The sequence below is a fragment of the Pseudopipra pipra genome, chromosome 13 (assembly GCF_036250125.1).
Source record: "Pseudopipra pipra isolate bDixPip1 chromosome 13, bDixPip1.hap1, whole genome shotgun sequence".
NCBI classification, from domain to species: domain Eukaryota; kingdom Metazoa; phylum Chordata; class Aves; order Passeriformes; family Pipridae; genus Pseudopipra; species Pseudopipra pipra.
In genome coordinates, this window is record NC_087561.1 from 10363387 (window position 1) to 10485282 (window position 121896).

Here is a 121896-nt window from a genome sequence, read left to right on the forward strand (position 1 = left end):
CAGAATTTCTCTATCTCATGGGTTGATGAAATGCCACAACACAGTGGTACAGAACAGCTTAGGAAAAGAAAATACAAACCCACACCAAAACATCCCACACAGGCACCAAAAAAGGGGCAATGTGGAAGAAACCACAAGCCCTTGAGACCAGCATAGCTTTGGATTGGTTACAAGTGAAACTGATTTGTCATTCCAACATCAGAAACAACAAGCTAAATTCAATTCATGGAAGATGGGAGAAGCTAAATTGGTAGGTGGAAGCTGACAGGTCACTGGAAAACTGCCACGTAAATAAATATATGTTATCATATGTTATCTCCCCAAGTGGGGCCAAAGCTGGCGGGAAACTCCCCAACTAGTGTGAAACTGGCTTTAATAATTAAGCTGCAAAAAGTGAAGATTAAAAATTTATTCTGAACTAAATGAAGCTGTTAACAGAAGTTTTCTGCCATTACACATTTATGATACATAGTACAATAGTACACCACCTTCTTTTGAGAACACTAAACTCGTTGTTCAGCCTCTGTGAGCGCCTTGGGCCATGCTGCCTCTCACACCTCTGCTGTTCACTGCCTGGACTCTCACTTTAACACCAGAGGAGCAATGAAAACACTTTATTTTGTTAATTCTTTAAAGTATAACAACCTCACATTTCCCTAACTGAAACATTGTTGGAAAATGTTGGAAGAGGGATGCATCAGGGATCTCAAGATTTTTTTACTGCCCTTTTTCATAGAATTTCCAAAGCATAAAATTCCTTGAAAACATCTGTTATATAACATTCCATTATAAATTATGGAATATTTAGCATAACCTGGAGTCATGCTAAAAAGAAAAAAATGCAGTAAAAAAACTGCCAATCATTCCTTTTAAAGGAAATCAGAAAGAACTGGGCATCTGTAGGGCTGAGGACAAAATACTGAGTTACAGTAACAAGTAAATAAAAGAGGAAAACAGAATTATTCATGTTCTAATAAATCCAGATGCCCTATGATGTGCTCAATTAGCATTAACAAGGCTCAGCAAGGGCTGTATTGGACCTGGGGAGCTCCAATCCTCCTGTGGACACTCAGGGCTTGAGTTCTGCACCCCTGGGAGAACCTGATGCCCTTCTCAGCAGGATGCTTGTCCCTCTCTGCACACCAGGTCATGGCTTACTGGGTGGCTCTGGTCCCACTGTACCTCTACTTACCAAGCCCCAGAGATCACAATGGGATCAATCCCACATTTGAGCTCCTTGGTAGAATGGCTGAGTAACAACCAGCATCAAAAGGAGGGCCCAGGTTTCAAATATAGTAAGATATTGAATTTTTGGCCACACACGTGACCTGTGAGTGGTTTGTTGCACCTCTGCACACCTCCAGCCCCTCTGCAGCCCTCAGGATTTTCAGTGTGATGCTGTGGCCATATGGACCAGGTAGGTTTTTGTATTTCTTCCTTTTCTGATACATTCTAATAACTGCACTCTTGGCTTTATCTAAAACTGTGGATAGTTCTACTGAAGAAAAAAAAAAAACTTTAAATTTAAAAATGTTTAAAAAAAAAAAAGAGGACATAGTTTTTATGCTTTCCTCTGGTTAAGGTGCTTGCCAGTACCTATAAATTCAGGACAGAGTCTGCTTCCCTATAAAAGTTTGATGGTGTTCTCTGCTGGAAGGTTGACAAGACATTGAATTCCAAATTCAGGAAATGTTTGACTCTATGATGTGTTTATAATTAAATTTATTTCCCTTGAATGCAACTGAGCATCTCCCTGGTTTATTGAGCAAGGTAGCTGCATGTTAAGGATTATGCCTGTGGAATCAAATAGATTGATGACATGATTCAGGACCTATCTGGAAAGATTAATTGAATTAAATATAACTTACACAATTTTCCTTAATCCTCTGAGGGCAGCCTGGCCAACCTCACACCTTTGCTTTGCTCTAGAAACCTTATTAAATGAGAGAAAGGGAGAGAGGGAGTGATTCTTTTATAAACTTAATTAAGAGCTTTGAATGTTCAATAAAATTACTATTCTTTGGAGGGACGATGTGAAATACTTATTGTATCATCCCTTGTTGTCTAGGTCACTATTTTTTGCTTCTTTATAAATCAGCAGGGTGGCTGCAGACATTGTGGTGGGTCTTCCAGATCCCAACAATTTAAGTGACCAGATCAGCTCTGTGGTGCACCACGCATAGGCAAAGGCAAAATAAACATGTTTTTTGTTTCTGGGAATTTTGTGCTGCCCTGCATAACAAGTCAGGTAGATTTGTCTGGACAACAAAAGATGAGACATGAGCCCTGCCCTGAACTCAAGGAGCTTGAAGGTAGGTGAAGCATTGATCCCAGCAGGTTTCCCCGTGTGGGTCCAGTACCTGGTCCACAGATGGAGCTGGAGAAGTTCAGAGCTGCTCATGCAACACTCACATCCATGACACTGCCACTTCCCACAGTATCCTTTTGTCTTCAAGCTCAAAATTGCACAATTAATAAATGTAATCTAAAACAGGACAATTTTTTCTCTCAATTACACTTAAGGAGTTTCCCCTGCAATGTGCATTATCCATCAGTTCTTACAGAGCTTTTCCAGAGGAACCTGATGTTTTTTCAGACAATATGGATGCTCACAGCTGGCCCCCAGCTGCATCCCACCTTTACAAACCAGGTTCACTTTGGCTCCCACTGACTATAAAACTGAGGTAGTGGCCTGGTGGAGTTAGAGACCCTCAGACCACCAGTCTGCACCTACCAGGATTCCCTGGCAGAGGCTCTGAGGACTGCAAAATGTCACTCATTAAATTGATTAGGTACTCTGTCACATCACCTGCCTGTGGAGCAGAGAGCAAAAGCAATACTATATCGTATTTTCAGGACAAACCAGCAAGAAGTACATTCAGCTGTAGCAGCAGGGGCATGTTGGTATGCAGAAACTCACTTTTTGGCTTGGATTTGGGCCAGGAAACATTATCTAACACCCCTACTGGGGTGGGAAATGGGACTTTAATCTCAGAGTCTTCAGCCAAGTAATTAGATGGACAATAAAATTCACATCCCCTCTCCCAACTGGTAGCCAAAGGCTTTTCAGTGATTTTTTTTTTTCCTTGTAATATCTTTAATGAAAGCAGCATTGAAATGTAATATTGCATCACCTACAGTTTGAACAGAACTTTAAATTGCATAGTGCTTTTATTAGTTATATATTTGATTACTGTTGGCCTTGTAGACACATTATGGTCACATTTATAACTATCTAGAAAAATAGTAAATTTGCCATTAAAAACAATGAGGTGCAAAGACTTACAAGGGCAGTGTCTTATAGAATAAAAGCATGTTATGTAGCTGTTCCAGTACAAATGCCTGAAAGTTTAGTACCACGGTTTCTCTGCTATATAGTCATCATGTAAATATTTGTGTGTATAGAGTGATGTTCTTGCAAGGACACAATTTATACAGCATTTATATATAATTTGGCATCAAAATAAACAGCCCCCTTTTGCTTTCAGTTCAGACCTGGCATAAAGCCACTAAATTTGCTCTAGATTTGTACTGCAAGCAGGAATTTTGCCCACTGCTTCTGTAAGGGAGCTAATTTTCCAGTATTTTATTTTTGTGCTGTGCCAACTAATTTGGATACAATAGATTGAATTTAAAGGTCAAAAAGTCAAGAAAATTGACTGCTTGAAGAAGATGAAATATTTTTTCAAAACCAATGTAAGAGAATTGAAACAGCTCAGAGAAGTCATGAAGCATTTTATGAAAACTGTATTTCATAGGAGGTAAAATTGAATCTAGGTGCCAGCAACAGCCTGACATTGGTTTTAGCAAGCCTTCCTCAAATCACTGAGCTTTTATCAAAAGCTATTTTACTTCCAGCAATGCTGATGACCAAGCAAAAAAAAAAAAAAAATTTACATCTGCACCTTAAAGTCCACAAAAACAGACACCAGAAAAAGAGCAAAGAATTCCTGACCCAAGCCATGAATCTGACTGTTTGGAAATACCTGAAGCCAATTTTCACTTTCCATACAAGACTTTCTTCAGCACAGCAATGATAAATCAAAGTCCAGGATCCAAGCCACCTGGAAAGAGCAGCTTTCTCTTATTGCAACCCAACCATGTGCACGTTACCTGATACAACTTCTCTTCCCACCATAGTGAGGAGAGTGAACATGTGTACTTCTATTGGAATAGAAGTTATGAAGACAAGCAAAAAAGCTTTCTATCCTGTGGTGATACAGGGGAATTACCAACTCCTCATTGGAGGTGAAACCAGTGGAGTTTGGAGTAAATCTCCCTTTTGATGGGGCTGTGGCAGCATGCCAAGAGCCTTGACTAGGAGTCCTGGCAACGTGAACAGGATTTATAAAGGACAATGGAAATGGCCTTGGACGCTGACAAAAGTCACTGCACATGAACACTTATTGACACTTTGTGGCATAGAAAATCTTATGCTTATGTGGGAGTAAATCAGCAATTCCATTCACAAGCTGGCAAGCCACGCTGAGGACAAAAGCTGACACCTGAGTAGAGCTGTTCATCCTGGTTACTGAGCACAAAGAGTGGCAGCCAGTCTGTGGCTCCTGCAGTTTTTCTGAGAACAAGCTGCTGCATCTCATTGTGCTCTTTTTGCCCCGCACAGTTGCTCTCTAGGTGTAGGATGAGAGAGATGCCATCCCATCTGCCCTCCTCAAATGCTGCCTTTCAGGAGAGCTGGAGATTGCAAACCCCCAGTGCACAAGCACTGCAAGGCTGGGTATTTACCCCTGTGCTCAGGAATACGGGGCCACCAGGGTGCTCAGTCCTGGGCACTTTATTTGTATAGAAAATTCCTCCTGGTTTGCTCCCACAGGTCATCTCTGACCCAAGCAGACCCCTTGGGCTGAGTGTGCCATGCAGCTCTAAAATGCTCTGGAGTTGAGCTCAGTGAAGGGGCCCTGAGGGCTGAGAGCCACCAGGCCAGCGAGGCACACCAGGCAGTGCCGTGTGAGCCTAAAGGACAGACCTGCAGAATCACAGAAAACAGGGCTAGGAGGTACCTTGCAAGTCCAGCTCATACATTTTCTTGCCTCAGGCAGGATCAGCTGAACCTTTGCTTATGAGATATATGTCTCATCTGTCCTTAACCACCTCCTGAGATGATTCAAGTACTTCACTGCCCACTAGGAAGTTTTTACAGATATCTGATTCTGTTCTTCCCTGCTGCACTGCAAAGCCAGCATTTCATTGCTGAGCTGCAGCCTCTGGCCTTCCCTTCTTCACTAATGCTAAAAGCCTTCTGTGCCACATTTAATATATATGCTCCTGGGGGGGGGGGGGGAATCCAAGGTTTTACATACATATATACACACAGGGGACAGAAACAGAGGCCACTTTGCCAACACCCCAGCTAAGTCCATGACAGCAGAGCTCCAGCTCAGTGAGGCACAGGGGAAAAAGATGAGGGGCTCTGCCACTGGAGAAGCAACACCTCAGAGTAAGGCACAGGAAGGGCCACATTCAGGGCTATTTCTGATCTTTGGACAGGGAAACTGAGAAGTATTTGCTGAATGCTTTGTGCTTTTGTGGTTATTTAACATGGGCAGAAGGAAGGACTGGTTTTGTGGTCATTTGTGCTAATACAATCTAAAAATGCTGTTTACCAGCACTTCTGACAGAGCCCTGCAGTGCCATAGTTGCAGGCTCACACATCAAATGCTAGTGCACTGTTCCCCTACTTCATAACCCACACAAGCATCCATGTCAGGCAGGATTGCCAGTCCAGAGTAATGCCAGAGACTGCTGACCATCTGCTAACTTGTTACATGTCCCACAGTTAATCTGTTTTGTGCAAACCTCACGCATAACAAAGTGTTGCAGCCAAAGGTTTTTCAGCAGTTCAGCAGTATACACACATCTGCTTCAGTTCAAACACCCATTCGTACGGGGAGATTAAAGACATTTTACACCTAACAGCAAAAAATGCCTTCTGTGTCTAGTGACAGCTCAGTAAATGTTATCCTGAGGAGATGACATAGGTTTTTCACAAGGGATATCTGGTCTCAGATGCTGACAGCACCACCAGTAGGTTGCAGGTCCCAAGAGGGTTGAATCCAGTTACATGGCTAGCTGAGGCACTGCACTACAGCCATCGAGCCCCAAAACCCCATCTTACCAGCACTCAGCATAGCATCCACCAGGAAACACCAGCCCTCCCATTCCCAGAGGTCTCCAGCTGCTAAATGGCACTGTGGTTCTGAATTCAAGGTGGGATTTTCAATCTCATCTCCATCATTAGCATCCTACAAGAACTACTTTCAGCTTTGTCCTTGGGGGGAGACATGCATTATGCATAGTAAGAATTTCTCCATCCATCTTCCAGAATGCATTATCACTCTTGATAAGGGCTTTCCAAGTCACCAGTCTCATTTGAAAGGAAGGTGAGCTGACCCATGAATACTGCAGCTCCAACGGCTCTTTGCTGGAAAAACCATCAGAAAGGCACAAGGGGCAGGAAGGCTGAGTACAGACCTGGAGTACAGAACCCTGTGTAACATGTGCTGGACTGGGCCTGACCCTGTCCCTCAGGCCGTGTGTCCCATGCCTACTATTTCTGAGTGCGATGAGCATCTACATGGAGCTTCAGAATCAGGGGGAAAGGACACTATGTCTTTGTGGAGGTATCAGGGAAAGGGTCAAGATTCAGTGGATCTCCAAAGGTCTCTTAAGATTTCCCAAATCCAACATGGTGACAGTAAGATTAAATTTAGCATATTACATAGTTTCCTTGTAGCAGGAGCAGGATAGCTGGATGTTTATGGACAAGTAGAATAGACTCAGAGAGAAAGGCAATGAAAGCTTTGCAGGGCATGCTATAGAAGTGTGTGCGAATACATTAAAGCAAAATGCATTACTCTATTTTACCTTCTGTATTGTAACAGCAAATTTCCTTTTTCACTAATGGAATGTGCAAATGCAGCACAGAGTCTGAACCCAGACTCTTGGGGGCTATTTTTACAGCTTGTAGTATCAGAGAAAAATACCTCCCAGAGACACAAGGCAATGCAATCAACCACGTCCAGCAGTTGGTTGTTTCCTTAATGAGCAGGCATTGCACTGATGTGTCCAAAAAGGCCACTCCAAGTACAGCTCTGTTTTGATTGTGTTCTAATCCCTTCCCCCATCAAATGCCAAAAATATTTATGCCTGCTGTATTACATTCCAAATTTATATTTCTGAAAATTAATGAGTTATGACATGACACCAGGCATGATAATTGAACCTCAGGGCCCAGCCCCGTTGAAGCTGGTTTAGAGCTCTCTTACTTTTGGGGGCTAGAATAACCTCCAGATGGCATTGGAGATGTTAAAAATAAAGAGACATCCAAGCCTACAGACTGACTTTCCACCAAGGGAGATGTCTAATTATACATCCACTTTGCTTTCCCATGCAATGCATTGGAAACAATTATTTTAAATAGATAAAGGATGTCAGTGAGTTTCAATTTTCCTTTCTATCAGCTGTGCAATATGGGCATGCACAAAGTCTTAGTCATGGATGTGGATATGTCCTGAAGTTGTATTCTGACATTTGTGAGTCTCATTAAATGTGCTTCCTTTATTGGTTTGTTTGTTTTTTGTAATTGCAGCATACGAACATTTTTAATTTTTCATTTCCGCTCTTGGCATTTAATTTGAAGTGATCCCGAGTTTACTGCCAAGACATGTATTGGAAATGACCTTCAAGCTTGAGAGAAAATAATTTCATTTTAGAATCTGTCAATAAGCAATAGGCAGAAGCCTTGTGCATTTAGTAGCATCTATCAAACGTTTTCCCTTAAGAACTTGCTGACCTTCTTGGCAGAGGCCATTCGACAACACACCACTTCTATTCACTTCCTTTATCAAAGAGATGGGATTTCTACTAAGCCATTTCTGCACTCAGAAATTAGGTCAGCTATCAACAGCAACAGATTACAGAGCTAAAATGATCTGTTCTCTCTGCTTGATGAAAGAGAAGTGTAACAGTGGCCTTTCAGTGCCTTACACAGTCAGGACATCCTCATCTGAGCTCTGCTCCTGCATTACATGACTCCACTTTTCAAGACCACAATGATTTAAGGAAGTGGCTATTTAGCAGCATGTAAATCCACCCAACACTCATTACATTCTGGTTTTGCTAACAGAAGTCTGGATAACAGCTGATCAGATAATTTACAGTGAATATTCAGAGGAGTTTCTCATGCTTTACAGCTGTGAAAGTAAGATCAGATCCGGAACAGAACTGGTCCCAGTGAATTACACAAGCACATTTGACAGACAACTCATTTTCCAACCTGCACATAACAAGAGGGAAGGAGGAAGCTTTGAGTGACAGCCTCTTCAATAATAAGTTTTTGATTGCAAAGTAGAAAAACTACAAATGAAGATTTTTAGAAAGGAGGTGATAAATTAAGAGAAGTAAGTGTTTTCAGATGACTTGAAGCTCTAGAAACACATCCCATGCATATATTAGCTTTAGCAGAATGAAATTACCATGTTTCCAAAATTAATTTAGTAGCAACAAGCTTAACAGAAGGTAAACAGTTGCAAGTATGTTCCTGTAATTTATTTCATAGCACACATTCATTCTGTGGTAGAATCCCCTTTGCATTCTCACCAGTAGTCAGCTTTGAAATGTTTCGTCTGGTTATGGATGCTGAAGATGTTCAGCTCACAGATATCCCTGTCACAGAGAGGTAACTTGCAGATGTCCACAAGCCCTGAGCAGATGGTGCACTGGAGAATTTCTGCATACTGAAGGACTGTGCAGAATTAAAAGGAATTTTTATGAACCCACCAGGAAGCAGCTGCAAGCACAGTTAGTTTCTAACTATCAGACATTCAGCGTGAATAGGACGAGCCCTCAGTGTCGTGCTTCAGCACCCTGGGATAGAGAAAAGGCTTCAAACCAAAGTATCAACACCAGAGTAGAATCAAACTGGGGTAGCTTTTCCTGAGCCTAAATCCTCACTCCTGTCCTCCCCTGGTCCTTGACGGAAAAGGGTGGGTTTAACTCCCAGGGAATCACCTGTGTAAAGTATGGGGATACTTTCTTTACTAGTTTGTAAATGCAGGGGGTGAGACAATGAAGATGGTGTTTTACCCAAAATTACTCACAGAAAAGACACTTATTAATAATAAATACTTATTCTTAATAACAATATTATTAATAATTAATACATATTAACTACCATAAATATAATAATTTCCTTTCTGGAATCTACTTCTGAACATTTATAAGCTGTAAGAATGCTGTAAGGAGGAAGTCTATACCACTAATTCCTTCTGCAATGTAATACTTCATGTACAATAGGTATGTATGGACACTGAAAATGTATGGAACCAAAAAAAAAAAAAATATCAACCTACTTTTCACTTTGAAAGATTATCAAAACTTTTGGGGAAATAATTATAGCTAAGATGGATTTTGTCCAGATTTTGTAAGTAAAGGTTTCCCTTTCGCAACAAAATAAGTTTGTTAACTTTCTAATCTACCATTTTTTATGAATTTCAGCAGTGCTGCTAAGAGAATTTGGTAAGTTAAAACTGACAGGTGGAAAACATGTAAGGAATGCACTGCAAACTTGTGGATGCACCAGCAGAATTCAGAGTTTTATACAGGATACATTTTGGAGTGGGGATACTTAAATCTGGAAGCATATACTTCTAGAACAACAAACAATTTATGAGGTCATACAGACTCATTGCTATCAAGTTTGTGCCATCCCACAGTTTCAAAGGATGTTTTTAAGCTTATTCTGTTTAACTAAAGGCATAAAATTACATAAAATGTAAATAAGTGATCCCTTGCAGTTCACTATGCTGTGCATTATCTTTGGCAAAGTAAACAGAGTATTCAAAAGTAATAGCCATTACACTGGTCTTTTTCTTTTTCAGTAAATGCTAGATATGATTTTCACTCTGTGAAAATAGGTATTTTCAAATGTTTCTTGGCAATAAAGTTTTCATTAAAGCAGAGGGACCTATTGGAAAAATCTTCATTAAAACCTCATGATTTTCCTACCAGTTCTAGCCTGGGAGATTTTTTTTCTAATTTTAACTGCAAAATAAGAAAAGCAATTTTTTTTTTCCTAAAAAAAAGACAGGGTATAGATTTTGGCCCTTAGCTAAAATGCCAATGGCCTCTTTTGCATGTCCAGCCATTTCCACCCCACTCTCCTGCTTGCACTATCTCTCCTCTCTCTGTGCCTATTGAAAGCATCCACTTAAGCTGAAGTATTTTAAAAAGAAGGTCCTGATTCCCAGAAAAAAAAAAAAAAAAAAAAAGCCCTTTTCCCTCTCTCTCTGAAACACTGGACTGGGTGTGCATTAGGAGAGCTAGAGCAAAGCCAGCTGCAAAATATCTGTGGGTGGGGACCAAACTCTCCCTTTTGGGTTTAGTGCAATAGCAATAAAACCAACATACCTTCCTGGTTTGTCTATTTACTTATTTATTATTTACTGATTTTACTATTGAAAAAAAAGCAAACTTTGCTATTAAAATATTCAATCATATTTTTAAACAATAAAGCAAAACCCAAACATGGTCTTTTTCTCTAGTCAGTTCAGAGCCCTATATATCAAGTGCAGATATTCCCTGCAAAAGTTTCAGACTTTAACTAATTATGTTGCTAATCAAGAGCATGACTGCATTTTGATTGCACTCAGTTATCTCTCATCTCTTTCTTCTCAAAACAGTAGGAAAAAAAACCCCAGAACAAAAGGTTCATATCTCTCACAGCTGCTCTTTATGCACATCTAATTAATCTTGGGACTATTAAAATTCAATACAATGAGAAAGTGGTCAATACTGTAATTAGATAAACGAGCTCACACAGTAGTGAAACAATCAAATCAAACAACCTTCATCAAATATTCCTCATAAGTGACAGAACAAATACGTTTCAATGCCTGTTTTCAAATTCCCCGATGATGTTACGATAGCCTTGTCTAATCTTTCAGAGAACAACAGTGGTGTCTCCTACTGCATGTGATGCACTATCTGTACCCTTTGAAACACAGAGAATTTATCTCTAATACCTTTCTGGATCAAATGCTTCTTGAAATTCTAAAGCAAGTAGAAATGGCTATTCCTACCCGAAGACAACTCAGCATCTGCAGATCAAAGGAGCTAAACAAATATTTCCTGTCTGCAAACCTAACAAGAAAATCTTCCCAGTAGCAAAGAGATTCACTACATAATCACCACGTGCTCATTATCTCTCAGCAGCTTTAGATTTTACATTCAGGAGTGTAATGGACATCATTAGAAATAGGACATCATTTGAAATAGGACATCATTCCTGTCTTGATATGCATGTTATGTTTAGAGCCTGTCATCAGAGATTATTGAAATCCTCCTGAAGTGCATTGATGAGAAAGTAACTGGATAGGTTATTTTTGTTAGTTACTTAAGAGTATTTGTGGGCAGCTTCTCAGAGCATAAATAACTGCTCCTCAACAGGAGAACTATCTCCTACAGGTCTTTCAATAGTCTAATTGCAGTTTTGAAGACAGAAAAAAAAAATCCACTGTCTAGAATAGCCAGGCTCTGGGTTCCTGCAGAATGATGGCTGATTAAGAGGGCTGTTATCCTTCCTGTGATACACATTGGTGACATGGCAAAAGGCTCAGTGATTGATGCCGTGTGAGCTCATGCACCGAAATCATGTGATGCCTTCAAAGGATGTTGGCATTAATTTATAAGTAGTGGAGGAAAATAAGCACATCTTTATTGCTTCCTGTGCTTTACCTCATCCACTTACTACCTCTATCTGCCACCATCAGAGACAGTTTCCTGGGAACCCTGCAAAACCCTCTCAACAGAGATGCAGTTTGTACAGACAGTGACCAATATATAAATTCATACCTCTAAAATACACCTCTGAAACACAGTAAAATCCCTTTTAGGTGACCATATTCAGACTAAAATTCTTGCCAGCATTACATACATTGATTGGTTTCATATGCCTAATCCACAAAGCCCTGGCAGCAAAATCATTACCTGCAAGAAAGCTTTGAGCAGTGCGCTTTCCAGAGCAATAGTCCCACTCCCTGCCCAATGCTGCCCATTCAGATCAGTAATATTTTTCTAGTCTCTCCAGTAGATGAGATTTAGATCCCACATTTGTGTAGGTGGTTACTTTTACAAGCCCATTGAATAAAACCTTGGAAGACTGTCAGCATGACTGACAAATATAAAAATGCTCAAAATGACTTCCCTTTCCAATGTTTCATGATACATGTCAGATACCTGAGAATTATCAGTGGAAATCTAAAAAGTACATCTTAATTAAAATTTAACTAAAATATAAATTGGGTTTTTTAGCTTAGATGCCACTACAACCCAGTGCAGCACTCCAGGTGAAGAACGAGAGCTGTTTAAGGTTTCATCGTGCAAATCCCTTTTCGTACTGTGAGGTTTTTATTGCTGCTTAAGCACAATAAAAAAGGGAGGTGGGCCGGGCTGCTGCTCCTTTGAGCTTCACACTGGTTACACTGGGGGTGTAGAAACCCTCTGTGCTATGCAGCCCAGCACATAAGCATCTGGATAAAGTCAATCGACTTGAAAATCTCTGTGCCCTTTCCCTCCCACATTCCTTCCTGTTGGGAGTTGAACTGGGATTGAGGAGATCCCAGTCTTATCCCCTTTTCCACCTCAATGCCCTTATGTGACCTTGCACAGTCTCCGCTCACATTGTATGATATAATCCAGGAAAAATTGTTCTCCTTTTTGTACCAGACAAACCCTCAATCCCAGCCTGAAGCAAACCAACAGCAGCCTAGACTAGAGAAAACAAATACAGCAAAGTACCCACAGACACCAGCACACGTACCCCAAAACACTCTGCATTTCTCTTTCTTTGCCTGCCCTGGGCACCCTCTGCACCTTGTTTCACTTCTTCCTCACTTGTCAATGTGGCTTCAAAATGGCAATTTCTGCCTCTACTGAAATGCTTTCAACACCCAGGCACCCACACCTCTTTGCCTTCCTCCACTGCTCTTTTGAGAAGGGTAGAGTGGCAGCATGATCTCAATTGTCTGGGGCGCTCCCAGCTTGCATGACTTTTCACAGTGCTCAGAAATTTCAGAGTTTGATGAGTTTTACTGCAGTTACCTTTTTTTTAATTCATATTAATTTCAAGTTAATAATTTGTTATTTTTTATAGTTCACTGTCTAAAAAAACATCTATTGAAAATTTTACCATCTTACCTCCAAATATTACTAATATTTACAGCAACTAAAAATTACAATCAAGTCTCACTTAACCCATCTCAGCTTTGTGAAAGGCAGAGAGTTTTTCCTTAGCCTCATGTCATCAGTGAATTAGGTAGTCTCCAGAAAAGCCAAGAACTGGAAAGTTTTTGCACCTGGTTGTGACCACTTTGCATGCTCTCAGCTCTGCTTCTTCAGCAGGAATTCAGTGCCAGGAAATAACAGACTCATTACCCGCTCTCCCTCTTTCCTTAAGCCGTATTCCCCATTGCTTTGCACTCAGCAAGGGCTTTGCTTTCTCACCTCATGGTCCAATTTCCTGAGTTCACACTGTGCTGTCTGAATAAGAGCGTCCCAAATTGCCTTTTTCTGAGTGTGGTTACACACATACTCCTCCTAACAAGCCACAGAGGTCATAGTTGTCCTGACGAGGGGAGAGGAGGAACAAGCTGCAGCCCCGTAGCCCACAGAGATGTCAGTCCATTGTGAAGCTGGGCATCCACCAGCAAAGTATTCTTCATGATTATGGATCCTCCTGAGGACATGGAGAGAGTCTTGTAAAAGACCAAAGGGCTGGGAATTGCCCTGCCACCTTGACTGGTAAATCTGCGTTGCTGCAGGTTTGGCTCATGCCCACAGCAGCTGCAAATTTGCCTTTTGTGCCCTTTGTCTGGAAGTATGGGGACAGTCTTGAGTGACTGAGCTGACAGAAAGGAAAGCAGGGATGGAGGCACAGGGTCAGCATTACCTCCTCTGCAGTGGGGTCCTTCTCCACTGAAAAAGTGGAAATTCTGACCCCCAGGATTTCTGCCAAAGTCACTGGTTGCAAAGTTCAGCACAGAGGCAATGTGGGATCTTTGCTGTACCTCTATTCCTTCAGTCCCACAAAATCTTTACAGGTGTCTGACTTCTCATTGCCAGGGTTGTTAGCACAAAACCACCTGCTAACTCAACCAGTGCTGGAGGTTTCCAGTCCCCAAATGCCAGAGAAACCCAGGGCTTAACTCTGACCAACATGAAAGCAACTGGAGAAACCCCACTGTGCCTCCAGACTGAGCCCCCGTCACTGTAGCAAGCAAATAAATCCCACTAACTAACCCATTAAGGCCTCACATTTTGTGTTTCTCAGCATTTTCTCTTTAATTACAAAACTAAATTAACATTTTAAAGAAAAGGGAATCAGATATGACAACTTGGTTGCCAGGGAACCTTCAAACACAGAGGTTCATTTCAGCAGGCAGCAGCCTGGCTGCTGTCCTGGGTGCAGCAGGGCTGCTGTGTTGTGGGGAGCCTGATATTTCACTGCATACTGCAATAGCAAAAGATATTTTTTTTTAAAAAAACCATGGGAGGTCAACATCACAAATACTTGCTGCCTTCAGCATTTTAATGGGGCCCGAAGGTATTTCACTTCTCTGTGGGGAGTTACCCAGCATTCAGAGTGGCTTTGCTACGGTATTGCAGCGTTTGTCCACTCCCCCGCAGTCCTGGAGCACAGGAGAGCTGCTGCAAACCCAAATGCACCAACACAGACTGTCAGAAAGGAAGGAAGAGCCAAGCTATCCCACATGCACACTCCTCCTCACAGCCCTCTTTTAGCCTTTTCCTGGCTGAGCAAGTGGCAGGGTTTGGAGTTAGCAGCCATTCCCAGTATTCTTGATGCTTCCAAGAGCAGGAAAGAAGCCTGCAGCACCTCCTGCACTGGAGAAAATCAATGAGAGAGACACTTGTTTGCTGGGATCACATAAGCAGTGCCACTGTAGAGCCTCCCAAAAAGGAGTTGGGACTGTTTCTGGAGGAACCGATGCTCTCAGTCCTTGGAAGCGCCAAAACAGATCTCACAGTGTCTGAATTTTCTTGTTCTCTCATTGTTTCTTTCTGAAAATAGGATTTTCTAGTAGCTTAAGCTCCCAGCAACAGCCTAGGGAGTTGAATCTATTCATATATATGCATATAATTGGTTCTGCAGAAACACGTGGAAAGTCAAAATGACACTGTTGTGATGAAACCATAATTTATTGATTTAAGGCATCTGCAGCCCCTTGCTGAGGCAGCAGGAGCTGCCTTCCATAAGAGATACATATTCAGTATCTCTGAAAGTCATTTTAAATGCCCTGCACTCTGTTCCCCCACAGAAAGGCTGCACAGCCCTGCCTCCCCAGCACATCCTCAGCTCCAGGAGCAGCTCCAGCCCTGCAGACAAGCAGTATCACAACTTAAATACAACAAATAAAAGGTCAAAGTCACCTGGGCTGGGAGCAGAGAGCCAGCCTGCTGCAGACAGCCCTCCTCCTGGCAGATCCAGTGTCTGCCTCCCTGTTTCTACTTCTGCTCCAGACCCTGAGGGAGATGTGTGCTTTCTGACAGTGCAGTCTAAGATGGGATGTCAAGAAAATCCATGTCCTAATTATCCAGTGTCCCTAGCACAGTAACCAAGACCCCAAAAGAGGAGAGACTTCTCTTATTCGTGTCCCTTCCCACTTTCTGTCCAGCTAGGCATTTCACTGACTTCATCTAGCAGTTGCATCTCCTTTGTTTAATAATGATAGAGAATTTTTGTGGGTGGTAACAACATACAATGCTTTGATGTATATTTGATAACAAAAGTTAATGTATACTCAGAGGGAGAAGGCAGTAATCAGCCAAAGGAGAGTTCTGAGAGCAAGTACAGTTTGTAGTACCTTCCAAATTCCAGTTCCACATGCATTATTGCCCAAGTGCCTGAGAAGCCCCTGATAAATCAGTGTCGGGGCAGTGGGAAGTGCAGTGATGCACATACAGCTGCACTAGTGAAGCCCATTCTGTTTCTGAGCTGTCAATGCCATTGAGTTCATCCAGGAGAGATGATACTCTGACAAAGCTGTTTCCTCATTGCAATGACCTAAACAGGACAGATTGGCTCATCAGAAAGTTTCCAATTAAATTGCCTGAGCAAGGAGACTGCAGCTGCTTGGAGTTTTAGAGGAGGATATCTTAAAGAGGAAAAGCAAAAAAATACCATTTATCACCGCAGTTTCCAGGATTTTGTCTGATGTCTCCTTTTGGGAAGGGGGTTGTAGCCTGAAGGGATGCACAGACTATGAAAGAAAGATATCCACAAAGGCCCAGGCCCTTCTGGAGCTCCTCTGCAGGCTGTGGTGGATGAGCTCACAGACAAGTGTCCTGTCACCACCACAGCTTGGCTGTGAACAGCACACCCAGCACATCCTCCTTCCCACTGTCTTTGGGTCAGGGACAATTTGTCATTCCTGATGTTTTGTAGATCATGTTAAAAGGACATCTAGGGGCACTGCTCTGCACACAAATACCTGCTTAATTCATATAGCCACAAAATGAATGAGGTAAGAAGGTGCCTTGTGGCCCTTCAGGTTGTATCTTCCAGATGAGCCTTGCTTCTCTTTCCTTATGCCCCACGCTTCAGGTGGATGAAAGTGGAAATTAGTTTCTGCTCCATCTCCTTGTCTCCAGGCTGAACCCTCCACATGCATCCCACACTCTAGCCACTGCCAGCTCACTATATGTGTTTCAATTAAAAAAAAACCAAAGCCACCACCACCAACATTCAAAAAACCTGAACAAACAATGCCCCTTCCCAACAACCCCAAACTCAAGCAGGTAGGAAATTAAGAATAAAAAATGCCTGCAAATTATCATGTTTCCAACTTATATCATTAAAATTTCAACTTCTTAAGTATATTTCATGCGCTTGGCCTTTGACTGAGTTTATATGCTTGGTTATAACTTAGAAAAAAAACCCTTTAAGGATGAATGAGCCAAAGCAAAACTTTAACACTTTCAGTCTGGCTCAGATTTCCAGCACTTACAGAAACTGCAAATTCTCCCATGCTAATCCTGCTCATTCATATTAATGCATGGGAGATCAGTGTTAGTCTGATCAAAATGCATACTCAGTGTCGTGGGCTTATTTATTTAAAATAAGGTTTATCATCAGAATGCAACATCGAGAGAACATTAATACTGTGAAGGCAGCAAGACTTGCTAAATTGCTTTGAGGACTTAGGACAACATTATCCAGAATACCTCAGAAGTTAATCAAGTACTTTGTGGGAATTATAGACTAGGGAATTAGAAGCCATACCGGACACAAGGTACAAGTGATAATCTTTGAGTGATTTGGTAAAGTACAACTAATCCCAGAAGGGACAAAATTATGTCCACAATGCTCAGTGAGAGAGCACAAGTGTCACAAGATATTTCAGGATGAAGCCTGAAGTTTCTTAATGTCAGTTTGCCTGAAGAAAGACAACAAAGCCAGGTAGCTCACTATAAGCTTCAAAGTCTATCATGAAAGACAACTTACAAAAATTCATTTAAAGATACATATAATTTCTGCAAAGATAAAATGTATTTTTTGAAAATGGATGCCAATATTTTAGCTCAGGGAAGATGCAGGAGATAAGGGCAAACTGAATCCTGCCTTACATGATATCTTACACGAACAAAGCAGCCTGGCAGCCTCATGCATTGGAAACAGATATTATTCTTGTGGATTACATGGTGCTGGAAAACTAATGTTAAGAGGCTAAGAGAGATGAGAATAGCTTGATGGGCACTACCATTTCACCCATCCAGAAAGGATTTTAATGCTTGCAAGGTTGATTACATTCTTTACATTTTGCTGCTAGTATGTCAGTTATTTCTGTTCCCACTGCTAGTGGAGAGATCTCCTACATAAAGCCAAATCCGGCTGTTTATATAAAGGGTTGGAAATGAGAACGGTAAAATGCTGACTGCCAGGAAGGGCAGCCAAGACAGATACAGTTCAGAGGGTATTATTGGGAATCACATGGTCTCTTTTTGTCTGACATCTCAGCTGATACTGCTGTAATTTTCAGAACCGTCCTAGAAAAGATACATTTCTTAAATAAGGATGTTTCAGTATTTCTCACTGATAAACCTGATCTTTAGAAGCTCTTGAGGATTTTAGCTACCACTTGAATGAAGCTTCGCACTCATTATTCCAGCTCGTTGCTGCAATGTTCTTGGGTAACGAAGCACAGCACATAATCTGCCTGATCATTTAGCTCCAAAGGACAGAATGCCAGAAACCGCAATCCTGTTAGAAGATATTTTTATGAGCCATTCTAAAGAATGGATTTTTTTTCCAGAGTTTAATTTACCTTCCCTCGGGAACCTACACATGCTCCAAATCCGGAAAATCACGAGAACAAAAGCTACTGAATTCAATGATCCAAAGAGTTTATTGAGTTTATTTTTTTATTTCTCCCTCTCCTGCAGGATAGGTGGTCCTTTGTGCTTCCCCTGGAGCTCATTTCAGCTAGGGTGCATAGGCAGTCACAGAAAGGCTTCCTCCTCTTGTTCCAGTGCAGAGGGACACAATCCCCTTCCTAAGTCAAGCTCACGTTTCAATAAAGTCTAGTTACAGCAGCTTTGCACAGTGAGACACTAGCAAAGCCAGGAAAAGTGCAATGAGTGTAGAAAAACTAAGAGCTCCCTGGAGCAGTTCAAAGCAGGCAGGTGTTAGTCAACAGAAAGATCCCCAGTGCTTTCACTGGGCTTGAATTAGGGCTCCAATCATTTTAGTTAGCAGGAAGTACCCTCTGTAGGACAAAGCAGAAGGGAGAAGAGGAGCAGAGTCTGGCTTTACTTGGGTACTCACTGCCTGTTGAACGACACAGTTACCAACAGGAAAGCAACGTGGCCAAGCCATGCACAGGAACCCAGGGGCGTGGTGTCTGCAGAAGACTTGATTTTGAGGCAGTTTTTGACATGGCTCAACATTGCTCAAGAGCAGTGCAGACCCAAAGCAGGAACAGCAGTGAAGGGTTGCACTGTCATATTCTACCCCACCTCTGGAAAAAAACCTGATATGCATGCAAACTTTGCAAAAACAACAACAAAATATTTTGCAAAACATTGACCTGCAACAGGGAAACATCTCTGTCCTCAGTTTCTCTTTATGGAAGTTGCACAGCTCCTTTCATAATAGGTAATTTGGGAGCTTCAATTCCACCTCTTAGGCTCTTTCCCAAATTGCAGAGTTGGGCCCAGATGCTCCAATTCAGACTGCCCCACGCTGGGGTTTATCCACTCTGTCCAGGGAGAGTCAGCTCTACAGCAAACATCACGAGAGGTGTCACCATATGCAAGTCTGATCTCTCCTTCCCTTCTGGCAACACAAAATCTGTTTGCTCAGGTGGGAGCAGGAAGATGGGCCAGCACTGCAGGCAGCTGTTCTGCTCTGCTCCAGCAGAACCCATGCAGCAGATCAGCTACAGGGCCACAGCTGCACAGGGAGGCTGGGAGAGCTCCAATGAACCAGTGAGCAGTGCAAACAGGCACACAGCATCACCCATGGTCCTCCACACCACCACACAACACTCTCTGTGGGAAGGCAGGAGAGGGTAATGCCAAGGGAAAAGTTAGTTTAGCAAAAACTTACTTAAGTGCGATGCCTCTAAATAAAGAGCTCCTTGCCTTTGACTCCATAGACATTCCTACACCGCTTTATGCCTAGGAAATGCTGTCTCTACCATTTTCACTTGGGTTTTTTGGTTGCTTAAAATTGCAAGCTAGGTTGAAAAAACTCTCAGAACAGCTTTCCACAGCACAGGAAAGCTGTTGCGTTGGGTTTTATTTAACTGCAAATGTTCAAAAGTAAATGCCATGATTTATAAATTCAAGGGAATGGAAGCAAGTAAGAGCTGTGAAAACATATCTGACTATTATCCTAGTGCTGTCTAGCTCCAACAGGAGCAGTGTAATTGTCTGTGTGCAACCCAAGCCATCCTGCACACCATCACATCACGCCAAAAGACAGGAAAATGACCAAAACAACCCCTGAAAAACTGAAGAACCATTTCACAGCCCACAGCCATTGCCATCACTCAGAACAAAATGATTGCTTTGTGAAGCCAATGGAGAGGGGACTAAAATAGCAGCTCATCAGGAGACTAATTATGGCCAACCCACAGACATTTTTATGACCTAGTTAACATTTAATGGCCAATACCAGCAAATGCCGTCTGAGAACCTTGGTGGTGCCCATCCTGGTGCACTGCTGAACCCTTGCTGATCCTTTCCCTGCTGCCCTGCAAACACACGCAGACATCCAACCTGTTGCATCCTTGAGTTTATCAAATATGCAGGGCAGCCACCTCCCTTCCTTCCCTGCAGAAAACCCTTCTTTGTTTCTCCTTTAAGATGTTCTTCCTCACACCAGTGTAACTGAAACACTGAGCAGGGAGAAAGACAAAAATTGCATGCAGGCTACAAACTGCTCTTTGATGTGCAAGACCTGGGGCAGCCACACAGGGCCATCAGCCCCAGAGAGCTGTAAGAGGGGTCACTTCATGCAAGCAAATTATTTTTTCTGGTCTTCTTCCACTATTTGCACAGTTCTGTCCTGCCTCGCCCCCTCTCACATATTCAGAGCCTCAAAGGAAACAGAGCCATGTCAGCTTGATGTTCAATAAGAGCCCACTGTGTCCAGCCATGGCTGGATATTTAGACATTTTCTAACAGAATTCTGCTGCACATTTTCTGACCAGCTGTCATCCAACTACAGATGTTTCCTTACAATTTTTCCTCTGATCCCTACAAGCAAGGAGGGGATGAGGAGAAGGATGGGAGTGTCTACATCTGGTGCCTGCCCACACCAAAATCTGGTGAAATATAGCCCTGAGCCAAAGAGAGAAACTGGTGCTCTTGGGAGGTAGGCTCTTTTTTCATTATTTTTTTAAGGGAGCAGCTGAAAAACAAATACACAAGAGCTCCAGGGATCATAATAAAGATCACAGAACTGCCATCTTCTAAAATTAACTACAAACTCTATGAGTTCTCCTGCTTCTTGTAGGAGTGGACAGGGTTTTTTTGACTTTTTCTTTCATTTACACCATTTATTCTTGCTTGTTTGTTTTGCATGACTTAATAAATCCTAACAGCCTTTACTGAACAGAAATGTCAAGACTCTCTTTTAACCAGAGGGCACTTAACGCTGTAGTAACACAAGTGAATTTTATTTTTTTAAGTCTGTAATTAGCAGAAATGATACTGCACCAAAAAATTTTCGTGATGATCCAGAGTGAAGAGGTATTGATCCAAAACAAAAACAAAAAACCCCTGTAATACCAAACTAGTGATGTAGTCTTGCAGAATTTGGGTTATATATCTATATCTATCTATCTGCATGCATAGAAGCTTCTTGCTTAGAAGGCAGCCTATGGCTGCAGGAACTCTCAGTTAAACTGGCACTCTCATAGGGAAATGTTCAGAATGTATCTATGCACTCAGTAACATGGCAGCATATCATAAGAGCAGCTGTGACTTTGCCTTACCTATAATGATCTCAGGTATAAAAAGTAATCATGATGGACCAGCTAATTACAGCTTTCCTATTCAATAACATAAAAGATCCTACTCTGCTATAATTTTAGTGTCAAAAAGGGGAGGTAGAGAATGAAAAGAGACCCAGGGAAGGAGCATAAAATTTTGCTAAATACAATCCGTGGCTTTACCAACCCCCAACTGGCAGACACAAAAAAAAGAAGATATTTCATGCAAATGGGAAGCCCAGTAATTATTTCCTTCCAACAGTCGATATCCAGCTCATTCCACAGGGCCATTACCTGCCTTTCCACATGCCATTGTTTTTGCATTTCATCTGCTCCCACACACAGCCAAATAACTGTGATCCCCAGTCTGCTCCCTTCGGCAGTAAAAGGGCTTTTGCTCCAAGCTGTGCAGGCATCCTCTGTGCTCTGTATCTACAGTTACAGACCTACATGAGCAAAAATTCAGGAGACATACAAGATCAAGCAGAATCACTCCAGCAGATTATATTTTTGCTTCCCCTACTGCCATCACAGAGGAGTCTCAAGAAAAGGTTCACAGCTTTCCCCCCAAACACCAGCTTCTGTATGTTGATATTTATGCAGGCAAGATAACATCAGCAGGGAGTAACAGCTCAGCCCAAACTGATGCAAAATTAAACCTCCTTTTTGCTTTCAGAGTAGCCATACCAATCTTTCCTTTTTTTTTATATTTCAGCTGAGCTAACCCAGTGAATTTTTCAGCTTGTGCCCACACTGTAATTGCTCAGGGCCCCATTATCTAGGGATATGGGAGATGCTGCTCCGAGCCTCCAAAGAGCTTACCAAAATATTGACACAAAATATTTTGTTTGCCTTTGCTTCATTTGGCTTTCACCCTTCAGGCTTCATTTCAAAGAGCTGAAAGCAGAACAGAGCAGCCCTGAATTTCATCTCGCCTCAATGGCACAAGACATTGGTTGGTGCAGAGCTGCAAACAGAGGATGACTTTGCTGCTGTCAAACCACAACCCCAGATGGCCAGAGCCTCTGCTGCTCCAAGATCTGCTCACACCCTTGGTGCATGTGGTGACCCCCCTGTGCCTGCTCAGCCTGGCAGGGAATGAGCAAACCTGCACCCACAGGTTTATTTGCTGACACAGAGCCTGGGTGTGAGGTGAACCCTTGGCACAGCAGTGTGAAGGAGGCTGCTCCGATGAGGAACAGGGATGATCACAGCCTGTGCTGTCTCAGGGGAAACAGATGCTACCTCGAGAGCATGCAGTGCTCTTTCTGGCTGAATGAAGATTCTTTAGGGCTCAAAAATATTTAGTTGTGGCATGAGATCCCCTGGGAATTGCTCTGTGTCCTATTTATATCTGCCAGCATTGCCTGGAAATGATTTTCTATAGGTGGGAACATCGAGGTCTCTTATTCTGTCAAATATATCAGGAACATTGCTAAACTCTTACAGAGGAGCATTTTGCTGAACTCTACAAAAAGGGAAATGCTTTTGCTTTTGGGAGGTGGGGATGCTCTGGGAAAGACAGGAATGCTAATGGGTCACTGGTCAATGCCAGAGTCCCTGCTGTTTATAAGGGGCAATTAACTAATTGCTTACTAATTAACTGTACTTCACATGCTGCCTATGCAACAGTGATTTCAAACAATTCAAAGCTGCCCACTCTCTTGTTGTTTAAAAGTTCAGCTGTTTTCCCCATTTTGGGATGAATCACAAGGTGATGAACTTGCCTACCAGATAAGGGCACAGTCCAGCACTGGGCTGGCTCTAAGCCCTGCCCAAAACCCCATCAGCTTTATTAAGATTTTCTGACCTGGGTCAGGATGCAGAAATGGGATTTTTGTGCTGGCTCCCACGACACAGACTTATTTCCATTAGAAATTCTCCATCTGTGCATTAGAGAAAGATTAACCTGTGTTTACTAGGGAGAGCAAATGAGACAGACAAATGGATGTCTCTGCGTGATGCCAAGAGATCTCAGATGACATGAACCAACAGAGGCTGCAAATCCACAGCCAGATAAAATGTCAACTCTATTACTCAGCCTCTTAATATGGAAGCATTTAACATGTAAGTTTTCTACAGTCAGAGCAAAGGGTTCCCTGATCAATCCAGTTTCACACAGGGCAAAGAACTAAAAAATGATAAAATCCCAGTCTGTAAATCTAGGCAATTCCCAGAAGCAACAGAAGAAAAGGAACATGTCAGAGCAGACTGATGATCTGATAGATCACCTTCCACATGGTTCTGAAACTACTATGTGATTCACTATAATCATATCAGATCTTGGGTTCTGCATAGCTAGAACATGATTTACAGTGATGGGGATCCCTGCTGACTCCACAACAAAGGAGCATCTGGCTGTGGAGCAAACAGGTAGAGACCCCAAGGAAGCTCACCAAAAGATCCACAGTACCAGGACACTGCCAACAACATTCTAGTTCCTGTGAAGGAATTAAACTAGTTTCTCCTAGCTGAGTCTGTCTTTCTCTTGCAAATGCATCATGAACCTTCCTGTCAAATCAGTCTTTTCCTCATAAAATTGTTTAATCAAGATTTCCATACTTCTGGCTTGAGTCCATCCTTCCTATTGCATTAATATATGCAAACGGATGGCATTATTGATGCAAGCAAAGGAATAAAAGGTCACTGAAGCAAGTTTAATTAAAGAGAAAGTCTGAACTTGAGCAAGAGTTAGATAAACTGAGACATATCGATTAGCTGAGCTGGTTTTAATTATTACAAGACAACCACAAGTTTGCTTTGATATTGAACAGAGACAATCCTTCAGATCACACTCTCGCATCTCTCTGACATTTCCAATCTCCTGGGAGATTAGTTAGGCTAAAACCAACAGAAGATAACTACAAGTGAGCAGAGGTCCCCAGCCTGACAGGGGCAGAGCTCCTGTCCCTGATGAAATCCAAACAGACACTGCTGCAGAACACCCTTCTGTGGGGTAAAGAAGTCACAGCCATCTATGTAACAACTGCGCCCTTGGAGCAGGACAGGAATGGCAGAGCCACTTAAATCCTGTAGTTATACAGTTAATGTGTATTAAAAATGACTAAACAAACAAACAAAAATGAAAAATAAGAGCATTATGCATCACCCTAGAAGCTGAAATCAATAAATAAAGGAAGTAAAGAAAGAAGATAAAGAGAGAGATACAGTAATCCCAGATTTATAAACGGTGTGGAGAAGGGAAACAAAATATAGTGGTTTTGTTTTTTTTTTAATTTTAACCCTAGCACAAACCTGTGTATGGAGGGTCAGCAGCCCCCTTGGAGAGTCAGCAGCCCCTTTCCTGAATACAGAACACACCCACAAGGCCCTTCTGGGTCTGTGATCTCCTCAAGGGGAAGCTACTTTGTCCATCACTTGCACAAGACATCCCTGAGTCAAAACAGGTATTTTTGGGTGAAGTTTTAAAATATGTCTTACCCCAGGGGAACAAGTCACTTCCACCAAAGCTCACAGAACAAATTTTTTTTGCTTAACCTTCTTCCTTTTCAAAGCACACTTTTCCTCCCAAACGAAGATATATTGCCACACATTAGCTCCACGACACATGACATGGCAGGTATGCAGCTGACAAAGGAGTACCAAGGGGGAAGGGGACAACAGGACTTTAAGAAAGTTTGTAATAATCTGAGAGGATGTACCCAGTTGAGAGTTGATGCTGGTGAGATAAGAGAGGCAAAGAAATGAGCCCAACCTCCACACTACAGATGCAATTTTACCAAAAAGAAACTGCTTCCAGTACATTGTTTCATATCCTGAACAATCTGATAAACAATGAGATGCACAGCATAAATATAAAACACCTAGAGAGTAGGCGAGACTTTAATCCTGGCAAGCTCCAGGACAAGAGCAAAAAAATTCAGGGCAAATGCTGCCTAAGTAGAACAGGAGAGATAGCATCATATGTGAAGAGCTAATTGAAATTATCCCAGTGTAGCTAAAATAATTAAGCTGGAGCTTAGTTCTAATAGGAGCTAATTCTCCTCCAGAGGAGGCTGCCCTCCAGCACCAGCTGGGCAGCGTCCCCCTTACACCCTGCCAGCCCCCACTGTCTACCAAATCCACCCATTTCAGCACATGGTCTGTATTGCCACAAGACTGGACACTGCCTTTCTGAAAGGGGCTTCAGGTCCCCTCTCACCTCTGAAATCCGAGAGTTCTGGAGTTCAAGTGCAGCATTCCCCTGCAGAGGTTTGCCTCCACGTCCTGAGGTAATGCCAGAAGGTAGCAAAGGGAAAGGCCATGCTTTTGGAGCTGGGGAATTTTGCTTCAACTATTGCCTCACAAGAAAAGGTCCTTCTGCCTAAAACAAGGGTACTTCAAGCCCAACCTAAAAATAAAGGTATGGAGCAAACCCAGCAGCACCCCAGGTAGCTGCTGATTCATACACAGCAAATAACATTACAAAGAGCTGGATCCCTTCACCTCCCCAGGAATGAGGCTCCTGTTACACCCCTCTCTTTTCACCCTTGTTTCTCACTTACCTTTCCACCCCTAGTACCCTCCTTTGTGCTCCATCTCTTGCCCGCCAGCATCAACCATCATTTCTGTCTTTGCCTGAGGCTCATATTAATTCCTCACAGCTCTTTCCTTAGTTCATCAGCTGCTCCTTATGTTTTCCCACTAATCTGCCTGAGCCAGAGGGACAAAGCCACCTGATGCTCATCTCCATGGGTCTGTTCCACCCTGCCCTGTGGTCAGCTTTGGCCGTCGGATTCGAGAAACCTCACAAGTGAATCGCCCACAGGTTGCAGTGATGAGGAGTGATTGCACTTCAATCAGCAGCCAGCTCTGAAGAGATCAGCAGCTTTGATTTTGCTTGATAGGAGAAAGAGATGTTGGAAATATTCTAGCCTTGATCTCAGCTGGTTGGGTAAATTTTTATGAGATGGAATAGAGCAAAAATTATGTTAGGATGGGAAGAAATTTTTGTATTTCCCTCCCCACAGTCTGAACAGAGTGCTCAGTGATGTTGTAAACAATATGCTGAAGGCAGCTGAACTGGGGTTCACAATCATAATAGGAGGAAACCCAAATGATGCTCTGAGGTGGTACAGAGGACAAGGACTTCACCAGACAAGCAGAAATTGAACTTTAAAGGGCACTGTTACAGTAACTGCATGAAGGAGAGAGGCTGGATCCATATTTAGTTACATCCCTAAACAACAGCCAACAAAGTACTTCTAGATAATTAGTTACACCAGAGATGAAGTGAGGGTACAATTGATGTCCTTGGCATGAAAGGGGAAAGCTGCTCTGCACAGGACTGCAAGGAACTAACCACGGATTCCTGTGGAATACCAGCCTCATCTCCTGTGAAACCACCCAGTGGCTGTTGCACACCTTTCATGAAATGGTGATTAAAATGCAGGCTCAGTATTTGTTGGCTTCCCTTGGCTAAGTCAAGAGAGCTAAAACCCATTTGCAAGTGCTCTTAAAGTTCAGTCACTGCTGTTTGTACAGCAGAGCCAGGAACAAAACATCTCAGAGTCAAGAATTCAGGCAGCCTGTCACAAATCCCCCATGGTGGCAATCAGGCTGATCTCAAGCTCACCTTTTTCTAACTGAAAGATATATAAAAATCTTCACAACTAATCTGCACTCTCTCTTCAAATCACCGCTTTTAAAAATAATAATTCTTTCCTGCATATGACTTCAGCTATTTATCTCCATGAGGCAGAGCTGAACTTTCTACAAGGCTGAGCTTTCCCTGATTTCCAGGCCTACCCTGCAACCAGGCTGCTCTGTCCTAGGAAAAGCTCATTGTTCAGTTCTGTTTGCTAAAATCCAGCTGGTAAGGGCATCTCAACATACAAAAATCACAACACAGGGAACATTTCTGGTATGCATAATTATTGCAGAGAAACAGATCTTCCGTCTCAATGTTAGATGTATGGATGCAGGAAAACAGACAGCTGCTAAAATTAATGATATCCACACCCTACACTTCTAGATTTTGGGCTTTCAACAAATCAAAGATCCTTCATTAAAAATTTTTAGTCACTTGAACCTGCATCTTTTCATTTATATATCTTTTGTCTTATTGTTACTGTATCCTGAGTTATTCTGACTATGGATTCTTTCCATCACACCATGCTTCATGTCAAATCCTTCTCTGAAAACATGATATACCAGATGTCACAGCACCACACAGGATATCTGTCTAATAGACTTTCACTCCTTTCATCTTCTTTCACATCAAAACACAAAACATTTTCAGGCACTCAAGAAAGCCAGCATGGTCTCCGCAGTGCATCAAGATTAATCTACAGTTTAATGTAGTTTTGTCAAAAAATATTAATGCACCTAATGGTAACATAATGAGGCAATGCTTAACCCAGCTGCATGACAATTAAAGCAGATGAATATTATTTCACAGGATCTAGCCCTTCAGCAAAGGGCAAAGCACTTGCATGCCAGATTTGAAGCTACAGTTCTCTCTGACATGAAATTCTACTTTCTGATCAAAAAATTCTACATCTGACATGAATAACTTGAGCCAACTTCTTTTCCACTGATAATCTGAGGTTTTCAGGAAGTTACCATGTGGACCAGCTATTAGAATCATCAGAAATTCTGGGGACAGAGTAAATCACATAAAAGCCTCTCTGGACTGTAGTTTCAGGTGAAGAGTGCTGTACAGAGGCAATATCCACACATTTCACTCTTTTCCGTTTTCAAAGGTAGGATAAATCCTTCCCACACTGTGTTTGTGCAGAGACACTCTGCATCACCTCAGTTCCCTGAATTTTATCTCTCCCTTTGCCTTTGTATGTTTTGGCTGCTTCCTGAGTTCTTGACATCCATACCCTTCAGCCTTTCACACTCACTTTATCCTACATGACTTGCCCAAAAGTAAGGCTGGTGTGTGGGTTTTGCTTTCTTTAATTCCACTGCACCATGGCTGGAGTTCGATTCATATAAATGGGTTTGATAGATGAGTTATAGAACTCAGACAGCAATATTGCTAATCCAGCATGGCACAGACATCTGTGCACCCTTGGCAAGTGAGGCCTTTTAGAGCTGCTGGTGAAGACAACCCTACATGTTCTCTACATGACACAGTCCTGTTTGCTGGAGGCCTGGACTGGAAAATATGGGTTTGCATGTGCATTTCTGCTTCCTTTGGAAAGCCTCTTTTGTGCCCATTCCCCAGCCAAATTGATTTCTGTTCTCCATGTCGTGAGCCCCTTGGCTGAGCAGAGAGCACCGGGAAGGAACCACCCAATTCAGCAGCCAAGGAAAAGACTGGAAGGGAGAAAGGTCCTATGTGCCTATTGGAATCTCCTGCAAGGACAGCAAATCCCCAAACCCAGCACCATCTCCTAGGGAGCTTGACTCTCTCAATGTCCAGCACATAGTGAACTGAAAAGCCCAAGTGATGCTGCAAGCCAGGCAATTGCTTTCCCATTGCTTCATTTAATTCATGAAAACTGCTGGATTTCACAACAGTCCTTTCAGGCAAAATAAGGCTGCAGATAGAAAGGCAAACACAAACAATATGGGGGAATTTTGTGCAGCACAGAAAGGAAATGGCAATAAAAAAGCAATGCTCTGAAAAAGGACAAATTATAAGCAGCTAAGGAAGTGAAAAATGCTGGTGATGGAAGTGAGAGAGTGCAACAGAGCCAGCCAGGGGATGCCACAGGGCAGGCAGGTCAGCACACAGGAGCTGGCTGGTCTATGCTCAGCAGATTTCTGTTCTGGCTGTGAAAAAACCTGTTCCTGCCAGAACAGTGAAACTGGCCCAAGAAGCCACCCCTCATGACGTGTCTGCCCCAGCACCCCTAAGGAGGCCACGTGCATTTCTGCTCTATCTACCACAGCTCCTCTGTGAGGGGACCAGAGCCCTCCAGTGCCTCCAGCCATCACTTCAGACAGACTTCACTGACATTCCAACCAACCATGAGAATGTCATTTATAAACAACTCATCAATTATCCATGAGAATGTCATTTATAAACAACTCATCAATTATCCATTTGCTAAAAAAGTAGAGTCAATTAGACACCTCCTGTGTTCTCTGGATGAGTGAAACATTCCCAAGTGGATGGGAGTAGCAATGAATTTTTCTTCGTATCTCCCATCTTTGTGCCTGTGGGAGCAGGAGACTCATGCTAGAACTGTTTTTATTCTCATCTGTTTGCTTTTCATATTTTCTTTCAGATTGGAGACCAATTTATTTGAAGTCCTGCTATGAAATAAATGCATACTCTCTGCTGATTATTTATTAGTGGTCTTACATAGTATGCTGTTTGGTAAACACAGGGAGAGCTACTTACCATTCCCCATCCTGAATCAAAGGGCATTTGCTTAACAGCTCTACACCCAGATGTGTTCAGCGAAGCACAGAGAGAGTGTCATTGTTTACCAGTCTGGGAAAATGTCCTTGATCTAGGAAGGCATAAAGCCTACACAGATCTGCTGCCAGCTCTGTGTGTGCTGTTCTTTGGTAAAATCCAGTTTAATGAATATTAGGCAGAGTCTCCCACATGGGCCACGGTGCCACCACCCAGTCCCACCTGACTCCTCACACTGAGGGCTGCACAAACAGAGGTACCAGGTACCAGTAAAATGGGCAGATAGTTTTTTTCCTTATGGAAGACTAGCAATAAATTGACTGGAATGCAAACTCTCAGGTGGATTAACTCTTAGTAGTTTCACATTTCTAAGATCATTCCTTTCCTTGCAAGAGCTAGAAGCAGACTAAGAATTCACCTCCCGGTGTTCCTGCTGACTTACTTGCTTGGGCAACTCCCTGAAGCTGGGTTGAGCGTCTGTGCTGTTCATTTTCAATTCCTTTTGTTATTTATTAGGAACCTATTCTGCTTTGATATTTCTTTTTTTAAAAACAACAAAAAGCTGAAGTTATATGAGACTGGGAAAACCTTCGTCTCTTCAAGATGACACCAAATCAAGTCAGATTCTGTCCAAGTCAAAAAGATAACTTCTAGGTTTGTCTTTTAGGAGTTGATGAGAGACCCCTCACTTTCTGAATGCCCTAAAAGTAACATTTAAAATCTGAAAAGTGCTGCCTCTAAAATGGTCAGGTTATTAACTTCTGTGCTAAGACTATTTTCTAAACTATAGCTTATTTCCAACAACAGGCATCTTTTATTAGGAAACTCAGCTTGGATAATCAAGAACCACCCACTGTGAAATGAATGAAGTGTGTTCTCCAAAGATACAATTACTTTCTTTACCAGTGCTGTGCCTCAACAAAATGGTAATACATCCCTAACTTGGCAAATGAGGCTTTGAAAAAGAAATATTATATTTTATTTATTTATTGCAGACAGATGAAATTGTTCATTAAATTAAAGCAAAGTCTTAAGGAGTCATAAACAGTGAACAAACAGACCTAATGGACCAACACTAAGAGCAGAGTCCTTCTTCCAAACTGTCAGCACCAGCTGCAAACTTCATTCACAAGAAACTGAGCTAGCAAAAATATGAAAGAAGGCTGCACTCTTCCCTCTTTTCAAACAACACTTAACTCTAAATAAGTAAAAGTTAGAAGCACGTTAAAAGATTGCCGACATCATGTCTGTCTCACCACTGATGAGAAAAAATAACCTTGTTTGCTGTCATTTCTTTATGAAGTTTTTGAGTACTGGCAGGGAGATCTGCAGGATGAATTTGCTGTTTTCTACTGAATTCATCACTGCAGTGTTGGCCAGGTTACGTGGCCCTGAGGTGAGCATGGCTGGGCACAGCTAAACCTCACCCCAGGTTTCCTTCCATGCTTGAAAACACCTTCACACAAAACATGGTTAATGAGCGTTTCAAGCCACCCCTCAAGGCCAGGATGCCCTGTACTGAGGATCCTGCAATCAGCACCAAGTGAGAGACTTCAGTGGGGGAATTTGATGAGAAAACTTCACTGCAAGGCAGCAAACATGGTGTGAGCTTGAAAAGTTAATCTTTATGCACCGGAAGGGATTTGAGGCTGTGCCCAGGTCTCTCTGCAATTGCTAGCGGGATGAACATCCAGAGCAGTCAGTTGTGTGAAATGTGGTGAAAATTTTCAGGAAAAGTAATTTTTTTTTTCCCTTATTTGGCCTGGAAAGAAATGGATGCTCTTATCTGCACTCTGCTGTCCAGGAAGGTTGCATGTGTCTTGCACACGACGCCTCTTGCACAAGGCCACAAGGCAACAGTATCAAAGATCTGCATATTTGTCAGCTCTAACACTTAAAGGACTCCCAGTAGAGCTTAATTTCACCCTATCAGGCACAAGTTTAAATCTGCCAAGCTTTACTCACAGAACAGCAGCAAGAGGGATGAAATTTTTAGAGGCTGTATGATGTGGATGTTTCAAACCAGGTATTGAAAAACTTCCAAATAAAATGTTTTCTTTGTCATCTGTAAAAGCTGGGCTCTTATTTCCACTCCCCATGAGCTTCACCCACCTCCTGCACTAGCAGGGCATGCTCTGGCAGCAGGTCTTTGCCAGCTCTGGCAGCTGTGCTGGGGCAACACAACCTCTGAGCTTCATGAGGCAGAGCAGAGGACTGGGAGATTTGCATTTGGACTCACAACAGAGAGAAGTATTTTTAGAGTCACTCGACCAAACTATGAAAGTGTTTCTTTTCTTCTTTTGTAAGCATGTGATAGTCTTATAATATCAAAACCTATAGTCAAAACCTATAAAATGTACTTTGTGCATCTAAGTGATGCACTGGGACATACCATCCTTGATGACAACACAATGATGGGATCCAGAGAACACTGACATCAGCCAGTATTTTCAGCTATGAAGCAAAACATACCATCTCCAGCTTTCATGGTTGAGCCTCTTCTCTACTTCCATGGAGGTTACAGATGGAGCTGTACCATTTTTCTTTTTTAATGTGATTGGATGTGATGAAGTTCTACTTTTTAATGATTCAACCACTGCATTTCAAAAGGCAGATTTTTCCTCTATTTTTGCCACTGATATAACATCGTTATGTTGTTTGTAGGAATTATGGGTTTTATCTTCCTGTCAACAAAATATGCATGCAAATAGACTTAGATTATTTATAGAGCAACATCAAATTAAACTGCTTGTATAATGACTTAAAACTGGTTATCGCCATCCTGCATAATATCTGTTTAAACACACCACTTGCAACAAGCTTTGCTAATCAAAGAGGAAACAAAAACACAATGTCACTAATTTTATGCATGCCATGAAGTGCTGTTCTGCTCTCAGCACTGGGGCCCTGTGCAGTGCAGGAGAGGGATGCTGTTTTTACCAATATATGCTCTTCAGCTTTTACACAGCTCTTTGGAGAGTCTTGTATTGGCAAACTTTCAGATTTCAGGGCTCAGACACATTTGAAATGATTATGGAAATGTTCAGGCTCATTCTCTTGCTCCTGTCACGAAGTACAGAAGTTTTGGATGAAAGCTGCAAGAACAAGGTCTATCCAGTCCTATTCTTTCTACAAGCTTTATCCAGACTTTGCGTGGCAGGTCCAGGACAAGTGGGATTATTCAGCCCCACCATGGAGCTTTTGAAACACTCACAAAGCTCTGTGAGGCATGGGTAGGCAAAGGCATCCTGCCAGACTCTGGGACAGTCACCTCCTGGCCCATCTGAGTCAGCCACGGAGCAGCAACATGTCTGAGTGACTGGGCTCCCTGGGAGTTGGTTCTCTCCTCACACACATCAGCTGTTTCTGCCCCCAACACCTGCCTTCACCACCCAGCATGGTCCCTCAGCACTGCATTTGGCCAAGTGTGGCTGGTTTGCAGCACCTCAGTTGCCCCTTGGAGCCTGGCACTAGGCTGCTTTCCCAAGCTTCACATTTTGACTGCTCTTCCTGGCTTAGCCTCATCTGCTTGCATTAACTGAAAGCTATTAAAATCACTAAGTGCTTCAGAAATGGCTTTTGTCAGTAATACAGCTGCATTCTGGCTGCCTTCCCTTTGGCCAGAGCTACAGTACAAGCTGCAAGGAGCCTCACCCTGGCACCATGGAAGCCACCTCTATGCACGTCCAAACTTTCCTCTGCAAACACACCAGTCATTTAAAACCAACAGCAACAAAGCAAACCAAAGACTGCACCCACTGCCTGAGCAGTTGCAAGGTCAAAAGCTGCATAAATGTCCCAGGGAGTGAGGGCAAGCAGCATGTTTGGTGAGCAGGACTTTTGGATGCAGGTAAGGGACTCGTGGTCCAGAGCAGCTCACATGGGCAGAGCACGTGTGTGTACCAGGGACACAGACCCCGAGCAAGGAGAGGCTGCTCAGCACTCACAGGGCAGTCCTCATCACACTGGAGCATGTGTGAGTCTGACAGGAAATAAATTGGAGCTTCAGTCAACCATTTAGAAGTGTTAGAAACTCCCCAGTGCAGGTCATTTAATTTGGTAAGAAAAAAAATAGAGGTGGACTATTTTTTTCCTCCCTGGCTATTTTTTCCTCTTGGACTCACTCTGCTGGTGATGGAGGAGCCGATGCTACAGAGTCATTTTGGTGACTCTGGTCCTCACAGAAGCAGAAATTGATTTCTTTTGTGAGCTCCCATTCTTCCTGAATAGTTTAGCAGTGCTGGGTCTGGAGTGTTGCCATTTACTCATAGAAAAAATTGCAAAGGGGCAAATTTTTCCCTTTTTTATCTGTTGTTTATCACAGCTCTGGTTTATGTCACTCCTACACTTAAAACATTGTACCAGTTAAAGGGCAGGCATTCCCTTGTAAAGCCAATGCCTGTGGCCACTATGGATTAGGCAAGGCAGGCAGGAGAGGAGGAGCAGAGCCCTCTTGTCCTCCTAAAATCTTCTTGCCTTCACTTTATGCACATCCCTGCTGGAAAGAGAAGGAAACCATCCCTCATTTACAAAACTCTCACTGAAAGGTAAGAGCAATGAGGAACTGAAGAAATTTTCTTCCCTCAAAGGGAAAAAGGCCAAGGGAAGGAAAAATAGAGACACTTATTGGATTCTATGTGAACTCAGTCTTGCACCAGTAAACACTTATTTAGTATGGGAGCAAGTCCTACCCTTAGAGCCCACTCACTGCCTTCTCTTCAGAGCAAATTTGCTTTCTCAACATTTTCCAGCAAGATTATGGATTCACTGAACTTTAAAAGTGATTAATCAGTACAATGCTGGCCAGCAGCAAAGGCAGGAGCAGTTCTCAGGGCATTTCCTAACTGACAGCCTCCTCTGAAACCCACCTAGATGCACAGCTGCTTCTCACAATCCTCACAGATATCCAAAGGTGACAGTGCTTCTAATAATACCTGCCTGTTCCTTGGGTATGTAAAAGTCAAACTGCATCTAATGGCTACAAGATTTCATCTGCAGGTGTAAAATAAACCAAGGTCAAACTCCTTTATTTGAGACAAGATGTATTGATTGAGAGCCTGGATGCCAAACAGGCTGAAAAAAAAAAGAGATTATAACACTAAACCCACAGCAGTGGGAAAATCTTTGGGGTCTAAGGAGAGATTTTACACATCCTGCTGAAACTTGTGGGCAGAGTGTTGGCACAGGAAGGCTTCCTTAAATCAAATTATCGTATTTCTCTGAAGGTGTAAATGACCTGGTCTATACCCATGTGTTGCAACCACATGAGGTGGGTGTGATTTTGGAAAGATCCCTATAGCCAAGAAAGTCCTGTAAGGTCTGGGCCAGAGGACCCTGCATCCCTGCAGCTGGAGGTGGCTCACTTGACAATGCTGGCCTGGTAACCAGTGGCCAAATCGGCCCTGTGACAGGGCTGGGGAGCCTGTCACCTCTTGTGCTGTTGCTCGAGCCACATGGCAATGTGAGACCTGGGCTTCCCTGAAACCATGGCAACCAGGGACTGACTTTAAAAATAAAGAAATGCTGCCTTTCTGGCAGAGGATATAGCAGCTTCTGCAAGGTGTGAGTGTGCTGCCTTCCTGTATCCCTGATCAAATTTGGGCCAGGTTCAGTCTCTGTCCAGCTGCATAGTGCAGTCTCATAATGACAAGGCTGCAGGATGAAGCAGGAGAAGAAACACATGGGATTATGTGAGCAGAAATCCCAGCTGGCTAACAGCAGCCACTGTAAGGTGAATCACTGGAAGAAGGGCATCTCCATGTCACATTTGTCCCCACTAAGGATGGATAACCCACTGCTGCCATTTCCCTCTTCCAGCCCTACTCTGCAGGACAGGTTTTGTCTCTGCTGCTTTGGTGGGAGTTGGTTGCTGTGGTTGGTGACTGACACCCTGGGCAGGGACTGCAGTACCAGGGAGGGGATATGCCTGGTCCAGGCTGCGTGGCTGCAGCCCAGCTGCTCAGCACTATGCTCAGCACTGCACCTGACAGCAACAACCCACAAACCATCACACCGCATGCTCTGCTGAGATGGAGCCTCTGGATAGGAAAAAAGGAGACTTGTATTTCTTTGCCCTTCTCAATAACTCCTTTTCCACACCCAGAAACTGGATTTTGTGACCTGATGGAGGAGGTTGCCTGTTAATCACAGAAGAGCCTGCAGAGATTTGCTCAGTGGTGGAGGCAATCTGAGCAGGGAGAGGCACTGATTATCTGCTGGTGTCTGGAGGCTGATAAACAGCTGTTTGGCTGGACCCTGAGCTTCCTATAGGAAACATGGAAGATGGAAAGAAAATGGTCAAACAGGGACTGCAAAGCCTGACTGGATAGAAATTCAGGCCCCACTTTCTCCTTCCCATTTGGCAGCTTTCACATTTTGACTGAACCATAACATTAATAAACAATGTATTGTGTGTTCTCACTTTCACATGCTTTTCACTGACACACTGACATGCGGTTTCTCATTCTTTTTTAATATAAAACCTGAGCACAGCATTGGGACTCTTCCTGCAGTTAGAGCTGACAGCTTGGAGTTCTCACTCATCACAGTTAAAGGCATTAATAAAAGCTATTTTGTTCATGTGCATGAAGTCAAATCTGAGCTTAATGGGGTTTGTTTTCCTGCCACAAGAAGAAAAAAAAATTAAAACCAGTATATTCGGGAACTACTTAAGTCTTAAACAAACAATTGAATATGGAAAGTCAAAGAGAGGAGAAAGTTTTACTAAAATGCACTCAAGCCTCTCAGCAGAACTTGAGACAGTAGGAAATTTTCTCTGGGTAACCTATTGTAAAACCTGCAAATTGTACTGAAACACTGAATTGCTGCATTGTTAGAAGCACTTAAAACATAACCGAGCAGAAATATGTTTCTTTGTTCCCTTTGTGGGAGCTAGTGGAGCTTTTAGATCAATTGTTATGGAAATCTGCCTCTAGATTCAACCTGTGTTAAAAGCTATTCTCCAGTCAATTAAAATCAGAGTCTCTAAAGTAGTTATAGCACCAAACTTAACTTTCCATAGATGTCAGATTGTGATTTTGCATTTTAAAATGTAGCTAGGAGCCCCATGCCTCTCTCACAAGAGATCTGGGGGACACGCACGTAGTTCAGGTGACCAGCTTACTCTGAGCTGACCACTGCAGCCACCCCAGCAAGGTCCACCAGAAAATCCCACTCAGAATAAGGACTGCGTGGATGCCACCTGGCTAAGAGCAGAGCATTTGAGACACTGACGTTGGTGGACTGAGATGTATCAGAGCTACCACCAGACACAACCTTGGGACATGATTCCTGGCAGGGCACTAGCTCAGAGTAGCACCCAAAACCAGAGCACAGGCACAGCTGGCAGGTGTGGTGAAGCGGGAGTGCTTCAGCCACAAAACCTTTGGTAACCTTCTGTCCAGAGGCTCACAAGGCTTTTTCACACTCTCAGCCTCAGGAGAGGCTCTGGAGGTGCTGCCAGCCCTGCATCAGGCTGCACAGTGCTCAGCTCAGCCCTGGCATGGCCCAGAGAGCAGTGCTATTTCTCCTCCCCATAAGCACCGGCGATGCCACCCCCACCGGGAGGACAAGGAAAGGTCACTGGTTTTTACAGCAGCAAATTTGTAAAGTGCTTGGTAGCACTAAACACACATGAGTGCTCCCAGCACTGCTGTGTCCTGCCCTCCAGCACCAGGTAGAGCCTTGGGAACAGAGTTCTCCAATACAGCACCAAACTGCCCAGTCCAATGGTCTCCAAACGCTTCACTCCCTGCCTATATTTAAAAAAAAAAAAAAAAAACAAAACAACAAAAAGCAACAAAACAAACCCATAGAGTGATCAGAGAATCACAGAATTATTTGGATTGGAAGGGACCCTAAAGACTATCTAGTCCCTTTCCCCCTGCCATGGACAGGGACACACCATTTTACAGCAGGCAGACAGATTTCCCTGTCAGCAAGTTGCCTTCCCAGCCATTAACACACCCCGCCCGGTCAGTAAAAGGTGTAAGTACGTTGTTAGTCAGGGTGCACAACGTGTGTGATGAGCGGTGCACATGGTGCTGAGCCCTTCCTTGCAGGAACAGGGTTTGCCTGGCTGCAAACCCAGCTCATCTCATGCTCAGGAAAACCTGAGGGAAAGGCAGCAACGTTCAGCCAAACACCACGAGCCAGCGAGCACCCACATTGCCCCAGCCATGCAGCATGCAGGGGGATTGGTGCTGGGGACTCAGGGACACTAATCACAGCCTGGAAGATGCTGTATGACACAGCACACACTATGAGGGCAGTGAGATGTTGGGTGGGATAAAGGAGGATAATAGCTGTGGAGTTAGAAATCATAATGGCTCAGCCTACACAGAGGGTTAGATTCCAAGAGAGCTGTTACTTCAGCTCTGATGTCTGAGTGTCAGAGCTCCTATCCCTGTTTTATTGGTTAAGTACATGGTTTTATTGCTGTTAATAGAAGTATGGCTGCATCCCGAGTAGCAAGGGAGCACATGAGCAGGGAAGCACTGGGCTTGCACCAGCTGCTATGTGGAGAATCCACACCCCAACCAAGCCTCCACAAGAGGACTGATAAGTGCGTATGGGGGCCTTAAATCTCAGATCCCTGGCTGATGTGTAAAAGCAACACAAAACATATTTCCTTGTTGGTGAAAACATTCTGAACAGGGAAGAGGGAGTCAGATGAAGGGGTGCAAAGCCCTCCCTTCTCTGTGCCACCCTTGAGCTGTTTATCCCATCTCCCTTCCAGGTGTGTGAATATTTCTGCACTCAGCTGCTTTCTACAGTAATTATCACCACTCATTAGTGATACCCTTTCTGGTACACTCCCAGGGGAGCTCTACAGGGACTGGCCACTGCAAGAGTTCAGCAGCATCTCCAGGTCCCTGGGTGATGGGCAACCCCTTCCCAGCATCCCAAACCTCAGCCCTTAAACCTTATTCATCCTAAGTCCTCAGCTCTAAAGCATAAGCATATAAAGGGGTGATGCTTATGCCAGCCCCCCTGCCCCCTCTCAGGCAAGCCCTGCTCCCAGAGGTGCAGATTTTCCCACCTCTAAAAGGTATGGGGTGGCACTGATGGCCTTTGTGGTGTGCCTTGGGAGCTGCTGAGGAAGGCAGGGGTTAGATCCCCCTGCAGCAATAAGAAAGTAGTCTGTGCTGCCTCTTTCCAGTGCAAAACTTACAGCTTTTTTCCACAGGGCTGAAAGCAAAATTTGCATCATTCCCCCTTTGGATGAGACAGCCACAGTATTTCACTCTGTCTCAAGGGAAACCTACTTTTGAGATAAAGGTAGGCTGCAGAGATTTTACTTTCCTTTATGTAAATATATGTGTAAAGGAAAAAAACCTTGAGGGATATTGCAAATCATTTTCCAGGCTGGTGCACAGCTTTGCACACAGAAAGTGGATCTGGAGATGGGTGACTCAGGCTCATGTGCAGCCACACTTTTGCTAGGTTTTTGTTGTTGTTGTTGTTTTTAATTATTATTATTTCTCTCTGGCTAATTGAAGCAAAACAAGATATTTGGGCTCAAGTTGCTCTGTCCTAGTTTTTCCCAAAGAAGAGCAGCCCTAGGTAGTTCCTATACATTAAGAACTTCTTTTAAGAAGGCCAGTGTCCCTCCTGATGAACATTGCAGACCCCATGTCTGGAGGGTGATGAACCACAGAGACTGCCTCTGCTGGTGGGTTGAGCAGAGGAAGGATGTGACAGCAGAGCAGATGCACCACTCCACTATCCCCATAGCCAGGTCCTCTGTTCCCAGCCCTATCACTCCATGGGCAGCTGAAAGCCCCAGGTCATGGGACTGCAGATCTCACCTGTGCAGGCTGAGCTGACGCTGCCCTGGGACCCCCAGAGCAGCTGGGCTCTCACAGCCTGGCTTTTGGGAGGATGGCACCATCTGCTGCAGAGTACCCAGGAGCCAGGTCAGAGTTTGGCCCGGAGCAAAGGACACTGGAAGGGAATCAGCTGCCTTTGGGGAGCTGTATGCAAAGTGCCATCTGAGCAGCGGCTGGCTCTGCTCCTCACCCTGTGCAGTTTCCTCAGTGGTTCCCAGAGCCCACCTTGGCAGGACACCTATGTCCTCCCAGCAGCAGGAGGAACATCCAGCTGTCACCCATGGAAGAGCACAGACACCTGGGCTTCACCTGAAATAAACTCAAAACCCCTCATGGTGCATTCAGCAAAGGCAACGAGAGGCAACTAGATTAAAAAACTCTCCAACTCTAAACAGGAGTGGCTACAGAGAGGCTGTAGAAGTTGGCACACTGGATACTGCAGCTGCACAGGCAGCTCCTTGCCCATTTCTGCAGTTTCACTGTGCACTTGGCAGCCCCACAACATCCCACTGCCCGTGCATGGGCTCGTGCCAGAGCAATGAGTGCCCAAGAGACTCCAGCTCACAGCAACCCCTGTGCCACCCTCCCGAGGGCTCCCAGGAGAAGAAAAAAGAAATGAGTGGGAGAGAGCAACAGGCAATAGTTGTATTGTTACTTTGCATTAATGTTTGCTTGTCAAGTAAAATTGCCCTCTCCTGGGGCTTAGAGCACTGAGATGCTGGGATATTTAACTGCCTGCCTTTCAAGGTTTTCTCTAGCCCCTTAGTACAATCTGAAACCATTGATTGTTCCACTCCCCCTGAAGCAGCATTGCTTTAATGACGTCTTTACAGCCCTAATGGATGTCCTTGGTACAGATTATAGCCCTGCTGGTAGAAATTTGTTGCGGGACAATGCTTAGACAATGATAAAATTGCTTGTGAGGAACGAGGAGTTCAGTGTAAGGGGGTGCAATTCATAGTGCTCCATGTGAGCTATGTTTGCATTCACATATTCTGCCTAAAGAGAAAAACGAATCATTAGGAATAACTGTAATTCATTGGGCTATTTTGGTTCTCATTTCATTTAGAAACTTCTCAGGACGATATGTCCTCTGTGAGATGGTTATTACAGACCAGCATGAAAATTCCTCCATTTGCTGTTCTAGTTTCACCAGTGGTTTCTGATAACTCCGCTCATGCTGCAGAACATACGTAAGACATAGGTGAGCCCAACTCTTTCCTATGAAACCCTGTTCCAGACTGATTTCCTCCCTGTGGTAAGCCCTCTCACACCCAGCAAACAGCAGTCTCTGCCCAAATAGTTCAAGGTTTTGGTCCCTTCACTGAGGAACACAGTGCTGCAGAGGAGGAGTCAGGTGCCAGGTTTAGATTTCCACACAGAAAGCTGTCACATGCCCAGAGAAGGTGTGGAGCCAGCTAGACTAATGCAGTGTTGAAGTTTGTGTTCAGATCCTTCACTGGGCAGAGAAATTAAATACTCAGGTCCTTTCAGGGTATTTCAGGAGCTACTTACTCATCATGTGACCGTCACAGAGGTTTGGCATCATACAGCACTAATGACCATCAAACTACTTAACTGTGGAAAATTGCTCTAATGTTACCTCAATGTATTAATAAATGATCCATTCATTAATTTAAATTATTGAACATTGGCCTTGCTTTCCTGCTAGGCTAAGATGACTTCATGCCAAATCCAAACAGGATAGTGGTGTTTAAGCCATCTCTGAAATCATGATGGTCATGAGGACTCCAGTCCCTGTGGACCAGCAGCAGCCAGCACTTGCTGCAACGATGCTGAGCAAGGGAGAAAGCACGATGCTGCTCTGAGGTGGAAATATCTTTGTGGTAAGAGGCAGCAGGCCCTTTTGCAGATCTAAACCATCATTGCATCTCACACAGAGATCTTCAGCCTTGAAACTCTTTTGATCAGACCCTTGGCAGTCCCAGGAAAAAAAGCAGATTTACAGGCACTACCTGGCCATGTTGCAGGTACTGGTGCCTTGGGCACAGACAGAGGAAAAATCATTTCTGATGCATAGCTATTGTGCTTTTTCATTTTCCAGGGTAGCCAGTAAAGTCTGGAAAGCTTTTACATCCTTTCTTTCTGCAAGAGTACTAGATTATCGATTCTGTGCTAAAACAAACAAACAAAAAATCTATTTGGATTGTTTATGAAGAGGCTACTAATGTAGTAAATCACTTGATACAGGAATAAAAGCACTAAAAACTGGCCAGTAAGGCAGTGAAACCCACCAAGCAATGGTTAGAAACTACAGGTCTTTTGAACATAGCAACAATCCAGCTGCAAACAGCTGAGGGGTGACTAGCTACAGACAGGAAAGACCTGAGATGGGATATTTTATATTCCATATTGAAGACAATGTTCAATGCCTGGAAGCTGAAGCTGGGTGCATTCAGACTTAAAATAAGCAGCAGTTTCTCAGCTTGGTGGGAGACTAACACTGAAAGAACAGGAACTCTTTAAAATTAGGTCCTTATGAATGGCAAGATTTCATCTCTGTCCAGGGAAAAAATCCTTCACAAGTGTAGCAACACATCAGTCTTGCTTCATCCCAGAAGAGCTGTGCATAGTAGATAGACAGAAAGAAATCAAGTGTCACTAGAAATCCCCATAGCAGGTCAAAAAGAGAGGGAAAATGAATAAGGAAGGGACTGAGATCTCCTGAGCTCAAACTTTCCCATCTCACACCTTTTCTCTGGCACACTGGGATGCTCATGATGAAGAGCCTCCCGTATAAGCTTGATCTCATCACACTGGAGGAGAAAGCTCAGTGCACTCAGCTCTGTCCTGCAGCAGTGGGGCTCCCTGGGGAAGCTGAGTCTCTGGAAATCACTGAAACTTCAAAAAATAGTCAATGATAACTTTAATCCACAGCCGGGAGGAACTTCAGCACCAATTTTAATGGAAGCAGAATTAGATCAACTCCAGCTACTAGGGAAAAACTTCCCCAATAACTGTTATTGTAACACAAATCTCTATGGCATCAACCACTAGCACATTGTTAACCATTGCCATACAAGAGTTCACTAAAAAGGCAAAAATCCTGCAAGGGAGAAAACATCCTTTGCTCCTAGTACAGAGAAGCAAATGAGGAGGGGAGAGTAGAAAGGACTCACCCTTGGTCTCTCTGAGCACCACAGCAAACTGGCACACTCTCTACTCCATCCCCTGCCTCAGGAAGGAGCCAGCACCTCACACTGTCCTCAGGGCCAGGTTGGGAAAATGCAAAGCATGCTATTAAAAAGCAAGAATAACTCCTACCCAACAACCACTCCCATCCCCTTTTTAAAGCCTGGGGGATCAGGTGTGACACTGAAGCAATATAGATGGGAGGAGAAATAAAGAAACTCACAACTGTAAGGTGATGAGGATCAGCCAATTATACCTTCAGGAGTCTGTGTTAATTAGAGGCTTTTCAAGAGAAGAGTCAAAGGACTTCACAGACACAGATGGAAACAGATTTTAACAAGCAGTGATAAGTCCCAGTGCTGGAGAGGCATCTCCACTTCATAAAGGGGATGACTCCAGCTGAGGATGTGCTAAACCAGCAGCCCCCACCACTGACTGAGTACAAGCCAGCAATCAGTCCAATTGATTTTCTGGGGAATATTATGATATTAACATGAATAATCATGTAGCCAGGACTGATAAAGATTTTTTCGCTACATAATAGTCATAGCTCTTTGTGAGAGTCCAGAAGCACCTGGGTCATCTGATGGCTCATAAGTGGTGCATTACCAGTGGCTCAGGGAGGAAGAATTGATTTTCCCTTTTTCTTAATGATGATGTGTAATACAGCAGCTTTATGCACTGTCGACAGAGACTGCGGCTGTTTAAAAGGATTTGATAATAGCTCACACCTGAAGCAGGGTTTATTCCCAGACAGAGGGGAGTGCAGAGCAGAGAGAGGAACAAGTCACAATTAATTTTCTTGTTCTTTAGATATGGCTATGGTCATCTTCTTTCCTGCTTAAGTCAGAGCAGCTCATAACATGGATGTGGATTTGTTTACAAGCATCAAAATGGTTCCTATAAGTGCCACATGTGCCTTCTGAAAAAGGGCACAGAAAAGCCATTTAAGAATGAAAAAACAATCATCTAAGAGACTGAGCAGAGCTCTTTTAGGTTATCCCCAAATGAACACTAGCTTTGAGGTAATTCATGCGGTTTATTGCACTAGCCAAGAAAACCAGGTCATGTAAAATGAAAGAGTCCATATTACCTGTGAAGCAAAAATGCCTTCTCAGCAGAGACTTTTTCACTCTGTGCTTGTCCTAGACCATTATTTTCATTTCCCTGAGATGTGCTTCATGAGGAATACTACAGGGACAGACATCACTCTTGGTGAACTGTACTGCATGGGGCTGTGAGTTGGAAACAAGGACTGCAAACATGGAGCCGTGTGTGTGACAGAGCTAACATCCCCCTCACCCTAAATGGGTGTGCAGCATGGAGATAAATGCTCCTAAGAGGCATCAGAGAGAAAAAGCTGCACAATGACCACAGGCACAGCAGACGGAGTCCCAGAGCCCAACAACTGCTGCCCTCCTGCTGGTGCCCCAGCCCATCTTTGCCAGCAGGTTGTTCATGCAGTGGCACTCCAGCAATAAGTGGACATGATTTTTGACACAATAAACTTCAGAGACCTGAGCAGGAGCTTCCAGACTCCCCTGGAGCGCAAGTGCGACTGGTCCAAGTAATAAACCTTGGGAAGGCCAGGGTTCAGTGTGATGCTCAGGACACTGCACAAAGGCTGAGCCGTGGTTACAGCATCTCCTCTTGCAGCCAGGGTGCAGTGGCTGGGTTTTGTCACGCTGTGTCCCTTGGGACCCCATGCAGCACACCCAGCTCCACCAGCCAGCGTTACAGGTCTCGAGGGGTTATGAATGTCATGAGGGGGCTCAGAACATCAGCACCCACAGGCGTGAACTGGGGCCTGTCTTGAAGTTAAGTCACTTTGTGAATATGTAACTTTCACTATTTCATTAGGATTTCTCCCATCTGTTAGACATCATTCCAGAGAGTTTGGTGATGCTCTTAATGAAGCTGTGAAGGGATGCTTTTGTTTTAGATGTAATTGGACAGCTGTTTTATTATGAGTTAATGAACTATGATGATTAAAAAGAATCCAATTTTAGCAAACCATGTATTAACAATTACTCCGGACTAAAATCACAGCTGAGCAAGTGCTAGACAACTTTCATGACAATGACTAAAAGCAGAAGTCGAAAAAGGAAAACCAGTGAGGTGCTGCAGGACAAGAGGTGCCTCCAGACCAGGCTCCCTGCATGAGACATGGTTCCTCGGGCTGCCCCACAGCAACCACTCCACACCACCACCATCTCCTCTGGCCCAAAGCCCCTTTTGGCCCAAATCAGTCATCAGGAACTGTTCACACTCTTCCATATTCCCAGCCCCTCTTCATGCCCATGTCATCCCTGTCCTCTGACCATGGCATCCCATGAGGGGCTGGCAGAAGGGAAAGGGGACAGTGATGGCAGCAGGCTCAAAGGTAATTGAGAGACAGAGATAATTGACCTCTCTGAGGTTGCAAAACGTATTTCAGACTGCTTTTCCCCCTGCCCTGGTTCTCTCTGGCCAAGGCTGTTTGCCCTGGAGGTGTTGCACAGAACAGGATGCTCCCTGATGTAGGGCCACATCCTTCCTGACTGCAAGGAGATGACCCCACAGCAATGCTGAGCACCAGCACCACCATGAAAAGTTGATCCAGAGATGGGGAGTCCTGAATTTGTCCTTCCCACACTTTCCAGCTCAGAAGACAGTTTTATATTTCAGCTGAACCTTGTGCCAAAGACCAGAGACCACAAAAAGCAGCTGTTGGAGTTTCCATAGAGGTTTCCCAGTTCATATGGAGCAGCCTCTGGGAAGTAAAGTCTTTGCCTTGAGAGAATTTCAGTGAAAAATCTCTAAAGAGTTAAATGAAGACAGGTCCATATGCCACATGTGCAAATCACTTATCTCCTGCTGTTAAAATAAATCTGTTCCAAATCATTGTGGCTTCCCAACAGCTGCCTCCTGATCTTTCTCTGCTTCAGCCCTCCATTTGGCCTTCTTTTCTATGTTCACCCTCAGCAGCGTCTGATCCTTTTTTGCAGCCTTGAAAAGAATTGGTGAAAATCATTGCATGCACATAGTTGCCACCACTACATTTCCCCACATTTGCACCACTTCCCTTGACACCCCACTGTCCTTTTTGATATTTTGCAGTAACCACATTTTCAGCATTTGCAGCTCTGATTAGCAGGAGAGTTACACTGTAAGTTGTTTACAGGTGCACTGGGACATGCAAGTCAAACTGGAGACCCTCCTTCCCCAGCAGTGGGATGGAAAGAAGTGTCACAATTCTTGGTGGCCATGGTGACATGCAGGCTAGGCAGGCAGGACCCCAAGAGCCTCATGGTCGATGGATGCAGGGCAGGACCAGTACCATTGGCACTGTCTGAACTACTCCATCACCTTTGGACTGGCCTCTTGCTGAGGTACTGTAACACAGAGTGTTGCACTGAACAGGTTTATGACAAAGTGGGTCAGAAGGAACATGTTAATCAGCAAATTGTGCTTCCCCATGGCAGTCTCTCCCCTAGAGAAGGAGAGACACAGGTCCTGTGCAAATATTGCTTATGTATTCTTATAATCAGTCACCCAGGGGCTTATTTACAAAAAGCGTACATAGACCATACATTAAGCAAATCAGTTCACCCAGAAACAATACTCACTTCTTTGCCTGTGATGACCATGGTCAAACAGCCCAGCACAGTCAGTGCAATCATGATGTAGCAAACCTTTATCCTGACAACGTTCCTTGCTGCGTCGAGGACATCAGACCTGACGAGGACAGAGCAGAGTTTCCATCCTGCAGCAGCGTGTGTGAAATGAGATCATGGGGAGCTGAGTAATGAATCCTCAAGTCTTACAGCAACTGCCTGTCAATGTGCAAGGGGTTTCTGCCTTCTCTTTCTGCAGCTGCTTAGAGGAGGACTGAAAAAATTAGCCTATGGGGAAAAGGTTTAGCCACCCTCCTACAGAAGTGGGGTATAGCTACTTCCAATAGCCATCCGTAAGAACAGGAATAACAAATCCTGCTCTTCTGTCTTCTTTTATTGCATATGAGAGTGCTCACACCTGAGAGGGGAAGGATGGGTGGAAGAGCCCCCGGGATGTCACAAGTCAGAAGCTTAGGACTCCAAAACTGAGTGACAATTCTTTAACAAAATACCTTAACAAAAAGGTGAAACCACAGGCCAGACATGAGGAACTCATTGTAGATGCCTGTCACCAAAGCTGTGTGTAGCCCCAATTTATTATTAAAATTTATGCAGCAATATTGCTAATCAATAAAACCTAGCAAAGCATGCAAAATCCAAAATGGATGATATCTTACCGTAGTGACTCGTGAGTTACAAAGCCACTTGTCTTGTAAAAGACACTACAACTTAGTCTGAAATGTATGATATCTAAAACAAATTAATCCAATTTACTTCACCTATAATGGCAAAAAGCTCATGTTCCCAAGAATTACAATTGGGGCTACAATTTGGACACCAGTAACAGCAATCCCCATCAGCATGGGGGAGCACTAACTCTCACCATGTGAGCACAGCTCTGGGTAATGCAGACTGGGGTGTCAATCTGTGTGTTCACAGACAAAAGTATCATTCTGACTGGTCCACTTACGATATGTGCTTGGGAATGTCCTCCTCCTTTTTAAAGCGTCCTGCCCACACCAACACCTTTTTATCAAAATTTGTAGGCCTTCTGTCATTTCTGAAAGCTTCTTTACCTATAAAAGATTTTATAAAAGAAAACAAGTCAAGCTTCAAGAAGGGAAGAGGGAAAAAGCTGTTGTTACAGGGGGAAAAGGATTGAAGGTTCAAAATTACACTTTTCTATTCCCTGAGAGTCAAATGCACTTTCTAAAGTCAAAAAGACTCAGCAGATGGTGTGGGCTTTGTTACATTTGCAGCTTATTTCATTTGGCCTTTTTTTGCTTTAGTTTTGGTAGGTCTTAAAGTAAAAATCTCTCCTAAGCTTCCTGATTGAGAGGGTAAAGGATGCGGGGCTGAGGTTCCCTAAGCCTGCAGCATCCTCTCACCCTGCTAGCATCTTGCTTTTAAATGGCCCAACTAGTGAGTTGAGCAAACTGTCGGCAGCACAAGTAACTCCAAAACAGCTTCTCCTCCTAAAATCACCGATGGAGAGATGAAGTCTGCTAAAATGCAGCCTGGTGGGAGGCTGGCAGTCATTCTCATGCAAGCTGGGTAACACATTACTGTACTCTAATGATGATACATTACACCCCATCAGGCTACCACGGTGATGCCATTAGCATGTTGTCACCCACAGCACAATGAGAAAAGGACTCTGGCTTCTCTTGATGGAAACAAGCCCAATGACAGGCCACAACAAGGACAGCAGCAGGGAGACCCTGCAAAAATAGCAATGGTTATCTCAAATCCTACCTTTTGCATTGTACACTTGCACAAGTGGTCTTTACAAGGTAGCTGAGACTGCTCACCCAGTACCTACACCCGGGTAGGTGCACCCAAGATGCTATGCTACAGTGCCCTGTGCTTGCAAATGTGGGACTTGGGCTGAGAAATGCTCAGAGCATGCAGAAAGGATGGACATGAAGATGTCCCTGGTTTCAGTGTTCTGCACTCCCTGCTTGTTGCTGGATTGGCTGAAAGAAAATCACTATCAATACAGAACAGGGCATGGGGAGCATCTCTTCCTGCCTGTGTTGAGATGGTGAAATTACATTAAGTGCCTTGGCCCCAGACCTGTTCATGGATGCCAGGACTTTGTGAATGGCTGGAAAATCCCAATTGTAAATCTTGGCTCCCAGACCTCCAGGTAAATTTAATCTCCTGCTTCTCCTATTTGTCTTACAGAGTGCCAGTGAGACCAGCAAGTGCCAGAGTCAGATCTGCAGCAAGCAGTATGTTGGATTGCTAAAAGGACAGGCTTCATCACAAGGAAGACAAGGGTAATGCCCCATGCAGGAGACCCTCAGCCATCCCATGGGAGCACAGACAGCCCCATGCAGCCCAGCCTTGACAGGGTGAGAGGTCTACAAAGGCACAGCCAAGGACGTGGTGGTACAGGTTAAAAAGAGAAACCATCTCTATACCAGGAAGCTTGTCCATCTGGGAGCAGCCAATGTCTGCTCTCTGCCACATAATCCAGGGCACTGCCTGGCACAAGCACACACAGGTGTGGCTACAACTCGGCAGGGATCATGGAGGGGAGCTGAAGGGTGCAAGTCTGCCACTTGCACCAGCCCTGCACACCCAGGGACTTGCACTGGTCCTCCTCTGGAAACCGAGCAGACGGGTAGGAGGATGAATATTTGTTTATCTGTTTTAACTAACATGTTCCCTGACATGAAGCGTCGGTTTGTATTTGCTACCATAGGAGGACTATTTAACGCAAAAAACTTATCCCTGTGCACTGTGCTGGTCAGAGCTCTGAGTGTGCTCAATGTCCCGGGAGCGCCTGTAACCCCAGGAGATGCAGCCCTGCGGTAGTTCAGCCACAGTCGAGAATGAGGGTCATTTTCTCACCCTTTCCTGCAAATACCCTCTCCCTCCATGCTGCAGCACGAAACAGTGACCAAAGGCTTTTTACCCACCTGGATCAGCCGCCCGCAAAGCCACGTGCTGAGCGTCCCTCGCTTTGTTGCCGACAGCCCTGGCGGGGCACAGAACCAGCCGAGCCACCCCGTGCCACAGCCCAGGGCTGTGCCCCACCGGCCTCCCCAGCATCCTGCCCCGAGCAGCACTGGACCACCACGGCCCCAGCAGCCTGGCCATGCAGGGGGCCTGGCAGGAGCCCAGGAGGCTGCCTCTAGGAGTTATTAATGCAAAACTATCCCCTCCTGTAAGAAGGGAGTAGCGTGCACTTCCACCCTGACTGACAACAGGCTTTGCTTATGCCACGATGACAAAGTTAAATTTATCACCTGTGTTTACTAAAATGACACACCTTCAGAGATAGGCGAGCAGAAATCACCTCTGTGGCAGCTCACGCCCAGCCCAGACTCTGCCCCGGGCTCTACATCCCAAGGAGTTGCTCAGGAAAGCAGTGCTCATTTACATTATTTTCTCAGTCCTTACTATGGAAGGACTAAAATAGCGTGCTGTATTTCCCCAAAGATGGGCTTAGTGACTGTTAATTATCACAGCTGGTTAAGCTTTTAGAGTTCTTAATTGTTCTCAGCTAAAAAAATAATCTTGCAAATCAGTTGCTTTAAACAGACTTTCTGAAGAGGAACAGTGTTTACCCCATCTCAGAACAAATGTGGTTTAGTGGCAGGAAACTAAACCTGGTGTTTGTGTCCATAAATGCATTATGGGGAGCCCATCTAGCATCCAAAATGCAAACTCCTAGCAAAGAAATATATTTCAGATATATTTCAGGTTTAAAAGAGTAAACTAAGAAATTGTAACTAAAACCTCAGGTGTTGTAGTACTTGTCAGTCAGTAAAATTGTCATTGAAATGTAGCAGTACCTATAAAGTATTTGCCCTCCACAAGGTCTGGATAGCACTGGATGTTTTCCATAACATCAGCTGTTCTAACCTGAGAATGAACCAAAACCAGTGCTATTTTATCACTCTGACATTTCTACTGCATTTTGCACAAAATTCTCGCTGATGGGTCAGGAAATGGAAATGCAAAATATTTGTCTCGCTCAGAGCAGTGGGGTATTTGCTCTCATTAGATATACAATGCTCTAAAGCTGATTTACAGGTAGGGAAAAAAAATCCATTTGAAAGGGAAGAAGCAGTTGCCAAAAGGTAAATTTTTAAGAACTATTTAGTAATACTATCAAATGCAATATTGCAGATAATCAAAGTGTGTCTAAGAGCAAGGGAAGGAACTGTTGGGATGTTAGCAAGGATACTCTTTAAGGGCTGAGAGGATGAAAGATGTGAAACAGATGCAGTTCCAGCTCCTCAGCTCCTGGCCCCAAGGAAAAACTCTACCATTTATAGAGACATTTTATATTTTTTGAGAACACAAACTTATTGATGCTGAGGAAAGAAGAAACTCACAGCAATGAAAAACATGGTTTTTCCTCTGTTATGAAAGCTCCACAATGTATCCAGATATAACACATTTTGTTTAGCTTAATTCACTTGTAATTTGGTAAAGCAAATTAGATCCATTTCCAGATTAGGAACCCATACAGAAAATAAATAGTGGTTTGAGCTTCCAGCTGCAAACAAAACCTGTAAACAAGCAGAAATCAGTGGATGTGATTATGCTGGAAGAAGCAGAAGGGAAAACTGGTGAAATCATGGAGGATATTTGTGTCCTGCTCAGGGTTTTCCTGGGGGAAAATGGATGCAAGGAGGAGGAAAGATGCATTTATAGCCTGAAGTTTACATGGCTCAGCACCCCTGAGCATACCCACAGCCCCCCTTCTCACCTTGCAGAAGAGCTACCAAGTGGAAAAGGGATATTGTACCTCTGGACATCCCTCAGTCCCCAAGATGAGCGGGCAGAAGGGGCTGTAGGGCAGCAGATGGGACATGCTGCCATGATGCTCATGTTGCACCTCACAGGGGCTCCAGCTGTGCAGAACATTAGAGCATTTTCACTTTAACAGGCACTCTCCAAAATACTTACTTATTGCAGAAGTGACTGTCTTTACGTCATGTCTGATTATGGATTTGAAGAGGAAAATAAGAACATTTTTTTTTATGTCTTAGTTTCGCAAAAGTGGAGAGAATTGTGGGTTTTTCAGGCCTCTGGTGCTTATTCACCCAGGGGTTGCCAATTGTTTCTTCTAGCAGACACACCAGCTAACAGCTGTATTAATCATGTCTGCTGTGAGCAAAAAGGCACTTCAGGATTTATTATGCCAGCATTTGGAAGTGCAAAGACACAGAGATCCTCGTGAAACCACAAAGGCAGTTACTTGTTCCTGAATTTTACCTGTTTTTCTGGCACCCTGAATGCTTATTGCCAGGGTGAGTTTTACTGCAGTGTATGAAAGCTATAGACACTTCCAAGTTAGGAATTCCTTTCCCATGTAGAATGTGGATCTCTCTCTGGCCCAGAGCACCTTAAATCCCCTCCTAAATAGCACAGAGATGCAGAATTCTCTTGGATCAAGGTAGCCTTGTGTACAGCTTGATGGACTTAGTCCTCTTTAGAGAAGTTTTGTGCTTAGCCCAGTGCATGCACATCCCCCCTGTCTAGGTTACAAAACATCCCCAGGAGGCTCTTCCAGTCACTCCCCACACCAAGCCATCTCTTGAAAGCCATCAGTGATTCATGACCAGAGTGCAATATCAGTATTTCATAACCATTAAGCTCACGGATAGGGAGTTTGTTGAACAGCAGTAACAACTTGTTCAAAGATGCAGAGTTAGCAAAACTGGGTTTAAAGCACCATCTCCTCTGCCTTCCATATCCTTCTGCCAGGAGGAGAGCAGGACCCCAGCTCCTCAGCAAGCCCTGGACAGTATAGACAACACTGACTAGCTGTACAGACATCCCCCAGGCTTCCTCTGACCCTTCCTGCAAGGGGAGAGCACAGATCTGAAGGGTTTTGGGTTACACAGGCACAGCGTAGCTCAGACAGAGCAGAGGATGGTCTGCTGCTGTGGTGGTGGTGCAGATTGGTGACATTTCTGTTTTCTGTGTGCGAGTGATATGTAGCTGCAATGCTTGTTGCACACTGGTGCCAACACTGAAGATTTAAAACTAAACAGAAAACCACACAGGACTCCATCCTGGTTCTGCATCCTCTTCACACCCCTTCTGCCACCACGAACTCTTGCAGCTGACTCCAGAGCAAGACTAGCAACCAGTTCCTAATTGTACTCAAAAACCTTTGCAGAACTGGAACTGAGAGGCTGCAATATAAACTCAATTGTTTGCTGTAAAACTCCATTGCTCTGGCTTCTGACTGACTTTATACTGTTATTCCCAGTCCCTTAATTCTGATTATTGTCAGCTTATTGCAGCAATGAGAAGCACAGGTTCTCTTCACTTGTTCTTCTTTTTCTGCTTTCAGCAGCAACAGGAATGAAAGTGTTTATTGTTCCAGAAGCCCCATATTCCCACTCATATCTTTACAACTCCTGGTTCATTTTCATAATAATGCACAATAAATTTTTATATTCATACACAGAAAAGAAGTCATAGGAGTATTCAATGAAAAAAAGTATTACTCTGCAAAGCTGTTTTCACTGGCCTCAAAAACAGATGTCTTACCATCAGACTCTGTTTTGCATGCCATGAAAACTTTTTACATGAGGGCTGTGATGAGGAACATAAGATAATCTTATCTTAAAATTCTTTGCCTTGCCCCTACCTAATTAAATATGCAGCAGAGCTCTGTCTTGGTTCCTAGACAAGATAAACAGCAATCCTGGATGGGCTTGTGTCTCATGAAATTCTAAGTGAGTCAGGAAATATTTTTCCAGGCAACTGTGTATTCTCCAGCAGCACAATTTAACACAGCAAGAGCAATGAATTTCTTCAAAATATCTTACTTACCTGTGGACTCCCAGGCCCAGAGCTGTCCCTCCTCTCCAGGGTCCCCAGGGAGCAGCACTCTCAGGGCTTCAGTTCTCTCCAGAAGGTGAGACACATCCTCCCCATATCAAAAACAGTCTACCCTAAGGACAGTCAAATGCAAATCTCAATAAACTAAAAGCTCCTTAACTGTTTCTCACTATTTCTCATGACAACCAAGTAAAATCAAGGGAACAGTTACAGTATCTTTTAACAAAACCAAACTCAAAGGGTCTGTAAACAGTTCTGAACACAAGCATCAGCATGAGGCTTTAAGTAATTCAGAACACTAGGATTAATATTTTTTATAATCTTGAGTGTTGTCAATAAAACAAAATGAAGGAGTCCTTCCTCTCTTTCTGTGCTAAACTTCAGATTTGCTTTTTTAAAAAAATTAAATCAATATTCCTCTACTGAAAGATCCTGAACTTCATGGCAGTATTGTCCTTATTCCTCCAAATTTGATAGTATCACTATAATTTGAAAAATCTTACTTAGAAACCATACATAAGACACTAAGCCACATTATTAAAAATAAAAAAGCCATCAACCAAACAAAACCACACCCACAACTCCACTGTCTCTGGTAAATCTTGCCTAATTTGGACCATATGAGCCTTTTGGCATCAGTCTTTTAAGAGGGAAAGGTAATTGATGTAACACACTTGGTATTTTCTACAACAGGAGCATTCAGTTCCCCCAGGTGAAAAAGATTTGAACTGTTTTCTATGTCTGCCACTAATTCAAAAATGAGAAGGATTTGGCCCTGAGTGTGTTGGCTCTGAGTAGCAGTGCCCAAGGTTACAAGGATCAGGATCTCCAAATTATCCTTATCTGAGTAGATTCATCTTCTCTGCCATTAAACACATTTATCCGTAAGAAATTTAAACACCAATTAACAGCCTGTTTTTTCGGCTGCTTAAAGTATGTTCAACTCTGGAACAGCAGGAGAACCCACTCCTACCTCTCTAGATGGAAATGCCTACAACAAGGGACACTGCTGTAGCCAGGAGGGTCCATAAGCCACACTTTCTTTGCTCCCTTCCATCAGTTCTGTGTTTTTAGATAAGATGCAATAGAATATTTGTTGGACACGGGAATGCACTTATGAATTGTCTTAATAGGAGCCAAATTCAGTGGAGCTTGTGAGCTGCACCTGGAGTCACTAATCTCTTAAAGCAAATACTTAAAAGGGACTTGGGATTGGTCTGATGTGCCCTGGGTACAAAGTGCAGGGTTTATAACAGCTTGTGTCAGAAGGGCAAAGCTCATGGCAGCAAAACAAAAGTTAGTCATTGCTCTGGCAAAGCTCCAGTTTGACCTTTCCCAGGGTTTGGGATGATCATACAGAGGTGATGAGGTGGCACGTCAACTCCAGCATGGGGTGATTTGGCACAGGTAGCATCTGCCTATAGATGGGCTGAAACATGGAGAGGCTGCTCAAGTGCAGTTTCACCATGGGGGAGCAGTCAGATGTGAGCAGCAAAAACCCCAGGACCCATGGGAAATTGTCCAAAATGTTCAGCCTGTTGTGATGAAATTGCAGGGAAATTAATGCACGGAAGAGCTTAGCACCAGGTCACTGATTTCTGGAATAACACACAATTGGACTCTAGAGCAAAAATGTGTGAAACCCTGAAGAAAACAAAGCCATCAGAATCCTAACAATTTACGTTTTGACTCAGAGTTTGGAGAACCATTTAATTTAAACGTTTTCCACACCTGTTTCCCCAGCTGAGCCAGAGAAACACACTGACAAGGAGAGAGACTCGTTGTTCACTTGTCACTTAATGATTTTCTTTCCTGAGAAAAATGGCATTGTCTTCAAAAAAAGACACGCTTAGAAAATTTTCAGTCCATTAGTCAATAGTTTAGGGAAAAAAGAAACCTAATTTTAAAAGATTGAAGCATTCTTCGTGGAAATGTCTTTTCCCCACACTTGGTTTAATATGAAGATGACTTAGATTTTTTTTCAGCTCCTGCAGAGAAGTCATATGCCATTGATTAGGCCAATAAACTGGCTGATTTCACTGGGACCTCCTGCATTGTGGGGTCAAATTTTGCTTTTAGTGACCGGCTGAATGTGTATGTAATCAATACAGGAACAAATGTATCCTGGGTAACACAGGGGGAGGCACTACCCTGGGCATACTTTGGCCCAGCAATGCACACCACAGTAACCATAACAGAGCCAGGTGCCTCCTCAGATTTATGATCTGTGTCTTGACAATCCCTTTAAAGAGACCATAAAACTCTTCCAAACACCCCTGGGTGAAACACAACCAACCCATAGGATGAGATTTACTTTCAGCAGCTTTCACATATCCAAAGGGACCACAGGAAAACACATTTCCTCAGAGTTGCATAGCCCCCCAAGTGCAGCGTGGAGAGGGCAGGAGAGTGAAAATCTGTCAGACAAGTCTCTGCGGAGGAGGGTTGGTGAAACAGTGTTGTTGCCTTGTTCAAACCACTGGCTACTGGCCAGCACTCTTAGGGACTGGCTCACATGTGCTGCTGTCCAGCTTGGGCTGGTGACTCCTCTGCTCCTTGCTTGTGCAGTGCCTTACACAAGGGAGTCCCAGGCAGCCACTGGCACTCCAATGCAGCATGGTAAAGCAATAATGAGGAGAACAGAAATGAGAGACTCATCTTGAGAAGATATATAATAATTACAGGGGGCCCAGGAGCTCGTAAAAATAAATTACATCTTACATACACAGAACTTCAACAGTAACACAAAGCTGTCCTGGATTTTCTGGACTGTATATGTCATGGAAATGCATACAAAAAGCCACTGCAGTGAGTTGTGTTACTGAAGGAGGAATTTGTTCAAGAATAGAGCTTATCATAGATATAGGAGATGTTTCCAGAGTGCTGACCACATTAGGTGGGCAGCTCTCATTTGCTTAGTCTTCAGTAAAACATCTCTCACAGGTACAAATGCCATCCTTGGAGAACTGGAGATTCTTCAAAAAAAGATAATTTGGAGAAGGAAGTAGCTAAAGTGGGGATGGTGTCACTGAGGTCACACAGAGGTCAGTGAGAAGACTGTCTAGAAAAACTGGACGATAAGGGCTTATATTATATAAATGGGATAAAGAGCACACAGTGCAAGGTCAATTCTTTGAGGCTAAGGATGAGGATTTCTGGCTGCATTGGTTAATTTAGCATGACCCCATGCTGCCAAATGGATGTTGACATGGAAAAAGCAGATGCAATTCCAAAATGTACAAGAAAAGTCATTCCAGTAGAGAGAAAACAATTTTAGTATTCTCATATAAAACATCTGGAATAGCCTGCAGTGCTGTTTAAGAAAGTTAATCAAGAAGAAAAGAAATAAAGGAAGAAATGAGAGGAATATGTCTTTTTCTTGGCTAACAAATTACAAATGGAGAGGCATCATGGTACATATCTCTCTGAGAAACTCAAGGACAGAGAAGAAGGACAGTTAGGCTAAATCACAGCACTGATACCTGTACAAAAGGTATAAGCTGCTTCTGAGAATGCAAAGGGCTGCACCTTTTCTGGTGCTGTGCCTTGTACCTTCCAGCACTGGAGCAGAGGCTGTCTCCACCCTCCTATTAGCTAATGAAGCGCAGGGAGTAACACCAATAGCAAGGCCACACAGGTCTCCAGGCTCCTGCAGCACTGCTGGGCTGGTTTAACTTCGGGCCAGAGCTGCACAGTCATTAATGTTTACAAAACAAGTTTCCAGGGAAGCAAAATTACACACCGAGGAAATAATAAGCAGCAATGTAATCAGATGTGAGAGGGAGATCATTTCATTACCTGAACCAGCCCTCATTATTCACCATTTCCCTGGCAAGAGCTGATAAATGCAGGCTAATGAATCTTCGCACTCGGACGAGCGGGAGGAGTGCCGGCTCGGTGCTGCCGCATGCTAAGCAGGACTGGAGGATCCAACTGTCAGCTGAAAGCCCAAAAAATAAAATATGAACTTATCCATTGCAGCACTGCAGTGAGAAGAGAGAGGGGGTTTAACCATGGTTGGCTTGGTCTTACAGAGTCACCTTGGCTGTGGGAACGCTGTGGCTTCTATTTGGCCTGGAAGAGCAAATTGAACTCTAAACATCCCAAGGATAATAGGGTCTGTGAGCTGACCAGAGTCAGCTCTTTAGGAAAAGCCTTTCAGGACCAACAGGATCAGCTGGAGACTTCCCAGTCCTGACAGTTAAATATCATCCTCAGCCTGGTCATGACACAAGGAAGATATCAACAGAGAAAGAGGCAACAGCATCAACACGTAAAAACACAGTAGCAGGACCTTTGCCCACTTCTGTGGCACTATTGTTTCATCAACGTTGCCTACTGTAGCTATTCCTTCCTTTGAAAGTTAGGGAAACAGGAAATATACCACTCAATATAGAAAATTATTAAAAAAAACCCCACACACAACAAAAAACCCAATACACAAACAAACAAAAAGCAATGCTAAAGAAACCATCAGAAAAGGGGATCAAACCTCTTGAACATAAACAAGTTCCAGAGTTGTGAAGACTACCTCTGCTTTTTCTATACTTTCTGCATGTGTCACAAGCAACATGGCTCACAAATTTTATATGAATTTTATATGAAGAACCAGAACATTTGGCAAGGCTGCTCTGGAAGGAGCTTAGACAGTAAGAGCTAACATAAGATGAAAACCTATTTAGAGAGGAACACACGTGTCCTGACATTACAGGGAAATGCTGCCCTCATCTGTCTTCTGGTGACAGGTTCTATTTTCCTACCTACTATGCCTAAAGCATTCATCACTTCCAGAATGAAAAGGTGACTCTAGTGCTGCAACCAGATCCAATGTCTGTGCATGGACTGGAGCCATTAAGCGATGCTGCTGCTGGTAACTGGAGTCAGTATAACCATGTTGCTGCAACAGAGTTTAAATGTAGACATTTCTCATTCTCTACATTGAAGATGGTGTCTTGGCAAAAAAGAAGAAAATGGCTAATAGATTCTTTATAAAACTAAAACCTAACAAAGAAAAAAAAATAATTTCTAATGCCAGGAGAGCGGAAATACTGTGTCAGAACTGGGAGTCAGCAAGAGCGGAGCAAACCCTGCTGCTGCAGTGATTTGCACACTAGTGCACTGGGCAGGGATTTGGGGATCTGATGCCTGCAGCCCAGCCTGTTAGAGAAAGCACAGAGAACAAGGCTGGTTTGCCTCTTTCATCCACACTGGTAAAAATCCATCTCTCATAAACACACAGATACAGACAGAGGGGAGGCACATTTTAAGCACTATCAGTGGCCCTCAGGAAGATGAAATGAAGGAGAAAATGAACATGCATTCATATTTCATAGAAGTAGAAGCTTTGAAGTTGGAAAAATATATGTAGTAGATAAAGTATAGCAGTAGTCAGTTCTGTATGGGTTTGGGGTGCAGAAAAGCATCTATCAAACCTCCTTCTGTGAGACAATGCTGCTGGCCAGCCCAGGTCTTCAGAAAGTACTGTGGCTGGTGAAAGTGCAGATCCCAGCACTTACCTGCTAGCACTTGTAGAGCTCCAGAGCAGTACAGCTCTCAGATGGAGATGCTTCTTTACTAAGGGCTGTGTCTTTTAGTTCTGCTAGTTCCCAGTTTACTGACATTTCTCCTTGATTGTCTTTTCCTCTTAACTCTCATTACTTTTGATCTTATTTTGTAAATCCTGGATTTAATAAAAGTCTACACCTCCAAAGTTGAATGTACAGTTTTCCGACACCTCAATGGCTGGAGCATCATCCCAGCACAAGCAGATGGGTCTCATCTGGTGACAACAAACTGACTCTCTGGCAACTCAGGGCAGGGGTCTACAATCAACCACAGGGTTTGGATTTCAGCTACATGATTTCTATTCTCCCACAGCAGCATGGTCAGCTCTCACCCAGCCAAAGCCTGATGCTGGCCACAGGCACTGCACAGCCACAAGCTCTGTCCAGCCTGGAAAGGAGGTGATGGAAACCAGGCTGGATGTTGCCTGGCCCATGAGCTCCATACTATAAACCCAGACTCTTGTGTCTCCACCTAAGGGGGATAGGCTGGCCAAAGTGTGTCAGAAACATTTTTGGCCTACACAGAAATGCTCATTGGAATATTTTTAATGGTTTTGTTGAAAAAAACCCTGAAATTAATTCCATGTCTAATTGCTACCTAGTTTCCTAGATGAAAATTTTCCAAATGGTCCTTCCAAACTGATTTCATTGGAAACATCAGTCCCAAATCATCCTTTCTAAGATCACAAAAGAAGCAGTGAACTCAGGACTGTCCAGCCTCAGACCCTCCAGCTGAACCTAGGATCCCTCCAGCGACTCACCCTCCCACTAGCTTCAACCAAGTCACCAACTCCAGAGTTTGGCTGATGTCTCAGCAATCAAAATCTCTCATTAAGCCTTTTTGCCTGGCGCTTTAATATGATCTGTCATTTCACAGCCCAGTAGCTCTATCTGAACAGGTGGAATATGGCAAATTTCTCTTATTATTTTAGTATTTGTCAAATGACTGTTATTAATTCACAGTATCTACATATTTCTAGACCTCCCCCGAAGCATTCTTCTTTATCTGATCAGCTACATAGTAACACCACTATATTACTCCTTCCCACATTGCTGTCTGCCTTCCCAGTCTGTCCTGTGCATATGACCAGTGTTTGGTCCTTTTGGCTCTTACTTGGAGTCTCCTCCTTTGTTTTCGAAGTGATTGAACAATATTAAACAAAGTAAAACTAAAGACCAAAATTCCTGGTGGTCATTTGCTTGAGTTTAATCGTTCTGGCCACATAACTCCTAGGGAAATTCTACCTGTCTTCGTGCTAGTAGTATGTTACTAACATTAACACCAGGAGGCCTTTGTGGATGAACAAGGGGCTCCTGGACAAACTCAGACACAAAAAGGAAGCCTACAGAGCGTGGTAGAGATTGAATTGAGAGCAGCCCTGAGGAGAAGGACCGAAGGACCTGGGAGTGCTGGTGTATGAAAAGCTGGACATGAGCCAGCAATGTGCACTCACAGCCCAGAATGCCAAATGTATCCCGGGCTGCATCAAAGGAATTGTGACCAGCAGGGGAGTCTGTCTCTCTACTCTACTCTGATGGGACCCCACATGGAGTTCCACATCCAGCTCTGGGGTCACCAACACAAGAAGGACCTGGACCTGATGGAGCGAGTCCAGAGCAAGGTCACAAAGTGAGTTGAGTCTCAGCTGAACTCTGGGGACTTGGGAGTGGAGGTGTACAAATTGTCACAAAACTGTGATTGAGGCCGGAAAAGTCCACCTGCTGGGACAACTGGCCTGCCAAGATAACCTACGGTCACTTCCAGGCTCCAGAGGCCAGAGTGGCTTTAACAGGGCAGCTCTATTCGTACCTGAACGCTTGGCTTGGAGCCCCGCGGGCCTCCAGCGAGTGCTCCAGCTTTCTTCATCATACATTTGGAACTGCATAACCGGCACCTTCCCATGCGGCCAGTCTGACTTAAAGCTCACTCCGTTCAACAGCTGCCAGCAGGGCAGGATCGAACGCCAGCGACCCCGCTGCTTTACAGTGCATCCACGGAGCAGCGAGGAGAGGGGCGGGGGTCTCCCGGCCGCTCGCAGCCGCCGCGCCGGGAGCGGAGCCGCAGCCACGGGCACACGCTGCTCTCTGCTGGGCAGCGCCCGCCGCGCAGCCCCGGCTGGGAACCCGCCCCGGTACCGAGACGACGGGGGACACGGGAAATTAAATACCTTTTTTTTTTTTTTTCCCCCCATTTCACTTCATGCCTATAAACGCTCTCTGCAAGGGGAACAACTCCGGGGTTTTCAATTTGCTTTCTCAGTCCTGGCCCCTAACTAATCGCTTTACGTACATATAAAATGCCAGTTGAAATATCTGTTCTTAGATACTTCCATGCTATAGATGTGCCTTATTTTAACTCCAAACGTGTGTGTGCTCATTCCTGACTGAAAACAGACTTGCATTTTGAGTCAATCCAAAGCAAACATACTACGCCCGCACTTCTACTATTCTCTTTCCATGAGTTTTCCTTTCATTCCTGCTTAGCTGGATCCAAAGTGGAACCATTTGCTTTTTTCCTCTCATAGTAATAAAAACCAAATTCCAGGCATTTCAATCACCTGCTCAGCACAGAGCACCCTCCCTTAGCAGGAATGCTGCACTGAGTGACACTGCTGATGTTTCAATCCAACAAACACCAGAGCATTGAGTACCACCAGTCTGGGTGGGTGAGGAATAGCAGGTCTTCTGGGTCCACAGAAGCACCGAGGGACACCACTTCTATAACCATCAGGGGCTACTGAACAACCCTATCTGCTCGGCCAGAGCCATGATGGGTGAAGAACACTAATACCAGGACTGAAATACTCTCTGAGACTCTTCAGCAGATGCCAGCAGTCAGCAACATAAGGAGTGAATCAGCTCACACAAAGAGAGCAACAGAAGCCGGATATAATCAGGAACATGTCAGATATGCACACACAGAGAAGGATCCCAGCTCTGCCAGGAGAGTGAACCTTGCCCTCAGAACTGGGGTATTTTCTTACCTCGGAGGAAGGAGGAAGCACCAAAACGGGAGCTCTGGCCTTTGAGAAATTGCCATCTGTCTCTCCTCTGAAACGTTTTAGTAGGGCAGCATCAGGAAAACAGCTTCTAGAAGCCCATGAGACAAGTCCAGAGCAGAAGCAGCCTCATGGGAGCCCTGCGTGCAGCAACAGGGGCTTCTTGCAGGGCAGTAGATGGCTGGTATTAGCTTTCAACACCTCTTTTGCAAAAATTTTCCTGAATTCTTTCTCAAGATGATTTATTCAGTCTGCTTCCCCACCACCTCAGTGCTCTTACTCATTATTTAACTAACTTCCCTCTCCTTCCCAGGTATGAACTGTTCTCACTGCATCAGCACCAGTGGATGGTGCATTGAAGGATGAGTACTACAGCTTTGCAGCCTCCCTCCTGCTCCCAGCCTCTCCAGGCTAGTGACAACACCCTTTTCTACTGGTTTGTGGCTAAACCGTGATCCTAGAGCAGCTGGAGTGCAGGAAAAGGGTCCTCTTCACCAGCTTCTACTCCCATGGCACTAATCCCACAGTCCTTTTTAAGAATTCCCACTCAATTACCTTCTGTATTTTCTTAGCCCACTCCAAAACAGGACTACTGCACTTCTATAAGAAAAGACTTCCTAAGATTGAATCTTTCCAGTTCAAGCTCTCAAAGGCTTAGGATCACAGAAGCACTCATAGCAGTTCCCTTCTTCCCAATGGCTCCCCACCAACTCCACACAAAATGCTAGAAGTATCCAGGTCCAAACTCATTAAAAACAGAAAATCACATTTTATTTGCCAGCTCCAAAATGATTAAAAACAGGAAATTACATTTTATTTGCCATTAAGTGTTGATTTATCACAAAAAGTACCAGTATAAAACGTACACCAAGGTAATGCAACTTGGGCAACAAGCCACTATTCACACTCCTTCATGTCCAGAAAAAGTGACAAAGCCCTGAGAGGAAGTGACAGCTACATACCCTGCTGCATTGTTCCCAAGGAACCATTATCACAGTAAGAGAGATGTTCCTCAGCACACCAAATGTATTTAGTCTATCCGTAGGGGGTTTTTTCCCTTTATCAGGAATTCACTTGTATTACAAGTGAAATCAGGTTCTCTTAACCCAGCACCCTCCTGCCTAGGTAGATGCCCAAGTCTGCTTTCCTAACTGCATTAGAAACTTCATAACTTTTTATTAATCTCATTATTTTAGCAAATTCTGGAGTAATAGCACTACAATGCAGTTATAACCTTCACTGTAAGTAAAGTTCTGCTTCTTTTGTCCCTACCACAACACTGATAACACTGTTTGAATCTTTAAAAAAGCACTTTGGGTCTCCTTTGGAAGGGAAACCCCAAATCTGAGTGAAAGATGCAGAAAACAAACTGATAGGTAAAGCTTTGGTGAGAGTAGGAGAGCAGACACACCAGAACTCAATGGTTACTCTTTCATTCTGCAGATCCTAGTGACAGAATATGAAAACACAGGATTTTTTTTTACAGACAAATGAATGATAAGCACAGGGTATGACACAAAAGATGGCTCTTTGGGGATCCCAAGGGAAATAATGAGAGACAGAAAGCAGCCTGCTTTTCACTATGTTGAAGTCTTATTTCCTGTGGTGGAAATTTTTTGCTGCTCAATATTTATATTTCTTTAGACAATACATACACACACACAGACACACATAGTACTCAACATCAAATCCGGAGCAGCCCCACAGCACACTGAGCAAGGCTTAGAGAAGAATTATTTGTGTTCCCTGAGCTTCAGTGCCAGGCAGCAGCACACCAGTTCACCTCTGCTGACCACACACCACTGTGGGTGGCAGAGCAAAGCAGAAGGCAGTAACTGCACATCAGGGCACACATGCACAGCACCTTTGGGCTAAAATTCCTGTAGCTGAGGAGTACCTGAATGTGTCTTTACTCGCTTCCACACCCGTATCTGCAGTCCAGCTGGATACCAGTTGGGTGGGGTTAAGCCTGCCCAGTCCAGCAGCCTGGGGAGCCTGCAATGTATTATCCTGCCCTCTCAACCTAGATACCTGGTGAGATCTCAGTGCCTAATTTACCTGTTCTTCCCCAACAACTAAAGCCCTAAAAATAAATAATATGGCTAGTTTTCGTTTGGGGACTGGATTTTGAAGGGCAGGGGGTTGATTTGCTTTTTTTCTTTTTATTAATTTTTTTTTCTTTGCATTGTCCCTTTCTAATATTAAAAAACAAAACACGCATATTTGTTAAAAAATTGTCATCCAAACAGCTATCTTATTATTGTGCGTATATGAGGCCAAACACAGTAGGAATCTCGTGTTCCTTTTCCTTTCTGGGATCTACCATATGACTGTATCGTTCTCCTCGGTGGCGTTCCAGGTAGGGGCCCCAGTTTGCTGCAGGCTGGCAGCAGCTCGCAATGCGCTGGAAAGTAAAACCAAGCACGACTTTAGTCCAGGCTACTATTAAAATTCAGCAAAGCTGTAACTCAACAAATGGCAAATCACTAAAGTTGTTCAGAATCCTTCCAAATATCTTTGGGGTCAGTGGATTCTGGATACTGAAGTGAAAAAACAGAGAAAGTGTGACCAACAGGACTGTTTGGCAAAGCTTGGCAAGTGCAGCATGCCTCAGATCTGGCACTTGCTTGTTTCTGTGAGGAATGGGATGTAAAACTCCAGCGAATTATATAGGGATATAAAGCAATAAAAATTCTCCAAAGAATTTAAAGCAGCTGAAATAACACAGAGCCCATAAAAATCACTCTTGAATGTGTGTGTGCACTCCCAGAAAATCAGACTTTATCTTCTTATCAGAACACTTTAAATTTGCCTCTGATGCAACTACCAGAGATGTGTTTTGGTCTAAAAATCCAATTAACGGACACATCAAACGTGTTTGAGAAAAAAAGTGCAGGTAGTCCTGATAATGCCAAAGAAATTAAGATTTGAGTCTATGAAAGCTTTTTTTGCGCCCTTACCTCAAAAAGGGTTCCTTCAGCTTTAATTATTTTTACAATAGCAACAATGGGAATCCAGATGACGCAGAAGATGATCATGCACCAGCCAACAGCACTTCCCCAGGTTGGATATTGCACTGAGCCATAAGAAGGAGGTGAAAATGTGGCCAAAGACCAGAGCAAAATAGCCTATAAAAAATGGTGAAAAGAATAAGAGAAAAAATCAGATTTCCAGAAACTCTGAACTTGCAATCTTCGAATCTAAGTTGATCCATCAAAAGTACTGTCTACAAGTTCTGCACAGTTCAGTTTTGCTTCCCCAGTGTGAGAACGGCTGTGCAGGATTTGGTGTTCAGTCACAGCCAAACAGCAAGACTGAAGGGCAGGACTGAACGATGACACTGATGTACACCCTAACACTAAGTACATCTGTGTTTAAACACAACTTGATCTCTGGGTTCTCTTGAAATCCTGCATTAGATAATACATCTGCTGTTGGATGAGCCCAGTACCTTTCTCTATATGTTTTGTGTGTTCCCATGTTCAGTTATTTCTGGGAATACAGGAAAGAATCTAAGATTAGAAGTTGGCAAATATTGCTGCAGAAATTAGATATTTTTAAGCAGCATTTTCTAAATTGTTGTCTGGACATATTAAAGGTAATGTGCTGGCCGGAGTGACTTACCACTCTTCCTGGATTTGGGATATTAATAAATTCTCTCACACTAACATAATCCATCATCTACACCACAATTAGAAGTACAACAGTAATGAAAAACTGAGACGTGTGACAGGACATAAACAGGTCTCAGTCAGACAGGAGAACAACTGGACATCCAAAGATCCAAGCCAGGAATCCGTTCCAAAAATGGGACTTCCCTCAAAAGGGAAAAATCCAAGTTTTCAAAACATTTTCTCAGTCTAAAATTAAGATAATCTATCTGCCAAGACAAATGATCTGGTTGCTCTCTTAGTCCTTGGGAGTGTAGATCCAGCTCACTAGCAACTGATCTAAATCTCCAGCCTCTCCTAAGAGAGGATCCGAGGAGGGGGGAACGTATCAGAAAGCAGAGACAGTATTTCCTTCACTGACACGGCCATACCCCTTCTTTATACACAGAGCCTGGGCATTCAGCCCTGAATCTTCACATGGAAACCTCTTCAATATCAAATTACCAAGTTCTGTCACACTAACACAATCCAGTCATCTGCACTCACCATTAACAGCGCAGGAGTAACGAAAAACCAGCACATTCTCCACCAGAGCCAGAAAAAACGGCTCTTGTGCCCAATCATCATTTCAATGTCTTGAATGAACCTGTTTCCTCCTGTTGAAAGACAATCATAGGGCACATTGTAAAGCGGGTGACACCCTTTACAGAAAAAAGACAATGATCAAGGACAGTTTCTCCACTTCAGTGGTAATTATTAAAGCTTTTCTGACAGTTAAGTTATAAATTCTTTATTGCAGTAATTACCATTTATTATTCCTGGCACTGTTCAAGGCCAAGTTGGATGGAGCTTTGAGCAACCTGGTCTAGTTGAAGGTGTCCCTGCCTGTGGCAGGGGGATTGGAACAAGATGATCTTTAAGGTCCCTTCCAACCCAAGCCATGTTGTGGTTCTATGATATACACTGTGCCTGGGATTGCTTAGACAAATTACGGATTTTCAATGCAAATAATTTACCATAAATGTAGACGACACCTGCTACCTCCAGGACAGCTGAAAAAAGGATTCCCCATCCAGCACAAAAATGATCTATTAGGTTAACCCAGTAAATTCCTGCCTGTAAAACAAACATTAGAGGTTAAAATTTGAATAGTAACACATTTGTGCAAATAAAATAAGTTGTATTTGTTCAAGGCAGTTTAACTGATCACCACTCTGAGTTTTTTAAATTCCCAGTACTTCAGATTAAATACATATTTGTGAATATTATTTTGTTTGAGTACTTCTATGTAAAGTTGAAAAGCACATCTGACACAATACCAAAACCAAGACATATATATATATATATATGCAGAGTATATGTAAAGAGCTGAAAGCAAGATTTAAACATGGAGCTTACAGTAATAAAGCTGGGGCTGAAGTTTTAATACTGAGCCACAGCAATACCTGTACCAGTTATCAGTTCTGAGGGGCTTCTATATTCCCACATGCACAAGTTCTCCATGTGGGTTAAACACAGCTTTAAACACCAGTGTGCAATAACAGGATCACAGCAAAGGAAACAAACTTTAAGTCATTTCACACTCTTGAGTACTAAGTCCCTTGCAAGCTTCCCTGCCACCAGGTTCTATGACTTACATACTTGGCTTGACCATACAAGTGACTATTTACCACAATTATCTTCTTCACATTGTCAGTCTAATTACACACATAAATCTGCATTTCTAGATGGAATAATTACAGTGAACCCTTGTAGCCTTAAAAGCAATTACCTCAAGAAATTTTACACGCTATACTTAAAATTCTTTTTCCGTATGTGTATTTATATACATACACACACACAGGAGAAGTAACCATGCAATCTACAGATGCTTGTGAGCTAATGGGTTTTTATGACATGAATAGGCTATTTCTCAATTTCTGTCCTGGTTGGTAGTCAGTTCTGAACAAAAAGATCCCATTGACATTTATCAGCAGTACCCACAGTGCTGCGGACACGCTGTGTGCATATACCCGTGATTACACAAACTCCTGAACTGAGGAACGATAAATCAGGCTGATGGTTCACGGGCTCTGTAAAGGCCTTCTATTTAAAAGCACGTCTCAGTTCAATAATCACAGAAAACCTTAGGTTCTCCAAGCTTCCCTCTGGAAATTCCTTATTTGTGCACCCAGGCACACCGGCAGAATTTGAGTCTCCAAGATTGACCCACGCAGGCAGGAACAGTTGGAAAGGGTATTTTGATTTGAGTTCATCACTTGCAGCATAACTAAACTCACTACCAAAAAATAATTTAATGTCTTACCTCAGTAACACAGACAAGCCCAAGAAAAAAGAGCACTGTGCACAGCCCCATGGTTACAGGGACTCTTAATTTTTTCATCACTCTGGGAAAAAAATCTTGAATGGTGGTTGTAAGTGTTTCTGCAAAGGAAGAAGTGAGGAGTTTGAGCAGCATAATTAAAAAAGGCAATGGCCATTTGAAAAGCCATGAGTCACTTAAAACACCACTCACCTATGCTGGCAAACTGGGAGTCAAGGCCCAAGAGCAGCAGCATGAAGAAAAACAAGAAGGACCACAGAGGAGAAACTGGTAACTTGGAGAGGGCCTCTGGGTAGGCTACAAATGCAAGATTAAATCCTGGAAAGTAGTGGAAAGAAGGATGTTATTGTCATGCCTTGGTCAGTGCAAGTCCCAATACCAGCAGTGTGACAGTCAGCCTACCTGAGTTCACGACCTCGGAGACGGGTCTCTGAGACACGAATGCCATGTGTCCCAAGATGGAGAACACTGCAAACCCAGCAAATACGCTGGTGACGCAGTTGACTACACAAACTGTAATGGCATCCGAGTAGCAGTTGTTGTGGAACCTATTGTACGAAGACAACGCAACAAGCCCGCCCCATGCCACAGACAGGGAGTAAAATATCTGGGTGGCTGCATCTTTCCAAACCTACCAAAAATAAGAACAGGAGAATTATTCCATAGTGAAGTGTACTTACCATAAACATTTAAGTCTGCCCTCTGTTGAAGCTCAAGGGTATTTTTTTTTTCATTTAGCCTGAATATCTAATTCTATTTCATATGAATTTTAGGGTATGTGGGATATAGTATGCTGGTGACCTTGCAGTCTCAAGCACAAACAATACCTTCTCTTGTCTCCAAAGGTCACATCCCAAGTATGTTGCCAAATACTTAAATCTTATTGGGCTGGCTAACGCTAAAGAAGAGATTCAATTTGTTCACATCTGTGGGTTGTTGAGATATGAATCCTGTCACAGTGCCAACAAATAAGGAAAACTGCCCTGCAGGAGTGAGAACTTCCCTGTACTCTCCCACTCATGTTCCTCCACCGTGACCCAAACAAACCACTTCTGCCTCTGCTGCAGCCCCTTAGTTAGCGCCAAGCCACAAATAAATACCACAAATAAACACCACACTTAGCACCTGCTTTTGATAAAACTGAAATAATAAATATTGGCATAAGCCAGAACAAAAGAAGTCCAGGCTTTCATTGCACAAGGTACCCTTCCTGGTGCACCTAGTTACCCAAGCTAATTTCTTGGGCAAGGCACAGCCTGAATTTCAAACTCAGGGATCCCTTCAGCCTTCTGATAAAGTCCCTTAAAATTATCAGCAAGGACTTTCTCAGCAGGCCTTGCTGATATGAAACTCCAGCATGACTGCCAAGAGATGATCAGAGGCAATAGCACAGTTGTTGTCACTGTCTGGTGCAGCAGGGAGGGGGCAGAGGGTGACTATTTTTTAAATTGAGAGTAGCTAGAATAGAGGAGCTTGGACTCCTTACCCTATACAAAATACAGGGCAGGACACGAAGAAGCACCTGACTGGATAAAAAAGAAGTTGCTCTGCAAGCAGCAAGCCCACAGAACCACGGAAGTGTGTCACACTTCTGGGGCTGACGCTACCTCTCACCTCTGCCTCCATCAGCTTGGTGAAGTTAGACTGTCTCCCAATGTAGAATTGAATGCCATCCATAGCACCTTCCAGAGTGGCACCTCTCACCAGCAAGATGAGCAGGATGACATATGGGAAGAGTGCAGTAAAGTAGACGACCTGCAGAAAGATGGGCAGGGACACACCTTAGGAATGAGGGGATGCACAGACCTCTGTGGAGGAGGAATGGACAGGCTTTAAGCTAAGGTCTGCTGGTACAAAAGAAAAACAGGCAACCACGGAAGGGAACACATGCCAACCACCAAACCATCTGGCTTAGCCGGTTCTTGAGCTGCATTCCAGCAGAAGCAGAAGGCCCAAGCCACATATCCACTTTTCAGATAGCACTTAACCAGTTTCAGAAATGTGTTTTTCTGACATGATTTACTGCTGTAGCAAAGTCTGGACTCAACTACCCCGGAGGTCTCTTGCTAAGTAATGCTTCCAGCAAGAGCAAACTGAAAGCTAGTTAAAATCAGGTGACCAGTGTGGAATTATCTCCTGATGAGACTAAAATCTACTCCCCCGTCTCTCCCTCACCCAAAAAAAAAAAAAAAAAAAAAAAAAAAAAAAAAAAAAAAAAAAAAAAAAATTCACCATTCTGGATGCTTTCTTTACTGAGAACAAAGTACTTTCAGGTTCTTTCAGACACAGATCTATTCTGTTGTTTGTCTAGAGCGATGGGATCCAGGTCAGCAGCAGGGCTATTGTCACACAGGCTACATTCAACAATACTCTTGTTTCTTGAGTCTTAGTTTCAGTGTTACGCAGATAGATAATTGATCCAGTACTGCTGGTTACACCAAGCCATAGCATTGCACCATCATGTGGTGAGTCTGCCATTTCTGAAGACCTCCTTCATGTTTGCCTAGAACAGACAATTCTTTCTGCTTTTCATCTTTGCCTTGCTCCTGCCCATCTAGATTCTTCTGAGTCTTAGCTTGCTCCCCAGAGAGGCTTACTTTTGTGCCAGAGGAGAAGTGACAAGAGGAATAGCCAACTAGGCACCCAAAGAGTGTGAGATTAAGAGGAGCCATGTGGCCATAAGATACTCCATCCCAAAGTGCTGAGACAGAAGGTAGAAAGCTCCAAATATAAAGAAAGACAGGAGGAAACATCAGCCTGAGGAGAGAAAGGCAGGCAGCAAGGAACCATGGAAAGGCACAATGACAGAAGAAAACAAAAAAAAGGTCAGTGCAGAAAAGGTGAAAGAAAGAATGAAGTCAATTGAGAATGAAGAAGCAGATGAGGGAGATGCAACATGGAGGTGAGAAAAACATGTGGGAAGGAAGGAAGTAAACCAGGAAAAGGGCCTCAGGCAGGGAAGAATGAAATTCAGCCTGCCTGAAGTAAACCTAGCCCAAGGAAAAGACCAGGCAGCCATGCTCCAGCACGTGGGGATGGGAACTCAGCAGAGCCAGAGTCTGAAAACAAACATCAATGAACCTGGTCCCTAAAAACAGCTTCAGTTTTTGAGAACAAACAACGTTTCACAACCTGGCAGGAACCTGCACATGCACATGTGTTAGCAGGACCTGACCTGTATTGTCCAAACATCTCGACTACACCGGAGGTGCAAATAATCACCAGGTGTTCCCAGGGCGTGTGCCCGCGTGTGCCGTCACATGCACACATCCTTCACACAGCCCAGGTGACTGCCAAAACTCAGCTGGAATCACTGGCATGACAGCAACATCCCAAAATACAGGGCAGCCCTGCCGGAGCTGAGGCCCATGTGTTAAGTAATGGCCGTGTAATCAGTACCTTACTCACATTTTATGTAACAGTTATGAAGTCAAGGAGCAGGAGAAAAGCTGAGTCCAGCACAGGGTGGTGGGTTAGGACTGCATCCTGCCTTGTGCTAACCTTCCCTGAGTCCAACTGACATTGGAAGGGCAGGATCAGGCAAAAAGTCTGCTCCTTGCTCTTCTTAACATACCTTTCCAGAAGATTTTATTCCTTTAAACAATGCAGCTGCAACAATTATCCAGGCCAGGAGGAGGCAGAGAGCCAGGTACCACACGACGTTGCCAGTCTCCTCCAGCCCACTCGAGCGCTGAAGAGCCACTTTACTGAAAGCACAGAGTGCTCCCATGAGAAGAGGGTGACAGCAGCACACACACCTCCTTTTCAGCTATGTCTTGGAAGAAAGTGAGCTGGTGCTGGTGTCTGCTGGTGTTACAAGACTCTGCATCCTTTTTCAGGAGTGTGCGGTTAGAACTGCATGATTGGCATTGAAAAACTGAATATTTAACTGTGTTTTTCCCCTTTACCAGCTCTCAGCTCTCCATGCATCACTCATAAGGCCCACCTCAGCTCTTCTGTGTTAACAGCTCTTCTGACAGCAAAAGAAGAGCCCGTAGGAATCAGTTTCCAGGAACCCAGGGAACATGAGACAAATTGAAACCATGGGGCTAAAGAAATGGCAATTTCACAACAGGCCCAGATTCAGAATAAGGTGAATATATTTTGCACAGTAACTCCTAGGAAAGAAAAGTATATGCTATATATAAAGATGCTAAGCAGTCCCTACCAGGGCTCCAGGGGAAAGGACTTCTTTAAACTGGAATATTTTTCAGTTTGCAACAGCTTGACTCACTTGCTTCTCTTTCTACATATATTTTTTTTTTATAAGGGCCAGATTTATCAATTAAGTTTTAAATCTCCTCTCTACCAATTTACATGCCCACAACCCTTGAGTAGATTTTTTTCTGGGCACCAAAATAAGACAAAAATAAAAGGTACATCCAAAGCCACAATGCATAATAAAGTTTTTTTTAACAATTTCTTTAAAACATTTACTTACTTCCAGTATTGCTCACTAGGAAATTGCACTGGTTTGTAGTTTATGGTGCCGTTTATACACGTGAGATTGTTGCTTGTGACAAACGTGTAGTTTGCATGAATGATTTCTCCATGTAAGGTTGTATTGCAGTCATTTACTGAAAGCAAGAAAAAGGAATCACTAGCACTGTGATGACTATTATAACAAATACATTTTCTAAAGTTACAGCTTCAGTTTGCCTACTAACCACATTTAAAAACAAACCTGAACTATCATTTGCTGCTGTGACTTTGTTACTTGACTGTAAATCAAAAACATCAAGAATCTGGTGTGCTCATCATGTTTCACTTATCCTCAAGAGTACTTGCAAAAATCAGAACTGAGGATAGTTAAGACTGTAGCCTTGGTTACTTTATGAAAACCTTTGTCCCAAACCACGATTACACACAGATCATCTGCTAGCAACTTCATCTTATTGCCACAGTGGGCTTATTAGAGCTCTTAAATTATTTTCCTTGGAAGGATGTGAGAGGAATGGGCACTGTTTGGCTCTGGGAATTTTTTGCCAGCACATACACTAATGAACATTTTATCAGCATTCCTATCAGCATTTACTGGAAAAGTCTTGTTGAACTCTATTTCAGGACAGCTTCTTCAATTCAATTTTATATTTCTCCACCACAAATTTTATACTGAAATATTTTTCGTTTTGCCCATAAGCAAGCATCAACTTTTTGTTACATAAAGAACCTTAACTTCATTTTATGAAACGAATCTTATAAGAGATTTTCAGATATATGGCTGAGTTACATATACATAAATGCTGTAAACAATATAATCTATTCTGATCCTGTCCTTGTTATTTTAATAATCTCAGAGGTTACCGGGCAAGACATTTCCAGCTGCTAACTACTAATTACCTCACCAACTTCACCTTTTGCCTTAAACTGGTCTGATACAGAAACTGGTGAGATAACAAGTGTTTAGCCCTACATCTCCTGCCAAACATCAAGAACAATAGTGTGGAGATATGTTCTAAAGAGTTAATGAAGTGTGAAACCAGTGCCTCACTGGTGCTCAGGATTACCATAGCCACAGGGGAGGCAAGGGGCAACGAGAAAAAACCCGATAGAAACTACAGCAGTAACACTTGTCTCATGGAAGGAAGGTATTTGTTTGTCATAAAGCCTGATGAAATGGAAATGCAGTATGTACTAGAAATAAACTGAGGTTTTAAAAGAGAAAACGAGGTGGTTTCAGCCCAGTTCTCTGTAGATTTCCCGTCAGGGAAGAAGATAAGCATCACTGCTGTGTGTTGAGAGACAAAATCCAGGAAGGACTTTTCAAGCCATGGTTAGCTGTCTTGCTTCTATAATTTCTCCCAGAAAACAGTACAATTTCCCAAAACAGTAATATTAAATTTTATCTGTTGAGTACGATACCTATTCGTGTCTTGCTGCAGAATTCATCTGCCCAGGAAAAGCATTCTGACCATGGTAGCACTTTTTGAAATGAGGCAAATAAGTAGTAGATTGCATAAGCAATGATAACGTTGTAGTAGACTGACACAAATGCTGAGATGATGACCATAGTGAAGCCCACTCCTAGGAAAGAGAAAGGCTTAATGTCTTAAGTACCTCAAACCCAAGTTTAAAATAACAAAAACAAACAAACCCAAACTAACAACCCCAAATCAAATGGCCTTTACTTGACTTTTAAAAGGCTACCTGGGTAAAAGCTGAGGGTAATTTTTTGTTTGGTTTTTAAATTATTTTTAAGAGCAAACAGCGAAAGGCTAAAGCCATAAAATGATGGATAGGATCCAAATTGACCATCTCAAAAATGGCTTTGACAGAGAATTAGAATCAAGCCTATAGAAAAATTGGACTAGTTGCTAAGTCCAAGTCTAAAGGAGAAATTCAGTATTTTGTTCTCTCTCAGTTTAGAGAGAAGCTTAGTAAAATAAAAGAAACTGTACTGGGACTACCCAAGCCATTTTGAAGATTCCACTGTAATAAAGGCTTTTGACAATGAATGAGCAGCAACACAGAACAGTAAATCTGTGCTAATACTACTGTTCTCTCCCTTTGCTAAAATGAGTTTTGTTCTGCTAGTTTGGGAAAGCCTGACAAACTGTTCCAATCATCTTAGACACTATATTTAAGTTTTTATCTTTACAGACATATAAAAGACTTGCTTTAAAAACTTTTGCCTTAAACACACTGCTCTCATGAAAGGTTGCTTGTGCTGCAGAACATAGACTGACCAAAAGAATAAACGTTGTGGCAACCAGTTTCTATGGAAGGTAGTAAGCAAAAATCTTATTGCATCAGAAAGAAACTTCCTTGTTCCTACACTAATTCATCTGGTAGATAAAGGGGATAAACAAGACCAGTTGCATAGTCCTTTACACCCGTGGTACAGGACTGAGATGGATAGGAGTGAGTAAAGCACATGGTTTGTTGTTTCCAAACAAATTTCCCTGTGAAATGCAAACCCTCTCAGAGACAGGCAAACTACCACTACAGACTGCAAGGATTTCTTTTCTCAAGGGGCACTTCACCTTACAAAGCCAGAGTCTAGGCTATTTAATCACACCAGCAGATGACTCCCAAGGCAGTTGCTGGATGACTGTGTGCACAGCATTGCATACAGACCAGGCTGACGTGCCTGTGCCAACACCGGCAGCCAAACACAGAATTAGTCCATCCAACACAGAACTGCCTTGCAAGCTACACCGGACACGAAGCATAAAAAAACAGTGATAAATTCAACTCCTAAAAATTACTTTCGATCTGTTGCACACAGTACCAGTAGTTTTACTGAGGTTTTCCCTCAGATGGCAAACAGGGTCATCTTCTTCTGGCTGCACTGAGGGTGACGTGCTGCTCAACACCAGGAGAATAATTGATAAAACCTCTCACAAATTACAACCTTTTCAGGGAAATCTTTAATCAGCATCTGGTTATCAACTGAATAATAAGGAATTATGTACCTGGGAACATAACAGTGACCTTGTAACACTAGGAATAGTCGGTACATGAAAATCGGCATCTCAGAATTAGTAACTTTGTGAGGAAATCATTAATTCACATCAGCTTATTACTAGAATAAAAATTAGCTAAGGAAGCATAACAAAACCAACCTTGAAACAATGGTAGTATTCTCCAGACGTAAATGGGCCCTTGACTGGCAAACTGCCCAAGGGAACATTCCATGAAAAATAGGGGCAAGCCAGCTAATGCCAACATCAGGGTGTAGGGGATCAGAAAAGCACCTGAGGGGAGAGAAGGGGAAAAAACCACAATCACACAAACAGAGAAAACAATTTTACAGTATTCACCAGTTTTATCACCCCTTTTTCGCCTCCTCAAGAAACCTATAGGGTTTTTTTTTTCAGGATAGAGAGATTTGTTTCTAAATCGTGTTTTCTACAAGACTGAGTACTACCTGCAATGAAGAGACACAGATAGTCAGGAGAACTGATGATTTAAAAATGAAGGTTTCTCTTATAGAAATAAAAGAATTTTACAAAAACTACTGAAGACATAGCACTCTTATACAAACAGGAACACTGCTCAGCTGTAGGCACTATCAGCCTTCTCTATTTCTATTTACTCTTCCAGCTTTTAAAAAGGAAGAGAACCATTCCTTTATGTACTTAGCTGTGATTTGCAACTGCCCTGTTCGAGCCGCTACTGGACATCAAAGCATGAAAGTTATTTTCTATGGTTGGCCGAGTCCTGTGTCAAACAGCATCTCAGTGTGGCACTTGTTCAGATCTCAGTGTGGCTCTTGTTCAAGTCCATTTTGAAGTGTAGGTTAACCTGATATCATTGAGCGTCCTGTTCTGTGAGAGGGACTGGCACTTCTTTGTGTTTTCACAGAAGATGGGAAAAGTGAGAGCACAAGTTGCATAAACAAAACCCGATATCCCTGCAGAAATCTGTCCTCGTCACTCTCAGTGAATTTAAAACAGCCAAGGACCCAGTTCTGCAAGGAACTGCAAATACCTGATGTAATTTCGGAAAGTAAACCGTCCCACAGAACTAAATGGCTTACTCCTGTGTTTCAAAACAAGGATGTAATAGTTGTCTTTATCGATCATGGGCAAGGAGCACAGAGAAGGATGCAAGCAGCAGCACAAATATGCTTTAAATGCAAAGTTTTCTGCTGCAGCAGATAAGGAAGAAGATCTAGTACAAGGCTGATGTCATAACTTATTTTGTTTTCATAATTTTCTTCAACAAAATGCAACCTGGCCAAGCTCACTCCAATAAAACTTCTGTACTAAGACTGCCTCCTTTTGTTCCACAAGCACAGCTCTATGGGTTGTGCTGCTTACAGTCCAGAATTTGACTTCAACAACTGTTAAACAGAGCAAATAGGTACACACAAGTAAGTTCTCTGCAGTTACTTAGCATTTATGTTCTCTTTAATTACCAGTGGTAGCCTTACAAGTAGATAAAGCTCTGGAATATCAGCCAAGGAAGCCAGTGCCTCCATTTGGTTTTGCCACTATTTCATTTTGTAAGAAGATAGAGGCTCTCTCTGTCTCATACTTCTGATTGGGATAATTATTGAGCTTAGATAATAATTCCAGCTTAGCTTGTTTGCATGGCAAAACAAAGGTGCAGAAAGGATTCAACTGTTCTCTACAACATACCAGGGAGGTAAGCACTGGGGAGGGCAAATAGCTATTTAGGTAAGCAGAGGGTATTGGCACATTGACAAGAAGGTGCATATTGGTTGTGAGTAAATCAGAAGAGTTCTGGAACTCTCAGGTGGAAACAAGCAGTTAAAACTAAATACTATTTCCCTCCTCAGCTGGTGCCCAAAAAAAAACATAGATGTCTCTTGCTCCTTTTCCCTTTCCAATAGCAGACACTATCCCAGTTCCCAGGGTGATTCTCACATCCAGCTTTGAGAAACGTTTCCAGCCTCAGGGCTGGCCCTTGGAGCTTGTCCTCCTCTCCCCTGGGGACAGCAAGGTGTGCCCACCCGACATTGCCATTCAGCACAGGTACCTCCGCCGTTCTGGTAGGTGAGGTAGGGAAAGCGCCAGACGTTGCCCAGGCCCACGGCATAGCCCACCATGGAGAGCAGGTAGTCGCCTTTGCTTGACCAGTTGCCACGCTCCTTGTTCTCATCACCCTCACTTCCATCACTGGAGCGGGAATCTTTTCCATGTGACAAACTGAAGTCCTTGGAAGAGAAGACGGAAGGTTTGTGATCACCCCACGGGCAAGCAGGACAATTGTATCCACATTTCTCTGTCCAGAGCAGCACCTTGGCTGTCCAGGGCAGCTAGACAGGGAGGGCAGAGCCAGGTGGGCTGCCAGTCCAGCCAATCCCTGGCAGGTCAGCATAGACCTGTGAGTGAGGGTCCCACCAGAGAGCCCAAAAACCTTCACGGTGAGTTTTGCCCTAGTCCTCCTACCTTAATACTCCTTGCTGGATGCTCGTAGGGGCAGCATCTCCAGGGAGTTAGAATACTCTGTTCCACCACCACAGGGCCAGATGCCCACATATCTGTTCAGATGTTCACAACAGTACATACTTGTATATCCACTTTAAAAAACTGTCCTAGCACATTTCACAAACTCCTACGTGCTCATCCTAGCTCATCTCACATTACCTACCACTGTGCCCCTATATTCCCACATCTATCTAGATCTCACCTGCCCAGACAACTTCATACCTGCCAGCGCTCCCATAGCTGCTCACGTACCTGCAGCCTCCATACTCCACCTGCTCAGGTGCACCCACACCTGTCTGCATTCTCCCACACCTGCCTGGGTGCCTCCGACCAGCCACCCCTCGCCTCTCACCTTCTTCTTCCCGCAGGACAGAAAGCCGGGCAGGCTGAGCATCCCCATCTCTGCCGCCGCCGCTCCGCTCTGCCTGCGCCGGCCGCCGCCCGGCCCTTTATCGGGGCCAGCTCCCGCCCGCCCCTCGCCGCCCTGCCGGGAACCGCGGCCCCCGGGCTGCCCCGGGGGCGGGAGGTGGCCCCGCCCGGGCCGCGGGGCAGCCCCTCGGCTCCCGCCTCACGCCCAGCCCCGTGCCCGCTTCCCCGCCGCACCCCGCCCGCTGACCCTCCTCCGGCCCCGCGCCCACTTCCTCGGGACACTCACCTGCCGAACCCTGCCCGGCCACCTGCCCACTTCCCCTCCTAAACACCCCCTGCTCTCCACACACCCTCCGCTCCTCGCCTTACCCACTTCCCCTGCCCAAGAACCCGCCTGGGCTCGCTCCCCCAGTCTGGGCTCTTCAGCCGTCCTTGCACACCTTCCTGCTTGCCTCTCTGTCACTCACCTTCCCTTCTAGCATGGCCCCTACTCCTTGCCCTTCTCCCTCCTCTACCTGCACACCCACCCCCTTGTCTTCTACCTACAGGCTGCCAGCTCCCCATCATGCACTGACCGCCTCCTGAGGACCATGCGCTCATCTGACATCGGGACCTCCCTGCGCCTCCCCACAGAGCCACTGCCTGTCTGCCTCACCTACGGTCACTCACCCAGAGACCCTGCTCCACCCGCCTGCTTCTCTCTCATTCTTTCTTAGCCTGCTCCGTGCTGGAGTGCAGGCTCAGGAGATGCAGGGCACAAGGGGGTTAAACAGAAATTTCAGCCTCTAAACACACCTTTCAGGTACACATGACAGGCACAGAGGGCAGGTCATAAAAGCAAAGCCATCTCCATTGGAGGAATTTGAGCAGAAAGTACTTAAGGACCTTTTCCAAACTCCCCTGCTTCACCCACCAAAGTGACTGTGACATCTCACCCTTAAGGGGAAGGGATGTCACAGTGACCTTCCCCAAGCGTTCCATAAGGTCACGCAGGAGGATACTGCTCAAAGCACACTCCATGTACAGGCACAAGAAGACATCGATTGACTGGTCACTTAATTGCTATTAAGAAATCCCCTATTTCTAAATTGTCTTTTCCATGGGTCTTTCAGATCCACACCGTGACAAACACAATTTCTGTCCTCAATTATTTGGGCTTTTTGTTGAGCAAAGTGTTACCCAACATCTCTCAATCTAGCCACAACTAAAAGGTATACCAGGAGCGAGAAGTGTGTGGGACATCATCTGAAGGCGGGATATTTTATCACCCTATGCAGCAGGTTCTCTAGAGGACTTCTATTTTAGATGCTGGAAAGAAACCAGAATAATCTTGGCTTTGGAACAAAAAGCACATACAGGTGTAACGTCCTGACAGGACACAGGCTTTGGGAGAAAACAATATATAAAAATTAAACAAAACACTCCTTTACAGGTTGCCTGTGAATTCAGCATTCAAGTGACCGAGACACAAATCAAATGGAGACCTTCAGGCTAGTTCTTCATGGAATGATACAAAACCTACCCAGACCAAGGATACACTGAGAAATCAGTCCATATTCTTCCAAACCCTGTCTGAACTGTATATAAACCAAAGGTACCTTTTTGACAATCCTGATCAGAGTTAAGAATTTGAAATAAAATGAGATAACATGATTTTATTTTAGGTTCTGTGTAACTCCAGTATCTGTGGGTCACTATCTCCCCAGGGGGAAAAAAAAAAAACTTACCTGTAAACAATGCTGGGCCTAACAAGAGCTCCAGGTTCTCTTCCAAACTCATAATTCAGAACTGGTTATCATCTTGTTTAGAAATGAAATGACATTTAAAACAACCTGTTAGCCGCAGCCTCTCCTTCCATACTAGGATTAAGTGAATGTGGTAATGCTGCATAGTCACTGGCTGTGTCATTCTCTCTATGGAACTGAAGATGACTACAAGTAAAACTGTACTGGAGGTACCACTTCTCTGATACATTCTGTTTCTGACCATGTGAAAGTTTCATTTGTAATGCATTTTCTCTATGGGAAAAAGTAAAAATCATAGCATGGTGATAATTCTGGGGTTGAGCAGCGGAGAGATGAGTATCATGGCAGAGAGGATTGTGCCTGAAGCAGGGTTGTGTTTTGCCTGTGTTAGCTATGCGGTTGAACAGCACAGCAGTGCCTTTTGCATTCACTGGAGGCAGAGTTCATCAGATTGATCCCTGAAGGCTAGCTCCTCACAGCTGGCATAGCCACCCACTGACCAAGCAACCCACTAGCCAGGTACATGTGGAATGTCTCAGTTAGAAATACAGAAACATCAACCAGCAAACCAGAGCCGGCTTGGCTCTGCTGTAGACAAGATACCCTGTCTCCTGACCAGCAGCCTAACTGAGGTCATATTTTTCATTTGGAAAGCAGTCCTGGATTACTATCAATTCCACTTACTGAAAATTCTGTTAATCTAATGGGGAGGGGGAAAAAAAAAAAAAAGGAGGAAAATTACCACTAATGATAATCTTAACAAGCTGAAAACACAGCAAACAATTTCGATATATTTCCTAGGAGCAGCGAGATACCTGTGTTTTCCATTTGGTTGCACTAGTGCTATTATCAGATGTTGGGTATTGCCATTAGCTAACACAAACAGCTCTGGTGATGCAGTAGATGTGTTTGATGTGCTTATTTAAGAATACGATGAGTAAATTCTGTTCTTAACCTATAACTTCTGTGATACTAATATTGGCACCTGGCCCACAAATCCAAAACTGATTCAGCAGACAAAGTTGAGGCTCCTTTACCTCTGCCATTCCCGACTGGCAGGAGACCAGAAAACCCACTCTGCAAGTAGCAGCAATGGATTTAGAAGGCACTAATCTTGGCATCAGTGATAAAAGGAAGTTGCTGGTGTGTCTACAAGAGAGCCAGCTCTCTCTAGGATAAAACGATCCAAAAGAAGAGCAAGAATGAATACAAGAGATGCCTGCAGCCTTGTCATCTCTGATGTGCACAACTCCTGGAAAACAGTAATGAATCTCCAAACAAATCAGGTTTTCTTTCAGCCAGAGAAGATCAAGCCACAGTGGCAGCTGCATGTAGAAGTGTCCACCTACCAGAAGAGAACCATATAGTTAAAAATAACACCTGCCCTAGCTGAGACCCCAAAATAAGCAAAAGCCAAAGTGCAGGAATAATTATTGGTGTTCTGCAAGGCTAACAGTCAGACCCACCAGCAGCACACAAGGATGCTACGTGAAAAGCTGACAAAGCTGGGTTTGACTGCCTGCTGATCACTACATTTAATCTGTGTAGATCCCTGCCACAGGAATGAAATGGCCCACATCTGCCATTGTGGAATGCCTGTGAGGGCAGCTCCATGACACCTGCTCCATGGTACCCAGCGTGGTGTTACCTGCTCCACACCTCAGAATGACAAAGTATGTGCCAGTGTGCATTAGATGGTCATGACAAGGGTGTTGGTACCTTCCCTCAAAGCCAAAGATGGCAGTGAGGGACTACACTGTACTGAAACAACCTCCTCACATTTTATTTCAGCATCAGAACAGCAGCTTCCCTACTGCTACAGACAAACGTCAGGTAACCAAATGGCAGTAAACACAGCAACTAGGAGAAAATAAAACGCTAAACAACCTGAATACCAAAAAAGCCCCCCCAAACAATAACAACAAAAAAAATCCCACCAGAAAACCAACCAAAGAAACCCAACAAACCAAAAAAGCCAAAATCATCATACCATGTTGGTCTTCAGGATCTTAGGAAGATGACTTTAACCATCTAACCATCTGTCAATAACATATAATTACTCTCATCCACAATTCCACAGCAACATTGCACTCTTTAGGAGGGAGGTTCAGAAAGTCAGACAGGACTGTTATAAATGGACAGATGAAGCAAGGCAGAAAATTTAAGCTGTTGACTCCTTCAGCTGCAGGAATTATCCTCTCCTCTACAGGTGAACAGGATCAAGCCCTACAGTTAACATTTAAATTAATACTTTATGCTTAAGAAAGCATCAATCTTGATTTAAAGACAAAGTCATAATGAATGAGACAATGTCTTTGGTGGTGAACTGAACTACAGGTGATTTAGGCCAAACCTTTGCCACTAATGTAAAAAAAAAAATCAATCATTGGTCTAGTAATTCTGAAAGCGAGGCATTATTCTCCATCTGGTAAGAAACGTCTTTTTTCACTGTGAGCCAGCTGTAAGCAAGATGTAAGTGTACCTAGAAGCAAGAAGTGGCCCTCCTGCTTAGAAGACAGAGAGGCAATGATGGTATTGTCAAGGAAACAGACAAATTACAGAGACAAAGGCAATATTTTCTGCAGTGGCCATCCCTGGCTTCAGAGAGGCACTTGTGGAAGCACACTGTCAGGGTTTACAGCAAAACACAAAGAGTGTGGAAATTACTTACTGATGAGGCCTCATACCAGGACTGGCTTGCCTAGTTCTAATGGTCTCCATCCAACAGTTTGTGCAACTTTGACAACTGAGGTATGAAGCAGATTGTGCTTCCAACCCTGCTGATCCCCTCAGGGTAAGGGGTGAATTTTTGCTCATGGGAAAAGGAGATGAGATATTATATATCCTTCCTTGTTCTGTTTTAGTTCTTTATCAGTTTTGTGCTTTTCTGCATAACCAGGATGTTCATTGCTGCTGTTCAACAGGCCATCAGGACACGCTCACCTACTCAATTTGGATCTCAGCCCACGAGTTCATTTTTATTAAATGGAAATTCTAAAAAAGTTTTATTCAGAAACTTAAGCGACATCGAAAGTTTTCAGTAATGTGCAATAGGTTTGGTTCACTAACATAATACTAAATAATACACTCTATTATGCATTATGCAATCATACTAAAGACCTGTATTGGCCTAATCTCAAGGACCGGTGCTTTATTAGATTTTCCCCCGACTTCAGTAGTTTTGGATTCTTCTCTGCAGCCATCTCAGAGGTGAGAAGTGCAGCGAGGTCAGTCCTACTTGCCTCTATGGACAGTCTGTTATCATAAGTCAAAAGACGTAGCTGAAAGCTTGCTCACTCATTTATCCCCTTGAAACAGAACAGTCACAAAAGTGCTATAAATGCAAATGCTTAAACCTTCCAAGTCGTGCTCCTAGGATGGGTGGAGACTTGAAACTATATGGAAAGCAAATTTGCCTTCAGGCATTTTTAACAGGTTGCAACCTGAAAATTGTTAATATAATACACACTAATCAAGTTAGTGACGGGGAATTTTTACATATGCATGTGGGAAAAAATTATTAGGCAGAAATAAACTCACTCAAATATATCAGTAACACTGAAAGTTCTACAGCACTGCTCTTCTACTACACTGAGCCTGGAAGAAGATTTTGCTGTCCCAGCCACTCAAGAGGAAGCCACAAGCCTCCATCCACAAAACTTACCAAGGTGTTTTCAAGACTCTTGGCAAGACTGACAGTTTTGTATCTATGGTACATTGATCTCCACTCTAGTTGATTTTATTATTTTTAAGTTTTAATTGAAAAGAACCTGAGAGGAGACTCAAGCCTCTTCGAGAATTGTTAGATGGAATATGCTTCTCAAACACTTCACTCTCTCAGACCAAAACTCTTCCCAGGACAACATGGCCTTTCTTGTAACACTATCTCTCTCCAGTTCCTGAGAGCTCATCAATCTGTCAGAGATTACTAAAGTTGCCATACAGGAATATATGATAGTTCTCAGTCACAGAGCTCCCTCTAGAATAAGGAACAAAGAAACCAGAAAGGGACTAAGATGTTCAAAGTAGGTTTGCATAGAGGCTAGGTGTTTGTATCAACTGCAGAACCCTCTGAAAATCTCAGCTGAAATACTGACTTGAATTGGAGATACCAAAGTGCAAAGAACAACTGCATTTGTGGCCCAAGGCTCCCAGTTCCCCCAGTTTTGCTTCCGCTTGTGGTACAGAGCATCTCAGTTTTCCCTGAATCATGCAGCCTCGTGCCAAAAAAATATCCAAGTCTCACTCCACCTGCCTCTTCCCTGACTGTCCTAGAGGCATGCTCTAAACACGTTCAACTTGTCTTTGAGCAACTGCAACACTGTGTAAATGCAAAACCATCCTGTATTGTATCATGGAAGACGTAACAACCGATACAACAAATATAAGGGAAGAGATAAAGTAGGGGAAAACAAAAAGCTGGGAGCGTGCAATTATCAAAACTTAATGATCGCGGAGAACACAGGTGTCAGAATATAATGACTTGCCTATTGGGAAATATTTCAGAGGTGGGGCCAGTAGAAACTAAGGAGTCATTTTTAATTGAGCAAAATAAAGCCTAGGAGTGAGTATAATACTTATTTTCAGATATGCTATACTGAGTTCATCAATCTCATTAACAGTTAAAATTTTAAATTCTTCCCCAGTATCAAGTACCAATATTTCTGGAGTTCAGCAAAGCTAGGAGATGCTGGCAGGTGGTTTCAGTTTTCTTCCCCAGCCCTCCCAGTTCTATACCTTCTTGCTAGTTACACAAAAAAACAGCTTTTCACAGAAGATAACGTAAATGCATAGTCTTGAGAAGCTTTTGACTAACAGTAAGTCTTTGAAATACAGGCATTGACTACCACATAGCAAAAAGAAGACCTTTCAGCTCAGTCCATCTTTCCTTGAGGTAATTTTACATATTAACATGCAGTCCTGATATGTGATCACCAAGAGAATTATCTTTGTGATTGTCCTCCTTCACAAAAGGACAAAAGCCAGGTTGTTAGCTATGCTTGATATCTTTGAAATGGAAATACCTCCATCAACACTTTACTTTGTGTGATACCTGTTCCTGCAGGTTAGCAATTACTCTCAGAAATGGCTCATCCCAGTAAGTGGGGCTTCTCACGTAAGAAACAAACACCCTCATAACAAGTAGTAACATCATAAAATCACCTGTTGTAATAACACAATTCTAAGTTTAAAATGAACAAGCAGGATTTACAGGGACACTAGAAGAATTATTTAGCTGAACATCTTCAGAATTAAAAAAAAAAAGGCCTTCAAAAGAATTTTAATGCTAGAGGTATTAGTATTATTCCTTCTATCTAGTTTTTCTACAATTCTTTCCATCACTAGACTTAGAAATCCCTTCTAAGAGAAATTGGTCTTTTTTACAAGGAGGATAGCAGAAGTAGGATTGCTCATGTATTTTATACAGCACCTGCTCAGTAGAAAACACGTGAACTGCAGTGGACAAGAGCACCAAACTCCATAATTTCCTTTATCCCCACCACAGGACCTCCTCCCCTCTAAAATCAGGGAGAGCATTTGTATTCCACTTCAGCAGGGAAGAAAGCTGACCACCACCAGATAATCCATAATTGACTGGAAAAAAGCTTTAACTAGAAACACCATGAGTTATTTTAATACCCACAACACTCACCCTGCTTGCCACAAACCTGGTCACTCCCCTGACATTCCTTTCCAGGCCTCCAGGCTCTCTCCCTCTAGCTCAGGCTCTTCTGAGCAGCCCATCCTCACAGCACAGCCCTTCCTCTTCTACTGCAGTCTCAGGAACAGCCATATCTGACCCCAAAATCCCAGTGAAAGGGCCGGAGCCTTGGCTGAGTGGAAGGCGTGTGAAGGCAACTCCCTGCTTCCCATGGCCCTGCCATTACCAAGGCAACACTGGCAACACCTGCTTGGAGGTGCATCCTCTTAGCACATTCTCAGAGCACCTGGCCCAACAGCCAAGGAGATGCCTTTTTCTAATGAAACATTGATTTTAATCAAGCCATTGCCAACACTGAGGAACCCCAGGATCCTCCTGGCTGCTTGACTTCCTGTGCCTAAACTCAGGGTCCATAGTTTTTGAACATGTCAGGGTTAGGCAGCATCTTAGCATGAGGCTTCTAGGATTACAGTTTTGGATTACAGTTCCACCTAATTGCCACTCTGCAGCGGTAATTTTCTGGGGGGAAGGGCCAAAGTTTCTATCAGATTTCAAGGAATCTCAGTACAGAAATTTAAGGGACCAAGTACAGTCCTGATGAGAGGTTTCTGTGCAGATGTACCTCTGAAAGGAATTTCTCACAGGATACTTTTCTATTAGTCATGTGGAGTAAAAATTCGTCTTTCCTGGTAGCTCAACTAATTTACATCTCATTTCAGCATTTTAGTGTCCATGATATATGTGGGATCAGGGCTCCAGATAGAACAGTTTTATCTCTTCTCCCTCCATGGCAATTGTCATACACAATGAACAGAGAAGGCTGGGGTTTTTTTCTTTTTTTAGTGCAGCTATAAGAAGAGATTGAAAGACAGTTCTGCCACATTAGCAGGAAAATGTACATCTATGCTTCCTAAATTTTGGGAAAAGTTTACAAGAATGCTGTCACTTTCTGCTCTGATGAATTGCTAAAGGTGTTAGTATGCCCAATGGAAACAACCTGCTTCCACCAGGTTGCAGCTACTCAGCAGTGCAAAGAATGCCCACTTCTACAAGTGTTTTACTCCATGGGATAAAATAAAAATACACTCCACTTCCCTCAAAGCTGAAGAATAACATGTTGAGTTTTACACTGTTACTTTTTTATTCTCAAAGAACTTGTATTTTCTGTATCTAGTTTTAATGTTCAAGTGAAAAAAGTGTTATGAAGACAAGGTTTTTTCTTTCAAGCTGAGGCAATTACCAACATCACCTGGCATACCAACCTCTGGCACTCACCCGGACACCTATGGGTTGTAAAGCTTTGCAAACTGTTTTTCTTTGCATAATCTTGGTCTGGCAATCCCATAATCTCCTGCACTCTTCATTACAAACTTCTCCATGACTGGCAAACAAGGGAGTACAGTTTTAACAGGAATGCAGGAAGGCAAAGTAAGGAACTGCACTGACGTCCTTTCCGAGAGATGAAGCAAGACACAAGAACCTGTGTTTATGCACCTGGCAGGGAACACCAGGACACGCCACAGCAACAGTGACTACTAAAAAAAGTGGAATGAGCAATCCTTGGAAAGTTACCATACAAATTGTGATGCACAGCAAATACTGATCCACTTCTGCTGTGAGGAAAGCTCCAGTTTATAGGGACAGTCTGGCTGTGATGTCTTTACAATGTTCATCTTCTTATCCCCAAAGGCTCATCTTCTTTCTGTTTGTTTTTTTTTTTAACAAGCAGTTGTAAAAGGTGAAGGAGAGAACCAGATTTTCTGCCCATGATGGGGAACTCTCCAGGACTGTTCCACGCAGCACAGAGCACAAACCATGTAAAGAGGCTCTACAAATTTATTGCTGAGTCATGGTGGCCAGTAGGAAGTTAAAAATAATAACAAGCCCCAGAGTTTACATAGAACAGCTTCTTCAAACCCAAGAAATGTACTCAGAGATTGTATTTGTTTGCCTGTTCAGATACACACTTTGTAGCCATACCTCTCACATCAGCATACACGGGAATATTTGTCCTATTATAGCAGCCTGAGGTATGCAGTTATAACATGTTATATTTCAGGCTACTGAATGGAAAGGACCCGTCTCGATTAAAGAATCTAATCAAGTAATGTGATTAGATTATGTAATCAGTGCAGATCCTGTCCTACTGACATCATGTAACATGAAAATTTTCCCAACTGCACAGTGCAGTACCAGGAGATCTGGAAAAAATCCCAGGAACCTTCTCTCCGTTATTCCATCCGATGCCAAGCACATTCGAGTTGATATTCTAAGACTTAGTACAAACACTCCAGAGCTGCTGCAGCATGGAGAAATTAGATTCATTCAAAACAATTATTTTTGAGCTTTAATTTTAATTTAAAAATTGATAATTCATGTCCAAGCTGTAAGATTGTACATTTATTGATCATTGCTTTGCAGAATTTCATTAACTAAACACGTCACTTCCTTCAACAGATGTTTCAAGGCAACATTTCATTTAGGACATTCTAGTGGTAGATATTAACCAAAAGGTAACCTTACAGCATTATTTCCTGTGGTGCTTGAGGTGCCAGCAAGTCCAGTTTTGGGAAGACATGCCAGTCTTGGTTATACAAGATTCTATGGTTAGGAAACACCCCTGTGAGGCAGAGCTTCGTTAGTTACATGAAAAATTGCTTCAGCTTTGGAATAAGAGGTTCTTTTGCTGTTGTTATTTTTTAATTTGCTCCCCGGAAAATGAACTTTCATGTTGGAATGTACTTCCATTTTGAAGGAATTTTTCAGCCTGTAACTTGGTCACCTCTATTCCGATACACGTGTGTGGAAGTCGAACAAGATGTTACCTGAATCTTCCTGGGTGGTAAGTCATGGCTGCCTTCTTTTACTGGGACACTGAGCAAGGTTTGTCTGTACCATTAAGATGACACATTAACTAAGGCACTGGTAGTAGAAGGAACACAAGGACATGAATCCTTCCAGCAAGGGGTTAATACTGTCTGTCTTTCAGATGTTTCAGTGCTTCCCATTTCTTGGCTTTTACCCAAGTACAATGTGGCTTTACAGGCTCAATTACACAGTTTTGTGTCCAAATGTCTTTTACCAGTGTCCTTCCTAGCCAAGTGAATGTTTAAGTGGGGGAGGAAACATCGTGGTAGAAAGTAAAGCCAAACAAAGAGGGCTGTGTTTATCTGCCTGCTCAACTGGTGCAAAGACAATCACGTTTTTTCCTTTGTATTCAAATGACATGTACTCGTGGCTTATTCTGTGAAGTAATTGGCTGAGACACCAGATAAATAAATGTTTCATTTGTTAACCTCAACAAGATTACAAGGGTGTTGATGGTGCTGTAAAAGAAACATTTTCCCATCAAAGACTAGAAGAGTATTGGTGATACCAATTCAATCAGAAATCCTGGTATGTTTATCTTGACTGTTTCCTAAGGCTTTCTGGGGTTCACTGGCTCACTTCTCAATGAATATGCTTTCTCTATGGGAATGCATTGGCTGATGAAGTGGGGGTGGATGGTGGAGAGGAAACAGAACCCTAGAGAAGAGTTCCATCTGCCACGCTGGCAAACAGATTTACTGCTATGCTGCTGGATGTTTATATAAAGATCGAGGTCAGGTCCTTCCTTATTTGCCTAAATCAAGGCCAGATAACATCTCCACTAGTTTGAATATTTCAAGCACAATATTTAATGACATGGGCATCTATTTTAGGCCTTTCACTTAGATAAAGATTGCAAACACAAGAATACAATCACCACGTGGCACTCAAACAAGGTCAGCGGATTCACAGGCACACTAAGGTCAGAAATGGTAAAACAGACTGCAAATAGGTAACTTGCTAGCTTTGCTCCAAAATAGTATGGATATTTGCTGACTTGGCACCTGGATCTTCTTCTTTACTGAAAAAGGGTATCTAGCATTCCTATTACAGAGTCAGGGAAATAAAAGTAAATATTTCTATAAAGATCTGTTAGAATGGATGATCTACCAGGGTTTATCCTAGTTGGCGTCTTTAGTAGGAAGGGTCACTGTGGTGTCAGGAGGCACAAAGCGTGAGTTGCAGGAAGGGCAGATCTAGATTGTGCAATCCAATGTATTATGGACAGTAGTGTCATTCTATTCCCCTCTCAAATTAATCAATCCTCAATTTAACCAGTTAAGGTTTTCTGCCTGCTACACCAGATAGAGCATTTCTGCAATCTGACACCTCTGAAGATCAAATGTACCTTTTTTTAACAACTGTATTTGTGCTTAATTAGCTTTCTTTTCCTCCTTTGCAGTTCCACTCCCTTCCCTGCTTTCCTCCCATCTTTCCTTTTGCCCTTTTCTGTTGAGATTTATTATATCTCCTCTCACTCTTTGGTATTTCCAAGGTAAATAAACCAAATTCCTTCAGTCACATTTCAGTTCCTCTAGTCATTCTGGCATCTCTTCTCTGCACTTCTTCCAGGAGTAAGCTTTTTTGAACATGGGTAACCACAGGCAGAGACAAAGAGCGGGGAGGACAAGAATGCAACCTTTGAAGACAACCTAAGCATCATGTTTACATGAAAACCCAAACAGAAGAGGCACATTCTCCAGTCATTTGAGAAGCTGTTGATCCTAGCAGAGTGATAGAGTAGACCCAGTAATTCTAAAGTTTTTATCAGTTTATTATATTTATTTATTAAGACATTTCTTTGGTTAATGTTTGAAGGTAGTTTCCCACTGAAGACAAAACAAGCATAACTATATTTGCAGAAGATTAGATAATATTAGTCCGTTTTATAAAGAGAAAAGTATCTAGAAGGAAGTCACTGGAGGTGAGATACATGTCTTTGTTAAATAGCAAATTGATTAGGACTGATTTCCAAAGGACTAACTCATCTCAAATTCCACAAAAAAGCTCAGACATTGAAGAAATATAAAAAGGGGGAAATACTGTAACATAATTTTTAAACTTTTCTTTTCAAAATATCTTTTAAATTTTTTTGTAATTGACTTTTTTTTTCTTTTAACTTAACTTGAGCATTTGTATGACAATGGGCTCAATAACAGAACAACTCAGGCTGGAAAGTAGCTCTAGTCCAGCATCCTGCCTATAAGGAGAACAGGTTTTTTCTTTTTTTATGTGAAATGAAGAGGATGGAAATCTAGGCTGAAGCAAAGACTCAGGCTTTACTCCATATGGCCCTTTTGCTCAAACAGTTTTTACCTTCAGAAGACAGCCAAGAGAAACAGCTTATCCCCATCTCAGATTGAACGGTTGCAGTCAGAGGTGGCCTGTAATATTGTCGTGACAAACATTTCTGCTGAAAGTCCTGCATCTACTTTAATGAACACAAGTAGTAATACAAATGAGATTCCTGAAAGAGAGAAATTTAAAATAAAATTTCCGTGCTTAGAAAATGAATACAAAAGCAAAAGCCTGCTGGAGATGAGGGAAAGAAACCATAGTGAACTAGAGCAACTAAAAACTTCTAACACCCTAAATCATTTAAAGTTATGGGAAAAAATAAAACGAGGTTTAGACAGTCATAGAGAAGAAATTCAACAGGAAAAGGCAGAAAAAAAAGACACCGATCTTTCTGAAGCCCAGAGATGCAGTTTGGATACATTATGGCACTTCACAGGCTCAGCAGGTAGAGAGCAGTACATAGGTCATCTCCTCATGCCCTATGAAACACAAATTCTTGCCAGAGTAATGCCAGGAAAAGAAAAGAAACTTTTCTTCTGAGAAAAAAAAACCAACAAACTCAATAAAGACCTGAAGCATTTTATCCCCTTCACTTTCTGCTGAGATTGGAAACATGGGAAACTGAGGACTTGACAAGGGCCATCCAAACAAGTAATCACAGCTGCTATTAGCTCCAGAGTCACTGTTGTGCATCCCATGCCTTAACAATTTGGTGGATTCATCACATACACAAATGTTGTGATGAGACCATGAAACCTTACAATAATGAAATAATAACACTGTGATGTCATCCAAAACCTTCAGTTGTCTCTCTGCAACTCTCTCTGAGTCAATTAGCTGTATCTATTCCCAACAGATTTGAATATATTTCAAAATCTTTTTTATGAGATCACAATATCCAGTTTCTCACCATCATTGAAATCTGCCGGCCTCTAAGGTTTTTTGGCCACACTTATTTTGTGTTGTGAATGAGGAAGAATTTGCAGATGATAAGGTACACTCTGCGTGTGTGTTGGCTATTTCATTTTCTCTTCAAGCAATTCCTTTGCATCTGCTCTTGTTTTTTTCCAGTCTGGACCAACTGATTATAACCCAGATACACTTTAACCAACATACACAAAAACCTAAGCCACATGCAATCACAACAGAAATTCCAATTTCACAGCAGGATGGTGAGAAAGAGACAAAGTTCAAGCTTGATTGTGGGAGAAGGATAACAAGCACAACTTGTTTGTTTACTAACACTATCTCCATTCGCAACCCCTCTGATGAGATGCCAAGCTTAGCCTGTGTACATGCAAAGTTGAGATGAGCCTTGGAGCCTGTGTTGGTCACACTGGTCAAAGGCACTCAGATGACCTCCAAGCTGTTTCTAAAAATACCTACTTCTTCCTCCTCCAGAAGCCCCATGACAACTGTTTTCTACAGAAGGCTCACTCGTGTTCACAGTTGCTGAAGAAACCAAGATGTGTTAACAGGACCAAAACCCACAGGGCTGGTTTTCCTGATGACGGGACCAGTCTCTTCCTCCTTGGTCAAGTTTTCAAACCTCAGCAACGATTTGGGACCTTGTTGGACAGGCAATTTGAAACACCTTGTGATGGAGCTTGATGAGGTTGCCCTCTGCCACGGAAAGACCTGAACAAGGGCAGCCCTTCAGTATTGTGAGCAATAGCTCTTTGATCCAGCAAGGGGCTTTTTCAGAGTTAGCTGAGAATAAAGCTCTTTGTTTAATAGCAACATTCCCATATGGGAACAAAATCCCATGTACACCAGTTTGGTTGTCTGTGAACAAAGCCAGCAGCTGGACAAAATGTCAATAGAGCCTGAAAATCATGTGGAGCAATGCACAGCAAAACACCTTTTATTATGTATTTTATTCTTCCTGTGCCCCTTCAGCTCTTTTTATGACAAAACATTTTGATACAATAAGAGGCAGAGTCTCACTCAGTGAAGAAAATCTTCTTAAATAAACTTTTCGCTCTTTTTTTTTCAGAAGTAAGATAGAAGTTGGATAGCAACAAACTCATAATTTGCCTAAGCTAGTAGACAAAGGGTGCATATAGCTTTTGTAAGAGAATGTGATGATTTTATTCTTGTATGTATTTATTAAAAATGAGAAATTATCATCAATTTCCTTCTACTAGTATTTTAGTTTTTCCTATTAAACTCTATTCTTTAGTTTCTGTTTTTAAAAATCTCAAATAATTTAGTATTTCTGTGCCTACTGTGCTTTCTATGCATTAGACTATTTAGACCAGAAAGGAAATATCAGACTTGTTTTAATAATTTGTTAAACTACACCATCATCTGTCAGTTGGATGGACTTGTCTGCTGGATAGTTTATCCAGAAGGATGAGTGACAGTATCAGTGAACATGATCCTCCAAAGCTGCAGCTTTTTTGGGGCAATGAGGCCTTAACACTGCTCCCAGCTTCGTGCTGTCAGCTGGGAGGAGATGGCAGGAGAATGGTGGTATCCAGTGTCCCAAATGCACTCCCTGCCTTCTCAGCCATGCCTCTCCTCTGAAACTCTGAAACTCTCCTGCGCTCCCGGCTGCCCTCCAGCTGTGGCCATTGCCTCCTCACACACTGCCATTCTCACCAGTCAAAGTACTTAGAAAATGAAAGGGCTGAGGAGCGGGGATGCCTGGTTAGCAATGCCCATTTCAAGATGCCACAAGCTCTATTTTTTCACGCTCACCAACCCGTGTAACAAGAGGGACCCCCCCCGACAGGCATTAAATGCAGCACACTGTCTGCTGGACGCTTTGCACACTTTGCTCAGAGGACCCCAGAAACACACACCATGCTGTGAAGCCGTGACAGGTGTCATGTAGGAGGCTTTGATACCTGTCGTGGAGCTGTGTAAAGAGGCAACTCCCAGATACCATCAATGGTTTGGCTCTGTTTCTGTTTTCTGGCTGCTTTGTTTCAAAGGTGTGAGGTTTATTTTTTAAACTTTCCTTAAAGTTACTGGCATTGAGGAAGATAACTTATTTACATAGAAGGGGCTGGAGTTTAGATACAAAGATGACCCAAGATAACCTTCCCTTCTCTGTTTTATCCAAAAGGAATTTACTGAAAGCCTTTATCGAACCCTCTCCTCCCACAGACTTGGGAGCAGGAAGACGCATAAATGGATTAGTGCATTTTCCACCTGCAGCAGTCACAGATTAAAGGCCAATCAGTGAAAAGTTCAAGAAAGTAGGTAACAATGTCACCTTGAAAAGGTGTGGGGAACAGGTCAGTTGTGAAACACACAAGCATAGCATAGCCTTTGAAGCAAAAATCTGAAACAAGATTGAGTCCAACACCCAAGGAGTGGAAATATTCAAGCTCAGGAAAGAGGAATGTGCTGTGTTACCAACTGCAGGGTTTTATTGTACATCTCGCTTCCAGTGAAATCACAAGCGAGTCTTAGGAGGGCTGCCTCTGTCCCCATCCCTGGCACAAGAGGCAGCCCTTGGACCTTCAGTGTTGTCTGCTTAAGCCTCTCCTGTATCTCTGAGTGTGTCGTGGTTTAACCCCAGGCATCAGCCAAGCCCCACACAGCCACTCACTCACTCCCCCACCAGCAGGATCAGGGAGAGAATCAGGAGGGTAAAAGGTAGAAAACTCATGGGTTGAGATAAACCCAGATTAATAGGGAAAGCAAAAGCTGTGCACACCATCTCCTTCTCTTTCTGCCCTCACCACAACCTGATCTGTCCCTAGGATTTACCACAATTAAAATCTATTTCTTTTTGTAAGTAACTGGTCTACAATACTAACTACTGATGCTAGAGAAAGGCTGTGTATTGAAAAATAACATGCCTAAAATCATACTGAACATAAAGGATCTTGGAAGTCATATGGTTTGGAGTACATACACCACTGGAGCTACCAGTTCTTGTTTACAGGTACCTGGACTTGGACACCTTGGCAGCTGGACTGGATAGCAGCTGCAGCCTGAGAATGCCAAGGAGTTGGCACCTGGTAGAGGAAATAATTTAATATCAAACGCTCTGTTATCTTGCCCATGAAGCATTCATCCTTTTCCCTGTAGATCCCTTTATTTGCATAGATAAAAACTTTCTGTGATTGTGTTTCTGCATTGCCCTAAACACTGACCTATAAACCTCAATTATATCATAGTGGCAGTGTGAGTGTGTGTAGCAAAATGCTGCTCACACACAGAGAGAGCACATGGCCATGGCAGGGATACCTGGAGGGAAAAGGGACCACAAGGTCATGACTAACAGAGAAGCAAGAACCTTTGAAGTGTGAAGATCTTCCAAAGTATCAAAATCAGAATAATGTTAGGTAACAGATACACATACTAAGATGAGAGATCCAAGCCACACTTCCCATGCTGGAGCAATGCAAGGCTCACTTATTACTCTTTCAGAAGCAGCAAATTCCTGCAATTCCTGGAGAAAATTACACACAGGACCCTCTCCTGCAGTAGCTCCCTCCTGTGACATCCCTCTCCATTCTATTCTTCACATATGCTTTTCCCTGCCCATCTATTTGCCACTAATTCATGCAGGTTATTAGAAGACTTATATTTAGTTAACCTATATTTAGATTTATATTTAGATAACTCCAGCTCTCAAGAAGTATGGGTAGGATTTCACCATTTTATTTGTTGCTATTTGATTAGAGTGATAATGGTGGTCACAAACACTCAGCCCATGAACCTCAGTCCCTGAAAACTTGCTGGGCACACTGATTAAAGACAGACACATGCTGAGAAACAGACCCACACAGGAAAACTGATTTGAGGCAGAGCAGATACTGAGTCAGAGTGGTGGTTCAACTGGGAGAAGGGGAATAAAATCAAAAGGAGATACTTAGTATTGTAAAACACTTTTTAAAAGGAAGGTACTGTACAACTGCTAAAGCACCTTACTCTGAGCTCTTGCTGAGGTCTTAAACCAGCCAACAGAAGATGCTTTTCACTCAAACAAACAAACAAACAAACAAAAACCAAACAAACCCCCTGAACTTGTGAAAAGTAAGTCTTCTCTCACAAGAACTGCAGCTCAATTTTCATCTAAAGATATAAGGACTTTGAAAGTACAGCAATGTTTTGCCATGCCTATTGCATACTTTTTAGAAAATGCTGGTGCATATATAATGCACATCAATTCCTGCATTCTCTGAGAGCTCTGTGGTGACACTGCAGTTAATGAAACAAAAAGCATTCTTGTAAGGAAGAAAAATATCTTTGTGTTTGGGATCCTAAAGAAATATGGAGAGCAAGAGAAGATTCACTACAGAAATATAGAGGCTGTAGGACCATCTGACAGCATTCAGTCAGCTCATGTGGGAGTGGCACCCATTCTTGTACCTTCTTTCATCACCATCACCGTGGCATTCAGGTCAAGGTTGGCATGCACCTCAGTCTTGTCTTACTAAATGTAGCAACATCAATTACAGGAGTTTGTTTGATCTTTAAGTTCCATTTCTGCTTCTGACATTGATTTGGTTGATGCTGTATGTACATATAGGAGGAATGGCCTTACATGAACTCAAATGACAATGTCAATACAAAGACAGTGTGTTGAAGTACCAAGGAAATTCTGTGACATCACGGACACGCACACACTGTTAAAAGTAGACTGTGTAAACAAAAAGAAATGTGTTGTATAAGGTACAACAGTGTTCTTAATCAGAGTCTTCATTGCCATCAAGCTTAGTGACTCATTAAGTTCATTGTTAATTATTACCCTCCCAAATTTTATTCCATATGATTCTCAAGATCTAGGCTTTCTGACTAGGACAATCTTTGAGAGCAACACAATAAGACAGAAACCTCTGGAACAGAAGTCCCTGACCATATCATGAGGTACATGGAGGTCAGCCAAATTAGCCAGACAAAATTAACTATGCAGTATGATCACCTTAATGGATAAAGGTTCCAACTGGTCCTAGTAACTTCAATTTTAATATCTTGTTCTAATGCAAAAGTACTGCTTCATATTATTTGTAAAACTTGTTAAACCTAAGACAGATGAAAATTCTTAAGATTTAGTAAAACTTTTAAATGATATTTCACTTTGAAGGCACAGGAAGATGAAGTAGGAAATTGGAGTGGACATCCACACTACACAATGAAAAATCTGTTCAAGCAACAAGTTACAATCTGTGAAAAATTTTATATATTTTGCAAAACACTAATGAAAAACCTTTCATCCTGTGATGCAAAGTCTACACTTCTGCCTAGGTCTTACATGCATACAGATCTTTTGGTTGCTCATTACAGTGACCTCTGCCCAGTTCTCAGACTGAAGTGTACTTTGCCGGTGAGTACTTGCTCTTCACATGAAGATTTTTATGCTGTGAAGACATTTGGTACTCAAAAAATAAACCTTTCAGTGTTACAAATTTTCTTGTGTACAGAATTTAGGATTGCTTATGTTCAATGCTCTCTTTCCAACTTGAGAGCCCTCCAACAAACGTGCAGATTCATTAGGATGGCTGTCAGGGCTCCAAAAACTGTTCTTGGGACTGCACACAGAACAAATATTATAAGCTCCCTTACTCTCTGATGAGCTGAAATGTCACAGGAAGGCCAGTTTATCTGAACAACAACTAGGAAACAAGGTCAAGTTCAAAATTGGAGCCACCAGACAAATTCAGAGCTCTTGTAAAACTGCAACCTAGACCTTAGGACTGTGATTCAATCTGTCTTAGTTAAAACACCATGTCCTTCCATAGAATAGGTCAATTAGATTTGAAATCTGGTAGAGAATCAAATTCTATGAAGAATTTTGTACAAAGCCATGTAGGCAGTTGTATGCAGAAAGCAGCTTAAACAAAACTGATAATCACTACTGACTATTTACAGTGCTGCATTACTAAAAAAATTTGATACTGGATTGGTGGGGAGAATTTGTTTTGACTTTTGGCAAGGAAATACTTCTAAAGGTTATCACAGATTATCACGTTATCTGAATGTAAGGTTGAGGAGAGATGAAAGCGAGGGATTCTAGGAAAGAAACAAGTAAAAGATTAGAAATAACTGGCAGGTCAGAATCATTTATTCTCTTGAGAACTGGAATTCCCCAGTGTAGTAATAACCTGTTCTGATTCAACAGAAATTATTTAAAGGCCAGGGAAAGGCAAACAAAAACACACATCAGAAAGCTGCAAACAGAACTGGCACTGCAGGATCAGGATTTCATCACCTCCAGGAAAAGACAGTCTGAGCATTCCCATGGGGAATACCCAAACAGTCTCTCTTGCCCTACAGGCACATGACTGCATCCAAGGCAATTGCAGAGCACGGTGTTGTAGAGAAACCAATCACCTGCCCTTCCAGTAAGAGGGACAGACAGCTCTCATTAATGCCATGCCCGGGTGGTTTCAAGGATGAACTCAGAAATTACTCTGAAAATAATTGGCAGTTGTCAAACTAGATCCTCTGAACTGAATGTTCTACTTGTTTCATAATTTTAGTTTGTTTCTACCACATCGCTATGAAAAGCTGAGGCACTTCTCATTAACAGAAGATCCTAATTCTAAGTTCCTACATAAAATATTTGCCACAGAGTCTTAGGAATGATGGGAAAAGCCCACCAATCTCACTCTTTCAATTGTTGTTAGATCTAGCTGAAAATGCACCCACAGAAGAATTCTCCAAAAGAGCAGTAACTTGGTAGAATTGTGTAATGGGTCTCTGGCAGTACTAGTTTTGTATCTGTTATGTACAGAAATATTTTGTTTTAACTTAAAAGAATTCAATTTTAATGTTTCTTTCAGTCCAATAGAATTAAAAATCTTTGTTTTAACACCTGCTGCAGTGATAAAGTCATGAAACACCTTGATCTAGAAAAAAAATTACTGTAATTAGGTTGCTTTGAAGTAAAATGTATTAGAAAAAATTAATTATAGTAAACTAAAAAAGTCAGCTTTTCATAATAATTCCAAAGAAAAGAATTCTCAGAACTTCTAGTCAGACAAATTTTCCTTTTTATATCACAGTGTAAAAGCAAGTGAGATCAATGGAATTACTAGCATTGTTTCACTTTCTCATGGCTCATAGTACATTCTTACAAATTTTAGATCAGACACCATGTATCTTGCCAGACAGAACAAGGAACTGGAAACTACAAACATCCATCCTGAGTCTGACACAGACTCACTGCTGACCAACTTCTATCTTCTTTCTCACCCACAGCTGTCAGGGAGCCTGTGGGAGGCTGGGATATGTCTGGAATGCAGACACATGGCTTGAGAGGACAATTTCATCTTTCTGTTTCCTCCTATATGGAACTGGGAGAACTACTAAGCTACATATCTAACCTAAGATTATCCTTGCGTGGCATTTTGTAGTGCAGAGCAACTCAGGACCTTGCACCTGTTTGATTTGTCAATAGGACTGGTGCAGGATTAAAGATTATGTGTGATTATTCCAAAAAGCTGTGTGTGCAGATGTGTGTGTTCCTCAGTACTGACAGCTCATGTGCCTCAACACAGGCAGAGCCCAGAGCCCTCACTACATCCCTTCAGAAGCTGAGTGTCATGAGGAAAGAGGCAGAGGTTCACCTTCATCTCCTTAACCTCCCTCCTCATCTCACCCACCAGCCAACCTGTCCTGGAATTTGGAATTTGGGAGCAGATACCCAATCAGCTGTGGGACACTGGGACAGGTTTGCAGAACACTGTCTGAAAGCAAAGCTTGACCAGCTGCCAGCTTGCTCCCTAATGCCCGCTCGAGGATCACACTGGTGGGAAAAATATCAAGACCGCATACTAGGGGAATGACAATGGACCCTAAAGCCCTGGAAGACAGCAAAGCTGAACTTCTGTCAGCCTCTCAGAAGCTGGTAGCAGACCCAGACAGACTGGGGAAGAGTACCAGCAGCAGAAGATACTGTTTAATCTTTCATCAAATTATCATGATACCACCAGGTGCAATTAAGTCTTAGGACAGTGTAGGCTCTAAGGACTATACTTGCGTGTGGGAGAGAAGTGTTTTTCTCTCTCCCAAAACTCATGTACACATTCCTCAGCTGCACTGACCTCACTGAAAGGGTGGAGGAAGGTGAGGAGGACTTCACCAAAAGATAGAGGTGTTTCTGCAGTAGCAGAAAGTAAGGGCAAGACTGAAACTTCCTCCTCCTTCCCAGGCCCCTATACCAACATATTCACCCTTTCTCAGGATTCCCCTATTGCCCTGCATGTCAGGAAAGTTAAAATCCTACAACCTGCCTCCACTAGACTGGAACCCACCCACACGGGCTGCATCTAATGTTATGTCTTAAGATATTTGTACAGTTTGGCACAGAGTGTTCCAAAAGCACCAAGGCATAGTCACCTCCCCACTGTAATGTCCCAGTGAGAAGAACACAGACAACTTTACTCCTGTGTAGGAAAGTCCTTCCCTTAAAGGTTTCTCAGACTGATCAACTGATAAGCATCCCTGAGAGCTGCTTTGACTTGCACATAGCTATAGTTGGGAAGAAGTGTTCCCACTCACCTGGGGCTAGTCTAGGAATCATACTCAATCTGACCAGAATGGGCCCTGATTTCCCTGCATGAGGGCTGGTGAACACAGTTCTGAACTGGTGCTGGAGACCTGCCAGCTGAGTACAATGCAGCAGCAAGGTATGGACTGCAGAGTGTCATCCCCTTCAAACACTCCGGGCAGATCTTGGCACTGAACAGCCCAAGAGAGATGTTGGATTTGCAATCCCTTGCCTTGTGGTAATTCTGTGCTCCAGTTGGACATTCCCAAGGTAGCCATGTTCCAGAGAAAGAACAAAACTGTTGCTCAACAGGGGAGAGTTTTGTGATTGTATGAGACCCAGCTTCCAAGAAATTGGAAGGAAACAAGGAATGGGAGTGCTGCCAGATTAAAAACAAACACTGAGCAGTTCCTCTCCCTCCTGCCATTCAAAGGTAAATACAGGAGCAGCCTTTTTTTCCCCCACAGGTGCTCCCAGCAAGTTTCTGTCCCATTGGAAAAACAAGTAACAGCAAAACCTCTGACCTGCTGCCTGGTGGGAGAAAGAAGAGGAAGCGCTGTCACTGCCTGTGTTGGATTGGGTCCCAAGGCACATCGCTGAGAATTACCCTAACCTGTTTGGAGGATTAAGCCCTGCAGCAAAAAGGTTAGAGGATTACACTGACATAATACTTTACCAGTTCTTCAGGAAGTACTTCACAGATTTTTCATGGCATAACTTTTGAGGGTAGTTTTTCTGCAGAAACCCAGAGGGACATTCACAGAGTTACTTACACCTACACAAATAATTGTTTTTTATGACTCACAGGAGAAGTTTAGGAGCCTATGAAAAAAAGAGAGCTGACCCTCAGAAAGCTATTAGATCAAAAATCTTGGACAAACACAACTAGGTTTCCTACAAAAGGCAGTAATTGAAAAAAATAACACAGAAAGACAATTAGGAATACCTAAAGAAAGATATTTGGGGAGATGTCTTCTTCTCCAGTACAGAGCCTGGGACAAATGTACGAGCAGTAATTACTGGATAGTTGATTTAGCATTTTCCTTTGATTTTTCTTAGTGCAGCAAAAAAATGTATTTGCTAAAAAGTAAGAAAATTCCAACTGCCAGTGTTTTGGAATAGATTCTCTTCCCGGAGCAAGCTCTGTTATAAGCTTTTTCTCTACATGCTGAAAGATGGAGAAGGAGGGTTTGATGCTGGAGGTCAAAGGTGCCTTAATAGCCCACCACACCCTTTCTTCTCAAAGAAGACTAACGGGCTTTACTGGTATTACCAAGCATTCCAACTGCAAGAAACTTCACTTTCTGAAGCTGAAATGGAGGAAGAAGCTGAAGGAAAGAAAGAAGCCATAGCTTCCTACTTTGTAAATCAAGCACCAAACTCCAACAGCTGAAGGAAGCAATGTGCTTGTTTATTTGATGAGGTACAGGCAGGACTCCTGTATTAAATTATGTAACAGTTACATATGCCAGGACTATCCCAGCACTACTCTGATCATCTGTGTGGTGTTGTTTGAGGGAAGGAAGAAGACAAGGTTAACAAATTTGGAAGAAATTCAACCAACTCTTGGATCAGACCATATGCAACTTGCTGCATTAAGAATTAAAGTCACTCAACAAAACATGTTTTCTACCAGAAGGAAAACAAAAATAAAGCTTAACTGGTTCTACTGAAACCAAGGAAGGTCAGGACAAGGAAAGTAAACATGGCACAGGAGACGAAAGACAGGTAAAATCAGACACAAAATCTAACTTCAGCTCTGAGGAATGCAATACTAAAGCTCTGTAATTGCTGTGAACCAAACAGGAAGATGCTCGAATAGAGGTGGCCAGAGATTTGCAAAACAGAACAGGTAAGCTTAAAAAAAGTTAAGAAGAACCACTTAGATCATTAATAACAACCCCACTCAAGGCAAGGACAGTTAGGTTTGGATCTGAAATGCTGACCTGGCAGCTTTTAAAAGACAGCTTTGGTAGGCTGCACAAAAGCAAAGGGAAGAAAAGGGAATGCAAAGAAGCTTTGGATGCTTCTCTCTTTCCTCAGGAGTTATTGCAGTGTATGAGACCAATGGGCAGCATCAGATTTCTCAATATTAACTTTACTTTTTGTTGGAAATGGCAAAAAATCTGATAGTATGGTGTTAAAGAGAATCTTACAGAAGAATGTTCTCTCTTGGCTGAAACATGCCATTTTTTGTCTGTGTGTGTTCCTTCTGCGTGCCATTTTTATCTGTATTATTTCTTCAGGTTTGGAAAGTTAAGACATTAGTACTACCAGGAAATTTTGAGGCTTATCAGAAAAGCTCTAGAGCATTCCTTCAGTTCTTGTATCTTAAGGGTTTATGAATATTTCCTCAATTGCACAAGACAGAAAACACTGGAGGATTCTGCGGGCAAAAGTTAGAGCTGCTGATAAATCTACCAGGTGGTATTTATTTACTCAAGTAATCACTTTGCTTCAGATAGGAGAGGGAACAGCTCTTGTAAAGGTACCAGAGAAAGACATTGCAAACTTGCTTCTTGTGACAGTACGTATGGAAAAGAGGACTCTATGGTTTAGTTGCAGCCCAGAAGGCCCCCAGAGGAGGGACTGCTCATTGCAGTGAACACACTGTCAAATACACCATTTGTAGACTTTAATTATAGTGCACTATTCCTGGACTGTGTTTTGGAAGGGGACATGAAGATACGGTTTGCTGCTACCTCCAAAGCTGACGAAGCACCAACAAGATTTCCTACCAGCTAAAGATCATCATCAGCAAACGATGGTCTATTTACCTGAAATATTTTCTGAGGCATTTTGATGATCTCCATGCATGTTTTTCTTCTCCATGGTCAACCCAACTCGTCTGTAAGTAACGCTGACATCAGTGGCTCACGGGTGGAGGCACTGCTCTGCAGATGTAAGAGAATCAGCGTTAGTGCCTATGACATCTTTTGACTTAAGAGCATGTGAGTTTGCCTGTGTACACTTTGTCACATGCACATTTGTTTTCAGCATGTTCAAATCATGTTCCACCACATATGTCATGGTTTTCCACTCTGTTGGAAAACACAGCTGTGGTTTGCAATCTCTTGTCCTTGACCCCTGCAGACCAATGGACTACTTTGAATGGTCTACGAAAAACAATTATAAAAAAATTGCCTAGTAGCATTCTCTTGGACTTGCACTTTCATAAGACTTTTTTTAGGATTCATATATCCAAATAGCTAGAAAAACACAACCTGACTGAAGTAGGGCTGTGCAGGAGATAAGAGTAGGCAATTCTAAACATTATAAATATCCCTCTTGTCTTAAAATCTTGGAATTTCAAATATTAGGCAGACATTGTGAAAAACATAAGCTCCCACTAGCCTATGTGAACTGTCCTCTTCATGAGCAGAGCACGTATCCAAGAGCACATCAATATAGGACAAATAACTGGGAGACATTAAAACCGAGCTCTGAGGACTTCTGTTCCTACTAAGTTTTGACTAACTTTGTTTTTTATTTTCTGTAACCTAACTGTTTTGATCTGAAATTTGTTTATTACCTACGTAGATGCCACACTGAGCTAGAGCTTCTACTGAAATATGTAAAAGGGCTGGAATTGCCACATGAAACTGCCACAAACATTCTCCAAACATAATAAATAATTAATGTAGGTATAAAGTAATATTCATATCTATGGAGTTTGTCAAATAAGTCCTCTAAATATAGTTTTTTCTCAGAAGTTATGCAACTTAAAAGAATTATTATTATTATTATTGCTATTATTTTGCTCTTCCTATCTAATCTGGTAAACAACAATTTATGCCCGCAGCAAAATGCCTCAAATACAGAACAAAGCTGATCTCATCAATATGTAATCTTACATGGAATTCTACCTTATCTTTGGTTTTACCCTTTACTTCTTTGTAGATTTTTTTTTTTAGAAGTCTTGTACACCAGAACTTCTTATTATAGCTTATAATAATTCTTATTATAGCTACATAACAAATTAAACTGACCTTACTAGAATTCCATGCCACCAGGACATGCACTAACAGTCCCATGTTAGCACTCCCTATGCTTGCAGAAATTACTAAAGCACTGATCTGCATAGTGAATATTTGTAAGGGAAGAAGTACTTTCATGATACTGCTTGAATGAAATGAAATTAGTACAAGTTCACAGAGACATTGATTTTGGGTACCTCCATTTCTGGATGTTGCAAAGAAGATACTTGAGGTCTAATTTGGAGAGTTCTGAACTTTGAGAAGGTTCCAGCTGTCAGTGACTAACAAGAGAAACTAAGCACCAAAATATGACAAATCTAAAATTTAAGATCTTTGTTTCAGCCATCTTTTTGGACAACACTATGGCTCAGAAGGGGATATGGAAAAATGCTTTTTTTCTCCCAAGGAAATTGTTTCATGTTATGTAGACAGACTCCTTCCAGATGAATACAGGCATTTCCCTACAGTTGTATGTATTCAAATTACCCTGCACTCCATGGAGTAGATTCCCTTTGAAAGCAAGGGTGTCACTGGAGGCCTGATTGAATGCCAGAGCATGCGAGACCAGTATTTAACAGAGATGCTTAATACATGCCTTGGGGGATTATTCATGCCATCTACTTTAGTCATCCAAGTGAGATTAAGCACCCAGGAGACCCATTTCCTTCTGCAGAGAATGCATGAAAAGCCAAGTATCTCCAGAAGACAACAAAGAGAGCTTAGGTGAAAAAACCATCAGTTTAGACCCTCCTCCAAACATACCAGTAGCTCCATGATCTCTTAAAAGTCAATGTAGAAGGAGGAGCAATACCAGCAGGCAATTCAGACTTATAAAACATGAAATAATCTGCTGGGGCAAGTTTTTCACCACTGAATATAACGAAAGCCAGGGATCCTGAGGTGCCAGTGGTATCTCTGCAGCCCACAAGGATTTTCTGAAGCATCCTGGCAGCTGGTCTGGCACCATGAACATCTGTTCCTTTACTTCTCACCCCTCACTCAACTGTCCATTCTGTGGGGCAGTGGGGTTTTCACAAATATGTCAGTATAGTTACCAGAGTGGAACTGTCTTCTGAGTGCTGCACTGAACTTTCAGTAACTTAACGGCTGCCAAATCTCACTAATTTTTTGTAACAAGCAGTAGATAACCTGCAAAATAGACATGCTGAAGTTCTTAAAGCATGGCTAATCGAGATCTGATTTTCAATGTCTAACGCTATTTCTTTTGGGGGGTTTTTTTGTTTGTTTGTTTTTTATTTAAACTCCCACAATTAGTATTATTATTGCACCGAAGTTATATTTTCCTAACTTCCAAGCAGGTTTCTACAGCAGCCTGTAATTCGACACTAGGTGGCCTCTTTCTTCTTTCAGAGAAGGTCTGACATGTCATTATATCACCAAGGACTCACAGAAAAAAAAATCGTTAAGCAAATCTAAAGAACTTTGTTCAGTAAGGTTTTAAGATGAATATTGCAAAACTCACAGCTCACTGTTTCCTAACTGGAATGCATTCACTGTAGCTCAGAATACAGAACTCAGTATCTGTAACTTGGCTTGAAGCCTGAGTCTTGAGAATGTTTTGTCCACACAACAACCTCCAAGGAGGTATCCATAGTATTTTATTCCTGAAAAAAACCCAAACCCACAATGTCCCTTTATCTAACTCATAAATGCAAAAGCATACAGAGGAGAAGAGGATCTGAAGATAAAATAAATACTCTTCTCTACTTGGCTTAGGTTTTCCCAGGTGAAATCTGAAATAGCAATCAGAGCTTCACCTCCCCCACTTGAATTAAGTTCATGCACTCTAATAGTGTGTCCTCTTTCTGCCAAGTGGCCTGCAAAAGCAGAAAACTGTGATGAATCACAGAGCATTTGAGAGGCTTTCATGGATGGTAAAAAATCTAATGGGATTGAGGTTTCTAATGCAGAGACCAGCACATAATAGTTTAATTGGAACATTTAGATTCCTTGAAGAGGCTAACCAGGAAGTGAGCATTGCCTTCAGCAAGACAGCACTCTGGCAAAATGGCCTCAGGAAAGGAGTTCTTAATTAGTCTTTCAGAATTTCCCAACAACTGAAAGCACAATCACTTTATTGCAAAATCACTGGACTTCTGCAGAATAAGCTTTGTGCTAAACAAATGCCTGAGAGCACATTCAACCCTTAGAGCAGTATGTGAGATTAGGTGAGATCACATGAGGAAGTAAAGCATGTTTTGCCATGGTATGGCTGAACAGCAACTTCCTCCATCAGTAGAAATGGGATGAATTTGTTTACAGAGCAGGTAAATGCTTCATGCCAGGCAGAGAATGACGGAGCCTGTAAAGCCAGTAAATTAGAAATACCACAAGGATGATCTACAAAAGGCCGTTCCTTTGTCAAGTTCTGTGGAAAAGCAAAGTTGTTAGTGACTCTTTTGGTTACCTTATGAAGGAGAACACGTGACCATCTGTCCCTTAGCCCTGTTGTGTTGCTGTAGCTCTGATTTAGCTCCAGTGTTCCTTTTGAACCAGTAACAGGGAGGGTTTAAGACCCCCATAAAGCTGAAGACAGACTTCCTTCATTTAGTCTCCTTAATTATTGGGTCTATAAGAACTTGGAGACAGAAAGGGAACAAGGGCAAAGGAAATGCTCTGTACAACAGCTGTAGGTGTCAACTGCCAGCATTGCTCTATTATGAGTTCAGCTGGTCTGAACATCACTGCGTACCTGTGGTAATGGTATGACAAAGATCATGGGACAGGCACAGGTGGCATCATGAACACAACAAAGATTCATAACAGGATCCACAGCAGGAGGGAGCTCTGGGATCAGCCTCTCAATTCTTCATGTATCTCCAACCGCATCCAGCTCAGGTCACTGGGCCTCGTGTTGCCAGTGTCGCAACGCAGCAGAACAAGTCCTCAGCACTGTCACCTGCCCGTGGAAAACCTGCAAGCATTCCTCAGTAATTATTCAGAGGCTTTCAACAGACCCTTGTACTGAATCCACCCTGTTTGTCCCACATGAAACTCCAACATTTTTTAAATGGTGCATTTTTTTTGATGGTATGTCTTGCTTAACTCAAGTGCTGTCTTAGCAGGCAGCAAGTACATAATTTCCCACCCAGCTTGCATATGGTATGGATAAAATCTGCTCCTACCTTCAGCATGAAGACTGCTCTGGGTACTCCTGCAGCTCAATCAGCTACAGGGTAGCCCAACATTAACAACTTTCTGTTTTTATTACCTGTTTGTGTTTCCCTTAATCCTAGGGTGAGTTACCTGCAAAGTATCAAATCTCATCATAAAAGTAGATAGAAAAGCAGCCAGTTGTGTCATAGTTTGATTCATGTTGGACTCAGAGCTGAAGGAATAAACATTCCTGACTGATGGGTAATTTCTTTTCCGGGTGTTCCAGTGGATGAAAGAAAAATCCCTTAGCATTCCTACAGGAAATGAAGGTCAAAATTAAATCAGATGAAAGACTGCCAGATCCCAGGCTGAGAGCCAGTGATGTCCACAGGGCTCTCCCCAGTTAATACAGCACATATTGTGTCATACCATGAAGCTTTTTTTTCTTAGACTTGTCCTTAAAAACAACTCCCTTAGGTTGTGTTATTTCCCTAATAAAAGCCCAAATATACCGAACTACAGCAGTCTATTAGGACAGATTTGAAAAAAAAAATATTTTCACTATTAAACGTGTTCGTTACACCACAAAATCTATCTGAGTATAAAAGCACATTCTGAGGTGGACCTTTGTCAAACATTTTTACTGCTTATTGAATTGCACATGGAACAGTCTTCTTGCAAAGAAGCACAGGCACTTTGAAGAACAAATTCTACACGCTATACTTATCTGAAAGGAGACAGTTAATACAGAAAAACAAGGACATTCAATACTTTATGATAAAAAGGGATTCATAATGCTCTGTAACCCTGGAGTTTGTGACAGTAGAGATTTGTATAGAGAGATTGCACAGTCCTTCCCTTGGAATAAACCTCACTGCAATCAGTGAAGGTGTTGGCAGTGTAAGATGGTAGCACTTGAGTGTCATGAGATCTATTTCATTACTTGTAAAACTCCTTAAAGGACTCACCAGAGCAAGCCAAAAAACACAAAGTAATGCCACTCAGCATCTATTGAGAAAACTTACCATGCTCCCCTGCAAGGGGAGGCCTAAACAGCTGTATGTCACATAAACATCACCTCTTGGAATGCTTCATTTTCTCCAGAGACAGGGCTAGTTGCTATATATTTTCTACCCTGTCATGACACAGCTGCATGCCTAGCACACACTGTATTCATAATTTTCACTTTCCTGTCATTGCGAAAGAGCTCATGTTTGGATGCTGTCCTAACTGTCAGTGCAGATGTTTTGCTGTGCTTTTGAAGGAGGCTGTGTGCTGTATGGCACTGCACCCTGGCTGGCAGGGCATTCCAGGGTGCCTGGGGCTGGGAGGGTTGCAGCTGACACCTCCCCACTGCCCAGCCTTGGGGCTCACACACCAGCTGTCCACAGTGCCAGCTGGCAGCAAAGCACAAAGGGGCACATTTAGGGCACAGACAAGTTATTTCAGAGTTCAGCCCCATGCTTCCAGCACAGCCAACACCTCTATGTGTATGTGGTTCCTCCACGATGAATGAACTGCAATATGTGTGGGCAGGTAACTTCAGAGAACAACCTCAGAGGCATCCCTAGGGAAAGCAGAAGACACAGTTAAACTCAAGTTTAAACAGTAATAATAATATACTGCTTCTACTTCCTTGTGGATATATTATATGAATGTGACATCTTTCCATTTCATTGCATTAAGCTCTCCCACACATTGTTCAAGAGTAACTATATCTCATATATCCAATACATCTCTGTCTAAATGCATTTAATGATTATACCATTTCCCTTCTTGCTAGAAATGCTTCTTACATTTGTTACAAGGTGAGTGTGATTTCTAGAGACAGCCTCATTCTGTGTTTCATTTCAGCTGTCTGTCGTGTTGGATAAGTCACATTTGCACTGTTGTTAATTTTCTTATTTGCTGTAAAAACAATAAAGTGTTTAAATTTACAATTCTAAAAGCCAAAAATCACAGTGGATCCTGGCTTCCCACAACTGCTTGTTTTACAGGAATGGAATGGAGCTTTGTGATTTGGTATTTGTTAAGACTAAAGAGCTACTGGGTGTCAGCAGGGGAGGGGGGTAAGTTCAGATGTACCTCATGGCAGGGATATTAATGTCATGACCCTCATTCACTTCCATATCACTCTGCTCTGTCCCTGTGAAGTGCTCTGGGGATTAACAGAGTTCTATCTGGAGCTTACAGTGTCAAATCCAGGCTCTGTCTCAGCTGAAGAGGAAGTGGAAAGTAAACATTTGAAAGAGGTAATGAAAGAGGCTGGCTTGCTCCCTGTCCCTAGACTCTTCAATTCCAGGACCAAGGTCCAGACACATTTTAGCCAGGCCTGTGCAAAGCAGCTGGGTGTCTCACAGGGTTAGGCATTACTTCCCTTTAAAGACAGACTCCCACTGTTTTTAACAAACAAATTTCAAATTTTGCCCGTTTGGTTTTTTCTTTTTTCTTTCCCATTTTGATTCCAATGAAACCTGGCAAACATGATGGAGCATTGCCTCTCAGCCAGCTACCTCCCTGGATGCTCTGCCACGGTCATGGTGACGGGCTGACCACTATACCGAAACCAGAGGATATGTGATGTTGAAGACAGCAGCCCTGGGCTCCTTCTGTAGACAGGTATCTGGTAAGACAAAGCCATAGGACACTCACAAACCCTTCCTGGCAGAGCCCATGGGCCAGAAGAACAAGCCACCCTCTGTTGCACACAGCTGGATCCCACAGCAGGCAGGCATGAAGGCGGCACATCCCAGGATCTTGCTGAACAGAGCAGCCCTTCCCAACAACACTGGTCATTTTCCTCCACGGGAAGGAGATTTGAGACCAGAGCAACAAGTCTGCCAGCATGGAAGAAAGGCTGCCAGACCACTTCAACCCCCACACTTCAGGTTTCCTGCATTCCTGCCAGGACCGCTCAGTGTATCCAAAAGGCTTCGTTTTCATAGGGAAACACGAGCAGTTCACTTGCTCCATGGCACCTTCTTGCCCTTCAGCCAGGACAAGGGGACGTGTTGTGAAGGGAAGCCAAGTTGTGGCAGTCGTCTGCAGAGTGGCAAGATGATATTCCTGCTCTGCATCTGGCAGGAGCGGGGACAAGATTCAGGCGGTGTTGAATTCTCAGGGAGAACATGCTGTACCAAACATTTCTTATTGTATATCTTACATAAACAAAGCATTTAGCTCACTACCCAGCACTAGCTCATGATAATAAATGCCTTTCTCTGCTGCATATATTGAAGTTGTGTAGTCAAGCCGGCTCAGGGACACACACAGGATGCTCAGTTTGTACTGAGATGCTTTCTGCAATCATTTAAGCTGAGAGTAATCAGCTAGAGCTAAAAAAGGAAGGCACAAACAGGTTTTGCTGTGCAAATACATCAGACACGGCGTGACCCCTGTAGGAAACCATCTCTTCCATCCTTCTTCAGGGGGACAGGCCCAGAAATGCTCCAGGACATTCTCCTCTCCAAAGGGGATTTCCCCTGCTACCACTGTCAGCTTTTACTCCAAACTCATCAGCATTTCCTCGTGGTAGATCACAACACACACCTTGCACTGGGGGATTTCCACTCTGCTGCACCATGGTAGAAGAGTCAAAACCCAGTTGTTGCTCATAAATTCATATCTCTGTACTTGCAGAGTGAGTAACACTAAGCAACCACACACACTTGCAAAATCCCTGCCAAAACTGTGTGAATTGCTCCAGTGTCCCAAAGTCAGGGTGGGTGCTGGGGGATGGCCAGGCTGGCCCGAGCAGGACTCCCAGGCTTGCTCACCCCACGAAAGGGCTGCAGGGCTCCTGCATTGGACAGGGGTCTGCATTTTCTAGAGGTGCCTCAGGGCATACAAGGCTTGCAAAGGACCAGGGTGGGAGGTGGAATTGGGGTCTGACACAGAGAGGCTGCAGCACTGCACAACAACTAAAATCATTTGCAAATATCAGCAAAATATTCTCCTGAAAGGAAAAAAAGTAGCTTCAAATTTGCAAGGAAAAGAAATCTACTTAATTTTTTGTTCACATTCTTTTGCTGAAAATCTTGAAAAAATAAACACAACATGTGGAAACTGTGAAGCCCCTCCCACACATACATTTTTTGTTAAAAGTCCTCAAAAATCTCATGAGAAACTTGAATATGACAGAAGAAATTCTTAGAGCTCAGCATTAATCAGTTTGCTCTAAAAATAAAGCAAAACCCTTGATACAGCACTTCCTCTGCTTCCATATGAGGTTCCTCTCGAGACAGAGTTTTTTGGATGTTTGTTTAACCACACTACTCAAATTCATGACCTATTAGAGGCACAAGGCAGATCTGGTAAACAAAAATGTCACACTGGGGTCACTCGGTTTGTCACTCTTGCGGAATACGACCTTCAGGGTAGACTTCTTTTGAAACTGCATTTTGAAAGAAGGAATTTTCCTCCCCTCTCAGTTTTGCCACACACTCAATACTCTTTTTTTGTTTCCCTGTTTCTTGGAAAGTAACATTGTGTGCAGCTGCCTCAGCCCCTGTCAGTGGTTATCAATCCCTACCCTCCAGCAGACAAACAGAAGTTTGTCCCACAACAGAGAGAGATGCTGCATTGCTGCTATCTCCTTGGGAAAGTTTTGTCCTTGTTTTCTCTAGCCCCTCACAGGTGTAAATGCAACTGGATTTCAGATCACCACAGTATTTCCCTGTCAGCATAAGTCTGCACACCAGGCAAAAGGTACAATCCTTGTTAAACACTGTTCTTTTTTAGCAGGTCCAACCTGACATACAGAGAACGTGCAGTCTGTGCCTACTCCCGGGACAGGTACAGCTGAAGCACAGGTACCACTGGGCTCAGGTGGTGCAGATTAGCTTTTGTTTTGAGACTCCAGAGATGTCAATTAATGTCCCACTTTTGTTCATTGCTGACCTGTATTGCAGCAAAGGCAAAAAGTCTCCCCAACCTCTTATTACTCCTCTGAGCCTGCGCTTTGAACACCTGGTAATTTTCTTAGTGTGCTGGTTTGTGTTGCTGTGGCATCACTGTGTTGCTGCCCTTATTGCTAAGCAATTAACAGATTGTCCTTCCAGAAATATCCAACACCCCAGACACTATTAGCTCCTCGGAACATTTTCAACAAAAACATTCCAGGGGAGCTGTATTAGTAGCTCTTTCACTTTCAGGGACAAGCATCTCTCCAAACCACATATCCCATTCCAGAACACCAGACCAGGACAGGAAGAAGGGCTTATTTGTGTTCAGGCCCCGTTTTGCCAAATTCTGCATAAAATTTTCATCTCACATCACTCTGAGACTGGCACATTTCTTGTATAATCCAGTGAAGAAACTTACCTCTATACAGCTCCTGCACCAGGTTCCCATGGCTTCCAGGCAGCAGCCAGTGCTGGGACTTCCAGGGAGGCCAGACTCCTGGTTATCCCAAGAACCAGGCATAATTTCTGACCCCAAAGTGCTAATGGAAGTCTCAAGAGTTACTCTCAAAAACAATTCCCTGAAGATAACAATCTTTTGGTCACTCAGCCTGAGAACAACCTTCAGGCAACAGAGCAATGTGCTAACAGATCCCTCTTTTAGATTGAGCCCATAAAAGTTGATCCTTTCTGAAGGGTCCAAGAGGACCAGTATCTCTCCAGCAAAAGCAAATGTCAAAGGAACATCAAAAGCAACCTCAAAATAGAATCAATGTTTGCCAAACACCTTTTTTTGCCTCTCACTCTTTGTTTTAGTTAGAAACACGTAAACCCCCATACTGACATGTGGATAAGGCTTAGGAGTCACACCAGGGGTTTACTTCCGGGTGTCAAGGCAGAGTCACTTAGCCAGAGTCAGTACCCCAAAATTACAGTAATAATTGACATTTTAAATGCAAAATGTCCAGACAATCAGCAAGTCCTTTCCCTAAAGGCTACTGGACAGTGCCTGGGGCTTGGCATTCCCACTTAACAGTGGGACATTGCATGTTCGGTTCCTGCAGCTTTACTGTCAAAGTGACCACACTGGACCAAAGCAAAAGACCATCTGGGCTACAGACATGTTACCTGCTATGAGAAAGATATAAAAACATGCATGAGGTTTTATTTTCCCTCAGGAATACTCTCTTGCCTCCAGAAGTTAGCAGAGCCATGTCTCCACATGTTCTCAGGATCCCAGTCTGAAGCAAACAGGAGGCATATTTGATGCATTTTACATATGACATCCGTAGCCATATATTTAAAAAAAATTAAAATGTACAAAATACATCAAAATATTTTCTTACTGATTGATACAGAAATATCTGACCTTCTTTATTTACACATTCTCTAGTGAGAATCTCTTTTAGAAAATCAGCTTAGGGTATAATACTCAGCACCTACGCAGTTGTAGCTGTCGTGCAACAGTCCTTTGGTATATTTAGTCTTTTAGTGTCACACTTAACACTTGCCTGTTCCCAGCCACGCAAAAAGATGATATTTAAAATACCATCAATATATTTATTTGTCTGAACTTTTCTTCTATGTAAAAGTTGAGTGCTCATTGCAGAAAGGAGGAATAAATCCTCATGTATGATAAAAACAGATTCTCCTTCAAGCAGCTGGTAAATGAATGGGCCCAAAACAAAGGGAAGAGGGGAGAGGAATGTCATCACTGCAGGGACAACCAGCTGCACTGACATTGTCCTACATCATGCCCCAGAGCCTACAGGAAGGACTCAGGTTCTCTTTCCCTGCCCATGGCAGTCTCAGTTTCTCTGAAGCAGCTGCCCTTCCTTGAAGAGGAGCTTTCTCGATGGCTGTTGAACTGATAAACTCGTCTCTTAAACAAGCGATGGAGCTTCTGCTGGAACTGGTTCCCAATGAAGCAGTACAGCAAAGGGTTGATGCAGCTGTTGGCAAATGCCATGCAGATGCCAAAGGGCAGTGCCGTGTCAATGATCCCTATCACGTCACAGCTGTTAATGATGTTCATATGAGCCAAGGCATTCAAAAAGGTTAAAATGTGGAATGGAAGCCAGGAAATTAAGAAGGCCACAACAACAGCAGCAACCAGCTTTAGCACTTTGTCCCTCTTCTGCTTTCTTTTCCGAAACTCCCGTGCTTTAAGCAAGTGCCTCCTGATCCAGATGTAGCAGGTGGTGATCACTGTCAAGGGGATGAAGAAGCCGAGGGCATTTTTCAGGAAGGCTGTTGCCACAGACCATTTTGCATAATTCTCATAAGGAAAGGCCATAATGCAAGCCTTGACCCCCAAGCTTTCGATGTAGTAAGTGTCTCGGAAATAAAAAGTTGGGAGGGAGGACAAACAGGCAAGGCCCCACACAACTGATGCTACAAAATAAGCTTGTTGTAGAGTCCTTCTTTGGGAGTGAATAGGATGGACAATGGCGTGGTACCGGTCCACACTCATGCACGTAATGAAAAAAATACTCGCAAACATGTTCAAGCACAGGACAGAACTGGAGATCTTGCACATGAGAGACCCAAAGAGCCAGTTGTATCCCTGGGCATAGTAGGTGGCCCAGAAGGGAAGGGTAGCAAGGCACAGCAGATCTGCCATGGCCAGGTTGAAAATGTAAATATTAGCAACTGTTTTGGGACTAGTGTGACGACAAAGCACCCCAACCACCACACTGTTGCCAATCAATCCCACAACAAAAACCACAGAGAAGAGTGCTGGAATCAGTGAAAACTGATAATCTGAAGAGGTAAGAGGGCAGGGAGGGGGGGAGAGTAACACAGCCGACGAGTTTGTCAGTGCTGTAGAGAGGGCTTGAAGAGTTTCTCTGGTGGTGACAGCCAGGGAGTAGTTGTTCTGCATGCTGGTGCTGGTGGAAAGGGACGTTCTGCAGGAAATTCATGTGCTAGCAGCAATTTTCTATCACATCTCTCACCTGCGGATCAGAAACCGTGTGTTAGACATGCACTGTGCAGCTGTCTTAGCTCTGAAATCACTCAGTCACAATAAAAGAAAAACCATTTGAAGTTATGTCAGGAAGCTGTGTGCTGAAATAGCAGGCAACCCTGCTGAACTCCTTACCTTCATCCCACTGACAGGACACAATTAGCCCTAGGGAGGTCACAGCACTTCTTAATTAGCCTGGCAAAGAAGCAAGCAGCTGGGTTTTATCTGTGATTACAGATGGTGCTTTCTGGGGCCAGCAGAGCAGAAAGATTATGGACTCAGGAGCTGGAGACACTTAGGGAACTTCTGTGACCCAAAGGGCGCACTGAAGCTCCTCGTGATCCTTTTCTCAGATTTCTCATGCTATTTCCAGCACTCTTGAGGAGTTAAAATAATGTTAAAAGGCAGCAGTCACCAGTGGAGATCAGGCACTTCACACCTGAGGGTCTCCTGGGACTTCACAGGCATGAAAGCAGCCTTTTAACAAGGCTATTCGGAAAGCAAGCTATGACTTTTTTTTTTTTTTTAGTTCACAGGGCTGGATACAAAGACACTGAAAAGTCTTTGCAAAATATCATTTGTCAAAATCTTCTCAAAGCAAATCTATATCTCCTGCCCTCATGACAGCTTTAATCAGAACAGTAATAGACACAAGCAATAAACTCAGTTCTTGCAGGCATCAGATTTAACAGTAGTATCTGCCACCCATTTAGAAAGATCAGGACTGGGTTTCAGAAGGGAAAAATATAACTACAAAACAGCTAAAATAGGAGAGTTGATTGACAGGTCTGCCTTTGTTCCAGTTCAACAGCTTGTGTCTGCACTTTGAGCAGAGCACTTTTCAAAGTTCAAGACTTCATAAGCAAATAACTTTATATGCAAACAAAGAAGATATCATACCCAAATATTTTATTTTGCATAACAGGGACAATTCATTTTTAATTAAGTCCTTGTGCAATCAGTCAGGTGTTAAAGAATTCACAAGAAGCCCTAAAAACAACAGAAATTTTGACCAAGACAGCAGAATTGGGTAATGATCTCTCATTTAACAGAAGGTAACAGATCAGTTGAAACACATTTTTCTGTATTAACAATTTAGTGTACCGTAGCTTATCATTTGCACAATGCAAAATATGAAATATGCTACTTTGGATATACTGACAAAAATTTAATTTTAAATATGTTGTCTCAACAATGAAAATTCAGTAGGGGAATTTCTGCACAGTGCCAGTATTTAAAATCACAAATAGTGATTCACAAGCCCATGTTGTGTAATCAACAGATCTTAAACCCAATGAAAGCTTTTCGTTTGGGAACACAAATATTCAGGAGAGGGTCTGGAGTCCCATTTCACCCTTTTGTCCTGAACCCCTCACTTTAAGCTACAGAAGCTGAAATCTCAGAACTCGTCACAGAGCATTACATATCTCACTTACTCCTAGCAGAGGGATCACACCATAATCAGTTGTAGCTACACTACTGAGAACAAGGTTTCATTGACAAACACGCTCCCCCCTCTGCACATGAACAACTGGTGCCTTAGAATCAGCTCCTCCAAGCTGCGCCTTCCTACTATTACTTCACACACAGTGAGACATTCTATCACAAACTGAATCAAATCAACAGAAATTATGTTCTAACAGCAGACAGAACACATACCTCTCAGACCTCACATTCGTCCGGATGTAGCTCTAGAGTTCTGTGCTCCTTTTTTTCCGTTTTCTTCCCAGCAAGTGTCGCCACCAGCAATCTGCTCTCTCATATCTTCCGTTTTCCCACTGGGAGACTTTAACCTACATAACTCAAGAAGTGAAATATGAATGCCAGCCAGCTTCTTTTCCTTTTGGAAGCAAAGCAGTTTGAGAACCCCCCTTTCTAAGGCCACGTGAGCGCTTGCGGTAAATCAGGAGAGAGGAACAAGACAGCCAGGAAAAAAAAAAAGAAAAGGGAAGAAATCGAGCAAGAAAAAAAAGGAAATTCATGTCAATATCCCTGCAGTCTTCTACAGCAGCTCTTGGGCCAGGGGGATACACCCACATGCAACCCCTTTCTGCCCTCCACGTGCACACGCAACACATGGGAGCCTCCACGCAAGGATTCATGCATCTCTGAAGGCAGGGGGATTCCCATGCAGCCCATGGACTCCCAGCACTTGCTAACACATTTGAGAGTGAAACAGGCTGTTAGTCCTGGCAGAGCTGACCATAATATGAACACACAGAGAGAGAAAGTGGACACCCTCCACCAGGAATCCTTGCTGTTAGCTGCTTCGCTCTGTCCCTCACCAAACACCCAGTGTGCTTTGCAAGGGGGGGGGGGGGGAAATGTCAAATGCACTAAAATGTTTATTTTGCAAAAATAACAAACACAAACTGTTTAGATTTAAATATGAAGTTTTCCTTTCCAGACGCACTTTTGATCCTCCCAGATACTTTCTGTGTCTATCCTGTTCTACTTACAAAACTGTCGGAGATTTTGTGTTGGGTTCATTCCTTTTAGTACACAAGAAATGGCCCCGAGGCACCCCATGCAATGGGGGCCATACCTTGGGCTGTCCTTTGACAAATCCTGCTCCCATTCTTCCCCATGCCAGTGCATCTCACTCCTTATCTGATCCCAAGTTCTCACTCCATAACTCCATTTCACCAATGTACAAAGCCCTCTCTTTTCTATTTCCCCCACAATTTCTTTCTCCCTCTCACTTTTTCTGAGCATCACTGGAACACAAAGTTTTCCATGCACAAGCCAACCCCATGCCATGGAGGGCTGCAGCTGAGCTAATGCCCCCTGAGCTTGTGGGATATGTTTGTCCATGCATTGTTTCCACAGCCAGGCTGGTAAACCTAGCACATGGATCTGCTGCAGCAGAGCCCAGGACACAGCTCAGCACAGGGCAGAGCCCTGCAAAGTTACAAAAGCTGGGAGTTTTCACCACAAGGCCTGTTTAAATGGGGAGAAGGTGGGTCTTTCTGGGGGGTGGATTTGGGGAAAGATTTTAAGTTTGTCTTTTATACCAAGAAAAAAACCTCATAGTTCAAGAGGAACAAGAAACTTGCTATATGGTCACATTCAGCACTCAAGTTTGTCTTTTTATCCTCAAGTCTGTGCAGCTAAAGAGGTCACTAGAAGTGTTTAAAAAAACCCAAACCAAACCAAAAAACCCCAAACTAAACGCACCATCTTCACAAGCCACTGCCACACAAAAAGCAACTTCTGATCAACTGTGCAAATAAGTTAAAAAAAAAATTAAAAATCCATGCACTCCAAGTCCTAGGTCTTGGATTTTGCAGGGAAGTGCTGCTGTCAGGGATGGAATATTCCGAACAGGCAGCATATCTGACACTGCCAGCAATCTGTCACAGCCACCTCTTAAGGTTAGACCCTGCCAGCCTGCCAAATCCTCAAGACAGTGTGGTGTCCAGATGCATACTGTGTCCATGGGCTTGATTATTTCCTTTTGGAGAAAGCATCCTGCTACCCAGGATGCATAACCCAACACAGGTCACCGTGGCTCTGTCCCCTCTAGTGCTGATTTACAGCAGGATGTTCTGACTCCCTGCTCCCAGGGCTGAGGGCAGAAGTTGGGGATCCAGCACCCACACACTGCTGGGGCAGTGATGATTTCCATCCCTCCGGGTGGTGTGTTTGCTTCATACTGAATGACAGGCCTTTTGGACACACTCACCAAAACCATTCCAGCTGGGTTTCCCCCGAACCCCATAAACTTTTATATGCATTCCTCCTTCCCACATTTGTTTGTTTAAGGGTTTCCTTAGAGATTAATTGCTCAGTCCTGCAAATACCTGGTCCTTCCACAGCCCCTGAGCACTCCTGCAGAGAAAGCTCCTGTCCTCTTTGGGGACTCAGGGAAAAGAGAAACTGTGAGCAGCAACCACTTGAAGATCCAAGGCCGAGGTAGTGAGTCCTGTTCCCATCCAGCATCCGTGGTTCTTGCCTCAGTAAGCTGGGTCTTAACAATGTTTCATGTGCCTCTGAAGCATAATCAGTTCTGGCAGTGGGTGTCTGCAAACCCAGTGTTTTGGCCAAGAGGGAGAACTACTAGCATTTTCAAAGGGAAAACCTTGGTCAGTGTTCCATTTTAGCTCCATGATTTCATGTGGAATCACTGAGCAGGCCTGGGGAAAGCCTTGCTTTTTCACTTCACAGCAGCACAGCAGTGAAGACAAGGGTCACCCTGGCAGGACACATCAGAGTATGGGGTCAGAGAGCTCTGGTCCCATTGAATGAACCTTCTGTGCTGACAGAGGTCATTTCTGAGGCAGTTCAACATCTATATCGTGACAGAGGGAGTTGGGAGGAAAGAGGGATACCCCTTCTACCTCCAGCATGCAGAAAACTTTTCCAGAGGATTTATTTTATGGGATGTTTGTGTCCAGCCAATAGTGCTGCCAAGACTGAGATTATCCTCCATGACATTGTTTGTTCAAATAATTGGCTGTAAGCATTTTACAAGTTACTAAAAGTAGTAAAGAAAACAAGCACATAAGTGACTTTGAAAACAAGCCGCCCCCGTTGCTATTAAAGGCAGCGAGAGCACACGTACCCTGGCACCACTGCCCACTCTCAGGGGAGCACTGCATCATGCCTGGATCTGCTGAAGGCAGCAGGACTGGGTCAAAACTCCATTCCTGAGTGCTGCACAGCACCCAGACATGGCCCCAGACACAGATAAACCACCAGACACCAGCACTTGCCCACAACAGGCACAGAGCCTAAATGCCACTGATGCTGCTATGTCCCAAACACAGTATTCCAGCAACTGAGATCTGCTCAGCTGGGTTGCAAGAGGAACCCACAGTCAGCTTTCATAAAGAACAATTTTTCATCACAGGTCATTTTCCCCTGCTCACTTCTCCCAGATCAGCTGCTGTGATGAGCAGCAGAAGTCAAGACACTGATGCCCACAGCTTGTGGGAGAGAGCTCCCTCCTGTCTGACTTCTGCTTTATTAGTATTAATATAACTGTACATAGCCCGGCATTTAAAGGATGTGGGAGCCTGCTTCACATTTCTTTTTAGTGTCTCAAAGTGATATTTAAGAAGAGTTAAGGCTCCATGGCCAGTTTTATAGAGTTACAGAGTACTCAGGGGTCTCTTTCCAGAGACATTTTACAAATAAAAATCTTCCTTCCTTTGCTATTTTGAACTACACTCACTGCAAACAACTTTCCCACTTTTTAAGTGTTTTTGTTGGAAATTTCTCCTATGTTCCAAGAATGCTGAGATACATGTGAGAGTTCACCAGATAGATAAAGCTTTGGCAGAGTCAGAATATTCCTGCCATTGGGGTATTCCACTTTATTTAATCAATCTGTTAACCGAAAAAGCTATTAAGTGACTCTGCTCACTCAATCTTTGCCCAAAAGAAAGTTTAAAGAAAGCAAACCTTGCTCCTTTAACTCATTAGACCAGCAAGACCATCCCAAAGTAGATGTTTGGAACACTTGCATCAAACTTCAGTCTCCTAAGGCGAATACAGATCCTTAAAATCTACAGTATTAGGCAGGGCTCTTGACATCAGCTACAAACAATTTCTGAAGTGGGTGTGCTGGGCTATAAATCCCAGATGTCAGATAAATCAGTAACTGAAAGAAAGACAAAAACACAACCATGGTCATGCAGTGGGTGGAATACATTTTAACAGAAACCTTCAGTGGTTCAGCTTTTCCATTAAAGCCAGAATAATGAGCCACCTCAGCCAAAACACATGATGCACTCCAGAAAACCCTCCAAGCAGATGGACTGAGACAACCAAAATCCCTGCACGTGGAACACAGAGAGCTGAGCCTGGACAGAACAACCCAAGAGCAGGATGCTCATGACTGAATGGACCATAGTGGAAAGTGTTTGTTAAAAGGTAGCTAGTGAAAAAAATCACATGCCTGTTCTCAAGGACCATGTCCTTACCTTATCTCTGCAGCATCTTAACGTGGCAATGATTGCAGTGGAGATGCTCAGGAGCTGCAGCTGGCCAGGCAATGCTGAGGCTTCTTGCAAAAGAGCACTGGACACTACAGCACACACAGGACATTCCTGTGGCCACTGTCTTGGATCAGCTCAGCCCCCAGCAAAGGTTTAGCTCTCCACAGTGTTGAGCGATGGCACATCACTGCCTGACTTCCACCCCAAGGGCAGCTGCAACCAGAGCTGCCATCAGTAAGTGTGGTCCAGGTGGCAGCCACCGCCAAAACCCTGGCAAGGCAGCTGCCACCATCCTGTGCATTGCAGAATCTTTATAGGGAGCAACTAGAAGTGCCAAAGCTGTGACAAGGTGTAAAAATCTGGTCGCTGTAATACTTACAGGCTTCCTTGGCCCTACAGGCTCCGAAGCAAGGAAACATTCTGGAGCTGTGTGGTCCTGTTCCACCACAATGTTTTAGTCCAGTTAAGCAACATCTGGCAATAATGAGCTCCAAGAGCTGCATGCTTTTAGTCTCTGAAAATTTCCATTATGAAATCAAGGAGAGTTAGAGAGAGCTCTAGGCTAAAAAAAGGGCTGGAACACGGCAACACTGCTGGAATTACAACCAGAAATGTAGAATAGTCTATGTAGAATAAAAATGACACCAGAGCAAGAGATCCATCTTCTACAGCCGAAGCTACCAAACTTCAGCTAGCCTAGCAGAGAGCAGCTCACTTGTCCTGCACAGAGACCAGCAGAAACCTGTCTCCTTCACAGGGTTGCACTGGCAAAGTCATGGAGCAATGGATATTCACAGCTGTGCTGCAGCAGGAGGTAAGAGAGGCCGTGGAGATCCCAGCAGTGGGACACCCCTCCTAAGTGATGTTCTCCAAGGAGCAGTCCCAGCTGAGCCAGGAACACAGAAAACAAAGATTCACCCACCAAAACCTTTGGCATGACTCCAG

General features: G+C 43.2%; 3 protein-coding genes and 1 long non-coding RNA gene across 13 annotated transcripts; 1 reads left to right on the forward strand and 3 right to left on the reverse strand.

The window, feature by feature from the left end:
- Positions 1-44767: 44767 nt before the first annotated feature.
- On the reverse strand, positions 44768-49661 carry LOC135421460 (protein FAM162B-like). The gene is made up of 4 exons (XM_064669973.1): positions 49360-49661; positions 47403-47508; positions 46445-46553; positions 44768-45824 (listed from the first exon to the last, which is right to left on the reverse strand). The coding sequence occupies exons 1-4, from the start codon at positions 49538-49540 to the stop codon at positions 45717-45719; spliced, it is 504 nt and encodes a 167-aa protein (XP_064526043.1). The 5' UTR covers positions 49541-49661; the 3' UTR covers positions 44768-45716.
- A 14375-nt stretch (positions 49662-64036) lies between these two features.
- On the reverse strand, positions 64037-102895 carry SLC6A14 (solute carrier family 6 member 14). 7 transcript variants are annotated; one of them, XM_064669977.1, is made up of 15 exons: positions 78825-78954; positions 77609-77700; positions 77196-77373; positions 75314-75445; positions 73611-73772; positions 72190-72325; positions 71323-71455; positions 69363-69503; positions 68151-68379; positions 67941-68066; positions 67731-67849; positions 66442-66541; positions 65972-66081; positions 64775-64942; positions 64037-64218 (listed from the first exon to the last, which is right to left on the reverse strand). In XM_064669977.1, exons 1-15 carry the CDS (start codon positions 78847-78849, stop codon positions 64072-64074), a joined length of 1998 nt encoding a protein of 665 aa, XP_064526047.1. In that variant the 5' UTR covers positions 78850-78954; the 3' UTR covers positions 64037-64071. The 7 variants fall into 7 exon arrangements, with proteins under 7 accessions (XP_064526047.1, XP_064526049.1, XP_064526045.1 ...); XM_064669979.1 differs by having other exon boundaries at positions 78812-78943; XM_064669975.1 differs by lacking the exon at positions 78825-78954 and adding an exon at positions 78686-78786.
- On the forward strand, positions 78940-79669 carry LOC135421463 (uncharacterized). Of its 2 annotated transcripts, none has more exons than XR_010434015.1 (2): positions 78940-79296; positions 79449-79669. It is a non-coding gene; the product is annotated as an uncharacterized LOC135421463 (long non-coding RNA). The 2 variants fall into 2 exon arrangements; XR_010434016.1 differs by having other exon boundaries at positions 78940-79227.
- Positions 102896-113402: 10507 nt separating the features above from the next.
- On the reverse strand, positions 113403-117276 carry AGTR2 (angiotensin II receptor type 2). Of its 3 annotated transcripts, none has more exons than XM_064669982.1 (2): positions 116669-117276; positions 113403-114998 (listed from the first exon to the last, which is right to left on the reverse strand). In XM_064669982.1, the coding sequence occupies exon 2, from the start codon at positions 114923-114925 to the stop codon at positions 113807-113809; it is 1119 nt and encodes a 372-aa protein (XP_064526052.1). In that variant the 5' UTR covers positions 114926-114998; positions 116669-117276; the 3' UTR covers positions 113403-113806. The 3 variants fall into 3 exon arrangements, with proteins under 3 accessions (XP_064526052.1, XP_064526054.1, XP_064526053.1); XM_064669984.1 differs by lacking the exon at positions 116669-117276 and adding an exon at positions 116446-116628; XM_064669983.1 differs by lacking the exon at positions 116669-117276 and adding an exon at positions 115145-115506.
- Between the last annotated feature and the right edge of the window lie 4620 nt (positions 117277-121896).

Bases quoted from the DNA above. Each gene is read 5' to 3' on its own strand.
- AGTR2 (XM_064669982.1), bottom strand. From the start codon at position 114,925: ATGCAGAACAACTACTCCCTGGCTGTCACCACCAGAGAAACTCTTCAA.
- LOC135421460 (XM_064669973.1), bottom strand. From the start codon at position 49,540: ATGGCCAGGCTGCTGGGGCCGTGGTGGTCCAGTGCTGCTCGGGGCAGG. The intron at 46,554-47,402 runs GTAAGTGGACCA...TGTCCTCGTCAG, and splicing joins GACATTCCCAAGCACATATC to GTCTGATGTCCTCGACGCAG. The intron at 45,825-46,444 runs GTGAGTATTGTT...ATTCTTTTCAAG, and splicing joins TGGTCATCACAGGCAAAGAA to GCTGCAAAAAAGGATCAGAC.
- SLC6A14 (XM_064669974.1), bottom strand. From the start codon at position 78,623: ATGTCAGATGAGCGCATGGTCCTCAGGAGGCGGTCAGTGCATGATGGG. The intron at 72,326-73,610 runs GTATCGTACTCA...TCTTGCTTTCAG, and splicing joins CTGCAGCAAGACACGAATAG to TAAATGACTGCAATACAACC. The intron at 66,542-67,730 runs GTAAGACATTAA...TTTGTTTTACAG, and splicing joins GGCTTGTCTGTGTTACTGAG to GCAGGAATTTACTGGGTTAA.